Below are 144,179 nucleotides of genomic sequence, written 5' to 3'. Positions count from 1 at the left end.
AAAGATAAACTTTATCATTTATTTCATATTCCTTTTTGGATGTTTTGAGATCATAATAGGTTTTAGTGGCAGTTGCGGCTCTTTCTAAATTCCTTTGAGCAAATGCAAAGGCATATTGCAGGTGTTTTCTGAAGTTCTCCACATATTGATGTGTATTAGCAGCGTTTATCAAGTTTTGGTCTGATGTACGGTATAGCAGATGCTGAGGTAGAACCATTCTTCTACCAGTCATCAGTTCAAAAGGTGACATCTTGGTAGCACTACTTGGAGTTGCTCTTAATCGCCATTAAGACAAGAGGTAGTTTTACATCCCAGTCTTAACCTGTTTCACTCACAAACTTTTTGAGGATTTTAACAATGGACTGGTTGTAACACTCTACACCACCACTTGAGGCAGCTCTATAAGCAATATGGAGCTTTCTTTTAACCCCTAGTATTTTCCACATTTTTGTCATCACTTCGCTAGTGAAGTGGGTCCCCCGATCTGACTCGATTCTTTGGGGCAGACCAAATCTGGAAAATACATGGTTGATGAGCAATGCTGCACATGTTTCCACACTATTGTTAGGTGCACTAATGCACTCTACCCATTTAGTGAACAGGCATGTCACTGTTAACATGTACTTGTTACCTCTTGATGATCTTGTTACTGGATCGATAAAATCAATTTGTATATCTGACCATGGCATTACCATCCCCCTCTTCTGCAATGGCGCTCTATGCGTTGGTGCAGTGGGTTGGAACTGTGGACAGATTAAAACACCCTTGACAGTAGGTTTGAACATCTTTCAACATGTGTGGGCCAAAAAGCATAATCACGTAATATTTCATACGTGAGTTTGGCACCACGATGACCAGATGTGGGAGCAATCATGGGCATGTTGAAGCATTAGACCCTCTGAACTTGGTGGGTACTACCCACTGCTGGATGCCAGTTTTGGGAGGTTCTAATTAACAAACCATCCTGTAACTTGAATTGTGATCGGGATTTCATTAAGATTTCTAAGATCTTCTTTGCCAATGCAATCATCTTTTGAGATGGGGTTTGCTTTCAGGATCTTCTATGTGTTTATAGAAGATGCCTACAATGGGGTCTTCTTTTTGACTAGTGATCAGGTCCTCATTAGGAGAATCCTGACTCCATTGTACCAAGTTAGGCTCACTCTGTTGTTTTGCCTGGTTTCTGGTAATGGCTTCTACCTGAATTGCACCCATTAAGTGGTCAATATTAAGGAGTTCTCCAGTTATGGCTCCTTGTTTGGCTAATGAATCCGCAAGGTCATTGCCTTCCTTATCAGGACCTAGAACTCTGGAATGACCCTTGGTCTTTTTCCAGTGTATGGTTAAATCATTGGATACTACCAGATTATCAATCTCGCAGAACAATTTGCCATGCTTGACTGGTTTGTGATTGCTTTTCTGCATGCCATTTCTTTTCCAAGTTGGCAGGTATTCAACAAAGCTGTCACGCACATAATTTGAGTCAGTTATGATCACAAATTCATTAATACTATGTTCAATAGCCATTTCAATGGTTTTGAAAACAGCAGTTAGTTCTGCAACCTGACTTGATCTTGGTCCAATGTTGAAACCCTATAGATATATTTGGGAATCCATTTGCCCCCAGTTATACCAATGCCAGCGACTAATCTGCGCTCATTATCAATAGTGGCATGGTAAGAACAACCATCAACATACACCCAAGGTAGTGTTTGACAATGGTCCTCATTGTACTATTTTATATGGGGAAAGCAATTGTTCCTCCAGAAAATCATCTTCTGATAATTCTTCCCCAGGATCTCTATCAGTACAGTCGTGGAGCTCAGCAAGGTCCTTGTGCGACTGGATTCTTTTTATTCTGCTTGTAGCGAATTTCTAATGGCCAGCCTTGCAAGGAAAGAGTCCACGCTGTTATGCGGCTATTAGACAAATTCCCATCTCTTATTCTCTCACTTTGCAAATATAGCAAAGGCTGGTGGGGCCGTTTCTACAATAATTTTCTCGCCCTGTATATAGCTGCGGAAATTTGTAGAGCCCATACAGTAGATAAGAGGGCTTTTTCGCAATCGTTAAACTTTATTTCTACTGGGGATAGATTTTTGCTCGCATATGCAATGGCTTTGTTCAAATTATCATGCTTTTGGTATAACACAGCACTCATGCTTACATCTGTGTACCCCCGTTTCTAAGTAGAAAGGTTTACCACCTTCAGGGTACGCTAAGCAAGGTGCTTGAGTGAGTTTTCTCTTCAGCTCTCTGATGGCTGTCTCTTGAGACTCACTCCAGTGCCATTTCACATCCTTCTTTAGAAGAAGTAGTAGTGGTTTAGCTAATTCCGCATAATTATCAATGAATTTGCGAGAATAATTCGGTCATACCCAGGAATGATCTCAATTCCTTTAAGTTAGTTGGGTTTTTAGAATTCACTATAGCTTCCACCTTTTTCTTCTGGGGATTATAATCCGTCAGAGGTAACTTCATGTCCCAAGAAGTTTACACGAGTGCGGCACCATTGAGCTTTTTGCAGGGATAATTGACACCTGCCCTTTTAAGTTGGCTGAGGACGTGTTTAAGTTCTGTGATGTGTTTTTCAAAGTCTGTGCTTTTGATTAAAACATCATCAACATAAGATAAGGTCCCCCTTTCCAGTGCGTCAGGCATAGCCTTATGCATGAATACAGCAAATTCATGTCCAGAATTTATGTCTCCAAATGGAAGTCTCTGGAATGCATATTGGACCTTTGGAAAGAGAATGCCAGCTTATACTGGTCCTCCTCATGTACCTTTATGGTCCAATATCCCTGTGCACAATCAATGGCAGTGAATATTTTGGATCCCTGCATTTGTGCTAGGCACTGGTCAATGTATGGTACAGGCCAGCCAGACATGTATACTCGTTTGTTTAGCGTCTTAAGTCAGCACACAAACGCCAATTGTCCATTGCGCTTAAGGACACCTAGAATAGGATTATTATAAGAGCTGTGCACCTGTCTGATAATACCTCTTTCTTCCAAATTCCTTATGATCTCTGCAAGAGAATCATATGAGGCTAAGGGAAGTCTGTATTGTTTGACAAATACAGGTGGCAGCATTAGGATCTGTTTGTATTCTTGCAATGTGCAAGTCTGTGGTACCACAGTCATAAGAATCCTTAGCGAAAATATCCTTGTACTCCATCAGGAGTTCTCGCAGCTTGTTGGCGTTCATCATCGCTAGAACAGCCATTGGCTAAGGATATTTGCTCTTCGACTATTTGCTGAAATCCTGGAAAGATTTCAGGCTGTCCTATTTCATAGGCTTCTTCCAACCTAGAGGTGAGATCCCTTGATTATAATTTATATTGCTCCCATGACCTCTGGGGATTGGGGTAATCTTGCTGTTTGATTGGCTGATCAAACACTAGAGAGGCTTCTTCAATTTTTACAGATGCCTTCCTCTGAGCTGAAGGGATAAATGACTGAATATTAAATAGACCCTCTGGCATAGATGCAAAGGATTGTTCTATTAATTGTTCTTCAGTTAAGTATCCTTCAGGTATTAGCCCAATTACATTATTCTGGAATCCAAAAGTGTAATAACTTGATTCCAGTGCATATCCTATGGTAGTTCCCTTGGATAAATGTTATATCCTGTGGGGTCATGTTATGCACAACAATATGTATTGGAACAGTTCAAATATTCACCATAGGAGTGTAGGTTACTGTGACACCCAGATTTTGTATTCTATGGGAGAGGCAAATCAGTGTTTCAGAAGTTTTTAATTTCTGACCTCTCTTTACCTGTAAGGGTAAAATAAATTTATCAGCCCCAGCAGGAATTATAACATCGCTAGATACCTGCATATTCACAGCATATGGCAATTGCTGGTTTGATTTTAGGGCTGCATTTTCATCCTGAAATACTTCAGGGTCCCCCTTTAACCTGCTCCAAAGGCAAGAATTAATCAGATCTATTTGTATGGCATATCTATGTAAGATATCATTGGCCAATGTATATTTGATTATGGGAGTATTTAAAACTAAAAACAGTGCTTCACTGACTTATTACCAATAGAGATAGATAATAAGCACTTAGCTGTGATGTTATAGCTTTCAGACCTGTCATCCAGGCCGTTGACACTGTGGTCTTGGGGAGAAAGATATTTAATCACTTTAGGTTCAGCTATTTGCGTTAATAAACCTTCGCCTTATATAGCTAGCTTCCTGTTTTAAGTTTATTTTAGCCATACTCGGTTTTACCAAGGTCATGCACTTGTATAGGGGATAATAGATCCTCTTTAACTCTCTCAATCCCTGTGAGGTATTGAGTGTGGCCCTCCCCCCTTAGGGATTTTATGATCCCCCTTGTGGAGTGATATGGTTAATACATCGCTATCTAGGGAAATATTCGCTATCTTTCCAGGCGATATTTTAAAAGTATTACCATCAGAGCCACTAAAAGGAGTCTGATCATCTATTTGTAGAATAGTGATTTCAGGTGTAGAGTTATTCCTGAAATGAATCTCCACAGCATCTGGTTTCTCTTCCACCACGTGACAGCTGTGTCGGGTGCGAGATATACCAGATTTTTTCATAATTGATAGGCCGTTTAACTTGCGACCAAATTACATTATTTATGCAATCAATTATGGTGCTTAATCGTTTCAGGAGATCACTACCAATAATTAAACGATCAGGTTGGCAGATCCACTATAATGACAGGGTGGTCCCTTATGACCCCCTGTTTCCCCAATTTAAATTTTAACCAGGCAGTACCCGTAGACTTTTTGGGAGTCACCCCCAACACCTATTAGAGAACCTGTCAAATTTCTCTTATTTGGGTTTGTGGGGTGTTAGCTCATTTAGCCTGTGTGTAAGGTACCTGTGGGATAAGATAGTTGCCTGTGACCCTAGTGTCAATTAATCCCTTGATAGGGTTGGAGACTGAATCTTGCAGCTCAACTAGTACATAATATCTTCCTGCAGTTTCTATCATTTCACACAATAAATTTGCATTCTTGTACATCTGGGGCCTTCGCCACGTTTTACCTGGGATCCCGCTGTGTCATTCGATGCAGAGGAAATTTCGATACCTACCTGTTTCACCTATGACAAGGTCAGCTGGGTTCTTGTGTACTGCATCTGTGGAAATAATGTTAAGAGAACACTGCAGAGGAAAAGTTTGGTTAATTTTTCCCGGCTGATGTCGCTCATTGTCACAGCTAATTTGTCCGTTTCCGGTCTGTGGGGAGATAACATGATTAGTATCATTGATATTTATTACTACATTTTGTATATCTCTCCCCTCCCCTTCAGGTGATACTGCAGTATTTATGACTGTGCCTGTGGTCCACTGCTGACCACTAGCTGTACCCCTAAAAAAGTATTGTTCGGCTTGCTGAGCCGTAGATTTTTGACTCATATTAGCGATTTGTTCGCTCAACCGATTTAATTGGGTAAACAGCATATCTACCTGATTGTACAAGTTACCTTTACCCCTGGGCCTATCTCTTGGTGCCCCATTGTACTGATTCCTGGACCATTGGGTTCCCTCAGAATCAGGGCCACTATTTCTATTCTGGCGTGGTTGCCCCCTGGGGTTCAGCTTGTTCAGCATTAGTACTTTGGGGAGCATTATATACCTGGGGTGTCTGGTTACCCTGAGAATATCTTCGCTGTCTATTGTATCTACCCTTGCGCGGATACCAATTATTTGGTGAGTATTCTCTTTGTGAGTAATTATTCACCTGATTATGTCCCCCACTTTGGTTATAGTCTCCCTGCGCCTCAACCTGTGTAGGGGGAGGGGCAGAATTAAACCTCTGTGGAGGTGGCCTGTTTTGACTGGCCCACCTCTGCATAAGTCCTCTTGTTAGACTCCAAATTGAGGGGGCTAGGTGACACCCTAGTTTCTGCCACAATTTTGGGTTTTGACTCCTTTTTAACCCCTGCTCACTGGACTGCTGAATAGAGTATAAACTTCGTACTCTCTTTGATCAGCCATTCCAATGAGCAGTCCTCATCAAAATCTCTAGCTAAGTTGATTTTGATGGGTGTAGGCAATGCTTCAAAAAATAAATTTACAAATTCTGAGCCATCAAATCTGGGATTATCTTCAGCCATACTGTACGCATTTTTCAATACAGAAAGGAATTCGATTGGACTCTGATTCGCACAACACTTTAAACCATATACCGCTATCTTCGCGGCAGTTTTAGTGCGATATTGCCCGAATTCTTTTCTGCATTGTTCTTTTACCCCATTCCAGGAATGAATATTCATATCCTTTAGTGAGGCACAGAATTTGTGATGCTTACTGTCAAATACCCAAGGTAGAAATTCAATTTTCAATTTCTCACTTGTAACATTCATTATAGCTTTTATATATATAACGCATTTTCAAAAGCCTGTAAATGATCAATTACAGATGTTGTTCCCTTATTGGAGAATATAGGTACTGCGCGTTGTACGAAGGTGATTATTTTATGGGAATCATAGACTTTATCAGACTTATTTTGGGATTCTCTGTTAGAGTTTCCCTCCCCCGCATCAGCTGCGCTACAGCTGTCCTCTGGATTTACATCCTGAGGGGATTGTCTATTTGGGAAATCTACTTCTGACCCGTTAGGGGTCATTTGTCTATGTTGTTCTATATATTTTCGTACCTCGTCCCTGACGCGTTCGCTAAAGGAGTTAGCATTATCTGTATTATTCTCATTGCTAATATAGGGGTTTTCATTATGGCGATATGACCTTTTTAAATCGCTTAATTCTCTCTGGCTTTGCGCAAGCTGTTTATTTAAATCTTGTATCTGTGCGATTAAGTCTGTATTATGCTTATCTAAGGCTGTTAGGTTTTGGGCAAATTCATCCATTTTATTTTTGGCTATTTTTAAACCCTCTTCGCGTCTGCGCGAGGAACGAATACTATTTTCTAGCTCCTGTATTTGCAATCGTTTGTCTGTGACACAAAACGACATTTCGTCAATTATGCATATTAAAAGGGGCCAGGATTTTAGTATTAGTTCGTCTCGCTTTTTGGGAGCTTCGCATTGATTAATCATTAATAATTCCTGGAAGAATTCATTCTCTTCATTCCACATATTATTATTAACGGTAATATTTTTAGCCCTAGTTTCAAGCATATCCATAAAATCATTTAATTCACCCGCAATATTAAACTTCCCTTTAAGGTAACTTAAGATATCTTTCTTAAGGACCTGACCTTTAGTAATAGGTATGGTTATGGGACCAATTTCATTGCTATGTATAGAATTAAATGAGTCACTTCTGGCTACAGACATTATTGTATTGGTTTAGTATTTATTTAACTAAAATGCTAATACAATTTTTGCCAATAAAGAGAGAGAAAAATTTTATATTTCAAAAAAAAATATTATTAATTTTGAAATATGAAAAATTAATATTCCGAAATATGAAAAATTAATATTTTTTATTAACTTTGAAAATATGAAAAATTAATATTTTTGATTAATTTTGAAATATGAAAAATTAATATTTTTATTAATTTTTCAAAATTAATCTTTAATAATATTTCAAGATATTAATGTCAATCTCGAAATATGAAAATTAATATTTCAACTTTTCAAAAAAAAAATTATATCTTCAAAATATTAATATCGAAATATGAATTTTTTATTTTTTTTTCTCTTTTATAATAATTTCTATTTACTTACAAATATATTATATCAATTATGATGGATATTATTAAATCTCAGAAAAGTGCCTCCAATTATTATGTCAGTATATTTATGAAAATCTTAGTAGTGCTATCCAAATAATATATATAAGTTTATGGCAGGGTTATAAACACAATCTTAAAATAATTTTCCTTAAAAATTGAAACCCTAATCAACCATGCATCTACTAGACCATACAATTAATATAAATATCTGAATTCTTTTATTTAGTTAATATCCATAAACATATTGAAGTATATTCGCAATAAAAGGAAATGAAACAAAATTTATATGCGTTAAAACTAACTCTTAAGATATGCTATCCTTCTCACAAAACCCAGAAAGATATACCTTCACAATTCAGCCTTTTATTTATTTAACACAATGGGACTAAAAAACCTTTAACATCCAAGCAATACAATTCTAAACAGTGTTTATAAAACAATAGGATAATATATATTCTGCTATTTAAATTGCAATTTATCCTAATACAAAATTAACTGACAATATCAGAACTTGTATAGATGAGTTACTTAGCCAATCAGACACAGATTTAAACAACAATACAATATATAGGCTGTGACTAGCAATTTGAAATACAATATACACTTCTGAATTATTATTATATATTTGCATAGATAAACAATTTAGGATTGGGATTAGTATAACAATACATAGGCTATGAAATGCTAACTTGAAATATTTCCTTAACTCTGCTAAATACAGCAATAATAAATGTTTAATTTAAATCCTTGCATACAAACAGGCAGGCTAAGAGCTATTTAAGGTTATATAATACAATCTAAAAGCCCAATTTGTTCTTTCCAATTCAAAAATTGTAATTTTACTGTAGTGGCTATGCTTATAACTATCTTACAAAAACCTTGTATACATCACCCCAAATAAACAGCAATCCAGTTCCAATGTTTTGCAACAGATCCAATTCACCTCAGAAATTCAAAATTGGGGTAAAGCATATGGAGTCCAATGGTAGGTGTGTGCTTTTGATTAATAACTGCAGCAGTTACTCCTTTCTGGATCAGTCAACACACCCTTTTTAGTCTCTATGCTGGGGTTTTAAATCATCTGATCTCACCCCTCCCCTTTTTGATTATTTATCAGTCATTGGTGAATATTGGAAACGCCCACGGCCTTGTCTTGGATTAGTTATTTGCAACTGAACATGGATTGGTTTATTTGGTAAATGTGTTGTCAAGGAAATGCATTCTTTGCAACAACCAATCATCTCATGGTTGTAATTCCGCATCATAACACTAGGTGGCAGCAGACGTACAAACAAACAAATACAACAAGACCATCTCTAACATTTTTAAGCAAGTTAAAAAAAAAATTTTCTTTCATAAAATGGTTATTTAATCAGATCACACTCTCTGCATTAATCATATATAACCCCAATTACAGATGGTTAATATTAGGTTATTTTTTTCTGATTATTCTGATACCAAATATGTTATATTATTAACATTTTATTATATTAAGGTAATTTAACACTGCCAATTACTAGCCCAAAATGCATCACAACTTTGTCAGCATTCTGGCACTTCTTTGCAAATAACAGCCTATTTTTATTTCAGTATTGTACTGTATTCCAAGTAAATCCTGTCTATGTAGATCTGAAATAAAAAAAAAAAAAAATGTCAATAATCACCTCTCCTCAGGTCCACAAACATCCACTCATGTTTTCAAACACACAGAGGCCAAGATATTCATGCCTTCAAAATATACACATATATGTACACACACACATATATATATACATATATATATATATATATATATATATATATATATATATATATATATATATATACATACATATATATACACACATATACACATCTCATATCCATTAAAATATATACAGTTGTTTTAAAATCATAATGTAAGTCATGTGCCTTCACTGTATTATCCTAACGTAACGTTCTAACTGCCCTTTCAGTAACTTCAGACTCCCTGTCTCCCATTCACTACATGGGGTCCCCTGCACCAAAGGGCAGATGCTGAAAATCTCACATGACTTGTCACCTGAGCTAGATTCCTAGGTATATTGGGAGGGGTAAATAGATTTTATCTCACATTCCCAAGCAATCATACATATGGTCTTCTGAAACTGTGGCTACATTTTAATTAAACCAAATGTTGTATTGTCAAGCTTTTGGAGACATCCTGGAGATGTGTATTCAGAATTTTACCTGTGTTAATTGTTAAAGTGGGGGAAGAGCTGAACATGATTGAAGTCAGTTGGTCTGAGAGGAATGAATCAATTTTTTTTTTTTTTTGATCAGTGAAATATCTGATCAAAAATACAGATTTATTAATCTTGAGATATATGATTAAAATATATATATTTATTAACCTCACATATACCATGACAACTTACACTACTATTAAACAAAATATGAGTGGTGCCACTGGGCAAGTGGGCACAGTATACGCTGTGAGCCTGACACAAAAAAGCAGACTGATGTTTCACAGTCCAAAAAGTTTTTATTTTTTTAAATGTACACTTACACTACTATTAAACAAGATATGAGTGGTGGCACTGGGCAAGTGGGCACAGTATACGCTGTGAGCCTGACACAAAAAAGCAGACTGATGTTTCACAGTCCAAAAAGTTTTTATTTTTTTAAATGTACACTTACACTACTATTAAACAAGATATGAGTGGTGGCACTGGGCAAGTGGGCACAGTATATGCTGTGAGCCTGACACAAAAAAAGCAGACTGATGTTTCACAGTCCAAAAACTTTTTTTTTTTTTTTAAATGTACACTTACACTACTATTAAACAAGATATGAGTGGTGGCATTGGGCAAGTGGGCACAGTATATGCTGTGAGCCTGACACAAAAAAGCAGACTGATGTTTCACAGTCCAAAAAGTTTTTGTATTTTTAAATGTACACTTACACTACTATTAAACAAGATATGAGTGGTGGCACTGGGCAGGTGGGCACAGTATACGCTGTGAGCCTGGCACACACGCTGGCAAGCAGGCAACTGCAATTAGATTACACTAGCAGACTGATGTTTCACAGTCAAAAAAGTTTTTTTTTTTAAATTTACACTACTGTTACACCAGATATGAGTGGTGGCACTGGGCAAGTGGGCACAGTATACGCTGTGAGCCTGGCACACACGCTGGCTGGCAGGCAACTGCAATTAGATTACACTAGCAGACTGATGTTTCACAGTCAAAAAAGTTTTTGTTTTTTTTAAATTTTAAATTGACACTACTGTTACACCAGATATGAGTGGTGGCACTGGGCAAGTGGGCCTGGCACAGAAGCTGGCAGGCAGGCAACTGCAATTAGATTAAACTAGCAGACTGATGTTTCACATTCAAAAAATTTTTTTTTAAAATTTACACTACTATTACACCAGATATGAGTGGTGGCACTGGGCAAGTGGGCCTGGCACACACGCTGGCAGGCAGGCAACTGCAATTAGATTACACTAGCAGACTGATGTTTCACAATCAAAAAAGTTTTTTTTTTAAATTTACACTACTGTTACACCAGATATTAGTGGTGGCACTGGGCAAGTGGGCCTGGCAAACATGCTGGCAGGCAGGCAACTGCAATTAGATTACACTAGCAGACTGATGTTTCACAGTCAAAAAAGTTTTTTTTTTAAATTTACACTACTGTTACACCAGATATGAGTGGTGGCACTGGGCCTGGGGCACATGCTGGCAGACAGGCAACTGCAATTAGATTACACTAGCAGACTGATGTTTCACAGTCAAAAAAGTTTTTTTTTTTTAAATTTACACTACTGTTACACCAGATATGAGTGGTGGCACTGGGCAAGTGGCTTGGCAGGCAGGCAACTGGAATTAGATTGCACAGGAAAAAAAAAAAGACTGATGTTCTAGCCCTAAAATGGGCTTTTTGGGGTGCTGTCCTTACAGCAGAGATCAGATGAGTCCTTCAGGACTGTAGTGGACACTGAATACACTAGCCTAGCTATCAATTTCCCTATCAAATCAGCAGCAGCTACACTGTCCCTCCTCCCACTAAGAATGCAGCTTCCAAATGAATCTAAAATGGATGCTGTCCAGGAGGTGGGAGGGTCTGGGAGGGAGTGTCTGCCGCTGATTGGCTGTAATGTGTCTGCAGACTGTGAGGTAGAGGGTCAAAGTATTACTCAATGATGACGAATAGGGGGCGGATTGAACATCGCATGTGTTTGCCCTCCGTGACGAACACAAACATGCTATGTTCACCGGGATCTATTCGCCGGCAAACTATTCGCGACATCACTACTCGTAGAATGACCGCTCATCTCCAAGAAAAAATAAATTTCTGTAATCTGGCCCTGAGTCATTACCAGATGTTATAACTAGCACCTTAGGCTCTCTGAGCAAGTGCTGTGTTTAAAATTGTAGTGCACGGAGCATACTTACATGCAAATTTGAAACAGCTATAGCTTTAACTAGAAGCATTTTTGCTAATAGATGTATATTGCGAAAAATGCTTCGATTCCAAACTGAAGTGCACCTATTTCCATTCCAATTTTGGCTTGAATGTCCCTTTAAGTAAATGATTCGTCACTTAAAGTTTCCTCTGCCCTATCTGCCTATCAGCATAATACATATTAAAAATTGTATTCATTGGGCTGGCATACAACGTCTTACTTTTGTCAACTACAAGGAAGCAGCAGTACAGTATATGATTCTTTTACATCCTTATAGCCTTCTCTTCTTTCCTACGTCCATCCAAGTGAAATTAAGATACAAAATTAACTTTCGTGAATCAAATACAACGTACAATTTAAAAACAGAAAACCTTTTTCAGTTGACTTTTTAACTCCATTTTGTCAGAGCATACTGAAATAGGCCGTGTAGCATATACTGTACATGTCTTCAGTAGTCTGGCCCCTATGTATAATGCCTGCAGACAAAGGTTAAGAAGTGCGAATCTTATGACGACCATTTTTAACGTGTCCACAACTTTAGAGGTTGTGGATGTTAAAAATCTTGGAACTCATTTATCTGGGATGTGTGAAAAGCTCTGTTCTCCTGTAATTGATTGTTCAAGAGCAGGGGTGGGGTTGGATGAGCATTTTCTCATGAAATCTTAAAGGGATAGTAAATCCAAATATTTTCTTCCATGATTCAGATAGAGCATGGAATTTTAAGCAACTTTCTAATTTACTCCTATTATCAATTTTTCTTCTTTCTCTTGGTATCTTTATTTGAAAGAGCAGGAATGAAAGCTTTGAAGCCGGCCCATTTTTGGTTCAGTACACTGGATAGGGCTTGCTGATTGGTGGATACATTTAGCCATACAATCAGCAAGTGCAGCCCAGGTCTTCAACCTAAAATGGGCTCCAAAGCTTTTATTCCTGCTTTTTCAAATAAAAATACAAAGAGAATGAATAAAAATTGATAATAGAAGTAAATTAGAGAGTTGCTTAAAATTGCATGCTCTATCCGAATCATGAAAGAAAAAATTTGCGTTTAGTATCCCTTTAACTCCCAGCAGCCAATGCTGCACTGGAGGCCCTGACAGGTTTCTTTTCCGAGACCCTAGCTTGCACACACTATGATAAGAGAGAAACTATATGTATAACAGTCTTGTGATCAGTGAGCGCCTATATATAACATTACTATTAACATTATTGTTAAGGCTTCTGCCATATGGTGCTTTGATACTGAAAATAACTGTTTAATAAAAGTTTAATTTTAACTACAATTTCTCTTTAATCAATGCATATTCACAGGAAAAATGTAGCACTGCTCATGTGTACTGTCAATCAAAATAATATGTAATAATTAATTTCATATTTTAAAAGAAGTGTGCAGGGGAAGGAGAAAGGTCCACTCATTCAACCAGCAACAGAATTGAGAAAAAGAAATCAGATGACCTGATAACACAACGTGCTGTAGCAATCCCTAGCCTTTTGTAATGCCTGCAAAGTCAAGTAAGTGTAGCTATTAAATAGCATATAAAAATATATAAAAGTAATGAAATTATATCTAATGCATTATTTATCTCATTTCCTCTCTCTCATACTCATTATCCTCTTTGTCTAGTAGATTTGTTCAATCGTGTGTCTATTTATTTCCCACTATAGACCTGCAGAGCGTGATATAGGCATTTCACTGGTTCAATTATATTCAAAAAGCAATGATTAATGGGTCAGCTCACTAAAGGCTGTAATTTCCCAGCACATGTAATTCTGTGTTATCACCTTTTGCTAAAAATTGTTATTACCATGCACAAATTATCAATGTAATTATCGTCTAAAAATTAGCTTTTTTTTCACATGTACAAATAGAGTTGTTTAAATGTTATTTATGAATCCAAAGTATCCAATATTAAACTGATAAAACTTGACAATGATAATATACAAAATATAGAAAAGGTGTGTGTGAGTGCATGTGCATCTGTATAAACTCCAATGAATAAAGACTTTCTGACAGAGAAAAATAAAAATCATTAATTAATATTTATTTTGGGTTTAAATTAGAATACATTGATTACAAAAAACATTTATAGGAAGGTAACTTTAATGCAGAATTTGTCTTGTATGTGCTTACAGGTTTATACTAGTGGTTATGGAAATGAACACAATATGGCTGAAAGTCATATAGACAAATCTCTGTATGTATGTCTGTCTGTCTGTCTGTCTTGAACATAGAAAGGAGGTGTCCTGAACCGTTGTATATGTTACAAAGTTGCATTATTACTAGAAAAAAAAATCCAGTTGGTTTTGAGCTTGAAATTTTCAGTTTCAATACCAATTTTTGATACAGAACACTGCAGAGAGAAAGCTGTGTATTTCTGTCCTAAATGATAAAGGACAGTAACTCTTAAGGATAAGCACTGCTTAGGCACAATTCATACATCCAAGAGATACTCCAACAACTGGAAATGTTGAATTATTTTACTTTTTGCCTTATCACCATTTCAATGACAGTCTTGAAAATTAGCTTGAGATCTTTAGTTAAAAGGTTTCCCTGGAGAGCACTTTGTATTTTTACCATGCCTGCAACAAGCTGATAGAACTGAGTTGATTTATGATTAATTTCCTACCTGGCCATGTTCCCTGCTAGGTTGCTCTTCCCTATATACCCTATGAGACCTATTTATGAAAGGTCTTGCGGACCTGATCCGACAGTGCAGATCAGGCCCGCAATACATCGCTGAATGTGGAAAACCAATACGCTCTCCGTATTCAGCATTGCACCAGCAGCTCACAAGAGCTGCTGGTGCAACGCCGCCCCCTGCAGACTCGCGGCCAATGGGCCGCCAGCAGGGGAATGTCAATCAACCCAATCATACTCAATCGAGTTGAATTGTGGTGATTCCTGTCCGCCTCATCAGAGAAGAGCAATTGTTTAATGTGGAATTTAGGTTGTTTTTTAGCCAATTTAATGATCCCACTGCTCTAATCAAGTAGGACCAAGTAGGACCATTGCCACCTGTGTCTGGTTCCTTCTGAACTAATTGACCATGGAAACAGTGGATAGTATAGATGGTTCCTCATTTCAAAATATCTGGGGCTAGCCCCTAAAACAAGCTTCCAAGCATAATCCACCCTTCATGACTCCTTCCTAGGCAATTCCACAGACACAACCCACTTAGTGACTTCTCTATAAAACTATAGCTATAAATTCTATAAGATCACTTACATATCCCAAACAGAGGTGGCATATTATGTCATGCAATTCCATTCTCAGAGAACATATATATATATATATATATATATATATATATATATATATATATATAGAACCAAGGTGTATAGTATATGCACTCCCACCAACAAACTCTAACTTGCCAGGGTGCTATGACAAGGAATGCAGATTTTCAAAAATAATAAAGCACTCGCTGGACTGTAGACATCAGTGATAAATCCAAACTTTATTGTGTGACGTTTCGGGACCAACAGCGTCCCTTCCTCTTTTTATAGGCCTACAAAACACTCCCCTAGTAGGCTACCAATCAGGGTGAACCGTGTGCAAAAAACACAGGCATGTGTAATTACTACTATGCTGATTTAAAATGTGTAAATAAAGTGAAATGTAAACATTATAATAATATATCAGTGAGTTTGTGTTAAGACTTGATCATGGTGAATATACATATCCCCCTATAGGCACAAACTATGATCACAATCGTAGTGACAATAAAATTACACCGGCAGCATCAAACATATGTACAAAACAACAGAAGCCCTCATTGGTGTAGAAGAATACCGCCTCTATTACGGATTGGTAGATTCAATATGCATATACCCCATGCTGACCCGTATGTGAACGCTAACGGATACAGCCACTGTGTTATCACCAACTAACATTAGGAAAGGGAATGATCTCAAGATGAGAGGTTAACTGGCCCCACATATACATAACTGGCCCCACATATACATAACCGATGTCATCTGTGGTTAACAACACAATCGCAGATCCAAACAACACTCACGCCCCCTCTGTTGACAGAGTAAATAGACTATAGTACTCATTGGGCCAGGCTCGATACATCCATCGATTTGATTGGCCAGGAGCATTACACACCAAGAGACAGCAGCCTCACATCACGGAATGAACAGAACAAGTGCTGACAGCCTACAACATAAATACCCATCAGAGTAAAAGTAATATTGTACTTGCGTTACACAACGTGTTGAATCTAAACACATCCATCACATCCACTATATAACTGACCCTAAATCCTAATTCTCATAATCCCGAGAACATTCATAACGACGTCCTAATGTACCATCACAGATGTCCAAATTTATTTCTACATATACCCGTGTGTGTTCACGATCGTGCTGATAAAAAATTACTCAGACAACCTCAAACATATGTGAAGGACAACAAAAGCCCTCATTGGTATATACAGATACCGCCTATAATACGGATTGGAAGTATCAATCTGTGTACATCCCCATGGCAACTCGTATGTCAATGATACCAAAGCCGCTGCGTAAACCCAAACTTGCGTTAAGTAAAGGAATTATCTCAAGCTAAGAGGCCAACTGGCACTACGCCTATATGACCGATATCATCTGTGGTTAAAAGACCGATCACAGAGTTAAACCACACTCACATCTCCTCCACTACCAGAGTAAAGAAACTTGAGTGTTCATTGGGATAGGCTTGTCGCACCACTCCATTTGATTGGTCAAGTGCGTAATAGTACAGAAAACAGCCACCTTGTACCATGAGCCTGAGTAATCAGCCAAATAAAGCTGTACTACAAGCCGCATAAACCCCGCATCCTCAATCAGCTCAACAAACAAAAAAACAAACAGAATATGTGCTGGCAAACTACAGTATTCCTAACTACCAGAATAAACATATATATATATATATATATACAACAGCAATTTAAGTCTTCTGACTTGTCTAGATTTGTAAATGGTTTACACAATGGCCTCTAGTTATCAAGCCGTCAACTTTCTAGCATTTGACGGCACCAATACGCTCGCCTAAGATCGCCTAACATCGCTGCCGCGGACCTGAATACGTTCGCCAAAATTATCAAGAAAGCTGTCATAAAGCCGCGCACCAAGTACGGTGCGATGAGCAGCGGACTGTTGTTAACTAACAGTCATCAATCTTGCTGCTCGTCGGCTTATTCGCAGCTTTCTTGGTACCCTGTCACTAAACACCCACACTATACTATACTGTTTATCCCCTATACCACTGCTCTCGGCCCCCCCGCAACTAAATAAAGTTATTAACTCCTAGTATTTAACCCCTAAACCGCCGCTCCCGGAGCCCACCGCCACCTACATTATACTTATTAACCCCTAATCTGCCCCCCTATACCGCCGCAACTCTAATAAATGTATTAACCCCTAAACCGCCGCTCCCGGAGCCCACCACAACTCTAATAAAGTGTTTAACCCCTAATCTGCCGCCCCTACACCGCCGCCACCTACATTATACTTATTAACCCCTAAACCGCCGCTCCCGGACCCCGCCGCCACCTACATTAAATTTATTAACCCCTAAACCTAAATCTAACCCTAACCCTAACACCCTTAACTTAAAGATAATTTAAATTAATCTAAATAAATATTCCTATCATGAAATAAATTATTCCTATTTAAAACTAAATACTTACCTATAAAATAAACCCTAAGCTAGCTACAATATAACTAATAGTTACATTGTAGCTAGTTTAGGGTTTATTTTTATTTTACAGGCAAGTTTGTATTTATTTTAACTAGGTACAATAGTTATTAAATAGTTATTAACTATTTAATAACTACCTAGCTAAAATAAATACAAAATTACCTGTAAAATAAATCCTAACCTAAGTTACAATTACACCTAACACTACACTATCATTAAATTAATTCCCTACATTAAAATAAATTAATTACAATTAAATAAAATTAACTAAAGTACAAAAAAAACCCCACTAAATTACAGAAAATAATAAAATAATTACAAGCATTTTAAACTAATTACACCTAATCTAATCCCCCTAATAAAATAAAAAAGCCCCCCAAAATAAAAAAAAAAGCCCTACCCTACACTAGATCACAAATAGCCCTTAAAAGGGCCATATGCGGGGCATTGCCCCAAAGTAATCAGCTCTACTACCTGTAAAAAAAAAAAGACAATAGCTACAATGTAACTATTAGTTATATTGTAGCTATCTTAGGGTTTATTTTATAGGTAAGTATTTAGTTTTAAATAGGAATCATTTATTTCATGATAGGAATATTTATTTAGATTAATTTAAATTATCTTTAAATTAGGGGGTGTTAGGGTTAGACAGGTTTAGGGGTCAATAAATATAATGTAGGTGGCGGCGGGGTCCGGGAGCGGCGGTTTAGGGGTTAATAAGTATAATGTAGGTGGCGGCGGTGTAGGGGGGGCAGATTAGGGGTTAAACACTTTATTTGAGTTGTCGTGGGCTCCGGGAGCGGCGGTTTAGGGGTTAATACATTTATTAGAGTTGCGGCGGTATAGGGGGGGCAGATTAGGGGTTAATAAGTATAATGTAGGTGACGATGGGCTCCAGGAGTGGTGGTTTAGGGGTTAAACACTTTATTTAGGGCAGATTAGGGGTGTTTAGACTCGGGGTACATGTTAGGGTGTTAGGTGTAAACATTCCCATAGGAATCAATGGGACATCGGGCAGCAGCGAACATGAGCTTTCGCTGCTGTCAGACTCCCATTGATTCCTATGGCATCCGCCGCCTCCAGGGCGGCGGATTGAAACCCAGGTACGCTGGGCCGGAATAGTGGTGAGCGTACCTGGTAGTTTTTTGATAACTTCCAAAAGTAGTCAGATTGTGCCGAACTTGCGTTCGGAACATCTGTAGTGACGTAACCATCAATCTGTGTCGGACTGAGTCTGGCGGATCGTATGTTACGTCACTATATTCTACTTTTGCCGGTCTGTAGGGTTTGATAACTACTGCGAATCAAGCTCGCCACAAATACGCTGCAGAATTCCAGAATATTTGCGGTTGACAGCTTGATAAATAGAGGCCAATTAGTTATTTTCTCTACATTTTGGATTTAGTGGAGGATTTTAAACTCACTTTTCGCCTCCCCATATTTTAAATTGCTGTTGTATTTCCCCCAGAAAAGAAAACTGATGAGTGGCAATAACCACGAAACAGCTGTCCTGGGATTGGTCTAAATCACTGTACTACTCCTAGCTAAGCTTAGAAGCTGTGTAATGCGCCGATGCTATGGCGTAAAGGGAAGTCTGCCTTAAAAAGCAGGCTAGAAGTAAAAAAGTGAGTCATTGTGAACCTCATTTGCATATCTCACCCAGAATCCTTTGCTGCATTGGAAACAGTGTAATCAGAGAGTTTCTGGAGTAAAAGCAAGTCGTCTTACTTGTCTAGATTTTTAAATGGTTTACACAATGAGTTATTTTCTCTACATTATATATATATATATATATATATATATATATATATATATATATATATATATATATATATATATATATATATATATATATATATATATAAAACGTCCACAGAATGCAGGCACTCACTGGTCTTGATAAAATGTAACAATTTTATTTAGATACCATTAAAATGACATAACGTTTCGGCACCAGTATGTGCCTTTGTCAAATGTCAGCATGTAACCATAAGAATATGCAGCACACTTAAAATCAATATGACACACAATTAAAAACATTTAGCCCATTCTATTAATGCCACACTGAAGAGTCATTGTCCTGGACATACCTAAATGATAGCTCACTATTCACTAAAAAGTTTCTATCTGTACCCCAGGGTGGCATGATGTTACAATATATATGCAATTGTTCATATATTTATATGATTAAGTTTCTTAATACATCTATTAATGTCTTGCACCAGGGGTTACAAATTTAATAGTGACAAATTGAATAGTGACAGTTTTCACTTGTCTTCATCTGTATGATGTATTATAATGGTAAGGTTCTATGTTTTTCTTGTGCTGATGCCTTTTACTGTCTATTTTGGCACTTTGTGCCTATTCTCCTAGGATGGCACTTTGATTGGCCTCCTTCTTTTCTGAGCTTGACAGTCCTTCGCATATAGCAATCACACATCAGATCTAATCATCTATCAGATTATGTTCTAATATGCCATTTAATAATATGTTCCTAATATTACCAATGGTTTTGTTTATAACCGCTATGTCCAAACGTTAAACACGCTATACAGATTGTGGATTGTTTGGTTGCTGTTAGCAACAAGTATACACAGATGTCCCTGTCAGTAATCTGTATGCGTGATTAAGTCACTCCCCACTCTGACGCGTGTGGCTATCCGACGTAGCTATGGCAATGCCGTGCCATGCGTCATCACGCTAGGCACGCAGCGTGCGTACGTGACGTCATTGCCATGGATGGGAAGACGCGAGTGGCGGCATGGCGGTAATAGCTTGCTCACATCTTTAAAAGGGGTATGTTTTTAATTGTGTGTCATATTGATTTTAAGTGTGCTGCATATTCTTATGGTTACATGCTGACATTTGACAAAGGCACATACTGGTGCCGAAACGTTATGTCATTTTAATGGTATCTAAATAAAATTGTTACATTTTATCAAGACCAGTGAGTGCCTGCATTCTGTGGACGTTTTGGATTATTTACAGCAGAGCACCGTGGCACTTAACGAGTGGTGAGATTGTGCTTTCCCTCTAAGGAACTGTATATATATATATATATATATATAAATTCATTAAAATTATGAGGAGAGATAAAAAACTGAAATTAAAATCCTCCATGTCTCAAAATTAAATCAATGTAAATATTTGCATAGGAAATTAGCACATCTAGGCAAGTATCCCCGCTTGCTTTTCCCCAGAAATTCTTAATATACAATGTTACCAATGCACAAGAGAATTGTGGGTAAGATATGCAAATTAGATATGCAAATTCTCTGGTTTGCTGTAATAATCCTGTTAAAAGGATCGCTGTGTCAAAACAGTATTTTGAAGCAAAAAAACTGAGAATTTGCATATCTAATTCTCTAGATTACATGCAAGGAGCAACCAATGAATGTTGCATTTTTCTGGTATTACAAGTGGATGGTTAAAAATGTTAACCAGAGAATCTAAAAGGGCAATTGCCCTCCCTGGATTTTTAGTAGAGCTGCACCTCTCCCCCTGTCCTGCAAAAAAGAATCACCACAGAAAAGTCCTTCAATTATACAGAGGCAAGCACTGCTGCTTTTAAGCAAGCGCACACTTCATTCTGAAGTGCACATAGCTTGCTTGGGAGTGGGAGCATTATTGCAGCCAAACAACAATTTACTAATGGAACTAGAATGGATTGTGCAGTTAATTTTTGTGTGTGTTTGAGGATGTTGTAAACACAGTCCTATGTTATAGAATGAAGCACCTCCCTATCATGTGATCGTTGTGCTGCCAGTTGGACTGAGAAAACTTCTAGTTTAGCTGAGCTTTCTGTTATGTGTGCAGGAAAGTTGTGCAGGAAGGGAGTGGAAAGAAGACATATTGTTTTCTGGCTGCAGTAGATGCTGTAGATAATTATAAACACTAGTCATACACACAGGTCATATTATTCCTCAGCTCAGGAAGCTAGGAAAGAAAGTATGTACCCTTCATGTTCTGCATACAGTCCACCTAAGTGACCTTTTTGTTATCTGTCTAGCAGCTTAACTTTACATGTGGATTGTAATTATTGGTAGCATTTGTTTTATGACCTGTGACCTGACTGCACTTTTTATCTTTTCTTCTCCAGATGTGTTGCTAGCTCAGTTTGTTGTTTATTTGTATATTGGAAACTGATTTAGTGCTTTCTAAGCTATGCATTAAAGATTAAATACCCACTTAACATAATAAATGTAATGGGAAAATACAGACCTGGACATTCTTCTCCTTGTGTTTTTCTAATTTTATTTAACTGTAATTGGAAGGAATAAAGAGACCAAAATGTGTTTAACATAGGACCCATCTATCTATGGACTCTAGGATTGCTGATAGCCAGTGATAGAAGACCTTTTATTAAAGAGCCATTATAGAGCATGTAGTTTTTCAATTATAACGGCCCTTTAAAGGGATAGGAAAGTCAAAAATAAACTTGCAGGATTCAGATAGAGCATGTCACTTTAAGACAATTATAAATGTACTTCTATTTTCAAAGGTGTTTTGTTCTTTTAGTATCCCTTATTGAAAAATAATGCACACATATCCTATACTAGTTGGAGCTAGCCTGCACACATTTGTCTCTTGCATTTGGCTAACTAATCCGATGCGTGCAAACTTCAGGCCTTTTTCAACAGTGTTTACTTCTTCTCCCTATAGACTTCAATTGAGCACTAACACTTATTGCTTGCGCACTAACCTGATTCCGTGTAAGACTAACTATGCTAAAGCCGGAGGTAGTTATGAATATTTTACATTCCATGTTCTTCACATAGAAGAAAAGGCTATTTTTATTTTAAAATATACATTGCTATATATATATCTTTTTAAATATATAACTATACTAATATATCCAATTAATACATAGGAATATATATACTGTATATATATATATATATATATATATATATATATATATATATATATATATATATATATATATATATATATATTTCTTTCATGTAATTAGCAAGAGTCCATGAGCTAGTGACGTATGGGATATACATTCCTACCAGGAGGGGCAAAGTTTCCCAAACCTCAAAATGCCTACAAATACACCCCTCACCACACCCACAAATCAGTTTTACAAACTTTGCCTCCTATGGAGGTGGTGAAGTAAGTTTGTGCTAGATTCTACGTTGATATGCGCTCCGCAGCTGGTTGGAGCCCGGTTTTCCTCTCAGCGTGCAGTGAATGTCAGAGGGATGTGAGGAGAGTATTGCCTATTTGAATTCAATGAACTCCTTCTACGGGGTCTATTTCATAGGTTCTCTGTTATCGGTCGTAGAGATTAATCTCTTACCTCCCTTTTCAGATCGACGATATACTCTTATATATACCATTACCTCTGCTGATTTTCGTTTCAGTACTGGTTTGGCTTTCTACAACATGTAGATGAGTGTCCTGGGGTAAGTAAGTCTTATTTTCTGTGACACTCTAAGCTATGGTTGGGCACTTTTTTATAAAGTTCTAAATATATGTATTCAAACATTTATTTGCCTTGACTCAGGATGTTCAACATTCCTTATTTTCAGACAGTCAGTTTCATATTTGGGATAATGCATTTGAATAAAACAAATTTTTTTCTGACCTTAAAATTTGACTTTCCCTGTGGGCTGTTAGGCTCGCGGGGGCTGAAAATGCTTCATTTTATTGCGTCATTCTTGGCGCGGACTTTTTTGGCGCAATTTTTTTTTCTGTTTCCGTTCTTTTGCGCCAAAAATGACGGCGTTCCGGATGTGGCGTCATTTTTGGTGCCAAAAGCATTTAGGCGCCAAATAATGTGGGCGTCTTATTTGGCGCTAAAAAAATATGGGCGTCACTTTTGTCTCCACATTATTTAAGTCTCATTTTTTATTGCTTCTGGTTGCTAGAAGCTTGTTCACTGGCATTTTTTCCCATTCCTGAAACTGTCATTTAAGGAATTTGATCAATTTTGCTTTATATGTTGTTTTTTCTATTACATATTGCAAGATGTCCCATGTTGAAGCTGAGTCAGAAGATACTTCTGGAAAATCACTGCCTGGTGCTGGAGCTACCAAAGCTAAGTGTATCTGCTGTAAACTTTTGGTAGCTGTTCCTCCAGCTGTTGTTTGTATTGAATGTCATGACAAACTTGTTAATGCAGATAATATTTCCTTTAGTAAAGTTACATTACCTGTTGCTGTTCCATCAACATCTAATACTCAGAGTGTTCCTGATAACATAAGAGATTTTGTTTCTAAATCCATTAAGAAGGCTATGTCTGTTATTTCTCCTTCTAGTAAACGTAAAAAGTCTTTTAAAACTTCTCATTTTTCAGATGAATTTTTAAATGAACATCATCATTCTGATTCTGATAATGGCTATTCTGGTTCAGAGGATTCTGTCTCAGAGGTTGATGCTGATAAATCTTCATATTTATTTAAAATGGAATTTATTCGTTCTTTACTTAAAGAAGTCCTAATTGCATTAGAAATGGAGGATTCTGGTCCTCTTGATACTAAATCTAAACGTTTAGATAAGGTTTTTAAATCTCCTGTAGTTATTCCAGAAGTTTTTCCTGTTCCTGGTGCTATTTCTGAAGTAATTTCCAGGGAATGGAATAATTTGGGTAATTCATTTACTCCTTCTAAACGTTTTAAGCAATTATATCCTGTGCCATCTGACAGATTAGAATTTTGGGACAAAATCCCTAAGGTTGATGGGGCTGTCTCTACTCTTGCTAAGCGTACTACCATTCCTACGGCAGATGGTACTTCCTTTAAGGATCCTTTAGATAGGAAAATTGAATCCTTTCTAAGAAAAGCTTACTTGTGTTCAGGTAATCTTCTTAGACCTGCTATATCTTTGGCGGATGTTGCTGCAGCTTCAACTTTTTGGTTGGAAGCTTTAGCGCAACAAGTAACAGATCATAATTCTCATAGCATTATTATTCTTCTTCAACATGCTAATAATTATATTTGTGATGCCATCTTTGATATCATTAGAGTTGATGTCAGGTATATGTCTCTAGCTATTTTAGCTAGAAGAGCTTTATGGCTTAAAACTTGGAATGCTGATATGTCTTCTAAGTCTACTCTGCTTTCCCTTTCTTTCCAGGGTAATAAATTATTTGGTTCTCAGTTGGATTCTATTATCTCAACTGTTACTGGAGGGAAAGGAACTTTTTTACCACAGGATAAAAAATCTAAAGGTAAATTTAGGTATAATAATTGTTTTCGTTCCTTTCGTCACAACAAGGAACAAAAGCCTGATCCTTCATCCTCAGGAGCGGTATCAGTTTGGAAACCATCTCCAGTCTGGAATAAATCCAAGCCTTTTAGAAAATCAAAGCCAGCTCCTAAGTCCACATGAAGGTGCGGCCCTCATTCCAGCTCAGCTGGTAGGGGGCAGATTACGTTTTTTCAAAGGAATTTGGATCAATTCCGTTCACAATCTTTGGATTCAGAATATTGTTTCAGAAGGGTACAGAATTGGCTTCAAGATAAGGCCTCCTGCAAAGAGATTTTTTCTTTCCCGTGTCCCAGTAAATCCAGCGAAGGCTCAAGCATTTCTGAAATGTGTTTCAGATCTAGAGTTGGCTGGAGTAATTATGCCAGTTCCAGTTCTGGAACAGGGGATGGGGTTTTATTCAAATCTCTTCATTGTACCAAAGAAGGAGAATTCCTTCAGACCAGTTCTGGATCTAAAAATATTGAATCGTTATGTAAGGATACCAACATTCAAAATGGTAACTGTAAGGACTATCCTGCCTTTTGTTCAGCAAGGGCATTATATGTCTACAATAGATTTACAGGATGCATATCTGCATATTCCGATTCATCCAGATCACTATCAGTTTCTGAGATTCTCGTTCCTAGACAAGCATTACCAGTTTGTGGCTCTGCCATTTGGCCTAGCAACAGCTCCAAGAATTTTTACAAAGGTTCTCGGTGCCCTTCTGTCTGTAATCAGAGAACAGGGTATTGTGGTATTTCATTATTTGGACGATATCTTGGTACTTGCTCAGTCTTCACATTTAGCAGAATCTCATACGAATCGACTTGTGTTGTTTCTTCAAGATCATGGTTGGAGGATCAATTTACTAAAAAGTTCATTGATTCCTCAGACAAGGGTAACCTTTTTGGGTTTCCAGATAGATTCAGTGTCCATGACTCTATCTTTGACAGACAAGAGACGTCTAAAATTGATATCAGCTTGTCAAAACCTTCAGTCACAATCATTCCCTTCGGTAGCCTTATGCATGGAAATTCTAGGTCTTATGACTGCTGCATCGGACGCGATCCCCTTTGCTCGTTTTCACATGCGACCTCTTCAGCTCTGTATGCTGAACCAGTGGTGCAGGGATTACACAACGATATCTCAATTAATATCTTTAAAACCGATTGTACGACACTCTCTGACGTGGTGGACAGATCACCATCATTTAGTTCAGGGGGCTTCTTTTGTTCTTCCGACCTGGACTGTAATCTCAACAGATGCAAGTCTTACAGGTTGGGGAGCTGTGTGGGGGTCTCTGACGGCACAAGGGGTTTGGAAATCTCAGGAGGTGAGATTACTGATCAATATTTTGGAACTCTGTGCAATTTTCAGAGCTCTTCAGTCTTGGCCTCTTCTAAAGAGAGAATCGTTCATTTGTTTTCAGACAGACAATGTCACATCTGTGGCATACATCAATCATCAAGGAGGGACTCACAGCCCTCTGGCTATGAAAGAAGTATCTCGAATTCTGGTTTGGGCGGAATCCAGCTCCTGTCTAATTTCTGCGGTTAATATCCCAGGTATAGACAATTGGGAAGCGGATTATCTCAGTCGCCAAACGTTGCATCCGGGCGAATGGTCTCTTCACCCAGAGGTATTTCTTCAGATTGTTCAAATGTGGGGACTTCCAGAAATAGATCTGATGGCCTCTCATCTAAACAAGAAACTTCCCAGGTATCTGTCCAGATCCAGGGATCCTCAAGCGGAAGCAGTGGATGCATTGTCACTTCCTTGGAAGTATCATCCTGCTTATATGTTTCCGCCTCTAGTTCTTCTTCCAAGAGTGATCTCCAAGATTCTGAAGGAATGCTCGTTTGTTCTGCTGGTAGCTCCAGCATGGCCTCACAGGTTTTGGTATGCGGATCTTTGTCCGGATGGCCTCTTGCCAACCATGGACTCTTCCGTTAAGACCAGACCTTCTGTCGCAAGGTCCTTTTTTCCATCAGGATCTCAAATCCTTAAATTTAAAGGTATGGAGATTGAGCGCTTGATTCTTAGTCAAAGAGGTTTCTCTGACTCTGTGATTAATACTATGTTACAGGCTCGTAAATCTGTATCTAGGGAGATATATTATAGAGTCTGGAAGACTTATATTTCTTGGTGTCTTTCTCATCATTTTTTCTGGCATTCTTTTAGAATTCCGAGAATTTTACAGTTTCTTCAGGATGGTTTGGATAAAGGTTTGTCTGCAAGTTCCTTGAAAGGACAAATCTCTGCTCTTTCTGTTCTTTTTCACAGAAAGATTGCTAATCTTCCTGATATTCATTGTTTTGTACAAGCTTTGGTTCGTATAAAACCTGTTATTAAGTCAATTTCTCCTCCTTGGAGTTTGAATTTGATTCTGGGGGCTCTTCAAGCTCCTCCGTTTGAACCTATGCATTCATTGGACATTAAATTACTTTCTTGGAAAGTTTTGTTCCTTTTGGCCATCTCTTCTGCCAGAAGAGTTTCTGAATTATCTGCTCTTTCTTGTGAGTCTCCTTTTCTGATTTTTCACCAGGATAAGGCGGTGTTGTGAACTTCTTTTGAATTTTTACCTAAGGTTGTGAATTCCAACAACATTAGTAGAGAAATTGTGGTTCCTTCATTATGTCCTAATCCTAAGAATTCTAAGGAGAAATCATTGCATTCTTTGGATGTAGTTAGAGCTTTGAAATATTATGTTGAAGCCACTAATAATTTCCGAAAGACTTCTAGTCTATTTGTTATCTTTTCCGGTTCTAGGAAAGGTCAGAAGGCCTCTGCCATTTCTTTGGCATCTTGGTTGAAATCTTTAATTCATCATGCTTATGTCGAGTCGGGTAAAACTCCGCCTCAAAGGATTACAGCTCATTCTACTAGGTCAGTTTCTACTTCCTGGGCGTTTAGGAATGAAGCTTCGGTTGATCAGATTTGCAAAGCAGCAACTTGGTCTTCTTTGCATACTTTTACTAAATTCTACCATTTTGATGTGTTTTCATCTTCTGAAGCTGTTTTTGGTAGAAAAGTACTTCAGGCAGCTGTTTCAGTTTGAATCTTCTGCTTATGTTTTCAGTTTTTTTCATTATAAAATTTAAACTTTATTTTGGGTGTGGATTATTTTTTCAGCGGAATTGGCTGTCTTTATTTTATCCCTCCCTCTCTAGTGACTCTTGCGTGGAAAGATCCACATCTTGGGTAGTCATTATCCCATACGTCACTAGCTCATGGACTCTTGCTAATTACATGAAAGAAAACATAATTTATGTAAGAACTTACCTGATAAATTCATTTCTTTCATATTAGCAAGAGTCCATGAGGCCCACCCTTTTTTGTGGTGGTTATGATTTTTTTGTATAAAGCACATTTATTCCAATTCCTTATTTTTTATGCTTTCGCACTTTTTTCTTATCACCCCACTTCTTGGCTATTCGTTAAACTGATTTGTGGGTGTGGTGAGGGGTGTATTTGTAGGCATTTTGAGGTTTGGGAAACTTTGCCCCTCCTGGTAGGAATGTATATCCCATACGTCACTAGCTCATGGACTCTTGCTAATATGAAAGAAATGAATTTATCAGGTAAGTTCTTACATAAATGATGTTATATATATATATATATATATATATATATATATATATATATATATATATATATATATATATATATATATATATATATACATATACAGATACATATATGAATATCTATTTAGAAATACAAAGAATATTTTTTTCTAAGTGAAGAACATTGGCATGTAAAATATTAAAATTGAATAAAAATGCATACCTTAGTTGTAACGAGTGGTTATTTGAGTTACTATTGCCTTTCTATTATCTTGAACCAGTCTGCCCATTCTCTACTGACCTATGACATCAACAAGGAATTTTCATTCACACGACTGCCGCTCACTGGATATTTTTTCTTTTTCAAACCATTCTCTGTAAACCCTAGAGATGGTTGTGCGTGGAAATCCCAGTAGATCAGCAGTTTTTCTAATACTCAGACCAGTCCGTCTGGCACAAACAAACATGCCACGTTCAAAGCCACTTAAATCCCCTTTCTTCCCTATTCTGACGCTCAGGTTGAACTTCTGCAAGTTGTCTTCACCACGTCTAGATGCCTCAATGCATTGAGTTGTTACCATGTGATTGGCTGATTTGCAATTTGTGTTACCAAGCAATTGAATAGGTGTACCTGATAAAGTGGCCAGTGAGTGTATGTATACATATATATTAATATATATACATATATATATATATATATATAGTATCCCACAAAAGTGAGTACACCCCTCACATTTTTGTGTGACAACACTGAAGAAATTACACTTTGCTACAATGTAAAGTAGAAAATGTACAGCCTGTATAACAGTGTAAATTTTCTGTCCCCTCAAAATAACTCATCACACAGCCATTAATGTCTAAACCGTTGGCAACAAAAGTGAGTACACCCCTGAGTGGAAATGTCCAAATTGGGCCCAAATAGCCAATTTACCTCCCTTGTGTCATGTGACTCGTTAGTGTTACAATGTCTCAGGTCTGAATGGGGAGCAGCTGTGTTAAATTTGGTGTTATCACTCTCACACTCTCTCATACTGGTCACTGGAAGTTCAACATGGCACCTTAGGGCAAAGAACGCTTTGAGGATCTGAAAAAAGAATTGTTGCTCTACATAAAGATGGCCTAGGCTATAAGAAGATTGCCAAGACCCTGAAACTGAGCTGCAGCATGGTGGGCAAGACGATACAGCGGTTTCACAGGACAGGTTACACTCAAAACAGGCCTCGCCATAGTTGACCAAAGAAGTTGAGTGCACATGCTCAGCGTCATATCCAGAGGTTATCTTTGGTAAATATACATATTAGTGCTGCCAGCATTGCTGCAGAGGTTGAAGGGGTGGGGGTTAGCCTGTCAGTGCTCAGACCATACGCTGCACACTGCATCAAATTAGTCTGCATGGCTGTCGTCCCAGAAGCAAGCCTCTTCTAAAGAAGATGCACAAGAAAGCCCACAAACAGTTTGCTGATGACAAGCAGACTAAGGATTTGGATTAAACCAAGATAAACTTATTTGGTTCAGATGGTGTCAAGCGTGTGTGGCGGCAACCAGGTGAGGAGTACAAAGACAAGTGTGTTTTGCCTACAGTCAAGCATGGTGGTGGAAGTGTCATGGTCTGGGCCTGCATGAGTGCTGATGGCACTGGGGAGCTACAGTTCATTGAGGGAACCATGAATGCCTGAAGCAGAGCATGATCCCCTCCCTTCAGAGACTGGGCGACAGGGCAGTATTACAACATGATAACGACCCCAAACACACCTCCAAGACGACCACTGCCTTGCTAAAGAAGCTGAGGGTAAAGGTGATGGACTGGCCAAGCATGTCTCCAGACCTAAACCCTATTAAGCATCTGTGGGCCATCCTCAAATGGAAGGTGGGGGAGCGCAAGGTCTCTAACATCCACCAGCTCTGGGATGTCGTCATGGAAGAGTGGAAGAGGACTCCAGTGGCAACCTGTGAAGCTCTGGTGAACTCCATAACCAAGAGGGTTAAGGCAGTGCTGGAAAATAATGGTGGCTACACAAAATTTGGACATTTCCACTTCGGGGTGTACTCACTTTTGTTGCCAACGGTTTAGACATTAATGGCTGTGTGTTGAGTTATTTTGAGGGGACAGCAAATTTACACTGTTATATAGGCTGTACACTCACTACTTTACATTGTAGTAAAATTTAATTTCTTCAGTGTTGACACATGAAAAGATATAATAAAATATTTACAAAAATGTGAAGGGTGTACTCACTTTTGTGGGATACTGTATACAGGTGGCCCTCGTTTTACAACGGTTCAATTTACACCGTTTCAGAATAACAACCTTTTTTTCCAGTCATGTGACTGCTATTGAAAAGCATTGAGAAGCAGTGCATTTATTAAAATAGCCAGTAGGTGGAGCTGTCCGCTTGTGTTACAGCAAAGCCAAGCAAACTGAAATGAATCAGTTTAACCAGACCTGAGCTCTCAAGTAGATTTCAAAAGGAACAAGATCTTCCTGTCTATAAATCAGTCCAGATTGGAATGCATAGAAAGAACTGTTTGCAGAAAAATGCAAGTGAAGTCTGTGTTGTGTGATTATTTTATTAGGTTTATAATGCTGTTTAGCAAATGTTTTTGTTCATTTAACTTCATTTTAATTAATCGTTTAATTATATATTCTGTGTTGTGTGATTATTTTATTAGGTTTATAATGCTGTTTAGCATTTAAAGTCTTCATTTCAAAGCTTTAAAAATAATTTATTAGGTGTTACTTATGACAATTTTGAGAGGGGCCTGGAACCTAACTCCCTCACTTCCTATTGACTTACATTATAAACTGGGTTTCAATTTACAACGGTTTCGATTTACAACCATTCCTTCTGGAACCTAACCCCGGCGTAAACTGAGGGCTACCTGTATATATATATATATATATATATATATATATATATATATATATATATATATATATATATATATATATACATGTATATAAATGCATTTATATGTATGTATATACATATATACACATTTATATACACATACAGTATATACACATAGCAATTTCCATTCAAATTCCTTGCCATACACCTTTTAACCCTTGTAAAAAATGTTATCAATATTTATATGAAATACTGTATTTTAATCAGAAGTGAATATATGAGTTTATTTTAATGTATTTATGTTGTGTTTGGTGCAACTTTTTTAACCCTTACATTTTACGCTAGGTCTTCACAATCACTAGCATGATGAGCACAAATTTTTTTTGCACTCTAGTGCAACTGTTTACTTTCAACATGTAATATTCGCGTAAGGTAGCGCAGTTACAATATTGCTTATCATGACCTGCGCTTACTTTTAAACTAGCCCATAGTCAAATGCATAGACAAAAGCTGGTCAGAGTTATAACAAAGTTCACAGGTAAAAATTAATCAAGTCAAAGTAGAATAACACAATGCAAGATTATCAATGTCTCAATATATAATCAACCACATACTGCACCACCAACGGTATATAAAGGGTATATAAAGGTTACTAGAATTAAGTGCTGCTTAAAGGCACAGTAAGGCCTAGATTTGGAGTTCGGCGGTAGCCGTCAAAACCAGCGTTAGAGGCTCCTAACGCTGGTTTTGGCCGCCCGCTGGTATTTGGAGTCAGTGATTAAAGGGTCTAACGCTCACTTTTCAGCCGCGACTTTTCCATACCGCAGATCCCCCTACGCCATTTGCGTATCCTATCTTTTCAATGGGATCTTTCTAACGCCGGTATTTAGAGTCGTTTCTGAAGTGAGCGTTAGAGCTCTAACGACAAAACTCCAGCCGCCTGAAAATAGCAGGAGTTAAGAGCTTTCTGGCTAACGCCGGTTCATAAAGCTCTTAACTACTGTACCCTAAAGTACACTAACACCCATAAACTACCTATGTACCCCTAAACTGAGCTCCCCCCACATCGCCGACACTCGATTAAAATTTTTAACCCCTAATCTGCCGACCGCCACCTACGTTATACTTATGTACCCCTAATCTGCTGCCCCTAACCCCGCCGACCCCTGTATTACATTTATTAACCCCTAACCTGCCCCCCACAACGTCGCCGCCAGCTACTTAAAATAATTAACCCCTAATCTTCCGACCGCAAAGCGCCGCCACCTACGTTATCCCTATGTACCCCTAATCTGCTACCCCTAACACCGCCGACCCCTATATTATATTTATTAACCCCTAATCTGCCCCCCTCAACGTCGCCGACACCTGCCTACACTTATTAACCCCTAATCTGCCGAGCGGACCTGAGCGCTACTATAATAAAGTTATTAACCCCTAATCCGCCTCACTAACCCTATAATAAATAGTATTAACCCCTAATCTGCCCTCCCTAACATCGCCGACACCTAACTTCAATTATTAACCCCTAATCTGACGACCGGAGCTCACCGCTATTCTAATAAATTGATTAACCCCTAAAGCTAAGTCTAACCCTAACACTAACACCCCCCTAACTTAAATAGAATCCTATCAGCCAATCGGAATTCGAGGGACGCCATCTTGGATGACGTCCCTTAAAGGAACCGTCATTAGTCGGGAGACAACGGAAGAAGAGGATGGATCCGCGTCGCCTGCTTCAAGATGGACCCGCTCCGCACCGGATGGAAGAAGATCGAAGATGCCGCTTGGAGAAGATGTTTGCCGGTCCGGATGTCCTCTTCTTGCCGGATAGGAGGAAGACTTTGGAGCCTCTTCTGGACCTCTTCAGCACCGGATGATGGATCGCCAACCCCCGCTTGGGTTGGATGAAGATGTTGGAGCCAGGACGGATCGGGGAACCTGGTATGGTGAAGACAAGGTAGGAAGATCTTCAGGGGCTTAGTGTTAGGTTTATTTAAGGGGGGTTTGGGTTAGATTAGGGGTATGTGGGTGGTGGGTTGTAATGTTGGGGGGGGGGGTATTGTATTTATTCTTTTACAGGCAAAAGAGCTGAAATTCTTGGGGCATGCCCCGCAAAGGGCCCTGTTCAGGGCTGGTAAGGTAAAAGAGCTTGTAACTTTTTTAATTTAGAATAGGGTAGGGAATTTTTTATTTTGGGGGGCTTTGTTATTTTATTAGGGGGCTTAGAGTAGGTGTAATTAGTTTAAAATTGTTGTAATATTTTTCTTATGTTTGTAAATATTTTTTTATTTTTTGTAACTTAGTTCTTTTTTATTTTTTGTACTTTAGCTAGTTTATGTAATTGTATTTATTTGTAGGAATTGTGTTTAATTAATTTATTGATAGTGTAGTGTTAGGTTAATTGTAGGTAATTGTAGGTAGTTTATTTAATTATTTTATTGATAGGGTAGTGTTAGGTTTAATTATATCTTAGGTTAGGATTTATTTTACAGGTAAATTTGTTATTATTTTAACTAGGTAACTATTAAATAGTTCTTAACTATTTAATAGCTATTGTACCTAGTTAAAATAAATACCAAGTTGCCTGTAAAATAAATATTAATCCTAAAATAGCTATAATATAATTATAATTTATATTGTAGCTATATTAGGATTTATTTTACAGGTAAGTATTTAGCTTTAAATAGGAATCATTTATTTAATAAGAGTTAATTAATTTCGTTAGATGTAAATTATATTTAAATTAGGGGGGTGTTAGTGTTAGGGTTAGACTTAGCTTTAGGGGTTAATCAATTTATTAGAATAGCAGTGAGCTCCGCTCGGAAGATTAGGGGTTAATAATTGAAGGTAGGTGTCGGCGATGTTAGGGAGGGCAGATTAGGGGTTAATACTATTTATGATAGGGTTAGTGAGGCGGATTAGGGGTTAATAACTTTATTATAGTAGCGCTCAGGTCCGCTCGGCAGATTAGGGGTTAATAAGTGTAGGCAGGTGTCGGCGACGTTGAGGGGGGCAGATTAGGGGTTAATAAATATAATATAGGGGTCGGCGATGTTAGGGCAGCAGATTAGGGGTACATAGGGATAACGTAGGTTGCGGCGGTTTACGGAGCGGCAGATTAGGGGTTAAAAAAAATATGCAGGGGTCAGCGATAGCGGGGGCGGCAGATTAGGGGTTAATAAGTGTAAGGTTAGGGGTGTTTAGACTCGGGGTACATGTTAGAGTGTTAGGTGCAGACGTAGGAAGTGTTTCCCCTTAGGAAACAATGGGGCTGCGTTAGGAGCTGAACGCTGCTTTTTTGCAGGTGTTAGGTTTTTTTTCAGCTCAAACAGTCCCATTGTTTCCTATGGGGGAATCGTGCACGAGCACGTTTTTGAGGCTGGCCGCGTCCGTAAGCAACTCTGGTATCGAGAGTTGCATTTGCGGTAAAAATGCTCTACGCTCCTTTTTTGGAGCCTAACGCAGCATTTGTTTGAACTCTCGATACCAGAGTTAATTTTATGGTGCGGCCAGAAAAAAGCCCGCGGAGCGTTAACAGCCCTTTTACCGCCAAACTCCAAATCTAGGCCTTAGTCTTAATCCAGCAGGAACAGCAAAACCCTTTTTATCAAATCCTAGTTATGACAATGAGACCATTTGAATCCTTCAGAAAAGTAGTATTCATTTGTTTTTCCTATCACTGTGAAAACCCATGAGATTCTTTGCAACGTTACCATATATATTCCAATCTGACAGATAACACTTTTTACTTGGTTTTACATTTGATTTAATTCAATATCCTAACCCACTTGAAAAGCCATTTCACAGAATGGTAACAACACATTTTTACAAGTCATGCACGCTTTTACCCCTGTCCTTGCAGCAAAATCATTACTCAGTTCTTCTAGTTATTTGGATACCTTCAAAATTTAATTAGTTCAACAAAACAAGGATCTATGAATGCTGATATTACAACAAAAGAAATGGTCTCATAGCTCCTTCCAGGTAATTGTTATTACTAAGAAAATCAATCAGCAGTTATAAAGACATGAAACTCCTCATTTCAATGAAGGATCCATCTATCTTATGATATATTTCGATGGTGTCATGAACCCTCCTCAAAATAGGACAAATATAATGAGGTATTTGTCATTGTTATGACATTCACTGGCAGTTGGATGAACATAGCAAGCAGTTCTATGGCAGTGATGAGGGGTGCAAAGGGTTCTATACATTATGGGGCCAATTTATCAAGCTCTGTATGGAGCTTGATGCCCCTGTTTCCGCACAAGCCTTCAGGCTCGTCGGAAACACAAGTCATGAAGCAGCGGTCTAAAGACCGCTGCTCCATAACTTGTCCACCTGCTCAGAGGCCGCGGACAGAAATCGACCTCATCGAATACGATTGGGTTGATTGACACCCCCTGCTAGCGGCCGATTGCCCGCGAATCTGCAGGGGGTGGCATTGCACCAGCAGTTCACAAGATTCATATCAGTGGATCACCTGATATCCACCTCCCAGATAGCAAGGATAACTTGCCACAAACTTGTAGCTAACTTTTGCTGTCGGTATAACTTGCTGCAAGTTTTCACTGGCAAGTGTGTTTACTTGCATCATAATTGCAGCAAAAGTTCTAGTTGACACTTTTTCAACTTGCAGCAAGTTTACCTGGCAAGTCTCTAGCAAGAGCATTTCTGGCAAGTCAACTGCAAGTTTGTTGCCAATTTTTGGCAAGTCAACTGCAAGAGCTCTGCAAGTCTATTGTCAATTTCTGGCAAATCAACTGCAAGAAATCTGCAAGTTTGTTGTCAATTTCTGGCAAGTCAACTGCAAGAGCTCTGCAAGATAATTGCAAATTTCTGACAAGTCAATAGCAAGAGCTCTGCAAGATAATTGCAAATTTCTGATAAGTCAATAGCAAGAGCTCTGCAAGTCTGCTGCAAATTTCTGACAAGTCAACAGCAATAGCCCTTCAAATCTGCAGCAAATTTCTCACAATTTAACAGCAAGAGCCCTTCAAGTCTACTGCAAAAGCTCTGCAAGTCTGTTACAAATCTCTAGCAAGTCAACTGCAAATATTTAGCATATCTCTGGCACATATATCACAATTAAGAGCAGTGTCTGCCACAAGAGCACTACAAATTTACTATTATTTACGTCAATCATATTTACAAATTAATAATAAAATGTTTTTTTCCTGCAAAAGTTTATCTATGTAAGTTGTATGAATTTAATTGATCTTAAAGTTGTATCCATGCATTATCTGAGGTAATATATATTCATATATAAAACTAATATTATGACCGGTAATATATTAAAGGGACACTAAACCCACATTTTTTCTTTCATGATTCAGACAAAGCATGTAATTTTAAGCAATTTTCTAGCTTTCTTCTATTATCATTTTTTTTCCGTTTTCTTCCTATTTTTATTCGAAAAAGCAGGAAAGTAAGTTCAAGAGACCATTTTTGGTTCAGCACAAGGGTATCGCTTGCTGATTGGTGGCTAAATGTAGCTACCAATATGTAAGCGCTACCCAGGTGCTAAAACAAAAATGGGCTAGATCCTAATCTTACTTTTCTGCTTTTTCAAATAAAGATAGCAAGAAAACGAAGAAAAAATTATAATAGGAGTACATTAGAAAATAGCATGCTCTATCTGAATCATAAAAGCAAAACAATGGGTTTAGTATCCCTTTAAGTTGAATACTTGATGTATTCTTATATTAGAGTTATATTATAACACTAATATCATTATCTCAGGTACAGTATGGCCCCTTTTTACAGCACACCCCTTTAAGGCATTCCACTTATAAATCAGTCTTCAGTTATGCCCATCGTTATTATGTTTCATGTTCTTATCTCCCTTTCAGTCTTTTTTGGCCGTCATTTTAATTGATTATTTTCTTTATGAATATTTGTTTTACAGATATCTCCATATCTGTGCATATATAAAAAATAATTATTGTATATAATTAACTGCAATTGTTACCAGAAGTTAAACTAGGAAAATCATATTTATTTTTTATATTTTACTGATTTTAATAAAATTAGCATTTGCCTGTCTGGTAAATATGATCTGTTAACCTCAATACTGTATGAAGATAAAAATATTCACCAAAAAATCCTTTAGAAATGACTCCATAAAAACAACAGCATTGACTCTTACAAAAGTAATTTAAACTTTTATTAGGCTTCAAATTTTCCAGGTATTAAAACATTTTAAATATGACATTGTAATAAACCAGAGAATAACTTATAGTATAGGCCTAGGGTACAAGTAAAATGCAGATGCACAATAATGTTGACAGAACAACAAAAATATAATATGATGTCCATCTGTATCTGTTCTATGATCTTGAATTTGGCAACGGCCTGTAAAAATAAAAACAAATATTACATAAACATGGGCATTCTGTGCTAATTGCTTAGTCTACAGCAGAACTTTAATTTGTAGAACTAAAAAAGTAAATCTGACAAAAAAAATAACACGCCTTTATTTCAACTTCAAGGTTGTGATGAATACTAAAAAATAATTGTATTTTTAACTTCCATAAATTCTCATGTCAATGCAATTTCCATCTAGATATTAACATATTTTGCCACGTTCCTTCCTAATCAAACAGATCACTACCTGCCAATGGGATGCTTAGAACCTATACTTTAACCCCTTAAAGACTAGCAACGTACCCTGTACATCACTCGTCTTTGAATAGGGAAGTGCTATTAAATGCGCGGTCTCGCCGCCAGTTTTGAGGCCACGCTATTTACGATGACAAGAAGGGAGGGTATAATAGTGCAGTACCGCCACTTGTGGCGGGACACGTGCTATTTAAAAAAATATAACCCTTAATGAGCGGCAACATACATGGTACATCTCAGTCGTTAAAGGGTTACTATATTGAGACTTTTTTTTCCTTAAGATATTTATATTTTACTTCTCTAGAAATCAATGTGCACTATTTGATACCCTGTGTTGTAATTTAAATTTTTGGTTGTGTTCCTAGACTTTTGGAGATAAAAGAGGGAAAGTCACAGTTTATTTCGTTTTCAATTGTGTTTTTTTTCTTTTACAAAATATAAAGTAATATGCTATCTAGATGTGTCATATTCTAAATCTTCATATCCCCACTTCCCTTCCCAAAGGAAAATGATATAGCAGAGTAGCATTTAGTAAGACAGTATTCTATTTACCTCTGTGATACTCCCATGCTGTGTGTGGTGCTGAAGAAGTCCAGAAGAGGCTCCAAAGTCTTCATCCTATCCGGGAAGAAGAGTAGATCCGGACCGGCAACCATCTTCTTCCAAGCGGCATCTTCTATCTTCATCCGATGAGGACCGGCTCCATCTTGAAGACCTCCACCGCGGACCCATCTTCTTCCGACGACGACTTCCCGACGAATGACGGTTCCTTTAAGGGATGTCATCCAAGATGGCGTCCCTCGAATTCCGATTGGCTGATAGGATTCTATCAGCCAATCGGAATTAAGGTAGGAAAATTCTGATTGGATGGAATCAGCCAATCAGAATCAAGTTCAATCCGATTGGCTGATTCAATCAGCCAATCAGATTGAGCTTGCATTCTATTGGCTGTTCCGATCAGCCAATAGAATGCAAGCTCAATCTGATTGGCTGATCGGATCAGCCAATCGGATTGAACTTGATTCTGATTGGCTGATTCCATCAGCCAATCAGAATTTTCCTACCTTAATTCCGATTGGCTGATAGAATCCTATCAGCCAATCGGAATTCGAGGGACGCCATCTTGGATGACGTCCCTTAAAGGAACCGTCATTCGTCGGGAAGTCGTCGTCGGAAGAAGATGGGTCCGCGGTGGAGGTCTTCAAGATGGAGCCGGTCCTCATCGGATGAAGATAGAAGATGCCGCTTGGAAGAAGATGGTTGCCGGTCCGGATCTACTCTTCTTCCCGGATAGGATGAAGACTTTGGAGCCTCTTCTGGACTTCTTCAGCCGTCGGATGATGGATGTCTAGCCCCCGCTTGGGCTTAGATGAAGATATCGGATACCCGGTGAGGTGAAAACAAGGTAGGAAGATCTTCAGGGGCTTAGTGTTAGGTTTATTTAAGGGGGGGTTGGGTTAGATTAGGGGTATGTGGGTGGTGGGTTGTAATGTTGGGGGGGGGGTATTGTATGTGTTTTTTACAGGCAAAAGAGCTGAATTTCTTGGGGCATGCCCCGCAAAGGGCCCTGTTCAGGGCTGGTAAGGTAAAAGAGCTTTGAACTTTTGTAATTTAGAATAGGGTAGGGCATTTTTTATTTTGGGGGGCTTTGTTATTTTATTAGGGGGCTTAGAGTAGGTGTAATTAGTTTAAAATTGTTGTAATATTTTTCTTATGTTTGTAAATATTTTTTTATTTTTTGCAACTTAGTTCTTTTTTATTTTTTGTACTTTAGTTAGTTTATTTCATTGTAGTTATTTGTAGATATTGTATTTAATTAATTTATTGATAGTGTAGTGTTAGGTTTAATTGTAGGTAATTGTAGGTATTTTATTTAATTAATTTATTGATAGTGTAGTGTTAGGTTTAATTGTAACTTAGGTTAGGATTTATTTTACAGGTAATTTTGTAATTATTTTAACTAGGTAGCTATTAAATAGTTCTTAACTATTTAATAGCTATTGTACCTGGTTAAAATAAATACAAAGTTACCTGTAAAATAAATATAAATCCTAAAATAGCTATAATATAATTATAATTTATATTGTAGCTATATTAGGGTTTATTTTACAGGTAAGTATTTAGCTTTAAATAGGAATAATTTATATAATAAGAGTTAATTTATTTCGTTAGATTTAAATTATATTTAACTTAGGGGGGTGTTAGTGTTAGGGTTAGACTTAGCTTTAGGGATTAATCCATTTATTAGAATAGCGGCGAGATTCGGTCGGCAGATTAGGGGTTAATAATTGAAGTTAGGTGTCGGCGATGTTAGGGAGGGCAGATTAGGGGTTAATACTATTTATTATAGGGTTATTGAGGCGGGAGTGAGGCAGATTAGGGGTTAATAACTTTATTATAGTAGCGGTGAGGTCCGCTCGGCAGATTAGGGGTTAATAAGTGTACGAAATGAGGAAGAAGGAAGGCTGAGTCCAAGTGTCAGGAAAAAAGTTTATTGCAAGAATAGGCTTTCAGAATGCAAGGTAAACTCTAATCTTACGCGTTTCGCGCATGGGCACATGCGCTTCATCAGAGATGGTTAATAAGTGTAGGCAGGTGGAGGCGACGTTGAGGGGGGCAGATTAGGGGTTAATAAATATAATATAGGGGTCGGCGGTGTTAGGGGCAGCAGATTAGGGGTACATAGCTATAATGTAGGTGGCGGCTCTTTGCGGTCGGCAGATTAGGGGTTAATTATTGTATGTAGGTGGCGGCGACGTTGTGGGGGGCAGGTTAGGGGTTAATAAATATAATATAGGGGTCGGCGGTGTTAGGGGCAGCAGATTAGGGGTACATAAGTATAACGTAGGTGGCGGTCGGCAGATTAAGGGTTAAAAAAAATTAATCGAGTGGCGGCGATGTGGGGGGACCTCGGTTTAGGGGTACATAGGTAGTTTATGGGTGTTAGTGTACTTTAGAGCACAGTAGTTAAGAGCTTTATAAACCGGCGTTAGCCCAGAAAGCTCTTAACTACTGACTTTTTTCTGCGGCTGGAGTTTTGTCGTTAGATTTCTAACGCTCACTTCAGCCACGACTCTAAATACCGGAGTTAGAAAGATCCCATTGAAAAGATAGGATACGCAATTGACGTAAGGGGATCTGCGGTATGGAAAAGTCGCGGCTGAAAAGTGAGCGTTAGACCCTTTCCTGACTGACTCCAAATACCGGCGGTAGCCTAAAACCAGCGTTAGGAGCCTCTAACGCTGGTTTTCACGGCTACCGCCAAACTCCAAATCTAGGCCTATGAGCCAGATTACAAGTGAAGTGCTAAATATTGCTTGCATGCAACCAATATTAGTGCTCCATTGAGTAATACCAGCGCCCGCTAATATTAGCTGGTATTACAACTCAAGTGTAAAATTGCGCAAGCTCAGAATCTAAGTGCAGCGAAGGGGGTAAGTAGCTCAGCGATGCAGCAAATATAACACCCAACTCCGACCAACTTTACCCCCAAAATACTACCTAGTGCAATTATTTTATTAAAACATAAAAATAATACAATTTGTATTTTTTTTATAAAATACACTACACTGTATTTTGGGGGCATTTGGGGCATATTTATAAAATTGACCAGAGATCTGATCTCTGGTTAATTTTATAAGCGCTAGTTGCTACCACAAGCATATAGTAGCAATAACCAGACACTTCTAATGGCTGGTTATTTATTGCGTGCCTGCAAAAGGGCACATTTGCCCACTTGCGGGCACGCAATAAATTAGCGCTCCACTTGTAATCTAGCCCTAAATAAATGCTAGATAGAATGAAGCATTGAAAGAAAAGGTTAGTCTGTGAATAACATGTAGATGTATTTTTTAAAGTTTTATTTGGTGTTTAAACATTAACAAACTAAGTGTAAAGTTTTAGTGTCTATAAAACAATGGGCGCTGCCATGTTGTAACTTAGGTTACATTATCTGCTGTGGCCAATTAGGGACAGTTATAAATTTGTCACTAGAGTGTGCAGCCAATGGCTGTGTGGAATATAACAGTGTTCTGCACTTCCATTTCTAACAGGAGCTGAAAAGCTCACAACTTCAGAATAGAATTACAGGAAAAGGGGACAAAATAAATAATGAAAGTATATATATATATATATATATATATATATATATATATATATATACACACACACACACAGTTTATCATTTTATATTACCATCTCAAGGTGTTTATTGTCCCTTTAAAAGGGCCTTAATAGTAAAAAAAAAATGACATCCTTTAATGTAAATTTAAGACTATTGACCCTGCACTACTGTGAGATTAACCCACACAAAGGCTTTAAACACACAATGGAAGTACTGATTGGTACCTGCAGAGCACTGCTGGTCAAGAGCAAAAACTGCCAACTGCTGCTTATCTAATCAGAAATTCTAGTTAAATGACTAGCGCTCATGATTGGATCAGCAGCACTTCCGCTCAGGATCAGCAGTGCTCTGTGGTTCCAAGCGGTACTTCTACTGTGTGTTTAACCCCTTTGTGGGTTAGTGCAGGGCTGATGGTCTTAAAATGAATTAAAACAAATTAGAGCATGTATTTTTTTACTAATATACTCTTTTAAAGATATATATATTGTTTTATCTTAAGTTGCATGTTGCTGAAGCACTGAAAATTGTAAAGGGAGTTTCATTTATTGTTCCTGTGACAGGAGCATTCCTTTGTTTGAAGAATGTTTCTTTTTAGACAAGATTTATAATTCATTAACATTTTAATTGATATTAGTTGATAGTGCAATAAAAATCCTGATACAAAAAAGCACCACTATCAAAATGGAACATTCCTTTCAAAGGGTCAGCTCAATCCAAGCACAGAGAAAACTCCAACATGGCTGCTCTGTTTATGATCATGGGAGGATCAGGGAAGTGAGTAAAACACTCCCCTGCTGTATCACATCCATATAAGCATGTTGTATAAACAGAAACAAACACTCCCCTGCTGTATCACATCCATATAAGCATGTTGTATAAACAGAAACAAACACTCCGTAATGGTAATGTAATGGTCTATGCAAAAGTTTTCCAGTGGCCAAATTTCACCACCATTTTCCTTATTTGGAGGAGCTAATCCTGATGTACTTCATGTGACAGTCACTCTAGTCACATCATACTGTCAGTAGGCTTTTCCACTTTCGAATTTACTTCTTTTACCTAATTTGCTTCATTTTCTTGATATATCACTTGCTGAAAAGCATATCTAGATATGCTCAGTAGCTGCTGATTGGTTGCTGCACATAGAGGCCTTGTGTGATTAGCTCACACATGTGCATTGCTATTTCATCAACAAAGGATATCTAAAGAATTGAGCAAATTAGATAATAGAAGTAAATTGGAAAGTTGTTTAAAATTGCATGCCCTATCTGAATCATGAAAGTTTAATTCCGAATAGATTGTCCCTTTAAAGGGACATGAAACACATCATTTTTCTTTCATAATTAAAATAGAGCAGGATTCTTCAAACCATGGGTCGGGACCCATTACTGGGTCACAACACCATGTGTACTGGCTCCCGACTTGTGTGTGTGTTGTAGGAGTGTGTGTGGTGTATTGTATGAGATTGTGTGTGTGCTGTGCATGTGTTGTGTATGAGAGTGTGTGTGTTGTATTAGTGTGTGTGTTATATGAGAGAGTGTGTGGTATGTGTGTTGTATGAGTGTGTGTGTGTGTGTGGTATGCGTGTGTTATGACAGTGTGTGTGTATGTGTGTGTTGTAAGAGTGTATGGGGTGAGTGTGTATTATATGAAAGTGTGTGTGTTGTATGATAGTGTATGTGGTATGTGTGTTATATGAGAGTGTGTGTTGTATGAGAGTGTGTGTGGTATGTGTGTTACATGAAAATGTGTGTTGTATGAGAGTGTGTGTGTGGTATGCGTGTGTTATGAAAGTGTGTGTGTATGTGTGTGTTGTAAGAGTGTATGGGGTGAGTGTGTGTTATATGAAAGTGTGTGTGTTGTATGAGAGTGTGTGTGGTATGTGTGTTATATGAAAGTGTGTGTGTTGTATGAGAGTGTGTGTGGTATGTGTGTTATATGAAAGTGTGTGTGTTTTATGAGAGTGTGTGGTATGTGTGTTACATGAAAATGTGTGTTGTATGAGAGTGTGTGGTGTGTGTGTTGTATGAGAGTGTGTGTGTTATTAAGTTTTACAACGCTTTCATATTTGACTATAATCAGGAATAAAGCATGCACATATTTTAGTTTCTATGCCAATAATTGCAGCTATCATGTTATTTATTTCTTACAAAATTATTTCAAGACCAAGTATAAAAATTGGGTCCTAAAGGTATGTGGTATCATGGCACTGGGTCTTGGGGGGAAAAGTTTGAAGAACCCTGAAACAGAGCATACAATTTTAAACAACTTTCCACTTTACATCTATTATTTAATTTGCTTAATTCTCTTGATATCCTTTTTTGAAGAAGCAGCAATGCACTACTGGGAGCTATTAAATTCATTGGGTGAGCCAATAACGTGAAGTATACATGTGCAGCCAGCAATCAGCAGCTACTGAACATACTTAGGTATCATTTTCTATAAAGAATACCAAGAGAACAAAACAAATGAGATAATAGAAGTAAATTGGAAAGAAAATTTATGCTTTGCAAGAGTCACCGTGATAAGGCTATCACTGGGCCCCTATAGGAGGCGCTTACATCTGGTGTAAATAAATTGCTAGTGCAAGAAATAGGATGATAAAACAACTAGCATTGAAACAGAAGACAGTGTTTTACACCAGTATGCTAACACAGTTCATAAAAATATAAGAAATGAAAAATAAAAAATATATAATATGAATAATAAATACGAATCAATGGTATATGCAACCCAATCTGGAAAGTCCAGCGAAACTCTTCAAATGTCCATCAGTACTTGAACAGGCTGCTCTCTGTCTTCACCCAACTGGATGATGTATTCTAAGATGTAAAACAAAAACAAAAACAGAGGCGCCACATGTGTAGATCAATATAACCAGAAATCCAGTATAGGAGTAGAATAAGGGTACTCACAAGCGGGGCGGCACTCTCTTGTGCCAGTAGGAGCGGGCTGGTTTTTAACAGCAAACCAGCTGGCTGTATGTCTCCCAGATGGATGGAGGGTGCTTGTCTCCTGGATATCAAACACTGGTCCAAAACTGCAGTGGAAGGAGGAGGAAGAGCTACAATGCCCTTAGGTTACTGCTATGAGGGTAGTAACACCAACACCAGACTTATGTAAAAGTATAAAATCAGTATTTTATTATACACAATAAAAATACCAAATGGTATAACAAATTACAGCTGGGTGATGACAACCTATCTCCCCATAGACCATACAATATTGCGACGCGTTTCTCGGGGAACACCCCGTTTCCTCAGGCTTGTATGTTTGTAGTATGCATGAATGCCCTTTATATAGGGTTTAGTAACCTAATGTTCAAATGAACCCTCCCCTTCCTTTACACAGATTGACCTATCATGTCCTTCCTTTCCAAGTACTCCCCATTGTTGTGGATATGTACTGTTAAATTAATTCTAATTATGTACCCCGATTAAGTTTGAATTTTTATAACTTCATTTGTCTCTGTGTCTCTAGTGTTCATATACAAATAAGTGATTAGATCGATGGTTAACTGTCTCGATCGTTCACTATGTATCATGTTGTTGTAGTGAAAAAAAAAACTAGCATATGTTCCGTGCCTAGCCAATAGGATTACGGCCATATCGGGGGCCTGTTCTGACATGGCAGTCCCATTGGTTACGTTCTAGGCTGCATGCAATGTTATCATGATGCAATGTCATGTGATCAGGGGTGTGGCAAATAGCCGTTGCATGTTATATTGTCATGACGTAATGTCATGTGATCGTAGGTGTGCCAAAATGCTATTGCCGTAATTTACGTCTAAAAGAACTAACGTGTGATCACGTGATCACTGTGGCCCAAGCCTCTATAGCTTTACCCCATTGAGGTTGCTAGGAGTGACACAATTACGCCCACATATAACTGTAGAGCCAATGAGGAAGCGCAATTGTGACTAATGTAGTGTCACTGGTTGTACATATATCACTAGTGTCCAACTGATAATGATAAATGGGAAATGCAGGTTAGTAAGTGTATTACGCTAATAGTCCGATTTACACATTATGGACCCATTACAATCTAACATTGATGTGAAATACACTGATTAGGGCCGTGTTTGTGAAAAAAAATACAATATAAATAAGTGATTAGTGTTCTGCGGTCTATGTGTTATCGTAATAAATAATAGTGTGTATAATATACTGGGAATATTGGTGTGAGTGGTGACCAACTAATAAATAAATGATCATATATATAATAAAATAAGGGAAAAAGGGTGTAGGTAATGACTAACTAGTGAATAGTGCTCCGGATTTGAATGATAACGAATGTAGTAGAGAGAAAATGACTAGAACAAAGTGACGATGTCACCCAATGGAATAATGTGATGTGCCAGTGTACTAGGGGTATTGGTGTGAGTGATATTAATAGGCTATATTAAAAGTGTGTTATATTTAAATAATTACCATAAGGTGATAATATTGTCACCCGATGTTCTCTGAGAATGTGTAAATGTGCTACTAAAAGTAAAAATAAGTGAAAAGTAGATATAATAAACTTGAACTGTGAAGATTAAACTACCATGTATAAAATATACTGGATTTCTGGTTATATTGATCTACACATGTGGCGCCTCTGTTTTTGTTTTTGTTTTACATCTTAGAAAATTTATGCTTACCTGATAAATGTATTTCTTTTTTGACACAATGAGTCCACGGATCATCTTAATTACTAATGGGATATTCACCTCCTGGTCAGCAGGAGGCGGCAAAGAGCACCACAGCAGAGCTGTTAAATAGCTTCTCCTTTCCCTCCCACTCCAGTCACTCAACCGAAGTTAAGGATAGAAAGGAAAAACCAACCATGAGTAGCCCTTGGAGTCACACCAATAGAGATATTTACGCCAAATCTTATGGTAAATCTTTCTAGTTACAGGCTTACGAGTCTGAATCATGGTCTCTATGACCGAGTCAGAAAACCCCCGCTTGGATAAAATTTAGCGTTCAATCTCCAAGCAGTCAGCTTCAGAGAAACTAGATTTGGGTGAAGAAAGGGCCCCTGAATTAGAAGGTCCTTCCTCAACAGAAGTCTCCAAGGTGGCAGAGATGCCTACTCCACCAGATCTGCATACCAAATCCTGCGAGGCCAAGCTGGAGCTATGAGGATCACCGATGCCCTCTCCTGTTTGATTAGAGCAATGACCTGAGGAAGAAGAGCAAACAGAGGAAATAGGCATGCTAGACTGAAGGTCCAAGGGACCACCAGAGCATCTATCAGCTCCGCCTGGGGGTCCCTGGACCTCGACCCGTATCTCGGGAGCTTGGTATTTAAGAGCCTTTATTCTATCCTGGATCTCATCCGAAGAAGTTTCTGTCCTGAGAGCCTCAGACAGTGCATCAAACCAATACACCGCCGCACTAGTGACGGTAGCAATACACACAGCTGGTTGTAATTGCAGGCCCTGGTGTACAGTGTGAGTAAACCCTCTAACTTTTTGTCCATAGGATCTTTGAAGGTACAACTATCCTCTATGGGAATAGTAGTTCTCTTAGCTAAGGTAGAAATGGCCCCTTCCACCTTAGGCACTGTTTGCCAAGCCTCGTTGTTAGAGTCGGCTATTGGAAACATCTTCTTAAAAATAGGAGAGGGAGAAAAAGGTATGCCCGGTCTCTCCCATTCCTTAGCAATTATTTCATAAGCTCGGTCAGGGACTGGAAACACGTTTGTCGAGGAAGCAACCTCGAAATATTTGTTCAGCTAACTAGACTTCTTAGGAACAACCACTACCGTGGAGTCACTGTCGTCCAAAGTAACTAAAACCTCCCTAAGTAACAGACGGAGGTGTTCTAGGTTAAACCTAAAAGATACAACCTCAGAATCAGCCAGAGGAATTACACTTTCTGAATCTGAAATTTCTCCTTCAGATGCTACAGGGGTATCCTCCTCTTCGGTATTCTGGGAGGGCACCTCCGAAATTGCAACAATTGCATCAGAAACCTCGCTTACTAAATGTCTGATTTTCCTTTTTACGCTTTCCCTGCAACATTGGAAAAGCAGATAACGCATCATGAGAGAAGCTATGTCTTTTAAGGTAACTCCAGCGGGAGCTAGAGCAGAAGGGCAGGGCACTGCTTGTAAGGGAGGTAAAATTTGGGACGCTTGGGGAGAAAGCTGCGGCATATTTTGAACCTTGTCATAAGACTATTGGACAGTATCGGCTTTAGAAATATTTTGCTCAGAAAAAATATTTTCTGTATAATTTAAAAAGTCCTCTCAATACATGAGGGACAGAAAGGGATAGGTGGTTCCACATTTGCATCAAAACACAAGGAGCAAGTGACATCTTGCAAGTCTCCTTGGTCCATACTGTTCACAATGAGTAAATTAATAAATAAAAAATGAATTTAAATTTTTGTAATGAAAAAACATTACTGTGTCTTTAAATTTAAACAGGTAACTTTTTTACCCAACTATGTCAATTATGAAAATATCACAATTTGAACACTACAGACATCTTTACACCTCAGTAACCCTGCTGAGGTGCCTACCTGACTGCTAAACAGGAGTCAATTTCCCTTTTCTTGTGGTGCAGGAACGATCCAGACCTCAGCAATAAGAATAGTGCCAACGGATAATGCTAGAAAAACCTGTTTTACTGGAAACCATGCATTTCTAGTGACACGCTACTGAACTGAAGCCCATCGTGGGCGTTACTATATGCACCTCATCTCCCGATCGGCCTGTTTGTTAAGTAAAGCCGTCGGGAGACACAAACCACCAGAGCAAATGAAAAAGCTTTACTCCCAGCCCCAGTGCCTGCAGATATGGCTGTCTAAAATCCTCTCCAGTCTAGGAGAGTCTGTAGTCCCCAAACATAAAGCGCCCCTTCCTGTATGAGCCTTATATGTTAATTTTTCCAATAAATGTTCACACCTTTATCTCTGAGATGCTTTGTTTCCTTGGCCCCAGAATAAAAAAGCAGCACTTACCTCGTATCTGCCTGACAGCAAGGCAGCTCACAGGCTTGAGAGGTTCTATCCCTCACATCGACCTTTGGAGAAATAAAAGTCTGAGTAAATTACATGGGAGGCGCAGTGAGAATTATGTCCCACAAGTTCCCATTGCTCTAAAGCCACCACTGCTCTACTGAAGAGACTGATATGGACTACGGCTACACTCTAGGACAAAGCAGCACAATCTTGCACTAATTTAAAAATAATAAACTCTTGATTTAAGAATTTTATCGAACAACTCACTTTACCACTTCCTAGCACTAACGTAGGCAAAGAGAATGACTGGAGTGGGAGGGAAGGGAGGAGCTATTTAACAGCTTTGCTGTGGTGCTCTTTGCCGCCTCCTGCTGACCAGGAGGTGAATATCCATTAGTAAGTAAGATGATCTGTGGACTCATCGTGTCATGAACAAGAGAAATTGTTTAGCCCCTTGAGTGCTAACAACGGCTCTGAGCTGTCACAGGGTTTCCCACTCTGGTGCTAACGACGGCTCAGAGCCGTCGCTAGCACTCTCCCACCTTGAGGGAGATCTGGGGGCTCCCACCCGCTCCTACCCTGGCGATTGGGCCTGAATAGTGACAGGCATCACCGGGGCTTCACGTTATGCACGGTGATGTCACACGCAATGACTTGATGACGTCACCGCGCAACTTTATTTAACATTAACAATGTTAAATATCGAAGCAGGGGGCATGCTGCTTAGAAGCCTGTATCTCAGGCATCTAAGTAGCTACAGATCCCCAAGACCCACTGTTGGAAAGGTAATCGTCTAACCTTTCCAACAGTGTAAGTCTTGGGGATCAGAAAAAAAACCTAAAAAAATAAATATATATTTAAAAAAATATAAAACAAAAAAAAAACAACTAAAAAAGCTTAGCACCAAGGTGGGAAAGTGCTTAGCACTCAAAGGCTTAAAATTTAATGCTCTATACTGAATCATGAAAGACAGAAAAACCTTGGGTTTCATGCCCCTTTAAATTACAGTAAATGGTGCAAAATAAAAAGTATATTGCAAAGTTGCATAACTAAACATTTTATATTGTGATCTCAATGTGTGTTATGCCCCTTTAAAGCATATATGTCTATATGTGTGTACATATATATTAAAGTGATGGTAAATCCTAGCGTTTGTGAAACGCTAGGATTTACCATTGGAACAAATAAAGGGGACTTTCATTCATGACGTATAAAATACTTCATGCTGAAAGCTCCTTTTTTTGTTTGCAGCGTTTGCCGCACTGAGCTGCTAAGGCAACCTACGGCAGAACGGTATTTGACTGAGGTGACGTTTCCACCTCTTAGCCAATAGCCTTGCAGGAAATTCGAGGCCTGTCACTTTAATGTTTTTATATGTGTATATATGACTGTAAATACATATATACACATATAAATACATTAATATATATGTATATATATATATATATATATATATATATACATACATACATACAAAAACATCTTTAGCAATGTATGTGTCTCAATGTCAAAGCCATTTGCCTGCCTTTTTTTCTAGCACCCAAGATCTCATATCTTTTAAACCCTTAAAAGGTTTTTTGTGCAATATTTTTTTTTAAATAATTTTTTATTAGACTTTCGGCTAGATTACGAGTTTTGCGTTATGAGTATAACGCTGCTTTTTCACTAGTGCTGCTATTACGAGTCTTGTAAGTACAGCTGTACCGCACACTTTTTTGGCCTTCACACAACGTAACTACAACACCTTTCAAAAAGTCATTTTTCAATGGGACTTCCATAGAAGTTGTTTGTATTTTATTTTTTTATTACAGGCAAAAGAGCTGATTTATTTGGGGCAATGTCCCGCAAAAGGCCCTTTTAAGGGCTATTGGCAGTTTAGTTTAGGCTAGGGTTTTTTTTTATTTGGGAGGGGGGCTTTTTTGTTTTGATAGGGCTATTAGATTAGGTGTAATTAGTTTAAATATTTGATCATTTATTTTTTTATTTTGTGTAATTTAGTGTTTATTTTTTTTGTAATTTAGTTAATTGTATTTAATTAATGTAATTTATTTAATTTTAGTGTAATGTTAAGTGTTAGTGTGAGGCAGGTTAAGCTTTATTTTACAGGTAAATTATTTTTTTATTTATTTTAACTAGATAGTTAGTAAATAGTTAATAACTATTTACTAACTAGTCTACCTAGTTAAAATAAATACAAACTTAGCTGTTAAATAAAAATAAAACCTAAGCTAGCTACAATGTAACTATTAGTTATATTGTAGCAAGCTTAGGGTTTATTTTATAGGTAAGTATTTAGTTTTAAATAGGTATTATTTAGTTAATGATAGTAATTTTTATTTAGATTTATTTTAATTATATTAAAGTTAGGAGTGTTAGGGTTAGACTTAGGTTTAGGGGTTAATATATTTATTTAGTATTCGTGATGTGGGAGGCCAGAGGTTTAGGGGTTAATAACTTTAGTATAGTGACGGTGACATTGGGGGTGGCAGATTAGGGGTTAATACATTTATGTAGGGGGCGGCGACGTTGGGGGCGGCAGATTAGGGGTTAATAAGTGTAGGTAGGTGGCAGCAACATTGGGGGCGGCAGATTAGGGGTTACAAATTGTAATGTAGGTGTGGGCGATGTCGGGGGCAAAAGATTAGGGGTGTTTAGACTCGGGGTTTATGTTAGGGTGTTAGGTGTAAACATAAATTCTCTTTCCCCATAGGAATCAATGGGGCTGCGTTACGGAGCTTTACGCTCCTTTATTGCAGGTGTTAGGCTTTTTTTAAGCCGGCTCTCCCCATTGATGTCTCTGGGGAAATAGTGCACGAGCACGTAAAACCAGCTCAAAGCAGCTCTGGTATTTGTGTGCGGTATGAAGCTCAACGCTGCCATATTGCCTGCTAACGGCCGGGTTTTTGCAAACAGCAGCGCTATTAAAGGTGAGCGGTGGAAATAACTTGCAAGTTAGTAGCGAGCCGCTCATAACGCAAAACTCGTAATCTGGCTGATGGTTATTTACCTGCTCTCATCCAAGGTAAGGGGAGGCCTGGGGACAGGTTTGAAAACCACTGCCCTAGATCAAAATAATTGGCAACTGATATTAAAGGGACTGTTAACAAGGATTATTTTTTAGGGAATAGGGATTTAATCTCTGTTTCTTGCTGCAAGTCTTTTAATTTACATTATAGATTTTGATCACAGTAGAATCATTTCAAAAAGTAAATTAAAACATTTGCAGCAAGAAAATTAGATTAAAATCACTAATTACCTTAAAATATTTACTGTATTTTTTAATGCATGTTAAATAAAACACCCTAACAGCTCACTTGCATATGAATAATACTTTTTCAATGTAGGGCCAAATTAAACAAGCAAGGGTTACATTATTAACCCTTCAGCATCTACATAGCAGGACATAGTTATTTTAAACTGCACAAATACTGTAACCCACACCAAAAACAACACAAAATATTAACCCCTGCCAGGCTTCTGAACAGCATCAAAGCAATTCATAAAATACAGCTTCTAGCTTATATCAGAAAGTCACAAGCAGATGCAGTTTGTTTGCTAATGTCTGTATATTTCATACACTTACAGTAACATCTCTTGTATAAAACAGTGATAGATTTTACTAAAAAAGTTTTCTAATTACAAAAATGCTCGTTTCAAACAGAAAAATAAAGATACACATTTCAATTGTATTTGGATTATCCCTTTAACATTTAAATCTAGTTGTGTTTGTATGTTCTGTGTAATGCAGTATAGCTGGTGACTTACTAATGCTGCTAAGCAAATCATTAGTGTATAATTATATGTTACACATGTGTGCAGAGCTAGTGAGATAGTTGTGTTTGTAAGTATGTTCTGTGTAATGCAGTAGCAGGTGGCTTACTAATGCTGCTAAACAAATCATACACAACATGTGTGTGTGCAGCTAGTGATATACTTTTTTTTTTATATATATATACTTAATCTAATGGTTGATCTTACCTGAGTGCACTGCAGTGGCTTCACTTGTCTGCAGCACAGAGCACACAGAAAGTTCATGGTAGTGACACAGTGAGTGCACTCAAATGCCGCAGCGCCCTCTGTGGTGGTAAGACCACACTGCACACAATATTATATACTAAACACAGTCTAATGTAAACTGTAGTTAAAAGCTAGTAGTATGGGTGACACATGAACTTTAATTTATTCCAGAACACAACAAATATACAATGCCTTGCTATAAAACTATGTATTATTTAGCTTTAGAGTCAGAATTTAAAATACAAGTTAGCCATCTTAAAGGGACATTCCAGCAAAATGTGCATCAAATTTCTATTTTGAATAGAATCATTTTTCCAATACACATGCATTAGCAAAAATGCTCTAGAAAAAATAAATCACTGTTTAAATTTACCTTTCCTAATAGGAGCATAAAAACTAATTTTAAAAAGTGTATCTGAGTATCACATGCTGAGTCATTTCCCATGCAATACCAGCTCTGAGCACATGCAGTGTACTTAAGTATGCTTCACATTTACACTGTTTTTTGTGTACTTAAAGGGACAAACTACTCCAGAATTTGTATTGTTTTAAAAGATAGATAATCCCTTTATTACCCATTCCCCAGTTTTGCACAACCAACACAGTTATATTAATATACTTTTTACCTCTGTGATTACCTTGTATCTAAGCCTCTGCAGACTGCCCCTTATCTCAGTTATATTAATATACTTTTTACCTCTGTGATTATCTTGTATCTAAGCCTCTGTAGACTGCCCCCTTATTTCAGTTCTTTTGACAGACTTGTATTTTAGCCAATCAGCACTGACTCATAAATAACTACACAGGAGTTAGCACAATGCTATCTATATGACACACATGAACTAGCAGTGTCTAACTGTAAAAAAGATAAGAGGCGGTTCAATGGTTTAGAAATTAGCATATGAGTCTACCTAGGTTTAGCTTTCAACAGAGAATACCAATTGAACAAAGCAAATTTGATGATAAAAGTAAATGGGAAAGTTGTCTTAAAGTGCATTTTTTATTATCTAGTTTTGACTAGACTGTACCTTTAAGTAAGCTTTGCATGCATGCTCACAGTAAAAGTTCTCACAAAAGGCACAGTGAAAGATAATTTTTAGTAATAGGTTTACCTACCTTTGTTTAGTAGATGTCATTGTTTGTTTATTAATCTCATTTTCTTGCTGCATGTGTTTTCATTTCTTTTTTTCACTTCTTGAAAGCCTCTCCTGTGATGCCGAATAAAATCTTTAACCCTCCCATTTCAGCTGTCTCGTGCACATAGAAACTTTTGGCTGAAAATAGAAGCCTTAGTATGTTGCTCCAGGGCACTAAGATAACAGCAGCTGTCCCTTTAATAACCAAGTTTTAAATATTTAAAGGGGCAGATAGCAAAATAAAATGTTGGTGGAAAGGATTATTTCATTAATATTAAAAAGATATGTTTCCGTCATGAATCCTCACCTTTTTAATATATTTCACGAGAATTTGAATTGAAAGCTGACTCCTGTACTATCCCTCTGTGAGGACCTTTATGCAAAGCCTGTCACTGAAAGCTATTTACATACCCCTTAAGTGTGTGCCCTGCTCTTTTGCTACCTGTTTATGAGTATTATGCGCTCATCACTTTACGCAGAACAGCAAATAATGGTAGCCATTATGCAGATCCGGATTTCTTTTTCAACAACAAGTAACTCACATGCGTTGCCCATTACAAGAGACTGAGCATTTTGAATGGGAGATTTCTGAACCACGAGAGTGAGTCCACAGCCTATACATATTGATTCAGCTTGTTAAATGTACTGCAGCTATTTGTCAGAGCCATCGAAGTCCAAATTATATGGGGTGGTGGTGAGGAGAAGCATTGAACATTAGGTAGAAGCGACTTGCAGATACTAAAGTTGATTACCAGTGTAGTATTTGATTTGGACTTTGCAGTATTTATTTTTCCCCACAAAAAAAGTGTTTTTTATTTAATTTTTTAAATATACTAATTGGCTTTTACCCACTTTAACTCAGTATTTATTATAATGTATTACTGTGTAAACGCAGACAAGGTCTCCTGCCTTTAACCTCACCGCACGTCACTCCTGATTTTTTATAACAAATTTCAAAGTTATGTCTATTTCCACTCCCCTTGTACCATGTGATAGCAATCAGCCAATCACAAATGCATATACGTATAGTTTGTGAATTCTTGCACATGCTCAGTAGGATCTGGTGACTCAAAAATTGTAAATATAAAAGATTGCACATTTTTTTTAATGGAAGTAAATTGGAAAGTTGTTTAAAATTACATGCTGTATCTGAATCATGAAAATTTAATTTAACCTGAGTGTCCCTTTAATGTCAGGGTAAGGAGATGAAAGCAAAGCCGCCTTAAAGCTGATTAGGTAACTATCTGCAGTTGGCCAGCAGGGCGAGCCAGCCAGTGCTGTCAGGATATCTGAGTATTATTAAATAATATATATATTTATCTACACATAGATTTATGATAAGACCAAGAACTCATTTTATTTGTGAAACTGTCTGTTAAACAACCCCCTCTTGTTCTGGAACACAGATTTCAAGAACAAGGGAATTGCTTTCAAAGGTTTCCTGCCTAAGGTGTGAAATTAAAGTTCCTATAAGACACCACCCGCTTCTTGCTCTGAAACATTTGGTCTAATAAGTTCAGGCAGTCAATTCAAAGATCAGGCAGTTATTTTAAAGAGATAAAAAAAAGCATGGTAGTATCCAGCACAGAAACCCAGGAGGCAGGAGACCAGATGCAAGTAACTGCCAACTTGCAAACAGCAATATAAAACACAGACAAGGTGGTCTCCTTGCAAAAATCCTCACTTTATTATTACAAAAGGAACAGGAACAAACAAAGTCACAATGTTTCGGGGCTGTGCCCCTTAATCATGTGATAGAGACAATCATTACACACCTGCATTTTATAGGCAAATACCTGGGAGTTTAACCCTTACATTCTCAAAACCACAAATTGTATGAACATAGCGCCCTCTTGTGTACCAATTGGTGTGAAAGGAAAGAATTAAAAACAACTAACTAGAGGCCTCAAGTACCTGAAATATACTCAAATTTATATACTTAATATTGAATTAATCATGTATATTGCAGTGTTGTAGACAAAATCAACATTGGTGAATTTACATAAATTGATATTATAAATAATGGCTCATTACTACAGCTGATAACATAAATAACCAACAATGTAGGCAAAAAGCAGACAAAAAAATAGACATAAAAATAATAATACTTATATGGCTTCAAATACAGCAACTTCAGATTCCCCATCCAAAAGTCAGATGAAAAATTGATCATAAGAATCTAAAATACAAAAAAGCAGCAATTAAGTTACATAAAATGATGTACAGTGACAACTTAAAAAGTAACAACTTGAAAAGTAACTTAATAAAATAGTCTACCGTTGGGTCTATGATCCACAGGGGAAGGAGCGTCAGACCAGTTCCGGTTTCAGGCGACGCAGACGTCAACAGCGGCACACAGAATCATCGAACACCAGTTCAGACTCGGCGGATTTTTCTCACAGCGAAGGGGAAGGCGGTCCAGGCGGCGGGGTGGCTGTAAACATCACCGGCCCAGGCAAGATGCCCCAGTCCACGGCTCAACAGAAGCAAGCAGGGACACATCTAAAGCGAGCAACTCGTTCAAAGAAGAAGATATAGTCATTAACATCTCGGACTATCCCCTAAGTTCAGGTGAAAGGGCTGTTCTACAAAGGGGGTTATCATTTTGTCCATTAACGGACTGTAATTTTTTTAATCTAAGGACAGATCTTCAACGATTCTTTAGAAATGTTAGACTTAAAGTTTGGCATAACAGTAATATTACTAAGATCGAACCTGCTGTTACACTTCGGTCCAAGGACAATGTTAATAAGTCTGTTAATGCAAATTTATTGAACATTAAGCATCTTGGGCTACGTAATAAGAGTAGTTTCACACCATACAGCACTAATCATAGTGTTGAAACTTTTGAAAAATTAGTTTTGGCTGATTTTGACAAAATGCAATCAATCAATACAAAGAAATCCACCAAATTTAAAGGTATGAGTAATTTTAGCACTGCTGATAGGAGTGCACTTAAAAGTCTTAAAGATAACAACAATCTTATCCTGAAACAAGCTGATAAGGGCGGGGCCACTGTTTTGCTTAATAAATGTGATTACAGAAAGGAGATCTGTTCCCAATTGAGTGATACACAGGTATATAGCAAAATGTCAGGTAATCCCCTAGCCCTTATCAGCAAAGAAATTCAATCTATTGTCAAAATTGCCCTGTTAAATGGGCTTATTGATTCTAAAACTAGCAACTTTCTGCAGGTGAAAGATCCTATTACCCCTGTTCTATATGTTTTGTCAAAGGTGCATAAGTCCATGACTGCCCCGCCAGGGAGACCAATTGTTGCTGGCACCAATTCGGTGTTTTCAAATATAGCTATATATTTTGATAAAGTACTCAGACCCCTGATGGAGCAGTCATGTTCTTTCATAAAAGACACCAATGATTTTTTGGTCAAATTAGACAATTTACAATTGCAGACGGACAAATTTATTCTGTTCAGCTTAGATGTAGGTAGTCTTTACACCTCCATACCTCACGCAAGTGGCATAGGAGCAGTCAGGAATGCTTTACAGTGTAGAGGTGTCTATTCATCTGACAGGATTGACTTTCTTTTACAGCTATTGGAGGTTATTTTATATAACAACTATTTTTTATTTGAAGACTCTTTTTTTTCTCCAATTACAGGGTACTGCTATGGGCTCCAACGTCGCCCCTAATTATGCCAATATTTATATGAATTCCTATGAGGAAAAATTTGTATTTGAACACCCACTTTTTCATCAATGTGGCGCCACCTGGTGGCGCTACATTGATGATATTTTTGGTATCTGGCTGGGCGACGTTGGGGCCCTGGAGTCTTTTGTTGCTGATCTTAATTCCTCTACTACTAATATTACGCTCACTTTAGTCAGTAGTGAAACCAAAATTGACTTCTTGGACGTGTCAGTGTTAAAAAATGGAAATAGCTTTCTTACTGACATTTACACGAAAAAGACTGACCGTAATAGCCTCTTGAGATTTAATAGTGCACATCACCCATCTCTTGTTAAATCTTTACCATGGAGCCAAATGCTACGAGTTAAGAGAATCATGGGTAATGATGATGTCTCTAAATTGAGATTAACAGAAATGGGTGATAAGTTTTTGAAACGTGGTTACCCCTCAGATTTGATTACTAAAACCATTAAAGATGTTCTACCTTTGCAGAGACAGGACCTTTTAAAACCAAAACCTCCTAAAACTGATCAATGCAGAATGACATTTGTTTCTGAATATTGCAGACAAAGTAATTTAATTACAAAAATTATCCGCCACCATTGGGGCATTTTACAGAGATGCAATACAGAAATAAAAGAATTTCAGCAATTCCCCATACCCGCCTATAAGAGGTCTAAGAATTTACGTGATACATTAGTTCAAGCTGATTGGGGCCCTAGTAAAACATTAAGGCAGAGCTACATCACTAAGAAAAACCTAGGTTGCTTTCCGTGCCTAGGCTGTAGTAATTGTGGGTCCATCATTAAAAGTCCCCATTTTCTTCACCCGCATACTGGTTACAAATTCATGTATAGAGATTTTTTCACCTGCAACACAAAATTTGTTGTTTATCTCATCAAATGCCCCTGTGGGCGTGTCTATGTGGGGGAGTCCACTAGACGCATAGGGGATCGTATCACGGAACACAAAAGCAACATTAGGTGTAAGGTCCAATCTGCCCCTGTGGCCCATCATTTTCTATCTGCGGGGCATCAGGTTAATCAACTTAGGTTCCAGGTTATCGAGCAAATCCGCACCCCCAGGCGTGGTGGTAATAGAGAGCTATTGCTCAAAGAGCGTGAAACGTTTTGGATTTTTAAGCTTGATACCCTGGAACATAAGGGAATGAATAGGGAGATTGATTGGACTCCATTTTATTAAGTTACTTTTCAAGTTGTTACTTTTTAAGTTGTTACTGTACATCATTTTATGTAACTTAATTGCTGCTTTTTTGTATTTTAGATTCTTATGATCAATTTTTCATCTGACTTTTGGATGGGGAATCTGAAGTTGCTGTATTTGAAGCCATATAAGTATTATTATTTTTTTGTCTATTTTTTTGTCTGCTTTTTGCCTACATTGTTGGTTATTCATGTTATCAGCTGTAGTAATGAGCCATTATTTATAACATCAATTTATGTAAATTCACCAATGTTGATTTTGTCTACAACACTGCAATATACATGATTAATTCAATATTAAAGGGACACTGTACCCAAATGTTTTCTTTTGTAATTCAGAAAGAGCATGCAATTTTAAGCAACTTTCTAATTTACTCCTATTATCAAATTTTATTCGTTCTCTTGCTATCATTATTTGAAAAAGAAGGCTTTTTTTTTTGTTTCAGTACGCTGGACAGCACTTTTTTATTGGTGGATGAATTTATCCACCAATCAGCAAGGACAACCCAGGTTGTTCACCAAAAATGGGCCGGCATCTAAACTTACATTCTTGCATTTCAAATAAAGATACCAAGAGAATGAAGACAATTTGATAATAGGAGTAAATTAGAAAGTTGCTTAAAATCTCATGCTCAATCTGAATATCGAAAGACATTTTTTGGGTACAGTGTCCCTTTAAGTATATAAATTTAGTATATTTCAGGTACTTGAGGCCTCTAGTTAGTTGTTTTTCATTCTTTTCCTTTCATACCAATTGGTACACAAGAGGGCGCTATGTTCATACAATTTGTGGTTTTGAGAATGTAAGGGTTAAACTCCCAGGTATTTGCCTATAAAATGCAGGTGTGTAATGATTGTCTCTATCACATGATTAAGGGGCACAGCCCCGAAACGTTGTGACTTTGTTTGTTCCTGTTCCTTTTGTAATAATAAAGTGAGGATTTTTGCAAGGAGACCACCTTGTCTGTGTTTTATATTTTAAAGAGATGTCACCATGTGGCTGCTCTGTTTGAAGTTGATTTCCTGCCCATGATGGGTAATAAATTTATCAGACCCCTGTAAATAAACAGACATGGCCTAAGTGTATGCAAGAGTTGATTGCCCCTGCCGTGTTGAATCCACAAATTCTAGACGTTACGTCTAGATAAAGATTAGCTAAGCAGAAACATATATTGCACTGTAACTGTTAAATTCATTTCTAAAATACAACTTGTATTTAAATTTCAAGTATAATTGATTCTCAGACTGTATAAATATATATATATATATATCAGAGACAAGCACCGTGGGGCATTTCCAAATAATCACTAATGATTAGAATAAAAAGGGGTGGGATTATATCGCATGATATAACCCCAGGAAAGAGAGAAAAAAAAGGGCTGCTGCATCTGAATTTTTGACTGACAAACTGCTGTTTTGGGATCCAGTATATTATAAAGCAACCTGGGCCTAATTTTTATCCATCTTGCAAAAATTACCTCTTTTAATTTATGAGGTGAAATTGGATTTATCAGAGGAACCCTGGAAAAATTGATTTGCTTATTTGGTGATGTATGACTGTTCTATATTTTTAATATTTATATAAAAAAAATTATATCAAAATTTGGTATCTATAACTAAATTGCAGTTAGTAATTTTAAAAGGACACTTTGGCCTAGATTTAGAGTTTGGCGGTAGCCGTCAAAACCAGCGTTGGAGGCTCCTAACGCTGGTTTTAGGCTACCGCCGGTATTTGGAGTCAGTCAGGAAAGGGTCTAACGCTCACTTTCCAGCCGCGACTTTTCCATACCGCAGATCCCCTTACGTCAATTGCGTATCCTATCTTTTCAATGGGATCTTTCTAACTCCGGTATTTAGAGTCGTGGCTGAAGTGAGCGTTAGAAATCTAACGACAAAATTCCAGCCGCAGAAAAAAGTCAGTAGTTAAGAGCTTTATGGGCTAACGCCGGTTTATAAAGCTCTTAACTACTGTGCTCTAAAGTACACTAACATCCATAAACTACCTATGTACCCCTAAACTGAGGTCCCCCCACATCGCCGCTACTCGATTACATTTTTTTAAACCCTAATCTGCCGACCGCCACCTACATTATACTTATGTACCCCTAATCTGCTGCCCCTAACACCGCCGACCCCTATATTATATTTATTAACCCCTAATGTGCCCCCCACAACGTCGCCGCCAGCTACCTACAATAATTAACCCCTAATCTGCCGACCGCAAAGCGCCGCCACCTACATTATAGCTATGTACCCCTAATCTGCTGCCCCTAACACCGCCGACCCCTATATTATATTTATTAACCCCTAATCTGCCCCCCTCAACGTCGCCTCCACCTGCCTACACTTATTAACCCCTAATCTGCCGAGCGGATCTCACCGCTACTATAATAAAGTTATTAACCCCTAATCCGCCTCACTCCCGCCTCAATAACCCTATAATAAATAGTATTAACCCCTAATCTGCCCTCCCTAACATCGCCGACACCTAACTTCAATTATTAACCCCTAATCTGCCGACCGAATCTCGCCGCTACTGTAATAAATGGATTAACCCCTAAAGCTAAGTCTAACCCTAACACTAACACCCCCCTAAATTAAATATAATTTAAATCTAACAAAATAAATTAACTCTTATTAAATAAATTATTCCTATTTAAAGCTAAATACTTACCTGTAAAATAAACCCTAATATAGCTACAATATAAATTATAATTATATTATAGCTATTTTAGGATTTATATTTATTTTACAGGCAACTTTGTATTTATTTTAACCAGGTACAATAGCTATTAAATAGTTAAGAACTATTTAATAGCTAAAATAGTTAAAATAATTACAAAATTACCTGTAAAATAAATCCTAACCTAAGTTACAATTAAACCTAACACTACACTATCAATAAATAAATTAAATAAAATACCTACAATTACCTACAATTAAACCTAACACTACACTATCAATAAATAAATTAAATACAATTCCTACAAATAAATACAATGAAATAAACTAACTAAAGTACAAAAAATAAAAAAGAACTAAGTTACAAAAAATAAAAAAATATTTACAAACATTAGAAAAAAATTACAACAATTTTAAACTAATTACACCTACTCTAAGCCCCCTAATAAAATAACAAAGACCCCCAAAATAAAAAAAATGCCCTTCCCTATTCTAAATTACAAAAGTTCAAAGCTCTTTTACCTTACCAGACCTGAACAGGGCCCTTTGCGGGGCATGCCCCAAAGAATTCAGCTCTTTTGCCTGTAAAAAAAAAACATACAATACTCCCCCCCCAACATTACAACCCACCACCCACATACCCCTAATCTAACCCAAACTCCCCTTAAATAAACCTAACACTAAGCCCCTGAAGGTCTTCCTACCTTGTCTTCACCATGCCAGGTTCACCGATCGATCCAGAAGAGCCTCCGATGCCTTGATCCAAGCCCAAGCGGGGGGCTGAAGAGTAACGTCCATCCTCCGGCTGAAGTCTTGATCCAAGCGGGCAGAAGAGGACATCCGGACCGGCAAACATCTTCATCCAAGCCGCATCTTCTATGTTCTTCAATCCGATGATCACCGGCTGATCTTCAAGACCTCCATTGCGGATCCATCCTTCTTCTCCGACGAGTTCCCGACGAATGACAGTTCCTTTAAGAGACGTCATCCAAGATGGCGTCCCTCGAATTCCGATTGGCTGATAGGATTCTATCAGCCAATCGGAATTAAGGTAGGAAAATTCTGATTGGCTGATGGAATCAGCCAATCAGAATCAAGTTCAATCCGATTGGCTGATCCGATCAGCCAATCAGATTGAGCTTGCATTCTATTGGCTGATCGGAACAGCCAATAGAATGCGAGCTCAATCTGATTGGCTGATTGAATCAGCCAATCGGATTGAACTTGATTCTGATTGGCTGATTCCATCAGCCAATCAGAATTTTCCTACCTTAATTCCGATTGGCTGATAGAATCCTATCAGCCAATCGGAATTCGAGGGACACCATCTTGGATGACGTCCCTTAAAGGAACCGTCATTCGTCGGGAAGTCGTCGGAGAAGAAGGATGGATCCGCGATGGAGGTCTTGAAGATCAGCCGGTAGTCATCGGATTGAAAAACATAGAAGATGCGGCTTGGATGAAGATGGTTGCCGGTCTGGATGTCCTCTTCTGCCCGCTTGGATCAAGACTTCAGCCGGAGGATGGACGTCACTCTTCAGCCCCCCGCTTGGGCTTGGATCAAGACATTGGAGGCTCTTCTGGATCGATCGGTGAACCTGGCATGGTGAAGACAAGGTAGGAAGATCTTCAGGGGCTTAGTGTTAGGTTTATTTATGGGGGGTTTGGGTTAGATTAGGGGTATGTGGGTGGTGGGTTGCAATGTTGGGGGGGTATTGTATGTTTTTTTTTACATGCAAAAGAGCTGAATTCTTTGGGGCATGCCCAGCAAAGGGCCCTGTTCAGGGCTGGTAAGGTAAAAGAGCTTTGAACTTTTGTAATTTAGAATAGGGTAGGGCATTTTTTTATTTTGGGGGTCTTTGTTATTTTATTAGGGGGCTTAGAGTAGGTGTAATTAGTTTAAAATTGCTGTAATTTTTTTCTAATGTTTGTAAATATTTTTTTATTTTTTGTAACTTAGTTCTTTTTTATTTTTTGTACTTTAGTTAGTTTATTTAATTGTATTTATTTGTAGGAATTGTATTTAATTTATTTATTGATAGTGTAGTGTTAGGTTTAATTGTAGATAATTGTAGGTATTTTATTTAATTTATTTATTGATAGTGTAGTGTTAGGTTTAATTGTAACTTAGGTTAGGATTTATTTTACAGGTAATTTTGTAATTATTTTAACTATTTTAGCTATTAAATAGTTCTTAACTATTTAATAACTATTGTACCTGGTTAAAATAAATACCAAAATAAATATAAATCCTAAAATAGCTATAATATAATTATAATTTATATTGTAGCTATATTAGGGTTTATTTTACAGGTAAGTATTTAGCTTTAAATAGGAATAATTTATTTAATAAGAGTTAATTTATTTCGTTAGATTTAAATTATATTTAATTTAGGGGGGTGTTAGGGTTAAAGTTAGACTTAGCTTTAGGGGTTAATAAATTTATTAGAGTAGCGGTGAGCTCCTGTCGGCAGATTAGGGGTTAATACTTGAAGTTAGGTGTTGGCAATGTTAGGGAGGGCAGATTAGGGGTTAATACTATTTATTATAGGGTTATTGAGGCGGGAGTGAGGCGGATTAGGGGTTAATACATTTATTATAGTAGCGCTCAGGTCCTGTCGGTAGATTAGGGGTTAATAAGTGTAGTTAGGTGGAGGCGACGTTGGGGGCGGCAGATTAGAGGTTAATAAATGTAATATTGGGGTCGGCGATGTTAGGGCAGCAGATTAGGGGTACATAGGGATAATGTAGGTGGCGGGGGTGTAGGGAGAGGCAGATTAGGGGTTAATAATAATATGCAGGGGTCAGCGATAGCGGGGGCGGCAGAATAGGGGTTAATAAGTGTAAGGTTAGGGGTGTTTAGACTCGGGGTACATGTTAGAGTGTTAGGTGCAGACGTAGGAAGTGTTTCCCCATAGAAAACAATGGGGCTGCATTAGGAGCTGAACACGGCTTTTTTGCAGGTGTTAGGTTTTTTTTCAGCTCAAACAGCCCCATTGTTTTCTATGGGGGAATCGTGCACGAGCACGTTTTTGAAGCTGGCCGCGTCCGTAAGCACCACTGGTATCGAGAGTTGAAGTTGCGTTAAATATGCTCTACGCTCCTTTTTTGGAGCCTAACGCAGCCATTCTGTGAACTCTCAATACCAGCGGTATTTAAAAGGTGCGGCCAGAAAAAAGCCAGCGTAGCTAACGCACCCCTTTGGCCGCAGAACTCTAAATCTAGGCGTTTGTATTTTAGCTTGCATTCATAATCCTGTGTAGTTTTAAAACTAATCTTTTGTTTGCCAAGTAATTTATAATTGTAGCCATATAAATATATTTTAGAATTTGTCTTAATTGTAGATAATTAAGAATTTAATTCAGCTTAGGTAAATTGGCATATAAACTGCCTGTTTACATTAAGAATATATATAACTTCCGGTGTTTTAATTAGAGTTGTATAGAATCATTTGTGGGCTAAATATCTTAAGTATATTTGTCTGGAAGTTAACAAAGCATACCATGGCATCTGATTGTAATATTTAAATGCAACTCTGATTTGGGAGATTATTGTGAATAAGGTAATTTTTATGATCTTTATATAGCATATTATAACAGCATAAACGTGTATATTTTGATTCATAACCTGGTTCCTATAAATATAATTCAATGTGTCTATACATTTTAACTAATATAAAGAATTTAGGAATTTACATTAATTTTAATTGTTTCGTATATGCATTTTATTGGGGGTTTATTTTAAAGAATAATTATTAAATATATTGTATTATAACCCGGCCATATACTGACAGTGCAGACAACAGGTCGCCAAAATAGAAAGGAAAGCAAGAGCCCTCCTGTGGCTCAAAGTGGTAAGCCACAACACAGTGGAAGAACGCAGGTGTGATAATTGTTCATTACTCACTCTCTCTATTGACTGTGTTACTGTCTGTTTCACTCATCGCATTTGCTCTTTGATTCACACTGAGGTAAGGGAGCAGTCTGCAGAGGCTTAGATACAAGGTAATCACAGAGGTAAAAAGTATATTAATAGAAAATTATTGGTTATGCAAAACTGGAGAATGGGTAACAAACATCTATTTTCTTCTTAAATGGAAAGAGTCCACAGCTGCATTCATTACTTTTGGGAATTAAGAACCTGGCCACCAGGAGGAGGCAAAGACACCCCAGCCAAAGGCTTACATACTCCTCCCACTCCCATCATCCCCCAGTCATTCTTTGCCTTTCGTCCCAGGAGGTTGGCAGAGAAGAATTTTTAATTTTTGTTTTTTGTCTCTTATGGAGGGTAGTACTCTTCGGCATGGGACAGGAGTTATAAGTAATCCTGTAAGTCTCTCAGTGAGGGCTTGGATGAAAGTTAGAGTCCGGAGATGCAGGGAGAGTCTCTCTGCAACACCATCCCGATTCATATTAACAGCTCCTCAAGCAATCGGTGTTGTCAAACTTCACTCCGCTGCCTGCTTTCTTCTCTCAAGTCCATGGCGGAGGAGATGCCACTATTCGTCACACTTGAAAGGCCATGTTCCTGTTCCATGGCGTAGATTCCTGTAAGATTATTTTATTTTACTTTATCATCAATGTACTGTAATGGGAATGTTTTTACCGAGAGGCTACAACACCTTGTGGGTCTAACTATATGCCATATGGGTCTCAGTGAGTCTCCGTTAGTATCTTGGAATCGAGGGTTAATATCTCCTGAGGGGATTATTGAACAGGGGGGTTTATAATCATGTTTTTTATGTGATTCAACCTTCTTATTTGTGATCTTCTTGGACTCGTGGCTGGAACTTTGAGGACTTTGGAAGTGACGCAGCCTTTTGGTTGGGCACGCTTTCTTGGACTGTACGGTTCACCTTGTGTTTGGGCGTGGTTACGTTTTTTCCCCATTTCTGCATTCCTGACTGTGTGGTGAAGGGAATATTCTAGTCCGCAGGGGTCTGGTCATAAGAGGTGGTGAGTGCCCCAGCCATTGTGGGTGTCAGGTGCCCTTTTTTTTTAATACTTTAGTCCATATTGATATTTCCTCTATCCAGTTATGGAGAATTCTGATGCTGAGACAGTACTCATTTCAGATTCAGTTACAGAGGATTCTGATACTGAGACTATTTTGATTTCAGACTCAGATTTTGTGTTCGGTGACGACTCCGTATTGGCCTCGTTGACAGATGTCGACCAGTTTTGTTTTGTATGCCATATTAGAGTGCCTGGTTCCTCGGGCTCGGCGAATCAGGGGCTGCTGAGCCATCTGCCTCTGGGGACCCTGTCCTCCAGGAGGCAAGTTTCCTACCAATTCATACTTCTACACATGCGGGTAACCCAGTTTATGGTTCCTCCATGCGGGGTAGCATGTTCCCCCCGGAGGTTGCAGCACGTTTTCGCTTCCAGATAATGTTAGCGTTGGTCCATCTGCAGAGTCCAGACGTTTATTTGAGATTGTGCTTGTGCCCTATTGTCCCGGGTCTTACGCCTTGGGGTGGGCCTCTACAGTTCCCCCCTGGTGTAACTGTTCCGTAGTGTTGTGCCTTTCGTTACAGGATTGCATGCCTTAGCGTGTTGCTTAGACCTCTTTTTCAGTTATTGAATGACCCTATCGTTAACAGATATGGGGAATTTCAGTCTGATCATTCAAATGGTGCACCTCATTAGACATAAGGGGTTATCTCCTGTTTGTCATTTGTTTGAGATCTTTCCCAGTTTTTTCTTTTCTTTTAAAAGATAGGGCTCCATTTGGCTGGTCCTGTGGGTAGGTCTGTGTCTTTTGGGCATTAACCTTCGGGTTGCGCTGTTTCTGCTGGACTGGTTTCTGCTGGATTGGTTCGGTAGTAGCACTGAGTGCTCAAGTTATCATTGTTTTATTATGTTCAACTAAGCATTCAAGAAGACCTGTGGGTTTGTGAGGTGGGAAAGGATTGTTTCGGTAGTTATAGCCTTCAGTCATGCATGACTGGGCAGGGGAGGGCTCCGCTGCATCACTCTATCTGACATCTGATTTCATCAAGACCTAGAGTCTCCTCCTCTTTGTGGGGGAGGGCTGACAGGCGTAGCACCCCATTACCACTGGTTGAGTGGTTTGGCCTTCAGTTTTAGGCTTCTGGATGGTCCTATTGGGGCTTGATCCAAAAGCTTGTAGGATAGCTGTACAGCATGCGGAAGGTTTTCTATTTGAAACCTGTTGCAGATTTGGCACCTTAAGGGGGTGCATGTAATCCATTTCTAGTGTATCTAGATACGACTCTTACTCTGGGCCGCATAGGGTCTGTCTGAGTTCTGAGGCATTTGGGTCTTCTTCCATTGTCTCCGGGTGGTTAGATCTCCTTTTGGGATCTGTGTTCCGGACGTTGGTTGTTCCCTGTAGGGACTTGCTTAGCTCGGGGTTTCCTGAAGCTGGGAAACTTTAGCACCTTTCTCTCCCCTGTGTCCTCTGCCTGTGTGGAGGTAATAGGGAGACTAGCCCTTCTAGTAGGGTTTTTGGAACTTGAGGTATCCCTTCTGTTGTCCTGAAGCCTTGCGAAGTCCCTTCATTTGACTTCTAGCCTTCCTTCTTGGAGAGTTGGACTTTATCTAGGGGTAGTTCCTTCCTCAAGTTCTCTTCGCTGTCCGGATTCTCTGGATATGCTCCATTCCCTTTGTCTGTTTTATTGGCCAGTCGGGGTGTTTATTTCCAGGGTATAGTTGCCTGAACTATTAGGTAGCGGACCTGTTTTTCTCCTGATTCTTCATCTTCTGGGGCTTCACTCCTGTCCCAGTTTTTGGTTGCTTTGGATCTCAGGGCTGGTCGGGATGTTCCACGATAGTGGGAACTGGAGCTATGTCCTTGCTCCATCTAACGGACCGGGTCAGGGTTAGCCCAGTTTATCTGAGTATTTATTACTCCTTGCCACAGAGTAACCCATTTCAAAGGGAGAGAAAGTGTGATGGCACTACTAAAGTGAAGAGGGATGGGCTAGTAATAATCAAAGAAATAGCCTTATATTTATTATTTGATTCCCATGGGTGCTGTGTACTTGAACACAATGCAGAGTCAGTGACCAAGTAGTCACAAGAAAAGAGTACACTTGAGAGCACTCACCCCCTCATGAGTTCATAGAGGTATGGCGTGATGTGTGTGAAAAAATTGACACATTAAAAACATAAACACTTTAATAGAACTTCATTAAAAACTGGGTGTATTTAAAAACACTAGAGAACTAATAGATGGTATTGTATAATTGGTCTGAGATAGTCTGACCTTGTTGATAATGTAGTTGATCAGTCAGTTGTTACAATATGATTGGCGTCTCAGATTTGTGAAATGAACCAGATAATAAAGGAGTTATGCTTATGGTTGAGCACTATATTTACTATATTTAACCAATGAATAATTGTGTATGGTTAATAAAGTGCTATTACTTTCTGAATGATATCTCCGATTCTAGTTCTATTAGCATGTAACCACTGCTCTTTGGTCAAGTCTAAGTCAAATTATAAAGAATACAGTAGGTGTGTAACATCCTATAAGGGCATACTAGTCACTTGCTACCCCTTTAAGCGGATATTTGTATATCGTCTATTGACTTAGTTTAGTTATTATTCAAGGTTGTAACGTTCCCCAATAATAGCAAATTGCAAAGTTATATCAATATATTGAGTGTATGGAGGAAACAGATTTTCTCGCGTGCGTTACCTCTGTGATGTAGAAAGTGCTGCTGAGCAGCTTAATGCTCATAGGACTGATAGTTGTAATAGTAATCACGGTTGGTAGTTACTATTAATATCCCTAGGCTGACTTGATCACAGCCCAGTGGTAATAACCTTATTGTAGCAAGGGTTAGCTTAAATCCCACAGGACTCTATATGAGTAACAGATATTAAGCTAGCAGAAATGATGGTGTTTATGTTTTTAATGTGTCAATTTCTTCACACACATCACGCCATACCTCTATGAACTCATGAGGGGGAGAGTGCTCTCAAGTGTACTCTTTTCTTGTGACTACTTGGTCACTGACTCTGCACAGAGTAACCCATGTCATCTGGGCTTAGCTCGGTGGCTTGCGCCTCAAGAATGTGGGTTTCTACCCAGCTGCTGGATTCCAGTTTCTGGTGCGCCTTAGGGTTGCATTCCCCTGTTAGTTTGCCAGTGTACCCGTGGATTCTCTGCTCTGCAGGCGAATGGGTTGACTGTGCCTCTGTTGGGCGAGCTACTTGTGAGGTCCTCTACAGGACATTTGCAAGGGATTATTTCTTTCCATTTAGCCAGTGGCTTTGGTCCTTGAAGACGGTTATTGCCCTTCCGGCCTCTTCCCTTTTCTTTAGGGGATATTCTCTTCATAGGGAGACGGAGTCCTTACTTGGGGCTTCTCCTGGTCGGGAAGTGGAAGGTGAACTTGGTTCCACCTGGAACATTGTTAGTTCCATGTCAGACTGTGGGCCCTGTTTGATAGATCCTTAGGTCTATGGCATCGTCTAGTTTCAGAGTAGGGTTGTACTTGTACTCTCAGGGGATGGCTCTGCCATCTTTCTGCTTGTCCTGTACCAGTTTCAGGATTTTTTTCCCCTTATATTGGTTGCCCTGCTGGGTCTGCAGGTCAGGATGCCCGAGCGGTGTATGGGTCACAGTATGCTTTGGGATGTGTGAGCTTGCTGAGTCTATTCTGATAGCTCAGTCTGCTAGGAGATTGCTTTTCCTTTCTCCTTGCTCCTTTGACAGGAGACAGTTTCCTCTTCCTTTGGGTTCTGAGGGTATTCTCTCCTTCTCGGGGGCCTCGATGGAGGCTTTGTGTTCCACTTTTTAGGAACCTGTTAGTAGGTCCGGCGGTTTCGCTTGCCTGGAGCGTGCCCTCTGTCGGGGCTGTTTTGTGCGGTCTGTTTTTTGATGACAGCTTTTTCTTCTTCCTTGCAAGCTTCCTCTGTGTCATCCTGTTAGGGACTCTGTGTTCTCGAACTTGGGGTTTTGCCTGGGTCTGTTACACGTTCTTTCACTGTCAAATACTTGGGTATTCTAGGGCAGGCATGGGGGGATTTTGACTCTTAAGTTGCGTTCCTTGCTTGCAGGATGTTGGTGAGACGTCTTTTGGTCTCCGTGCCCGGTTTTATCCCGGGTTATGCCTGGTATACGCTTGGCCTCCTTCCCTGTTTGGGTTCATTTGGGTCTATGTATACTAGGCCCACTCTTGGAGGTGCTGTTTTTGTATTAAGGGGCCTTTCGGTTTCCTTGTCCTCCTTTGACTTGTTCCCCTTGGGACTTTTGGCTGCTTTACCCTTCATTTGTGAGGGGTGAGTGGCGGGGGACCATCTTTTGGGCAATAGTGTCTCTTGGAGGACTGTTGGCTCAGTCAAATCCTTTTTGCAGTCCCTAGTTTGGTTCTTCACTGGCTGTCAGTGTCTCTGGGACTTTTCCTTTAAAAAATTTTCTCGAGTTCGGACGAAGCTGAATTTTTTATTTGGGTAGAGGTTCAGGCCTGGTGCTCTCAGTATGGGCCGCCTATTGTACCCTCCCGTCTTGGCATTCAGTGTCCTCCTTAGCTTGGGTATTGTTTCTCAAAAGTAATTAATGCAGCTGTGGACTCTTTTAACCCTTTAAGGACACAGCTTTCAGGTTGCTCAATTGTTTTATGACGGTTAATTTAAGAAGAAAAACATAAATTATGCTTACCTGATAATTTCCTTTTCTTCTGATGGAAAGAGTCCACAGCTCCCCACCCGTAATTTTATGTGGGACGTCCTTATATTCTTCTGGCACCTTTTCACCCTATTTCTTCTACTGTTCATTGTTCCTGGACAGAATGACTGGGGATGAGGCGAGTGGGAGGAGTATTTAAGCCTTTGGCTGGGGTGTCTTTGCCTCCTCCTGGTGGCCAGGTTCTTAATTCCCAAAAGTATTGAATGCAGCTGTGGACTCTTTCCATCAGAAAAAAAGGAAATTATCAGGTAAGCATAATTTATGTGTTTTTTTAAACAGTAACAATTTTCAAGTAGATTGTCCCTTTTTTTAGTAGGATTTAGATATTACATTTAAACTGTGCATCACCATTAAAAGTTTACTGGTCCATTAATGGCCTTCTTGCACAATGCCTTTGTTGTGCTTTACAAAATAAGGTAAATTTTACATTGGTGGTATCAGCTAAGAGACATAACAATCAAATAATTTAACTGATGTACAATAGGATCAGTTTACATTTTTTACTGGGCTTAAATGCTTTCTGCTTCTGATGTAGAAATACATAGAAATTTCATTGGACTCCTATGTTTAGTTTATATATTTTTCTTCATAGTTTTAAACTATATATTAATTAATTATTTATTACTTAAATATATTTAAGAATGTAATATATTTGGGGATAGATTACAAGCGGAGCGATATTTTGCGTTTTTGCTATAGCTAGAATTAAGATGTTTCCGCTAGTCATTTTGCACCTGTATTACAGTGGGGGAAAAAAGTATTTAGTCAGCCACCAATTGTGCAAGTTCTGCCACTTAAGAAGATGAGAGAGGCCTGTAATTTTAATCATAGGTATACCTCAACTATGAGAGACAAAATGTGGAAACAAATCCAGACAATCACATTGTCTGATTTGGAAATAATTTATTTTCAAATTATGGTGGGAAATAAGTATTTGGTCACCTACAAACAAGCAAGATTTCTGGCTCTCACAGACCTGTATCTTCTTATTTAAGAGACTCCTCTGTCCTCCACTCATTACCTGTATTAATGGCACCTGTTTGAACTTGTTATCAGTATAAAAGACACCTGTCCACAACCTCAAACTGTTACCCTCCAAACTCCACTATGGTGAAGACCAAAGAGCTGTCGAAGGACACCAGAAACAAAATTGTAGACCTGCACCAGGCTGGGAAGACTGAATCTGCAATAGGCAAGCAGCTTGGTGTGAAGAAATCAACTGTGGGAGCAATAATTAGAAAATGGAAGACATACAAGACCACTGATAATCTCCCTCGATCTGGGGCTCCACACAAGATCTCACCCTGTGGGGTCAAAATGATCACAAGAACGGTGAGCAAACATCCCAGAACCACACAGGAGGACCTAGGGAATGACCTGCAGAGAGCTGGGACCAACGTAACAAAGGCTACCATCAGTAACACACTATGCCGCCAGGGACTCAGATCCTGCAGTGCCAGACGTGTCCCCCTGCTTAAGCCAGTACATGTCCGGGCCCATCTGAAGTATGCTAGAGAGCATATGGATGATCCAGAAGCGGATTGGGAGAATGTCATATGGTCAGATGAAACCAAAGTAGAACTGTTTGGTAGAAACACAACTTGTCGTGTTTGGAGGAGAGAGAACACTATACCTACTGTGAAGCATGGGGGTGGCAACATCATGCTTTGGGGCTGTTTCTCTGCAAAGGGAACAGGACGACTGATCCGTGTACATGAAAGAATGAATGGGGCCATGTATTGTGAGATATTGAGTGCAAACCTCCTTCCATCAGCAAGGGCATTGAAGATGAAAAGTGGCTGGGTCTTTCAGCATGACAATGATCCCAAACACACCACCCGGGCAATGAAGGAGTGGCTACGTAAGAAGCATTTCAAGGTCCTGGAGTGGCCTAGCCAGTCTCCAGATTTCAACCCCATAGAAAACCTTTGGAGGGAGCTGAAAGTCCGTGTTGGCCAGCGACAGCCCCAAAACAGCACTGCTCTAGAGGAGATCTGCATGCAGAAATGGGCCAACATACCAGCAACAGTGTGTGACAACCTTGTGAAGACTTACAGAAAACGTTTGACCTCTGTCATTGCCAACAAAGGATATATAACAAAGTATTGAGATGAACTTTTGATATTGACCAAATACTTATTTTCCACCATAATTTGCAAATAAATTCTTTCCAAATCAGACAATGTGATTGTCTGGATTTGTTTCCACATTTTGTCTCTCATAGTTGAGTTATACCTATGATGAAAATTACAGGCCTCTCTCATCTTCTTAAGTGGGAGAACTTGCACAATTGGTGGCTGACTAAATACTTTTTTTCCCCACTGTACAAGTTTGAAAAAAAACAACGTATTTTGCTCTAGCGGTAAAAAATTGAAACATACAATAATGCGTGTGCATTCATGTATTCCCCAATAGAAGTCAATGGATAAAAAAATGGGGGGGGGAAATGACTATTGCGCAAACACGATCGCATATTATAATATGCGATCATGTATGCGCATATAACAATATGCTATCATGTATGCGCATATTTTAATATGCGATCATGTATTGTGTTTGTAATGCAAATTGGTAATTAAAAAAATAGATTAATTTTGTTTTAACTAAACAAATATTCAAATCAATGCAACATGGAATTTAAAGAAAGCAAAAAAAATACTTTGTTTCAATTTTAGCTTTAAGTGACAAGATTGACATGCCCCCTGATTAACCTGATTAGTCCATAAGTATGACTGATTCAGTAATTAACCCTTGATGCACTGATTGCATGTAATACTTCTCTAAGATGTATCATTGTAGCAGTAATGTGCATGCTGATAGCACCCACTACTCCTGGATATTCATTAAATATAACACGATTAAGACATTTTTTATGTGACCTAATCTATAATCGGTCTCTTGTGGGAACAGCAGATGCCCTTTGCAGACTGCAAACTAGATACAGTATTGGGCTAATGGGATCACTACTGTTTGAAAGGATGGGGTGGATAATGAAGGAAACTATAGCGGACAATGGTATCTGTTTTTTTATGCCAACTGTACTGGACAGTCTGGTAACATAATGGAACACACTAAGGGGAAACAATTACAGTACAAAGTTCCTTTAATGGGATATAAATATTATTTTTATCTAAGTTATATCAGAAGACTGTTGCATTATAATGATTTACTTCAACTTCATCCCTATAGAATCTTGAAACATTTCCCCCTCATGGCTTTGACTATTCCTAGCCTACATTTTATTTAAACAGATTTGAAAATACAATACAAAAGATAAACCATGTGTGCAGACCCGTGAAAAGTATTCTGCAAGTCAATGATTGTTATCTGAAATTGGAGATATAAATTGAACTCATTCCTCCAGACATCCCTAGATATGTTTATTGTCCCAGCAGAACATTCGGGAATATACTGCATAAAGAGCACTGTGGGGAACGTGATGCAAATATTAAGCACAAGCAGCTAAATTTAGGAAACTGTCATGCTGTATGCATTGGTCTTTTTATGTATAAACGTTTAGAATGTGACACATTTAGACCTATAGAATATCAATGATAGCCATTTTACTTCTGGTCACAGACAAATCGATTACAAGCACAGTTTAGGAAATGGCCTCTATATTATTGACAAAGTAGAGTTTTACAATGGTTCGTTTTACTCACAATGAATAGCTGAACCTGCAAAAAGACATTGTTAGAATAAATCACAATTATCCAGACTTTTGATGACTCAAGTAAAAACAAAACTTGACAAATAGGCAATTCAACAAAGGGAAACACAAATGAGTAAGGAGTGAGAGAAATGACTGTGCAGTACATCAGTGAATCACTCTAGTTCTATTATATGGATATGGGGTAAGCTGTTTCACATCTTGTACTAAGGGCTGCTGGCAGCTTTGCAATTTGTTGCTGGACCGCTCAGTAAAATACAGTCTGTGCTGTACTCACACTGTACAATAGTGTAACAGAGGACATCACATAACAAAAGGTATTGACAAGCTGTCTAGAGACCAAAGAAAACCTCAGCTACTTACTGTAAAAACATTTGTATTGAATAAAAACAGGGCAAAATCTGACAATAAACTGTTGCTTGCTTGTATTAATAATTTTACAACTGGAAAGTTTTTCCGTTTGGGAGGTTACATTAGCTCAGGATGATTTATTTTGACCCCCATACTAGGCACTACGTTCCGCTTAAATAAATACATTACGCCAAACATGGGGTTATAAAGGCTGCAGCTTACTTTATTGAACACAATAAATAATATAACCCTTACATAACCAAATAAACAGTTAAAGGGACAGTCAACCATAGAATTGTTATTGTTTTAAAAGATAGATAATCCCTTTATTACTCATTCCCCAGTTTTGCATAACCAACACAGTTATATTAATGTACTTTTTACCTTTGTGATTACCTAGGAACCTTCTTCCAGCCCCCTGATCACATGACTGTGACTGTTTATCATCTATTGTCTTAAATTTAGCATTGTATTGTGATAGATCTTAAATAACTTTCTGTGCCTGAACACAGTGTTATCTATATGGCCCACGTGTACTTTCTGTCTCTTTGTGTTGAAAAGAGATTTAAAAAGCATGTGATAAGAGGCAGCCCTCAAAGGCTTAGAAATTAGCATATGAGCCTACCTATGTTTAGTTTAAACTAAGAATTCCAAGAGAAAAAAGCAAATTTGATGATAAAAGTAAATTGGAAAGTCGATTAAAATTAAAAGTCCTATCTGAATAATGAAAGTTTAATTTATACTTGACTGTCCCTTTAAAGATTTTACCTAAAACCCCAAGGTGCTTGCTCAGCCACAACACGTGCCCCTCCTTCTCACTGAGAAGGGTACGCTCCATTGAACAACATTCTCCCCATCCAATCAAACAGGAGGTAACAAAAATCCCAACTCTGATCAAACCAGCATAAATAGGCAAGCACCCCCTTCACACCCAAGCTGCGACATATAAACCAAGCCAAATAAATATAAAAAGGGGAGGGAGCTTCTCCTCGCACATTCTGGTCCAGACTGATTTCTTCCAGTTCTTCAACTCTCCCTCTCCTCCTGAAGCCAAACCTTTTCAGTGCCATTTTTTTTCATACACCCTAAACCTGCCAATCTTTAACCCCTTTAATACTGCCTACTAGTGCAGTATTTTTTTAGGAAACATGCCTGTTTTCGTGCATGCAATAAAATAGCGCTCCACTTGAAATCTTACCCAACATGTTTGAAAAGTTGTAGAAACCTTATGTTATTAGTATGATGTTTATTAAAGGGACATGGAAGTGAAGATCAAACATTTATGACTCATGCATGCAATATGAAGAGAACTTTAAATGTATTAACCATGTTTCAGGGGTCAAATACATAGGGGCTGATAACAAGCCTTTAGAAAAACGCATCTAAAAAAAATCCTCATAGATTTTAATGATGAATTTTGTAGAAAAAACATTAGATAAACTTTCCTAAAAGGATTATGATTGACCCCATAGGGATTTGCAAGCAATACAGCAATAATAATTAAAACACATTAGAGCATTGTGTTTTTACATTATCTCCCTTTAACCCTTTGGCTGCTAAGCCATTTCCCACCTGGGTGCTAATATTTTCTTTTCTTTTTTTATTTTTAAAAAAAAAAAAAAAAATTTTTGGTTTTTTTTACAGGCTCCCAATACTTAAACTGTTGGAAAGGTTAGGCAATTAGCTTTCCAACAGTGCGTCTTGGGGGTCTGTAGCTGCTTAGATGCTTGAGATACAGGCTTCTAAGCAGCATGCCCCCTCCTCCTATACTTAACATTGTTAAGTATAAATAAAGTTGCGCTGTGACGTCATCATGTAATTGCGCGTGACGTCACCGCACATCACGTGAAGCCCCACCAATGCCTATCACTCTACAGGCACGATCGCCGGGGTAGGAGCAGTAAGGAGCCCCCAGATCTCCCTCAAGGTGGGAGAGTGCTCATGACGGCTCTGAGTCGTCATTAGCACCAGAGTGAGAAACTCTGTGACGGCTCAGAGCCGTCATTAGCACTCAAAGGGTTAATTCACAACTATAAATTAAGGTTTGGTGTACTAACATCATGAACAGTCATCCCATGCACTGATGAGCAACAGGTATGGCATTGAGTTGATATGGCATTTAAAGGGACTATTTGAATACACCCCAACTAAAAAGGCTTTCTTTAAATATGAACATTAATGATGGTGTATAACTTATTATTAGAAGATTCAAATATACTGATTTAAAGTAAATAAGGAGAAACCAAAGGGAATTCTTACATATATCTACAAGAGTTGACTAGGCAGTGTAATTCATGAAGGTTTAAAAGTTTTTAGAGCATATCGTGGTTGTGGGATTTTCTCCACTGTCGCTCAGCAGTGTCATCACAACTGTGTAGGTAGCATGTCAGAGGAGTATGCCAAGGCTGAGGATGAGTGTGTGATGTCTGAGCTATGGTAGGAGGGGTCAAGTTGTCAAGGACTGATATAAGAGTGGAGTTGTAGTGACAGATAGATTGGTCAGAGCAGTGAAAGAGGAGATGAAAGAGAACATAGGTTTGATAGAGTTTGAAAGTTACTAACAAAGTAATTGTAATAGGGTATACAATTGAGTATAGGTAGCTCTAATCTGTGAAAGGAGTAGTAACTCTGCTGGTTCAGAATGGTCAAGGTAACACTATAAATAATACATTAAATACATTCACACTGAAGTCTTTATTGGAAAATGTTAAAAAAGAGAAAAAATTCACGCACACAACTAACTTAAGCTCAAGTTAAAAACACTTAAACCAAGGTAAATTATAAACCTCCCATAATGGTTATTTAAATATCTGTAGATAAAGTTAAGGTATACGAGCCAGCAGAAGAAAAAAATCAATATCGACTAAGCCCTTACAATCTGAGGGCTATTATTAAGTTATCTTTATAATTTTAAGCTAACTGCTAGCTGAAATATATGAGTAAATTAATAGGGAATAATTTTTACAACATTGGTAAGCTTGATTAAAAAAAGGAGAGACAGAGCATCTCCAGAGGACCCCTGACGCGTGTTTCACAAAAATGCTTCCTCAGGGGGGGTGCGGGCCGCCGCTGTTGTAAAATATTTATGAGTCCATTTGACCCTCCTCACAACGTAATTGGAACAACGTGCATTAACGTTGCTATATTATTGGCTGCTCTATATCATTCAGAGTGAACAGCCAATTATAAGTGTCTGCAATTCATAAAGTTTAACGTCAGCATCAGTGTCATGGAGAGGCGTGTTGGTTTCGAGTGACGTGTTTACATTCTGGTACTAACTCCTTAAACGATAATGAATAAACACTTGGTTGCATTAATAAATTCATATGTGAATTATCAATCAAACGTATAGAATGTAACAACTCAATGTTATCAACATGTTTGATGTAAACGGCTAATTCTAAATATCTACAAATCATGATGCTTAACATTCGCATCAGTGTCATAAAGAGGCGTATCAATTTCAAGTAACGTGTCACAGGTTCACACCATTGGATGATCATGTATACATTCTGTTACTAACTCTGGAGACATATAATGAATGAATACTATGTTGCATTAATGAGTTAAAAAATGAGTTATCAATATAACATATTAAGTATAAAGGACGGTACATTTAAAGACTCTGTATTATCCACATGTTAAATAAAATAAGAGCATACACGTATCCTTATAAATGCAAATGGAAGTTAATTCATGTGATGATTTCACTTTATTAATGCATTTGAAAAAAGGCTGCAAGGATATACTAGAAAGATAGAGACATGTATCCTGCACCATAGTAATGAATGTAGTTGTAAATATAATGGAAAAAAGAAGCATATCAATTCTGATTAGCGTTTTAGAATATATGGGTGATCAGCTTCATTCGTATGTTCCTAACTTAAATAGCAGTGGTATACTATATACTAATACAAAATGTTTACATTGTTTATAAATTTACGCATTAAATTTACAATAATATGAGGGATACCTTATTTAAGAGACGGAATATAAACCTGAATGTAGAGTATTAGACCCTCATAATCAGATGTCTGGAAAGAATAACAGACACCACTATAATCAATGATCAATATGTTTTTTATCCATAACAAATAAACAATATATCATGGGACTCCATCAGATTAAATCTTAAATCTTCTTACAAATACTAAAGATCAATATTGCCTTAAGTATTTTAGCAGCTAAGAAATTGTAGTATATATATGTCGTACCTAATTGTATATTCAATAACAATGATGTACCAGTTAGAGTAAACTGAAAGGACATGTGTATACTGTGTGTTATCATCAATGACACTATCGATGTAGATTAAGACGAGATCATATGCAAAAGATAAAGATTCCACTTGCAGTTTAAAAATACACAATGTACTTACTGATGAACATGCAAGGTTTAATCAACATTACAACAGCGGTTATATAATCTTGATTGCATATTGTGGTTAAGAAGTATAGTAATAGTTATTAGGGCTGAGTGTAAACTCAATGGATTATCTTCACTAACTGGATATTTTGATTATGAAAACACATTATCCTTTTATTCATTGTATAGTTCACACCAAATTATACTGCACTATACTATTTTATCACTTTATATTTATGATATTTATTTTTTATTTTTGTTGCTTTTACATAAATATAACCGACACATTTTTTACTTACTTTTTATTTATCACTTTGTCCCTTACACATATTCATCACATTACCATTCAGATATCATGGCTATCATCCTCAGATAATCCATTGAGTTTACTCTCAGCCCTACCAACTATTACTATACTTCGTTACCACAATATGCAATCACGATTATATAACCGCTGTTGTAATGTCGGTTTAACCTTGCATGTTCATCAGTAAGTAGATTGTGTATTTTTAAACTGCAAGTGGAATCTTTATCATTTGCATATGATCTCATGTCTTAATCTACATCGATAGTGTAATTGATGATAACACACAATATACACATACACATGTCCTTTCAGTTTACTCTAACTGGTACATCATTATTATTGAATATACAATTAGGTACAACATATATATACTACAATTTCTTAGCTGCTAAAATACTTAAGGTAATATTGATTTATTTATTTTTTAAATATCATTTTTATTAGGGAGAACAGAGCACGCACATACAGCGTGATTTAAACATACAGGTAACAAATGTCAGATAGCATTATATCGATGATTTTGATACAGAATGATAGATAAACCTATTATACATGTCAAACAAATGGTCTGGAATTGAGCATTCCTGTTCCAAACAGTGGTGTATGGGAATAGTGAAGCTGTTTCTATGCGAGTCTCCCCCTCCAAACATTTTCTTTATCTTCAACCAAGAGTGCCCAAAACTTTAATAACTCTAACTAACTATTGTTTATTAACCTACACTACTACCTACCAAGATAACCCTGGTGATCACTGTGCCCACGTTGGCAATGGGGCCTGGCAGAGGAGCGAGAAAAAAAAAAAGGGAGGAGGAAGGGGGGGGGGGGGGAGGGGGGAAAGAAGAAGATCAGAGCGGTGGCGGGAGATGGAGCGATCAAGTGTGGGGGGAAGGTTATAGAGCGTGGTGCTCGGTGTAATATTCTTTCAGTCAAGCAGATGTTCCCAATCCCCTCTTAGCGTATCCTCCATAAAAATTACAGAGTCCCTAAATGGTCTGAGAATTAACCTCTGTATTTCCAACTCAAAGGTAAGGATAAGTCTGCGCCACTTGCGCAGGAATAGGCCCAGTCTGTTCTGCACATCTAGCCTGACATCCATTTGTTCAATGAATATTTGGGATTGTAACAGATTTTTAAAACCCTTGAAGGAGGGGCCTATGGCCGCTATCCAGCGTTTTAATATGTGTTTTCTGGCCACTAATATAATTAGACTCAGCAATGAATCATGTTGTTTGTGTCGTTCTTCCCATTTCAAGAATATTATAGTTTCAGGTTGTATGTTAAGCTGTATCTGTAATTTTTGTTTCAGCCAGAATTGTATTTTGCCCCAGTATTGCCTAATTGGAGGGCATCTCCATATGTAGTGTAAAAGATTAGGGTTGTCTAATGCGCACTTGGCACATTTATTCGGGCAAGTAGGTACCCATTTTGCCAATACTCTCTGTGTGAAATATGCCCTATGCAAAAAGCGTATTTGGGATTCCCTATATATGGCTGACAGTGTCGCTTTCCTTGTTTGTTCCATACTTCCCCTTATCTCCTCCCAAGTGACCTCCCCCAGCCCCTCTCTGACTCAGCCCACCCGTATGAACGGTTGGAGGCTTGTAAGGTGATGTTGTAGAAGCGTTTGGTAAATTCCCGAGAGTGAGAACCTGCCCAGTGAGTATAGTGACTGTGTAAGACGGAAGGGAGAACCCTCCCAAAAGTCTGCATTGTCTCTGACCAGTGCCCCAACGTAATGACGGACCTGAAGAAAGGCGTAAAAGTGAGTTCTAGGTAAATCATATTCCCTTTGCAAGGCACCAAATGTCTTGACCGCCCTAGTCAGCGGGTCTATGAGGTGCTTAAGTGACTTCATCCCTTTTTCCTCCCAAATTTTAAAGGGTAGAGTCTCCGATCCCACCAGAAAGTCTGGGTTTTCCCAATAGGTAAGTAGTACGAAGCATGACAAGTTTGTCCCAGATACTTGTGGGCTAGCTGCCACGCTTTCAACGGGTCCGTGAACAGTACACTAAGGCCCAGGGCCTTCAGGGACCTCGAGTCTGCGACATGCGGGAGATAAGCCAAAGACACATACCCCAACACTGCCTGCTCCAAGTTAGGCCAACAAAAATGGTACGTGCCAACCTGCCAATCCACTACCAGACGAATCAAAGCAGCCCAATTATATAGGCTAAAGTCCAGGAGCGCCAGACCCCCGTTAAGGAAGTTCATGTTTAGCCTATTTCTCGAAATCCGTGATTTTTTCCCCTGCCATATGAAACCCAGTGCTGCAGAGTTTAAGAGATTAATATCAGATTTGGTCATAAGCAGAGGGAGCATAAGTAGTGGATACAAAACACGGGGAAGTACCACCATTTTAAGTAAGGCAACCCTTCCCGACAATGACAATGGCAGAGACCTCCAACCATTTATTTGAGCTTGTAATTTAGCACTTATGGGGGTTAGGTTGTTGGTTTATAACCTATTGGGGTTAGCCGAAATTTTTATACCAAGATATGTAATATCATGTCTGGCCACCGTAAAGGGGTAACTCTCATTAGAGCCAGGTAATTTATTAAGCCAAAGAATTTCCGATTTTTGTACATTCACTTTATAGCCTGAGAATAGGCCAAAGTCAGTAAGGTTATTCATGATGCTAGGCAGGTGCGTCCGAGGATCTTGCACAAAGAGAAGCATGTCATCTGCGTAGAGTGCAAGATCTTGTGGGGCTCCTGCTATGTCGATGTCTGAGAAGTCTTGCCGAAGCTTAATAGCCAAAGGCTCCAATACTATGTTAAAAAGCAGGGGTGACAACGGGCAACCCTGTCTCATGCCCCTGTGTAGTTGGAAGTCGGATGAGAATACATTGTTCACTAGTACATTCGCCGTGGGCGAATGGTAGAGATTTTTAATAAGGCTTAGGAAGGGGCCAGAAAAATTAGCCTGAGTCATGGTGTTGAACAGATGACCCCACTCTATGCGGTCAAAGGCCTTCTCAGCATCAAGTGACAGCAGGAAGGCCTCCGGTCTATCCGACACCTCACGTTCCCGGGACCCGGCCCAGAAGTGCTGGACTATCTGCAAAACCTTACGTACATTAACGACCGACGTGTGTGCATGCATGAAGCCCATCTGATCCTCGTGAATGATGGTAGGCAAAATAAATTTTAGTCTCTCAGCAAACAATTTGGTAAGGATCTTGTAGTCCGAATTTAATAAAGAGATCGGCCTATAAGATTCGGGCAACAAGGAGTCTTTCCCTGCTTTCGGGATCAATGTGATGAGGCTGATAAGAATTCTGGGGTGGGCGTCTTTTCCTCTCTAAAATAGCCGGCAAACAGATCCATGAGAGAAGGGGCCACCTGTGGTTTGAGCAAGCGGTAAAATTCGATCAGCAACCTGTCAGGTCCGGGTGCCTTACCCAGTGACATGGTCATAATGGTTCCCTCAACTTCCTCCCTCTCTATGGGAGCATTTCATTTGTCCAGTTGTCCTTCAGAAATTTTTGGAAGTGTGATAGACTCCCAGAATCGATCCTTCACCTCATCTCCAGTGGAGAGTCCACTGGTATATAAGGGAGGAGTAGTAGGAAGCAAAAGCTTCCGCTATTAATTTAGACTCTCGAAGAACTTCACCCCCCACCCTTACTGCTGCAATGTGTTTGGAAGAGGTATTCAATTTTATCAGTGTAGATAGGAGCTTCCCAGATTTGTCCCCGTATCGATAGTATTTACCTCGGGTCCTCAGGAGTGCCTGAGAGGCCTGATGTGCAAGGAGCGCATCATATTCCGCTTTGCTATTAACATATTTACGATAAGTACTGTTAGAGGGGATAGTGCGGTAATCGCGATAAGTATCCGCTAATCTATTTCGCAGTCGTTCAACTTGTTCCATGCATTGTTTTTTTCTGTGGGCTAAATACGCGATAATGTTACCCGAGAGAACCGCTTTGGCCGTCGTCCAGAATAATTCTGGCGTGCTTAAATGTTGGATGTTGTTTGTCCTATAATCATCCCAACAGTGCACTAAGTAGGTTTGGAATTCTTGGGACGTCACTAAATATTTTGGGAATCGTAAAGTACGCCTATTACATACTCTAGGAACTACGTCAAGAAAAAGTGCTATGGGGGCGTGGCCAGAGACAATAACCTCTCCGATTTTTGTATCAATTACTTGAGTGACTAAGGAGTTTGAGATCAGGAAGAGGTCAATACGTGACATGGAGGGTGCCGCGCGAGACATGCAGGAATAATCTCTGCCATCAGGATTAAATTGTCGCCAAATGTCCAGTACATCCAGGGCACTGTCCAGTCTCGTAAAGACTTCCCTCTCAAATTTATCGGATACCTTGGGTAAGTTCTTTTCGGTACATCTATTGGGGTCTCTAAGTCTATCCCAATAAGGGTTTGGGGCCAAGTTAAAGTCCCCTCCCAGTATGATGTGAGTACCTAAATAAGGTGTAAGTGTTGTCAATATGGAGTCCCAGAACTTCCTGTCTTTTTGGTTCGGGGCATAAATGTTACATAATGTGTAAATTTTCTCTAAGATGCGAATCTGTACGACAATGAATCTGCTTTCTGGGTCTTTAAATACCTCCAAAACCTCATATTCTAACTGTTTACCAAAAAGTATAGCCACCTCTCTGCTAGCTGTTTTGTATGAGGCGTATTCTACCCTCCCCACCCAACCAGTCCGTAGTTTATCATGTTCTGAATCTGAAAGGTGCGTTTCCTGTAGAAACACAATCTCTGCACGTTTTTTTCTAAGGTGAGTTAAGATTGACTTCCTCTTAACAGGGAAATGTATTCCCCCTATGTTCCACAAGTATAAATTAAATCTTAGCTAGTATATACTGATCTAAGTGTGGATGCATCACTTGGGGTAGGGAGAGCTGCATAATCTGTGTAGCCAAACAGTGGGGGAAAAGCCGAAAGAAACAGAGGGGGGTTGTACATAGTAGGGGGAGAGAAGAAAGAGAAAAAAAAAACAAAAAAAACCACACCTCTTTAACATGTCTCCATGACGTGTGTTCAGCCCTTCATCACACCACCTCCTCACAAGGCCCCGCCAACTGGGCATATTTAACTCCTGTATTGCAAAGAAACACACGTTTGTCATTGAAATCCATTCTAATACATCTTTGACATTACAGGGAGTGCAGAATTATTAGGCAAGTTGTATTTTTGAGGATTAATTATATTATTGAACAACAACCATGTTCTCAATGAACCCAAAAAACTCATTAATATCAAAGCTGAATAGTTTTGGAAGTAGTTTTTAGTTTGTTTTTAGTTATAGCTATTTTAGGGGGATATCTGTGTGTGCAGGTGACTATTACTGTGCATAATTATTAGGCAACTTAACAAAAAACAAATATATACCCATTTAAATTATTTATTTTTACCAGTGAAACCAATATAACATCTCAACATTCACAAATATACATTTCTGACATTCAAAATCAAATCAGTGACCAATATAGCCACCTTTCTTTGCAAGGACACTCAAAAGCCTGCCATCCATGGATTCTGTCAGTGTTTTGATCTGTTCACCATCAACATTGTGTGCAGCAGCAACCACAGCCTCCCAGACACTGTTCAGAGAGGTGTACTGTTTTGCCTCCTTGTAAATCTCACATTTGATGATGGACCACAGGTTCTCAATGGGGTTCAGATCAGGTGAACAAGGAGGCCATGTCATTAGATTTTCTTCTTTTATACCCTTTCTTGCCAGCCACGCTGTGGAGTACTTGGACGCGTGTGATGGAGCATTGTCCTGCATGAAAATCATGTTTTTCTTGAAGGATGCAGACTTCTTCCTGTACCACTGCTTGAAGAAGGTGTCTTCCAGAAACTGGCAGTAGGACTGGGAGTTGAGCTTGACTCCATCCTCAACCCGAAAAGGCCCCACAAGCTCATCTTTGATGATACCAGCCCAAACCAGTACTCCACCTCCACCTTGCTGGCGTCTGAGTCAGACTGGAGCTCTCTGCCCTTTATCAATCCAGCCACGGGCCCATCCATCTGGCCCATCAAGACTCACTCTCATTTCATCAGTCCATAAAACCTTAGAAAAATCAGTCTTGAGATATTTCTTGGCCCAGTCTTGATGTTTCAGCTTGTGTGTCTTGTTCAGTGGTGGTCGTCTTTCAGCCTTTCTTACCTTGGCCATGTCTCTGAGTATTGCACACCTTGTGCTTTTGGGAACTCCAGTGATGTTGCAGCTCTGAAATATGGCCAAACTGGTGGCAAGTGGCATCTTGGCAGCTGCACGCTTGACTTTTCTCAGTTCATGGGCAGTTATTTTGTGCCTTGGTTTTTCCACACGCTTCTTGCGACCCTGTTGACTATTTTGAATGAAACGCTTGATTGTTCGATGATCATGCTTCAGAAGCTTTGCAATTTTAAGAGTGCTGCCTCCCTCTGCAAGATATCTCACTATTTTTTACTTTTCTGAGCCTGTCAAGTCCTTCTTTTGACCCATTTTGCCAAAGGAAAGGAAGTTGCCTAATAATTATGCACACCTGATATAGGGCGTTGATGTCATTAGACCACACCCCTTCTCATTACAGAGACGCACATCACCTAATATGCTTAATTGGTAGTAGGCTTTCGAGCCTATACAGCTTGGAGTAAGACAACATGCATAAAGAGGATGATGTGGTCAAAATACTCATTTGCCTAATAATTCTGCACTCCCTGTATAACCAATAAAAATTAATGCGTTATGACAAATATATGTTCTTCCATTTTTACAATTATATACAAACAATTCCCAAGAAACCAACCCAATGATAAACTCGCAACAAGTTATGGAAAATTTTGCGAAATAACAACCTATTCGGTTTTCAGTAATTCTCATCTGGGACCAAAACTGCGTCCCACCCTCCCCACTCCCACTCGTAAACCTAGGATATAAAATCCCACCATGAGCAGAAATGATGACTAGGAAGAACCCCAGTAGCCATATCATTAAAAGTAACTGGGTCAAATTCAATACCAACTCAGCCATTATGCTAAAGTGGACATTATGCATTTTTAACAGACTAAGTTATTGTTATCCCTGTCCTGGATACTCTGCTCAACCCTCCTCTCCCCTCATTTGTCTCTGCGGGCTGCGTGCAGGGCTGCGGACAGGGGGCTCATTTTTATCTAGAAATTTCTGTGCAGCAGCTGGCGACTCAAAGAATCTGGGGCCCCTAGGGGTAATTACTTTAAGCCTGGCTTGGTACAGAAGATAGGCTTGTTTCCCTTCCTTATGGAGCTGGGAGCAGAGTGGGGAGAATTCTCTGTAGCGTCTCATGAGATCCGCAGAGAAGTCTTGGAACAGTAGTAACCTTGCATTCTCAAACACTAATTCGCCCAATTTCCTGTATGCTCTCATGATGGCAGTTTTGGTCTGAAAGAATTTTATCAAGAATTTTATCATGATGGACGGGGTTGTGTTATGTTCGGTCCAGCCCTGTCCGGTCCTACTCTATGTGCCCTCTCTACCCCTCCAATAAGATCTCTAGTGGGTATATTCAACAAGGGTGGCAAGGTGTTTTCTACAAAATGGATTAGGTCAGATTGCTTAATGGCTTTCAGAGAGGCCAAGGAGACGCATATTATTGCGCCTCGATCTATTTTCTAGATCATCTATTTTAAACTGGAGGGTCATTGCTTGCCTTTCTAGCTGTTCTATCTTACTATTATTAGTCACATTAGAATCTTCGAGATCAGATATCCTGCCTTCTGCCACCCCCATCCTAGATGAAAATTGTTTAACCTCACCAGCAAGGGTGTACACACCCCTTTGAAGGTTATCAATTTTAGGCATGAATAACATAGTTATTTGCTTGACAATGGGATGAGTATCTATCTGTTCTCCCTCTGAGGGAAATTCAGGGTTTGGGCCCTGGGTGGCCTGGTCATTTGCAGCCCTGTGGCGGCAGTCATTTGCTTTATTACGGCTCGCCATTGGGGTGTTAGTTAAATACTTCTCCATAAGCCCATAAGATGTCGAGGGCAAGCTTGCGGTAATGAAAAAAAATAAACAATGGTGGGATAATGTGTCAGTGTAAGGTGGTATTACCCCCTCGTAAGATCACAAAACCAGATTCACCCTGTCACTTTACGCAGGTAAAAATTACATATACCATAAAAGGGCGGGTCAGTATATGGTTATAAACCCACAAGGTGACAAGGGCAAGGTTGCTGTAAGAAAAGAACACAAAAAAAGAAGAAAACAGTTTCCCAAACCTCAAAATAGGGGACCTGTGTACAATGAGAAGGACCACTATGTATGGCACTGTCCTAGACCTGTAAGACCCAGAGAGGCTAGGGCAAAAATTCTTGTTATATAGAAAGGCCCTGTGCAGCAGACCAGCTATCAATGTTGATATATTGTTATATTGTTAAACCTGCAATAACCTATGTAACCGGTCAGACCAGTACAAAGACTGAGATATTATATAGATATACGGGATGATATCAAAGCTGTCAGGCAAGGAGAAAAATGTGGTTAAATATATATGCTGGCAAAATTAAACTCTATACAATAACCCTACACTAAGAACCAGTGTGAGTTTTGTCCCCAGCACAGTGTCCACCAATTCTCTGATCCAAAGGAAAAAAGGTTCATGAGCTTTTGTATAAATATCCAAACAACCACTGGTATAAAAAATTACAGTTCCATGTTGTGTGTCTGTGAGATTAGAAGAACAATGGTTAATGTCTTTCGCAGTGGTGGATAGTGGCAAAGTGCCCCTGAAATATAAAGGGCTGTCCCGTGTGTGATCCCTGCTGCAGGTGGTGATTGTGAGAGAAAACGCTGTCCGGTTGCGACAGGAGATTCCTCTCACCCCAGTCAGGGCCACACCATTTTCCTAAACATGAACTAGGCCCAATAGTATACCCTTAGAGCACAAGGAAATGGGTGTAGAGTCCCTTAGGGCCGTCAAAATAGAGACCAGTGCCGTGGTTACGATTAGGGGCAGACTGTATGCAAGGTGCCTAATCAGCTGAGGTATTAACCTCTCTCCTATGCGGATACCGCCAAAATTATGTGTGCTCCGTATTGCGGTACCGTATTAGCTTAATTATCATCTCCGGCCCCGTGTGTGAAAGTGAGGCACATATGATATTCAAAACCTTGGGGGAGGCAAACGGCCTCCAAGGAGGGTGTGTTGAATAAGTCTTACCACCTCCAGTACCAGGGTTCTCCTCCCAATGCGCAACGGGTAAGCCTCCCTTCTAGGGTAGCGCCATCTGTTTTTCGCGCCAAATGTTTGTCTTTTCTCCTAGGTTCGCAGCACCACCAGGGTAGCCCACAAACTCTACAGTGTGGAGTGTGTCGATCCAATGCCGAGCTGGTTCCCACCTGTACTCGGATGGTCCGCGGCTCTCCCGTCTCTGCAGCAACAAGAAGATCCGGAGCCCACGTGGGGTGAAGATGGCATCAGCCGGTTGAGTAGAAAAGATCCCCAGCAAGGTCTGTAGAGCCACAAGTAAGTATCCCCAACTCTCCGGTGTTGGCCTGACCTCAATATAATCACCAGGGGTTTGCAGGGGGAGTCTCGCCTCTTTGGTATTCAGTATGGGGGACTTCAGTGGTAGAGCGGTAGATGGCTCATTCGAAAACAGTAGAGAGGGTCCCTTAATGTGCCTCCCCTGCACTCCGGGCAGCGATATTCGCCAAGGAGTTTTCAAAGGGCTCAGGGTTTATAGTAGGGCAGGTAAAAAGTTATATTAGAGCAAAGTGTGGTGTTTGGGGGTATTTTAGATCCGTTTTTTAAGCAGAATTTGCACGGAGCTCTTCTTGCCTGCTGCCAACCCTGAAGCCCGCCCACCGGAAGTCCGGTAATATTGATTTTTATTATATGTAAGAAGACTTAAGATTTAATCTGATGGAGTCCCATGATATATTGTTTATTTGGTATGGATGAAAAACATATTGATCATTGATTATAGTGGTGTCTGTATTCTTTCCAGACATCTGATTATGAGGGTCTAATACTCTACGTTCAGGTTTATATTCCGTCTCTTAAATAAGGTATCCCTCATATTATTGTAAATTTAATGCGTAAATTTATAAAAAATGTAAACATTTTGTATCAATTTATAGTATACCACCGTTATTTAAGTTAGGATCATACAAATGAAGCTGATCACCCTTATATTCTGAAACGCTAATCAGTATTGATATGCTTCTTTTTCCATTATATTTACAACTACATTCATTACTATGGTGCAGGATACATGTCTCTATCTTTCTAGTATATCCTTGCAGCCTTTATTCAAATGAATTAGTAAAGTGAAATCATCACATGAATTAACTTCCATTTGCATTTATAAGGATACGTGTATGCTCTTATTTTATTTAACATGTGGATAATACAGAGTCTTTAAATGTACCGTCCTTTATACTTAATATGTTATATTGATAACTCATTTTTTAACTCATTAATGCAACATAGTATTCATTCATTATATGTCTCCAGAGTTAGTAACAGAATGTATACATGATCATCCAATGGTGTGAACCTGTGACACGTTACTTGAAATTGATACGCCTCTTTATGACACTGATGCGAATGTTAAGCATCATGATTTGTAGATATTTAGAATTAGCCGTTTACATCAAACATGTTGATAACATTGAGTTGTTACATCCTATACGTTTGATTGATAATTCACATCTGAATTTATTAATGCAACCAAGTATTTATTCATTATCGTTTAAGGAGTTAGTACCAGAATGTAAACACGATCATCCAATGGGGTGAATATGTGACACGTCACTCGAAACCAACACGCCTCTCCATGACACTGATGCTGACGTTAAACTTTATGAATTGCAGGCACTTATAATTAGCCGTTCACTCTGAATGACATAGATGAGCATCCAATAATATAGCAACTTTAGCGCACGTTGTTCCAATTACGTTGTGAGGAGGGTCAAATGGACTCATAAATATTTTACAACAGCGGCGGCCCACTCCCCCTCTGAGGAAGCGTTTTTGTGAAACGCGCATCAGGGGTCCTCTGGAGATGCTCTGTCTCTCCTTTTTTTAATCAAGCTTACCAATGTTGTAAAAATTATTCCCTATTAATTTACTCATATATTTCAGCTAGCAGTTAGCTCAAAATTATAAAGATAACTTAATAATAGCCCTCGTTGTAAGGGCTTAGTCGATATTGATTTTTTCTTCTGCTGGCTCGTGTACCTTAACTTTATCTACAGATATTTAAATAACCATTATGGGAGGTTTATAATTTTCCTTGGTTTAAGTGTTTTTAACTTGAGCTTAAGATAGTTGTATGCATGAATTTTTTCTCTTTCTTTGACATTTTCCAATAAAGACTTCAGTGCAAATGTATTTAATGTATTATTTATATTGTTACCTTGACCATTCTGAATCAGCAGAGTTACTACTCCTTACACAGATTAGAGTTACCTATACTCAATTGTATACTCTATTACAATTACAGGTAGCCCTCAGTTTACGCCGGGGTTAGGTTCCAGAAGGAATGGTTGTAATTCAAAACCGTTGTAAATTGAAACCCAGTTTATAATGTAAGTCAATGGAAAGTGAGGGAGATAGGTTCCAGGCCCCTCTCAAAATTGTCATAAGTAACACCTAATACATTATTTTAAAAGCTTTGAAATGAATACTTTACATGCCAGGTAGCATTATAAACATAATAAAATAATCACACAACACAGAATATATAATTAAACTAAGTTAAATGAACAAAACATTTGCTAAACAGCATAATAAACCTAATAAAATAATCACACAACACAGACTTCACTTGCATTTTTCTGAAAACAGTTCTTTCTATGCATTCCGATCTGGACTGAGTTATAGACAGGAAGATCTTGTTCCTTTGAAATCCGCCCGATAGCTCAGGTCTGGTTAAACTGGTTCATTTTGGCTTGCTTGGCTTTGCTGCAACACAAGCGGACAGCTCCACCTACTGGCTATTTTAATAAATGCACTGCTTCTCAATGCTTTTCAATAGCAATCACATGACTGGAAAAAAAAGGTTGTTATTCTGAAACGGTGTAAATTGAACCGTTGTAAAACGAGGGCCACCAGTACTTTGTTAGTTGTTTCCTGTTCCTTCCTCTGAATCTGTGGCAGTAAATCTAAAATTATATAGGTTTCCTGTTTATTGATACTCTGCTTCCCCCCACCCCTTATTGTATTCCAATTGCTAGAGTTTGAAAGTTGTTGCTGATCTAGTGACAATGCTTCTGTGGAGCTTGGTTAGATGAAGGGAGAGTTGTAGGAAGTGTTGTGATGTTGCAAGTAAGGGGTTGATGGTCAGATAGCTGAAAATCATATCAAGGAAATGTCAGTCTATGTGAGTTGGAGAGTCACTCCATTATTACAGACTGTAAGAGGAAGTGAGCTAAAGAAGTTTTTATGCAGCAGGGTCAGTGGAATTGACAACATAGAATGAGGGCAGTGGTGTCTGAGAAGAGGAAATAATATACATTTTAGAAATTGTAGCAAGTAATGACAAGGCTTAAACATCACAAAGCAATGACAAGACATTAAAATAGCATCACTGTAAATACAGGACTTATTTTACAGCCTATAATCACATACCAAAAGAGAGGACAAAGAAGTGGAATAGCACCAGAAAACGGTGAGGTTTGTAGGATATACGTTACAGCAGGAACTCCATTGACATACCTGAAAGCAAAACAGAGAGTAGGGTAATGTTCACTCCTTCAGCAGATGTCAATAGGGCAGGTCATTTGGCTTGATAAGCAGGAGTGTGGTGAGTAGTGAGTATAATTCTTGTGTAATTATTTTGCATAATTCTTAATGTCTCAGTTATAAAATGCTCACTTAAGAAATGAGAGCATATGATATTAAGAAAATTCTTATTGTCTTGCTATGCCTTCCCATATAATCATCCAAAACCCACAAAGCCACACATTCAGCTCTTTTGCCCCTGTTACTGAGGAAGAAATTTCTGCCCTTTTATTGTCCCCTCACCTTACTACCTGTACCCTTGATTCCATCAACTCACAGCTACCCCCTCCCTTTCTCCTACCATTACTCCTCTCCTCATACATATTTTCAACCTTTCCCTAAGCACTGTTATATTTCCCTAATCTCTTAAACATGCACTAGTCACACCTATCCTCAAAAAACCTTCTCTTGATCCATCCTCCCCAACCAACTACCTCCTTATTTCCCTACTCCCCCTTGCCTCAAAATGTCTGGAAATGCTAGTATATACATGTTTATCACATTACTTTACATTAAATGCCCCCCTTTATCTATTGCAATCTGGATTATGACCCCACTAAGGAGACTAATGACCTACTTAAAAAAAAAAATGGCCAATTCTCTCGTTAATCCTTCTTGATCTGTCTCCAGCCTTTGATACTGTTGACCACCAGCCTCTCTTGCTCCAAACCCTCTAATCCTTCGCCATATGTGACGCATCCCTCTCATGGTTCTCTTCTTACTTGCCTTACTGTACCTTTAGCATAGCCTTTTCTGGTGCATTCTCTGCCCCTTTACCATTATCTGTTCGGGTACCAAAGGGCTCTGTCCTTGGTCCCCTTCTCTTCTTAAACTATACATTATCATTAGGTTCCTTACTAAAATCCCACAGGTTTCAATATAATTTGTATGTTGATGACACCCAAACATACCTCTCTGCCCCAGACCTATCCCCTTCCTTGCTAACTCATGTTACTAACTGTCTTTCTAATATTTCATCTTTGATGCCCTCCACTACCTTAAGCTAAAATCTCTCCAAATAGTGCTCCTTATTTTCCAGATACTTTCCCTCCTGTCCCCTTTGCTCTACTCGTGACCTCCTTTTCTCCTACTCTCTTGTCACCTCCTCACACTCCCATCTACAGGACTTTTTCAGAAATTTGTGGAACTATCTGCCTTTCTCCACAAGACTCTCCCCTAGTTTTTAAAGTTTCAAGTGCTCTTTAAAGACTCTACTGTTAATGGATGCATATAATATACCTGAGTTCCTCTCCTTCTTTTGTCATCCCCTTGAACCCCTTACCATGAAGGCCTATGAGCCCATCTGTTTTGTAGATCACCTTCATGAGAGCTGATTAACAACAATGCAAATATTGGCAGGGCTTTCAACCCAAATGTTTCCTATAAATGCTACTTTGCCTATCATACCTATAGTGCTGCAGAATCTGTTGGCGCTCTACAAATAACTGATAATAATAATCATAATAATAATATAGGGCTGTGTTCCCATATGTGGCTGGCTACTTGTATAGGGCTTTGTCCCTTTATAGGCGCTGTGTTTCACTTTAGTGCCCTGTTCCTATATATAGGGCTGGGCTTTTGAATAGTGCTTTTTACCTTTATAGGTTTGAGAAGCTAAAGGAAATGTGGATTCTGAATTTCTATAAGCAATTTTACTTTGTATAAATCACTTGCAATCAGTATTGTATTAACCTTATGAATAAGTATAATTTATTTTGCACCCCTTTTGTGTATGTATTTAGCTCTACAGTATATGTTGTTGCTTTACAAATAAATTGTTGTTATTATTATTGTTTTCTCTTAGTTGCTAGATAGACTAATATACAATTTAGTGAAAAAGTGCACATACAGTATATCTGGTATATCTCAATAAAAAAAGTAAATTCTAAAAATAAAACAAGAAACTTTTATTAAAATATAGGCCTAACATCTCTAACTGAAAATCTCTGACATAAATCTTACAGTTTATATACTTCACATTAAATGCTTTCTCCTAACCCTCGTGGCTCAACAGAAAATCCTCTAAATCGATTTTAAATCCCTTAAGGGTGTATTTTCTTTCTGTGGCAAAATAACCTTGAAAAATAAACCTCTGGGCCCACATTAATGGTAATATGCATTGTCCATTGACAAATGAATGTATTATACCAGAAAATAGCAAAGGAATGGCCTACAATTATTAGACCCAATGAAAAAAAAAAAGCAAATAGAACTTTAAAAGGTTCTATGTACCGTTATAGGCAATGTTACATTTTTATATTTTTTAATGCATATAACTAGCTGATTACGTCAACCAGCATGTAACCATATCCAGCCCTGCCTGTATCACATTTACTTTGTGGTCTAAAAAAGCAGTCTTTTTCTGTCTCTCAGCATATCCTTCATTTTATCCTGGCCTTTCACCTTTGCTCTGTCTCTGACCTTCTCTTTTCTTTCTCTTTGTTTGGCTCCAATTTTATCCTCTTTCTTGTGCCCTGTGTTTTATGTATTTCTCAATTTTACTCCCTGACAATGTCCTATCAATCTTATCATTAATGCTGCACCATGATTCATTTTTCCAGCAAAAAGAAAATTGTTTGTTTTTTTTAAGCCAGGTTTATTTTTTAACTATTATAATATAGTGAGGTTCTTACTTTATAGATCACTAGTTATGTCTATTGCATATAGTTCTGCAGAGTATTTCTCCAGAAGGATATGAATAAAAAAAGAAACTGTTTAGAGGAAGGTTTCTAAAATAGAACTTGTTCTCAAATCTAAAAATCTAAAAAAAGAAAGATTGTGTGACCATAATATATATATAGATTAGAGCAGGGGTGTCAAACTCAAATTAATCGGGGGCCGCATCAGCAGTTTGGTCACCCTCAAAGGGCCGGTTGTATCTAGGACTATGTGTCCACTCTTTATTATCATAAATTATTGTCACTGCATTCAATTGTATTCCTTCATCACTGCCACTGCCTCATAGCAAATAAGACATACCGGCTTGTCTCCATTAATCACAAACATGTATTCACTTTCCCATCTCTGCTGAAATTGCCTTCCCTCTGCTTCAACTTTTCTTTTCTTAGACATTTTTGGGTTATTTGATTGTAGTTTATGGTCCCTATACCACTGTAAAGTGACACGGAAGTGGTCAGTATATCCAAAGTTTACCGCTTTAGACCCCCCCTAATAAGCAGACCCAGTTTACTGCTCAGACTTTTAAACAGAATAATAAGCAGACCCCCCTAATAAGCAGATCCCCCCTCCCACATACATTCCTTAAGAAACTTATGTACTTACAGTACAGGAGAGAAGGGTTCAGGGGGTTCAGGCAGCCGTTGGATCTGTCACATCACAGGATGGCATGCGCTCAATATAAAAACAAGTGGAGGTTTCCTGTGTAGAACGGCCGGCGCTGCTAGAGGGCAGACGTTCTCTGGCTTGTAGGCTGCCGCGCATGCGCTGAAGAGGCGGCTTTCTTGTGTCAAAAAAAAAAAGCAAAAAAAAAAAGCGAGAATAAAAGGTGAAGGCTGGCGGCCGGCGGCGGCTACACGGGCCACATGACGAGGTCTGGTGGGCCGGATTCGGCCCGCGGGCCTTGTGTTTGACACCCATGGATTAGAGGATAGAAAGGTGACATGATAAAATGTTCAATTATATTAAAGGCAAGGGTGGACAAACTTTGGAATCCCCTGGGGGAAAAAAAAGGTTAAGGCCCCCCTTCAACCCAATCCCACTTTGGCCAGGCATGTCTTCTTTAAGTGCCGGTAGGGCTATTGAAAGATGGCCAGTGCTATCAAAGAAACATGGAACCCAAATGTTTAATTTCATGATTTAGAAAGAGCATACTTCTATTATCTAATTTGCGTAATTATTTTGACATTCTTTGTTAAAAAGCATATCTATATAGGCTCAGAGCTGCTGATTGGTGGCTGCACAGATATGCCTTGTTTGATTGGCTCACCCATATGCATTGCTATTTCTTTAATAAGGGGCCCCTAGAGGCGAGCAAAGCTATAGCCGGCAGGGGCCTTTGACCGGAGGAGGAATAGGCCATTATGGGGGGTTGGTTGAAAAAAGGGGGTGGAGTGAAGGAAGCCATTATTTAAGGGGATGAGCGGGAAAATGTTGCAGATTGGTGATAAAAATTTCCGAAGCAGCATCTTCTTTTTCTCTGCATGTTTCCCGTTTAGCATTTGTAATGGCTTCCTTGGAGGAGTTGTTGCGGCGGATCGGGGAGGCAGCTTAAAGCAGGGGACCTGCTTGGCTGGAGGAGAGGATGAAGTCCTTACTTGGAGAGAGGGTCCCGGTCCCTGTGGCGCCTTCCGGTATAGGTGCTGGTGCGGTTAGGCACAAATCGTCACGGAGGTCTAAGCCTCCTGTTAGACTGAGCCCTGAGCCTTCAGGGCGTTCGAGGAAGGAAGGCAGAAGGAGCAAAATGGTGTCAGGCCAACGCAGTTTTTATCCGGTTCATGTATCAGCCTCAGAGGACCTAGTGGCGGCTGTGGGGATAGATCTTGTCCGAACAAGTGGCGGCATGGATCCGGTCGGGAGAGCCAGTCCCGAGAGGTTTGGGGAACGTAAGTTGCAGGCGGAGTCATCAGTAGAGTTGGGTCGGCAGGCTCCGGAGGTGGTTGATGGTCCAGCTGGGCCTGAGTTAGTGGGTGGGAGGGGCCTTGGCAGCGTGAGTGTAGTTGTGGATAGTGGTAGTGAGGATGGCTTAATTCCAGTTGAGGCCCCTTCTGGTGAGGCTAGCCATGTGTATGTGGAAGGTAGTGATGTAGAGGGGGGTCACTTTGAAGGGTCTGGGGGGGAGGATGAGATTTACTCAGAGGGGGAGTTAGAGGAGATGTTTAGGGATGTGCAGGAGATGGGGGTTCCACAAAGGGACATTGCATTGTGCTTGTCTTCTTCTGGGGATGAATATGTCCCTCCTTCCCCAGAAGCATGGGGGTTTCAAAGATAGGGTTTCTTTTCTTGGTTCTGAGGGTAAGGGTTTTTCTGGGAGCAGGGGTGGGGTTGTTCCTAGGGCTCCTATGGGGCGGGCCACATCTTCCAAGGGGGGGAGGGGTACGGAGCATTTGTCACGTGCTTGTGTGTCTTTTTCAGCAATGGAGGCACAGCATGTATGGCCTGGGGAGCACAAGGGCTTTTCAGGTACGGAGCAGGATATCGGTGACGGCCTGGAGGAGAACTCCTTCGACCTCCGCAGTTCTTGGACAGAATCCATTCATCTGGAACCTGATGATGGAGTCCCTTGGTCTGGAGGTCCTGCACACTCTGGTCAGCTTCGGCAGGTGAGTTTGACCAAAAGAGGGACAAGGGGACAGGTGCATCACGTGGCCTGGTAGCTACGGTCGCTGCTAGGGGTGCCTGTTCCGGTGTCAGACAGCCTCATAGGCCTGGGGAGAACTTGGAGGATAGAGGGGGTTCTCATAGATGGCCTGGTACTGATGGCCTGGTACCGATGTTACGAGTTCTGTGGGTTTTGGGGTGACGGCCGCTAAGAGAGGACAAGGGTGTTCTGCAGTTGGGGGTGCCAACCACTCTAGGGGGCGGCGGGGACGGGGGAGTTATTTGCCTTTGAATGTGGTTTCACGTGTTCCTGTTTTACTAAGTCTAAGACAGCAGCAACCCCAGGCGGAGGTGGCAGTATGGGGTGATGTTGCCGGGACCTCCAGCAGAGAAGGTTTGGTAACAGAGTGGCGCAAGAGCGGGCTCCAGTCCAGAGAGATGGTGGAGAGCATCGTTGGAGGGGTTTGACCTGCTGAGACTGTTCGATCAGGGGAGAAACCTATTGGGACTGATGGGGGTTGGTCGGCTATGTTGGAGTGTGTGGGTGTGTCTGGTGGAGAGTCTGTGTCAGGGGCTTTGGTTGCTGGTTTATGGGAGTTGCTGGCGAAGCTGGAGGGTTCGGGTGTGTCAGCTTCTTCCCCAGCAGCGATGGTATGGGTCCCCCCAGCGGGTCCTTTGTTAGTTTTGGAAGTTACGGTCGGGGCCCCCGGTGAGCGTAGTTGCTTTGGGTGTGTCTAGAGGTGGCCAAGGTCTTGATTCGAGGGCCATGGCCGGTGGGTCCTGTCCAAAAGCGGTTGGAGGGGCGGAACTTAAGGTAGCAGACACTGCATTGGCACGGTCCTTCCTTTGTACAATTGACCCTTTGGGGATGCACTTGACGACTGTGCTGAGGGATAAGATATTTAAGATGGAGTTTATTGAGATTTTCTCCCTTCTGCCCCTTGACCAATCCTTTGAAATCCCTGAGGATTCTAAGAAGGATACGGTTAAAAAGAGGAGGAGTGGGGGCGGAGCCAAGCCACCGAGAGAGATGGCTGCCTTTTGCTAAAGCTCTGTGGTCCCTGTACAAACTTGTGATTATTCAGGATGATCTTATAGCTTATTTATGTTCTTAATAGTGCATGAGAGTGTCTACTAACTACATACCTCATTAACTGCTGAGGTGATCTTCCTCCCTGATAGCGGAACGAAGGCAGTGGCTGTGGAAAAGGGACACCTGCACTGCGCAGCGCGAGCACCCGGCAACCCGGTACCCCCCTGAGCGGGCAATAGAATCCCAGCTACCTGAACCCTCCAGAAACAGACTGCCGGGAGGAGGATATCGCGGTCTGTACTGGCCCGCTGTGAGTTCCGCCTGAAACGCCGCAACTGCTACTGGCGCTGACGGGCCTCACCCACGTGGTCAGCCGGTAGCGTAGGCCTCAAGACCGGAGATAAAGCTGCAGCGCTGCACCGGAGGTGTTAAATAATCCCACACTGAGACACTGGACCACGCTGCATATCGCTGGTGGCAGAATCCTGACTGGCTGCTGACCGGTAAGATTATAACGGTCAGTGTGCAAGAGAATGAATGCTGGGGGGCCTGCAATAAAAAATCTGGTGGTATAAAGGCACATAAAGATACCTGGCAGACTGCGTGAAGGGGGAAATAAGTAGCCCTACAATCAGTAGAACCTAGCAGAGCCCTGAGACTGGCCACTGTCCGTTGTGTCTATCAATAATTAAGTGTACAAAAATAAGTTTGGGGGTTTGCTACTAATCATCCCTGTGGAGTGGCTACACAAATAAAAATAAATAGATCACAGTGCATTAAAGACTTTTCCTCTGCTATCTGTTGAATTTTGCAGGGCCCTTAGACAACACAGTCTGTTCTGAGAGCAGAAAGAAACAAATAAGGTTGGGGAATATAAGCTCACACAAAAATGTCAAGTAAAAGGAATCTCAAACCACATAAAGGTACACACTCCTCTGTTATGGAGAATTATCTAATATCTGCTGACCCTGTGCTGCACTCCAGCAAGTCTACACAGGAAAGTGCGGGGCAGTCACAAACAACTGAACCAGAGCGAAGCATGATATCACATCAGTATCTCACAAAGAATGATATCTCACATCTCTCCTCCAAGGAGGATATATAGAATGCAATGACCGATTTCAAAAACATGTTTGGAGAGCTGAAGAGGGATATTGGGGTTGTGAGCAGGAGGGTCACCCAAATTGAGGAAAAACAGGAGACTCTCAGTTCAGACATGCAGCACCAAGCTAGCTATCTTCAGGCCCAGGAAGGCACAGTGCAAGGCCTCATGGACAGGATAGAGGACCTTGAGAACAGGAGCAGACGTAGCAATCTCCGCCTGCGTGGAGTACCAGAGAATGTGGATCCCCCAGCCCTGCAGCTATATATACAAGAATTTATCAGACACCTGAAAAACAACATAGATGCGCAGGAAGTGCAAATAGAAAGAGCACACAGGGCGCTGCGCCCTAAACCACCGAATAGAGCACCACCGAGAGACGTTATTATGAAATTTCTGTCTTTCAAGGATAAGGAAGAGGTCCTCAGGTTGGCGAGAGCGAAACACCCTCTCACATTCAGGGGTTCGGAAATACAAGTTTTTTCAGATTTGTGCCCCGCAACACTACAAAAAAGAAGGGACTTAAGGCACGTCACATCAGCTTTAAGAGAAAAAAGGATCCCTTACAGATGGGGATTTCCCACAAGCTTGATTGCCACTAAAAATAACACTATATATACCCTTAAATCCACAGAAGATATTCCTAATTTCACACAAGCCCTAGGCCTGGATATTAGGCCAATCCGAGAAGCTGATGAAGCTCCCCAGGACCCCCCTAACAGAAACCGGGGGGAAGACCAGTAACCAAGAATGTAGAACACTCCTTCTCCACAGGTTCTCTTGACTATGATCCAGTTCTCCTTTTCCAGCGGGTAGCTGGTATCTCTGCTAACCTCCCCTGTGAGAGCAGTATCTCATCTATGGGACAAGTTTCCTGGACTGATTTGCAGGACTAATAAGGTTGTATGAATATAAATTTAGGCTGCTTTGTTGTGTTTGCATAACTTGTGATCCCTTGACCCCAGCCGCATAACATACTGTTTCACAGCTGGATAGGTATAACCTCAACTATAGCAGATAAGCATAATCATCTATTTGTTTATATATGTCTCATATCATTACCTGGATTGAACAGTATCTGTATAATGTTAGACCTTTCCCAGCAAATAGCAGGTATCTCTGCTGACCTCCCCTATGAGAGCAATATCTCATCTATGGGGCAAGCTTCCTGGACTGATTTATAGGACTAACAAGGTTGTATGAATATAAATTTAGGCTGCTTTGTTGTGCTCGTTTAACCTGTGATCCCTTGACCCCAGCCGCATAAAATACTGATTCATAGCTAGATAGGTATAACCTTAACTATAGCAGATAAGCATAATCACTTATTTGTTTAAATGTGCCTCTTATTATTGACTGGATTGAACAGTATCTGTATAATGTTAGAATCAGTGTGGATGTTGCATGACCCTCTCCCTTTTTCAACGCTTGCACTGTGTCTTGAGACTGACATAATACATTGCACCCATTTGATTTAACAGAACCCTGCACTATTTAGACTTTAAAATGGGTCTACTCAATAGGGGGTCGGAGGACCATGCACATGGCTGAACGCAGACAAAATACGGGTGGGGCTGGGATGCAGACACGTGCTGGGCACCTACAATACTACTGACTGGACCGGCGGACAGAACCAGGAACTACGTATCACCTACCCAGTCACAGATAGATCTGATGTCAGATTAACACCTCTTTGATGGGGTCTTGCTCATGGGAGACAGAGGCTAGCATAATTTCCATTGGTATAGAAGATCACAGACTGGTGTAGTGAGGCACTAGGACAATACACTGGACACATAAGATCGACATGTTCACGAGACCTGAATCATGTGGAGCATGTACTTTTTTCTCACAGATCATCCCGAATTACAAAGTTATAGTTAAATGTTGATGTTACATACAAGTAATACAGGGACAACTACCCCTGATTGGTTAAGTAGTTAATACGGTTATTGTTTGTTTTTTGTTTGTTTGTTTTTCTGCAATATAGAACAAGTTTATTGTTTACTTTTACATTTGCCATAGGTTGTTCTATAGTATTTATATACCAGATTAATGCTTATTTGGTCCTCCGTCTAGAGGACATCTTTACCCTTTCCTTTTTACTAGAACTTTGCCCTTCTGGGAGCCTTCTCCAGCTGTGGTATTCCTTTACCTCTCCACGACTAACTTACTATTTACCTCGATTTGACATAGAGGCTTCTTTCTTCCCTTCCCCTCTCCCCCCCCCCCTTTTTTTTTTTTTTTTTTTTTTTTTCTTTTTTTTTTTTTCTTTCTCTCCCTCTCCCATTATTACCTCCCCCTCTTCCCTCACCTGTCGTCTATGCGCTGCCCCTCTTTGCTTCTCCTTTTTCTGATCTTATTTCTGTATCTACATTGCCGACCCCCCGTCTCTGTGATGCCGCAGCACCTCTTGGCCTCTAGGCCCCATCCATTAGAGCTTATCACCATTAATACGAAAGGCCTGAATAGCCCGAACAAGCGCTCTATAGTGCTCAGAGACTTACGGAGAATGGGAGGTGATATAGTTTATCTACAAGAAACCCACTTCTCCATTAAGCACGAACCAAAATGGTTAGACCGCACTTATCCGAACGCATATTTTGCTTCGGGTCCTGAAAAAAAGAGTGGGGTAGGGATACTTTTTCGTGTAGGCACCCACTTCTCACTATCACAAATTTATCGAGACCCTGAGGGTAGATTCCTGCTCCTCACTGGTACACTACACAATAGACCTATAACATTAGCAAACATTTACTGCCCTAATGTGTCCCAGCACCTTTTTCTTCAGAAAGTCTCTCATAAGATTCTTGAAATGCAGATCGGTGTTCTATTTCTTGGTGGAGACTTTAATGCCCCCTCTGATCCCTCCCTCGACACCTCCGATGGCATATCCAGCGCCCCACAGAAAGTTCGTAGGCGTATGATCGCTACACTTGCGGAACTAGCGTTGCACGATATCTGGCGCACACACCATCCACAGGCCAGGAACTACACCTTCTATTCGCACCCACATCGGAAATACTCTTGCATTGATTATCTATACACCAGCTCCACGGGTCTTATCGTCACGAAAAGTAGTAATATCCATGCGATCACTTGGTCGGATCATGCACCAGTGAGCTGTTCAATCCAATGGCCCACCACACCATTCACACCCTTCGTGTGGAAATTGGATGACACACTATTGGCAGACCCGATATTCCATCTTGATGTTAGGGGGGCTATAGCTGAGTATTTCCTAATAAATGACAGCGACCGTTTGAGGGCCACTACGATTTGGGAAGCGCATAAGTGCGCTATTAGAGGCTTGCTTATTAAGCAAAAAGCTAAACTCAAGAGATTGGGAAGAGAACGTTATGCCAGACTTCTGTCTCAGGTAGAACAAGCTGAATCTGCTCACAAAAATCATCCACAAGATGAAGCTCGACTAGACCATTTGACCGCAACTAGGAAAAAATTGCTTCAGTTCCTTCAGGAAGGTTACCAAAAGCAGGCATTAATTTTAAAACAATTGTATTATGAGCAGGGCGATAAGCCTGGAAAGCACTTAGCTAGAGCAATTGCTAGGAAACGAGTCAAGGCATATGTACATCATATGACAGACGCTCAGGGCATAGTTAAAGCCGATGGTAACTCTATCGCGGAAGTCTTTAGGACTTATTATGAATCCTTGTATAACCTGCACACTCCTGATCAGGCGGGAGGAGCACCGGACGTCCATGAGAACGATATTGAAAATATTCAGACATATCTGGGAGGCACAGAACTTCCCAGACTGTCAGAAGCAGATTCAGAATCCTTGGACTCCCCATTCACAGACGAAGAGGTACACAAGGCTATAAAAGATCTCCCATCAGGAAAAACCCCGGGACCAGATGGCTTCGGTCTCAAATATTATAAGCTCTATGCGGACATTATAGTTCCAAAACTAGTGAGAATGTTCAATGATCTGTCCGACAGCCCTTCTCTACCAGGTTCTATGCTTGAAGCTCATATAGCAGTAATTCATAAACCTGGAAAGCCTCCTGATAGGCCTGAAAGCTATAGACCAATATCTCTCCTCAATTCGGACGTGAAGATATTGGCAAAGGTCCTGGCCACTCGGCTAAACAGATTTTTACCAGAACTGATTTCTACGGAGCAAGTAGGATTCATTCCTTCCCGAGAGGCAAGGGATAATACCCTGAAAGTATTGCAGTTGATAACCCATGCCCAGGAATCTAAGACGCCCCTGGCCCTGGTCACAACAGACGCAGAGAAAGCGTTTGACCGGGTCAGTTGGGATTTTATTCATCTAAATTCGGGTTTGGACAGAGCTTTATTGCCAAGGCAATGTCACTGTATTCTGCCCCCAACGCAAAGGTGCGGGTTAATGGCACTCTCTCGAAGACCTTTCAGATCAGAAATGGTACGAGACAGGGTTGTCCTTTGTCGCCCCTTCTCTTTGCCCTAACCATTGAAGTATTAGCAGGAAGAATCAGAGATAACCGTGGGGTGCGGGGGATTGTCGTGGGCAAGGTAGAACATAAACTATCGATGTATGCGGACGATGTCCTCCTTACTCTCACAGACTCAGGAGACTCTTTGAAAGCTGCACTGGGAGAATTTGAAATATTTGGAAGGGTCACGAACTTCCTTCTCAACCCCACTAAATCGGAGATATTGAATATCTCAGAACCCACTGAGGCATTTATTGGCAACAAATCAGGGTGTCCGATAAAAGTTGCGGAACATAAAATCAAATACCTAGGTATCACCCTCACACCCAATCTCTCGGAGATAATCGAATTGAACTACGGAGGCATTCGGGACGATATCATTAAAGATCTACTCAATTGGAAAAAGAAAACCATCTCATGGATGGGCCGCATTGGAGTGGTAAAAATGAATATTCTCCCAAGAATACTCTATATCATGCAGACCGTCCCGGCCTCGGCAGCTTCTCCTTATCTGCGGCAAATACAAACTGCAATAGAAACGTATATCTGGAATGGGATCAGACCAAGAATTAAACAGAGTACCATCTATCTTCCTAGAGAGAGGGGGGGCTTGGGAGTGCCACTGCTGAAGGAGTATCAGAGAGCTATCTTTTTACAGCGGATAGTTGAGTGGTGTGGAAACTCCTCTAGCAAACGGTGGATTCAGATAGACAATGATATCCTTAAAAGCAGAAACGTGGGAGCGCTGGCATGGGTATCGCAGGGAAACCGGCCGAGGGCTGTTTCCCTGTACCCTATGATCACTGATACATTCGCTACATGGGATAGAATCGTATCTGGAGGCTCCCTAGTATCTACAAGAACTTCCCCCAATATACCGGTCTGGGACAACCCAGACCTGGGTATGGAAATTAGGCCCTATTCTCAGGGTACTACGCATACTCTAGCTGAGACGACAATCTCAAATATCTTACACGATGGACAGCTCAAAACACAAAATGACCTACTTGAGTGGGATCGAGAGATGTTTGGGTCCTGGTACCGATGTGCCCAGATGGCGCATTATGTGAATTCTCATGGAGAGCGTGATGCCCTGTCTAGACAAAGAACGCAATTTGAAAAGTTATGCGTAATGTCTCAGACCCCTACCCATCTAATCTCGCAATTATATAAAATCCTACTGACTGGAGACAGTCAGACACTTCCGTCATACGCAGTGGCCTGGCAGACGGAACTAAAGACAGAGATCTCGATTGATGACTGGTCTAGGATCTTCGCGAGAGCTAAGCACGCCTCTATATCAGCGAGAGTTCAGGAGATGCATTACAAGCTTCTGAGTCGCTGGTATCTAACTCCTTCTAGGCTTCATAAGATCTACCCTCAGATGGGGGGGGATTGCTGGAGGGGATGTGGGGAGGAGGGAACAATTCTCCACATTTGGTGGGAGTGCCCGCGCATACGACTATACTGGGAGGAGGTGCTGGGCACAATGAGCAATCTTCTGAAAATTATAATTCCCCCAAATCCCACGTACTTGATATCTCACGGGCTACCCAAGATAGCTGGAGAGGACAAATACTTCCTTCTTCTACTAATGTTAAATTGCGCGAAGGCGCTTATTCCTGTTCATTGGAAAAGCCCGCGGACCCCAACCGTGCAGGAATGGAGGATCAGAGTGGGGGACTCACTTGAACTAGAGAGATATCACTTTCTAAAGACTGGGAGGATAGCCACGCATGACATGATGATCCTGACCTGGGAAGGTAGGGGATTGTGATTCAGACGGTTGGGACCCATCAGAACTAGCGCATGCTATCTAGACTGCCCCTGCCCTCTACGCTACTTCTATTACTCTTCTCCCTTTGCCTCTCGCCTCCTCCATCTGGTCCCTTTCAGTCCTCTCCCTCACTATCCCTATTACCCCGCGCTCCTCTGCCCTCCCCCCATAACCCCTTCCTCCCCTCCATTTAAATTATAATTTTTTTTTTTTTTTTTTTTTTTTTCTCTCTCCTTATTACTTCTCTACCCCTCTTCTCTTCTATTTTTCCTTTCAATTCCTAAACACTTTTGTGTGAATACGTAAGGCTCCATAATACGCTCAGCTATGTGTAGATGTAAAGCTGAGCCTCTAAGATGACAAAACACCCGCCTTATGTATAAATTCTAAATTATAAATAATATGGTTATTATAAGCTCTTTTATAATTGTCATACATGGTTAGAGCATCTCTGCTCGTTACAACAAGCACATTGTTTTTGATCTGTTTTTGCTTTGATTATAATGTTGGTCGAGACCACACAGCGCACCTCATACTGACTCCTTGTCTAGACTCGGGACTTAATATAGATCCTGATGCATTGGCCCATGATATGGCTTCTGATACAATGTCCATAGTAATGTTTATCCGTGTGTGTAAAGTAATGTCACCAAATTTATTGTATAAACTGTCTTACCACAAATAAAGCTTGTTTTTCAAAAAAAAAAAAAAAAAAAAAAGAGGAGGAGTGAAAGAAACGTTATAGAAAGTTGCCGAAAACGTTCACCAATTGGTTCCAGGCTTTTTTGATTTACGCCAGCGTCATGTCAGGGAAGTTTCCTGAGCAAGGCACGGTGCTGTTCTGCTATCTGGATGAGATAACGGCGCCCAGAGGACGTATGGGGGTATGGCCTGGAGGGATTATGATAAGCAGTTTAGGCAGCGTTTGTCGGTAAAGCCTTCTATGTGGTGGGGCGATCGGGATATGGGTTTATGGCTAAAGATCATAACTCCTTTGAGGGCGGATCAGTCCTTTCAGGCGGGAGCTGGCAGTCAATCTTCAGGGGGGCAGTCGGCTGTCGGTAGAAAGGGGTATTGTTTCGCTTTCAATGAGAAATTTTGCAAGTGGGGAACTTCTTGCAAGTTTTGTCACAAATGTTCAGGATATGGTGGCTCCCACTCCTATACCAAGTGTTTCCGAAAAGGCAAGCCTGGCACGCGTTTCGATGCGGTTGAAAAGGGGGTAACCCCGGTGAGGGTAAGCGTGATGGAGCCATCGCTCGTCAAGTACGCTAGGATGAGGGGATGTAAGGAGAAGGTAGCTTTGATGCTTCATGGTTTTCAGTTTGGCTTTGTTATCCCTTCTCAGGGTGGTCAGCAGTTTTTTTAGGGGAAATTTGATTTCGGCCAGGCAATGACCGGGAGTTGTGTGTCAAATTTTTTTGAAGGAGGTTGAATTGGGTGGCATGGCGGGACTCTTTCCAGTGCCGCCTCTTGTCAATTTGAGGATCTTCCCATTGGGGGTGGTTCCTAAGCGGGAGATGGGGCAGTTCCGTTTGATACATCACTTGTCTTTCCCTAAAGGGGGATCTGTCAATGATGGCATTCCAGATGAACTGGCGTCGGTTAAGTATGTTTTTTTTTAACAGGCTGTTCATTTGGTTTGTGAGGCTGGGCATTCAGCATTAATGGCCAAGATTAATATTGAGGCGGCTTTCCGGTTGTTGCCCGTCCACCCCTCATCGCATCACTTGCTTGGTTGTTGCTTGGAGGGAATTTTGTGGACCTTTGCTTGCCCAGGTCTTGTTGGTTCACGCAGGGGGCAATGATTTAGGTTTTATGCCTCAACGAGACTTGGTTCAGATAAATAAGAGGGATTTGGGGAGATTGGTTGACCTTTACTTGTTCTTGTCTATTGTTTGGTCTGATATAGTTCCACGCATGATATGGCGGGTGGCTTGGTACCCCGTTAAACTTGACAAGAGTCGGAGGAAGGTCAATAAATTGGTGGGTTTTGTGAGGAGAATTGGGGGGTTTGTAATTCATTGTTCCGATCTGGAGGAGGTAGGGCGAGGGGAGTTTTATCTCCGCTATGGGGTGCACCTCAATGAGTTCGGCCTTCAGCTCTTCATCCTTGATTTTAAGGAGGCTTTGCGTAAGCATGGGGGATTGGCGGGACTGGGCTGATTGGTATCAGGCCAGTCATTTGCGGGGGTGCTAGTTCGCTGCAAGACAGCGGGTTATGGCCAATTGGAAGGTGCTAAGGTAATTTGTATTCCCATGGGGTGGAATGCTTGTGGAACGTCTCAAGGGACAAGGGGATCTCTTAGAGGCAGGTTTTTTAAAGAGGGTTAACGGACTAAATCCTTAATAAGGTTGTGTCCAGAGAATTGACAGAGATACTTGTGAAGATTTTGGAACTAGCACCGTTTGCTCATATGTTTAAAAAAGTTGTTGTTGCAGTTTGTTATTGGCACTTATTTATAAGGTATTTAAATATTTGAAGAGTTTTTTTTATTTATATCTTTAATAAAAGAGCTGCGGCCAGTTTTATACCAAACAATGAGTCTGGTGTTTTTTATTTAATGGTTAAGGAAGTGTTAACTTTGGGGGATTGTTGTGGGTGGTCTTCATGGGTAGAAGGCCGGAAATTGACGACCTTAAAGGTCAAAGGATATCTGAAGAATTAAGGAAATTTAATAATAGAAGTACATTGGAATAATGTTTAACATTGTATTCTCTATCTGAATCAAAAAGAAAAAATATGAAAATATGAAAGAAAAATATTGGGTTTCATGTCCCTTTAATGATTGTTAATGTGTAGGTGTGCCATAGCTGGGACATTTGACAGCAACCATGTTTGAATGGTCTCTGTCGGATCAATGTAAAATAGAAAATTTTTATTTTACAGCAAGGGATCAGACAGTCAGAGAGTAGATCACCCCTGATTAAAGGATTTTGTAAAAGCTGAAAATGAAAGCATTTTTTTCTTTACACCACCACAGCAAGGGATCTTGAGCTCACATTAGTGAGGAACAGGTTTAAGCCTCTACTTTTAAAATTAAATCCATTTCTACCTTACATAAACATAATTGATACATTTTGCAGCATATAAATTTCTTGCTTTAAACAAAGGAGAAAAGACAATAAGGAATTTTAAATTACTTTACTGTATAGTTAGTTTTTTTTAAAAGGGAACATTTAAGCATTATTCAAGAAACCAATGACAAAGTAACACATCATCACAAATTATTAATTTTTTAGTGCAAATTACTAACTTCACTCAGTTATTTTCCACTTTGTGTGTATTAAATAAATGTAAAAAGGTCAGCACTCCGAGGAATAACCAAAACAAAAGATGTATTGATCACGTTAAAACACATCTAACACATTTCAGCTATCTCCTTACTAATAGATAACCATCAAACAATAAAACAGCGCACACATTTAAACCCCAAGCCTTATCACTATAGGATCTTATCAAAACATGTGACCTGCTACAAATATTTTAAGGTGGACTCACAAATTTTCACAACGTTTTGCTTTGAAATATGACAATTATGGAACAACACAATGGACATAAAGCTTATAGCCTAATTATAGAAACAATCAGCAAAATTACAAGTTATGCGGTACGGCTATAATGCTGAAAAATTGTTAATTGCACGTGGAATATGCAGATCTCCAGTATTACAAGTCACGGCGGTATGGTTATATCGCTTGCATTTTAGCCTTTACACAACTCTCCATTCCACACTCAAAAAATGACTTTTGAGTGTGGAATTTTGAGGTCTCCCGTATTACAGGTTGTGCAGTCCGGCTATAACGCTAGCGTTATAGCTTATACTGCCATGATCCATTCCGCGATCAGAGACCAGTAGTTATGGATTTTGCGAAACAAAACTGTTTTACAAAACTCATAACAAAAATGTTACAAAGTACACTAACACCCATAAACTACCTATTAACCCCCATACCGCCTTCCCCCCGCATTGCAAATACTAAATTAAACTTATTAACCCCTAATCGCCTCCCACCAACATTGACAACACTAAATTAAAATATTAACCCCTAAACCGCCATCCCCGCATCACAAATACTAAAATAAACCTATTAACCCCTAAACCACCGCCCCCCACATCGCAACACACCAAATTAAACTATTAACCCCTAAACCTATCACCCCCTAACTTTAAATTAAACTTACAATATAACTACCTTAAAATAAATAAAAACTTATCTGTGAAATAAAAAAAAACTAAGATTAAACTATAAATTAACCTTACATTACTATTTTAAAAAATAAAATAAAATAAAAATAAAAAAATGAAAAATGACAATATTAACAAAACACTACAATTACGAAAAATTAAAAAAACCTAACATTACCAAAAAAAACCCTAAAATTACGAAAAATAAAAAAACTAACGGCTAGATTACGAGTTGTGCGTTAGGGTAAAAAAGCAGCGTTAAGAGGTCCTAATGCTGCTTTTTTACGCCCGCTGGTATTACGAGTCTTGCAGGCTTAGGTGTACAGCACACTTGTTTGGCCTTACCGCAAAATGACTTACGTAAACTTCGTAAAGTCTTTTTTCTATGGGACTTCTATAGCGCTGATATTACGAGTCTGTCCTGGGAGGCCAAAAAGTGAGCGGTACACCCTACCCTGTCAAGAGTCCTAACGCATTTAAAAGTCAGTAGTTATGAGTTTTACACTACAATGCTGTAGCATAAAACTCATAACTAAAGTGCTAAAAAGTACACTAACACCCATAAACTACCTATTAACCCCTAAACCGAGGCCCTCCCGCATCGCAAACACTATAATAAAAATTTTAACCCCTAATCTGCCACTCTGGACACCGCCGCCACCTACATTATATTTATGAACCCCTAATCTGCTGCCCCCAACATCGCCGACACCTACATTATATCTATTAACCCCTAATCTGCCTTCCCCAATGTCGCCGACACCTGCATTATATTATTAACCCCTAATCTGCCGCTCCGGACACTGCTGCCACCTACATTATATGTATTAACCCCTAACCTGCCTTCCTCAATGTCGCCGACACCTACATTATATTTATTAACCCCTAATTTTCCTTCCCCAACGTCGCCACCACTATATAAAAGTTATTAACCCCTAAACCTAAGTCTAACCCTAAACCTAACACCCACTAACTTAAATATAATTTAAATAAATCTAAATAAATATTCCTATCATTAACTAAATTATTCCTATTTAAAAATAAATACTTACCTATAAAATAAACCCTAAGCTAGCTACAATATAACTAATAGTTACATTGTAGCTAGCTTAGGGTTTTTTTTATTTTACACGCAAGTTTGTATTTATTTTAACTAGGTAGAATAGTTATTAAATAGTTATTAACTATTTAATAACTACCTAGCTAAAATAAATACAAAAGTATCTGTAAAATAAAATCTAACCTAAGTTACAATAACACCTAACACTACATTATAATTAAATAAATTTACTAAATTAAATACAATTAAATAAATTACATACAATTAAATTAGCTAAAGTAAAAAAACAAACAAACACTAAATTACAGAAAATAATAAACAAATTACAGATATTTAAACTAATTACACCTAATATAATAGCCCTATTAAAATAAAAAAGCCCCCCCAAAATAAAAAAAAACCCTAGACTAAACTAAACTACCAATAACCCTTAAAAGGGCCTTTTGTGGGGCATTGCCCCAAAGTAATCAGCCCTTTTACCTGTAAAAAAAATATAAAACAACCCCCCAACAGTAAAACCCACCACCCACACAACCAACCCCCCAAATAAAATACTAACTTAAAAAAACCTAAGCTCCCCATTGCCCTGAAAAGGGCATGGGCATTGCCCTTAAAAGGGCAGTTAGCTCTTTTGCCACCCAAAGTCCCTAACCAAAAAATAAAACCCACCCAATACACCCTTAAAAACACTAACGTCCTGAAGATCGACTTACTGGGAGACGTCTTCATCCAAGCCGGGCCGAAGTCCTCAACGAAGCCGGGAGAAGTCTTCATCCAAGCCAGGCGAAGTGGTCCTCCAGACGGGCAGAAGTCTTCATCCAGACTCATCTTCTATCTTCATCCATCCGGTGCGGAGCGGGTCCATCTTCAAGACATCCGGCGTTGAGCATCCTCTTCTGCCGATGGACTAACGATGAATGAAGGTACCTTTAAGTGACGTCATCCAAGATGGCGTCCCTTAGATTCCGATTGGCAATGCCCATTCAAATGCCCTTTTCAGGGCAATGGGGAGCTTAGGTTTTTTTAGATAGTATTTTATTTGGGGGGTTGGTTATGTGGGTGGTGGGTTTTACTGTTGGGGGGGTTGTTTGTATTTTTTTTTACAGATAAAAGAACTGATTACTTTGTGGCAATTCCCCGCAAAAGGCCCTTTTAAGGGCTATTGGTAGTTTAGTTTAGGCTAAGGTTTTTTTTATATTTTGGGGGGGCTTTTTTATTTTAATAAGGCTATTAGATTAGGTGTAATTAGTTTAAATATCTGTAATTTGTTTATTATTTTCTGTAATTTAGTGTTTGTTTGTTTTTGTACAAGTGACTGATGACAAAAAATAATAAACAAAATTATCCAAAATAATAAAAAATAAACCTAATCAAATACCCCTATAAAAGCAATAAATCCACCCCAAAATAAAAACACCCCCTAAGCTAACAATAAACTACCAATAGCCCTTAAAAGGGCCTTTTGTTAGGCATTGCCCAACAGTAAACCCCCCCACCCAACCAACCCCCCCCCCCCCAAAAAAAAACTAAGTCTAAAAAAACCTTATATACCCATTGGCCCTTAAGGGGCATTTGTATGGGCATTGCCCTTAAAAGGGCAATCAGCTCTTTTTTGAGCCTTTAAGAAAAAAAAAACCTAATCTAAAAAAACAAACACCCAATAAAACAAAAAAAAACCCTAACACCAACCCCAGAAAATGTACTCACCGTTCCTGAAGTCCGGAAGTTTAAGCGGAGCATAGTCTTCATCCAGGTGGTGAAGATCTTCTTCCAGGGCGGCACCATCTTCTATCTTCTTCCCGGAGGTGCGGAGTGGTCTTCGGCGATGCATGGATCAGGAGCGCTGGTCGTCATCTGGAGCGCTATTTTTCATAATTTTAGTGTTTTGTTTTTTTATAATGTTAGCTTTTTTTATTTTGTTGTAGTGTTAGAATTTATTTTAATATTGTAATCTAGGTTTTTTATTTTTAGTTTATTTTTATTACATATGCTTTAAAAATATTTCTTTAGATATTTTATATATTGGTATATAAAGAGTTAAATTTGAGCTAATTTTTGCATTTTTCTCAACACTCTTTTATACCTTGACAATGGAGCTTTCTTTAACATGCCAAATAATTAAAAAAATATACTGTTTAATCAGATCCTATCCTTTTCAGATATATCTTTACTGATGTGAATTTCCTTTGTTTTAAGATGTTTAATTGTCTTCAGTAGTATGTATGGTTCTTTATATTTGATATGCTCTCTGAGGATTCAATGTTTATGTTGGATGGTTCTGTATAAAAATATAGAAAATGTGAGGTTTACTATTCGTGTTTTGCATAAATGTGTCGTAAAGATTATGTCTATATGTTAAGGCACATTGACTGCCATGATTCTTTTATTTTTGTAATGCAAATGTGTTTGTAATGCAAATGTGTTTACTGTATCACATGTTTAACCTCAATAAAAAATTACTTAAACAAAAAAAAAAGTAATGTTAGTTTAATTTATAGTTTAATCTTAGTTTTTTTTATTTCACAGGTAAGTTTTTATTTATTTTAAGGTAGTTATAGTGTAAGTTTAATTTAAAGTTAGGGGGTGTTAGGTTTAGGGGTAAATAACTTAATTTAGTGAGTTGCGATGTGGGGGGCCGCGGTTTAGGGGTTAATAGGTTAATTTTAGTAGTAACGATGTGGGGGGCTGGCGGTTTAGGGGTTAATAGGTTTATTATAGTAGTAGTGACGGCGGTTTATGGTTTATTCATTTTATTTAGTGTTGGCAATGTCGGTGGCGGTGGATTAGGGGTTAATAGTTTTATTTAGTGTCATCAACGTCGGGGGCAGCGGATTAAGGGTTAATATTTTTATTTAGTGTCAGCAATGCTTAACGCACCATAACGCACAGCACAAGAAGGTTCTTCTGTAATTTGTATTGGCAGGGCTATGGAGCGTGCGATACCGCTAATTTATTTGCATTATTTACACACCGGCTTTAGCGCACAACTTTTAATCTTGGTGAATATTGTTAATTGAGATAAAATGAACAAAGTACTTACAAACTGAAATCCCATATTTATCCTGTGCACAGCAAACTATGTTGTTTAACCAACTGAAATGTGGTACATTTTAAATAAAGCATTTATTAGAAAAATGTATTGGGCTAGATTACAAGTGGAGTGCAATCTTAACGTGCTCCTGTAAAGGGGCAAATTTGTCTATTTGCGGGTGCACATTAAATAACCAGACATTACAAGTGGCTGGTTAATGCTACTGTGAGCACGCGTTAGCACTTTGCGCTCAAATTCATTAACCAGGGATTAGATCTCTGGGTAATGACAAAAATGTCCGCTAATTTCTACCAAAAATAAAGTGGACAGTTCAATTCTTAAATAAAACAATAGTAGCTTTTTTTTTTATAAAATAAAACTACACAAAGCAGTTATAAGGGGTTAAAGTGAGGGGATGTGGGGTGTATGGGGATTGTGATTTCACTGTAAATATACAGTATAAGTATATATTTACACATATAAACACATAAATATGTATGTATATATTTAGATACATATATATTTAAATATGCTACCCATCGCTGCGCAACTTACCCCCTTTGCTGCGCTAGGTTTTGTGCAGTGTCTCACTGCATGAGAACGAGTCTCCCATTGGAGCCTTTGGAAGCACGCTCTCGTGAGCAGAAAGCTTCCATGCAATGCAAACATGAAGTCGCGTTTGCATTGCGCTTTACATGTAATACCAGCGCACATTTGCATGCGCTGGTATTACTGAGTGAAGCACAGATATAAGACCACTGCTCCTTAACTCGTCCGCCACCTCTGAAGTGGGGAACAGCAATCATCCCAATCAGATACGATCGGGATGATTGACGCCCCCTGCTAGCGGCCGCGAATGTGCAGGGAACGATATTGCACAAGCGTTCCCCACAAAATGCGTGTGCAATGATAAATGCCAACAGTTTATGCTGTCAGCATTTATCGATGTCGGGTGGACATGATCTGCTACAGCGGATCATGTCTGCCCGACACATGATAAATCGGCCCCTCTGAATAGTCAAAAGGTCATTAGGAGCTTTCCTATCATTTGGAAAATTGGTTTTGTATAAATACATAATGGGCTAGATTACGAGTGCAAAATTGATATTTGCGCCCCACTTTTAATACCATGGCACGCAAATGTGCGCTGGTATTAGAAGTTAAGCACAATGTGAACATGACTTTCATATTGCATGAAAGCGTTGCACTCACAACAGCGCACTTCATTAGGCTCCAATAGGAGCTTTGTTCTAATGCCAATAGACAAGGCACAAAACCTAGCACAGTGAAGGGGGTAAGTCGTGCAGCGTTGGGCATTTAAATATATATTTATATAAATATATACATATATATGTATGTGTTTATATGTGTATATACACATATTAACACATAAATATATATTATATAAGTATATACATATATATTAAAGGGACATTGTACACTACATTTTTCTTTGCATAAATGTTTTGTTGACGACCCATTTATATAGCTCATCTGGTAGTGTTTTTATAAAAATCTATAGTTTTGCTTTTTCTTAAGAACATTGTGCTGATTTTCAGACTCGTAACCAAGCCCCACAGTGCCAGATGTATACACGCGTTTACAGACTCCTGCTGGCTCCTGTTTATGTTATCTGTCTTTTCATATGCAGGAGAGGGGGTGTCTGCTCTTTTTGTTTACCCAGGCCCAGCCCCTTTCAGTGGGTATCCCAGACTACGAAGGCTGGAATGAATAGAAGCGCCAACCATGCTAAAGTTTGTATGCAGGCAATTAAAAAAATATCTAAACAGGCATTGTAAAAAAGGTAATCAATATGCTGCTAATTTAAATATAATCAATGATAGTGATGTCAGTTCCGGTGGGTATATTTCCGGTGCGATGTGACTTCTGGTGTTTCATTTGAAAAAAATATTAAAAAACATTAAAAAATAACAAGTATTTAATTTTAATTTTAAAAAATATATACGTTTGATCCACTATTTAATAAAAATTGTATGCTCAAGTTTTCTCTGATTATTTTAGGAGATCGATACCTGTATTGTCAAACAGTCTCCAAATAACATTTGAAACATTGTCTCACGGTGGTGTGTAGGCTATATCTCCGCAAAACACTACTATGTAGCAAAGATGTGTAGATTAAATAGTCTGTTAATCTAAAGGACAATGTGATGCACAATAATATCCATAAGGGATATATGGAAAAGATTAGTTAAGAATTTAAGGAATAAATTTAAAATAGGAGCATGTAGGAAATGAATGTAAATATGACAAAATTATGGTTAGATAAATATATATTGGGGGGAAATAAAGTTGGTATGTAATATACTTACCAGATTCTTAATATTATCTACATATGTCAGAAATAAAAACTTTTGCCATATATTGTATGTTTACATATAATAAATTACCAAATTTATAACTAAATTGTTATTTGTAGTACAATAGTAGAAATAATCCTAATAGTTAGTACATTGAATACATACATTCAGAATAGTCCTAACTTTGGACTAGAATAGATTATAACAATTAGTATAATAATAAATAGGTGTTTTAAATATCTTATGTCTTTATTAAATATATGGATATGTTGTACAATCAAGTAAGAATATTCACTTCAACTCTTCACGGAGAAGTCTTTTTTCGGAATCCCCTTCAGTCTTTAGGGACTTTGCAAATGCTCATATATTTGAGGCTTTGATCACTGCTATTGTGCTGTTTTTTAAAGTGTTTGTAAATGGGAACATCATCTTTCTTTCACTTAATTTGGAGGAGATGTTCCCTTATTCTATCTTTGAGCTTACGTGAAGTCTGTCCTACATATTGGAACCCACATCCGCACTCAATGAAGTAGACGATGTTCTTATCTACACATCTAATAACATCTCTCATTTAAAAATTTTCATTACTTGTCTTTGACAAAAAAGTATCTGTGTTTTTGTCATGTTTGCACGCTTTGCACAAATGGCAGGGAAAAAAACCTTTTAAGAGTGTTCCCTCTAATGTCTCAAATGTTATAATTCAGTCTCTGGATGGGTATACTTGGAGCTAGTTTTGTTTTTAGGTTTCATGCTTTCCTGTGAATAAATTGGGGTTTATCCCTCAGACTTTCTCCAGTGATGTAATCTCTCTTAAGCAGATGCCAATGTCTTTTGATTATTCTTTCTATGATGTTTTTGTTTTCATTATATTGTATAATGAAAGGGACATTACGTTCTGTGTTTTCAATGTTTGCATCTTTCATCTTTCTAAGACCCCACATCCTCTCACTTTAATCCCTTATATCTGCTTTGTGCAGTTCTATTATTGTTTTTGTTTTTAAAAAATGCTCATATATTTTATTTTTGAAAAGGAACTATACTCTTTGTTTTGGGGGTAATTTGGAGACATGTTTTAAATTAACCAGAGGTCTGACCTCTGCTTTATTTCACTGAGTGCAAAGTGCTACCACGAGCTTGAAATAGAATTAACCAGGCACTCGTAATGGCTGTCTATTTAATGTGCACCCCTAAAAACGGGCATATTTCTAATTCTTAAAAGGGCTCCACTTATAATCTAGCCCAATGTAAATCTACAACTAAAAGAAAATTATTTTAGTTTAAGAAATTCCATAACTTTCTCACAAAGGAAATGATTAAGCAATTTTCTAAAAGCAAGATTTTATATTTTAACAACAAAACAAAAAAAGTTTATAGGAAACAGTAAGGGACTCATTAGAGGTTAATTATAAGAGTGTATAGACAAGAAAACATGGTTAATTATGAATTAAAGGTGTACCTCATTTTATTGTGCCTCGCTTTATTGCACTTCGCAGATATTGCATTTTTAGAAATTGAACGCTTGCTAAAACCCTGATTTGAGCAAGTCTATTGATAACATTTTTCCAACATAGATACACATGTATACACATATACAACATTCCAACATAGATACACATGTATACACATATACAACATTCCAACATAGATACACATGTATACACATATACAACATTCCAACATAAATACACATGTATACACATATACAACATTCCAACATAGATGCACATGTATACACATATACAGTATATACTGTACACACCACCAGCTAAAGGCTTAGATGATGGTTAGGATTTTTTAGCAATAAAGTATTTTTTAATTAAGGTACCTATGTACATTGTTTTTTTGACATAAGGCTATTGCTCACTTAATAGACTACAGTATTGTGTGTGACTCACTTTATTGCTATATTCACTTTATTGTGGTGGATTGGAACTAAACATCTCCAAAAATCTACTTTAAGGACATTAGTCAAGACAAGAAAATAAATATGGGTCAGAATTTAGCTCTCTAATAAATCAACACTTCATTATAATTCATTATTTATCATTATTTTTGAAAATGGTATGAAAATTGTATTTATTCTATTCCCTCCAGACAGGTCGGAGTACCTACATCACACGTACTGGGAAATTATACTCATATGAGAGAGCAGCAAATGTGAGAATTATATATAGTTTACTAGTCAGAGGGAAAAGGTTACTAATCCACTCAATTTGAAAGATAGGAAAAAGCCAATTTGTTTACTCGTCTGCTGCAATTTCTTACTTGTCTGGGACCAGTGGAAATTTCAAGTTATGTATATATATTTATATAGTTTGTTTTCTTAAAAATGGTTAAAGGCTCAATATATGAAGGCAAGTAGATGCTAAGAGAACAATTTATTATGTGTCAGGCGAACATGATCTGCTGTAGCGGATCATATCCACCCGACATTGATAAATGCCGACAGCATACGCCCCCTGCACATTTGAGCCGGGGGCAGGGGGTGTCAGTCATCCAGATTGTATCCTCAGAGGTAGCTGACGAGTTAAGGAACAGCTTCTTAAGACCGCTTCTTCTTAACTTATGTTTTTAGGTGAACCTGAAACTACAGGGGTAGATTGCAGCATCCACTGCTTGATAAATCTACCCCTGAGTTTCTTGTATTCCAATAAGCTGCAGGTATAACCTTTTAAAAAGGCTGGGCTATCTCTCCATCTCTCCCACCCCCAATTGGGTGATGATTTGTTTGTTTTCATAGTTTTATTTACAGAGAATACTGAAGCAGAACGGTTTAAAGTACAATGTCCCATTAAAGGGACAATGTACTCAGGCAAACAGCTGATATGAGTTCATTGTATTCAAACAGAAGCAGTTATACCCTTTCAAATTAAATGCGTGGGAGGTTAATGTTTGTTGTCACCTCTTGTTTACATAGCTTTTCTATAGCAAACTAAAGGTAAAATATTACAATTATTATTATTAATAATACTGGTTACTTATAAAGCGCCAACAGATTCCGCAGTTCTATATAAAGTGCATTCATGGGGTACAATACAATACGTACAGTAGGGTAGGTTACATTTGTGAGGGTAGATCACCTAAGTAGTTAAATTGACAAACTTTAACGAGGAGAGGAATACTCTGCCCTTGAGCACAATGATAGTTGCACTTATTCTAAGTGGCCTACAGGTAGAAAGGCTCTCAAGCTTATAATCTAATGGAGAGGGAGTGACACAGAAGGTGAGAGGGAAGAACAATTCAGAAACATGGTTGTTAAAGTAAATTATGAGTTAGAAAGAATCAATCTGTAAATGGAACAATGAGTGTACTAATAGCAGGGGAGGAAGATGCAAAGTGCAGAACGATATTACATTGAAATGCAGGGAGCAATAAAGCTATGTAGCAGAATGTGCAACTGCAATTAACCCTTCATTGCAATCAGATCAACTGTGATAGTTCCACCTGAGAGCAATTAAAAGTGGTTATAAAATAAAGGCTGTGACACACTGCAAGCGGAGCGACGCACAGCGTGTACATGCGGCTGTGTGCGCTCAGTGTGTCCTGCCTTTTCATCTCTGAGCACTCTGCTGCGTCAGGACGCATAACTGAACACTCAGAGATGAAATATTTGAACTTCAGAAGCGATGCGACGCGGAGCAAAGCAGCTGCTCCACCTTGCGCCGTATCGCTTGCAGTGTGTCACAGCCTTAAGAGTAAACATCAGGGTGGGGGGGAAATTATTTGCGCAAACTGATGACAGTGGTCGGATGTTTTAGTTATGTCTCAGTGAAGTGAGAGTAGTTATTTGTAAAATAAAAATGAATACACTCCGAAAGGTACAAGGGATCACTGAGAACATATGAAGAACATTTTTAAGTACTATATAACTTTAAATATAGGGACATTTACCTGAGACTGTAACATTCTACACAGTGATTGGTTAGTTCATAGCACTAGCTCATTTTCATAAGTCCCTTATTGGCCACAGCAAAGGAAAATTCAAATATTAATTTTGCCAGACTTTTTTCAGATATAATGCCCCACAGTTGTGATCTGCATAACTCAGTAAAATGTGCTACTTGATTTAAAAAATCTTTTGTGTACATTTCTATTGCAATACAGTGCTTACCGATATGATGTTACGCATATAGAAAATATTGATTTTACTGTACTTTAAATAAGAACTTCTATTCTGGTTTTCCATCTATGAGGTGGATAATAGAAATCCAAAATTGCCGGGCATCACAAGGAGGTAGGTAAAAAAGGAGGAGACGGGGAAATCCGTAAAAATATTACCTTTATTCGTGAGACAGTTTAAAAACAAAGCAGACCTTGCAGCTCATAATGTTAGAAAAGGGTTTTCTTTGGACAAAAAAAGAGCAGACATGTTTCGTGTGGGGCTTAGACACTTGCTCACTGCTTACTGACATCACCACTGAACTCTCTATTTAAAGAGACAAGCAACATTTGATTAAAACATTAATTAATGACACACAATTGATAAAAACATTTGCTCAAAATGTTAACCCTTAACTAACCAAAATCTTACATACTCTGTTTAATGTGTACCCTGGTGTCTGGACTAACTTAACCCTACCATAACTAATGTGGATAAATACATTATTATAACAAACAATTTGACTTAATAAAATGAATAAATATATGAAGAAAAATACATTTGTGTTTCCATAACCATACAATATTTCATCTATATATACACAGTACGCTAATCCTACAGAGATATCCCTATTGCATATTTTAAAGGGTACCTGTTAGTCTATGAATTTTTAGCATGAAGGAACTTGTTCAATTTTATATACTATAATAAGGGGTCCTATAAAATAGTAAATGGATATATACCGGGGATAAAACTCTGTTTAGGGACAGATTACAAGACTAAATAAACAAGTTAACATCACTTTCCATATTTATCCCCTGGGGATGTCTGGTATTCAAATAAAAGATCCATTTTGCTTTTTTTATGAGGTGGATAATCCTGTGACGGCTTTTAATGGTTAGTAATATTGCAGCATGGATTTGATTTACTTTCATAATGAAAGAATTAAGGGGAATACGTTAATATGTTAAATCATATTCATTGAAAATATTTAAAATAATATTAAGTTTCAGTCTGTGTTAGCTGTATTACTAGCAAAACTTTTTAAAGTGAAGGTCAATTTCTGCCATTCGCAATACACTGTTTTAAACCTTATCTTCAAATTATTAAAGTCGCTGAGTTTATATTTGTAAATAACTAATCCATTTCAAATAAAACATATATATAAAATACCCCGTTATCGTGATTAGCTCCGCCCCTACCACACTTCCTTACTTCTATGCTGTGACGGCGCATTGCTTCCGACAAACGGACTACGCTCGTGCACAAGTGTCTCTTTGAAATGCGCATGCGTCTCTTCAACTCAATAGCGCATGCGTTTCATTAACCGACGTTACTTTGTATTCAACAATTCTGAGAGCGGAAAAACGCATGCACGTTTCATGAACGAGCATGACCAGGATGACGCGCTGTTTGTTTTAACGCATGCGCATAACATTGAAATGACGAAACAGAAAAGGGGCTGGACGCCACGGGGGTAAACAATAGATTGGATCCAAAAAATGTCAATCAAGAACGGCAGTATGGCGGGCGGATTATACAAGTGAAACGGAGCCGACAGAAAAGGTTAAAAATAAAACTTTTACTATTATTTGTAAATAATTTGATGAATGAACATCATACTTAATTTAGTGAAGCTATTGAAAAATGATAACCACAACCCCAGACTTGACCTTCACTTTAATCAATGACTGTTGACAAGATGATTAAAGAATTGCTAATGCATGTGAAGTACATGATTCTGATAATTAAAGATACAGGGCTAGATAATAAGTGAAGCGATAATTTATTGCGCGTCCCCAAATGGGCTATACAAGTGGCTTGTTCTTGCTACCGTGAGCTTGTGGTATAAATTAGGGCCTCATAATGCTGCTTTTTTACTACCGCTGGTATTGCAGATTTAGGGGCACCGCACACTTTTTGGCCTTACCGCAAATCAACTTACGCAAATTGCGTATAGTCTTTTTTCTATGGGACTTCCATAGCGCCGGTATTACGAGTTTGTCCTGGGAGGCCTCATAATGCTGCTTTTTTACTACCGCTGGTATTGCAGATTTAGGGGCACCGCACACTTTTTGGCCTTACCGCAAATCAACTTACGCAAATTGCGTATAGTCTTTTTTCTATGGGACTTCCATAGCGCCGGTATTACGAGTTTGTCCTGGGAGGCCAAAAGGTGAGCGGTACACCCTATCCCGTCAAGATTCGTACCGCATTCTAAAGTCAGTAGTTATGAGTTTTACACTACAAAGCCGTAGCATAAAACTCATAACTAAAGTGCTAAAAAGTACACTAACACCCATAAACTACCTATTAACCCCTAAACTGAGGCCCTCCCACATCACAAACACTAAAATAAAATTATTAATCCCTAATCTGCCGCTCCGGACATCGCCACCACTAGAATAAACATATTAACCCCTAAACTGCCGCACTCGATGAGGACTTCTCTCGGCTTCATTGAGGATGGATGTCGGATCTTCAAAACTGTAAGTGGATCTTCAGGGGGTTAGTGTTAGGATTTTTTAAGGGTTTATTGGGTTGGTTTTATTTTTAGGTTAGGTCTTTGGGCAGCAATAGAGCTAACTGCCCTTTTATGGGCAATGCCCATCCAAATGCCCTTTTCAGGGCAATGGGGAGCTTAGGTTGTTTAGTTAGGGTTTTATTTGGGGGGTTGGTTGTGTGGGTGGTGGGTTTTATTGTTGGGGGGTTGTTTGTATTTTTGTTCAGGTAAAAGAGCTGATTTCTTTGGGGCAATGCCCTGCAAAAGGTCCTTTTAAGGGCTATTGATAGTTTAGTTTAGGCTAGGGGTTTTTTATTTGGGGGGGGCTTTTTTATTTTGATAGGGCTATTAGATTAGGTGTAATTAGTTTAAATATCTTGTAAATTGTTTTTTATTTTCTGTAATTTAGTGTTTTTGTTGTTGTAATTTAGCTAATTGTATTTAATTTATTTAATTGTATTTAATTTAGGTAATTTATTTAAATGTAGTGTAGTGTTAGGTGTTAGTGTAATTTAGTTTAGGTTTTATATTACAGGTAAATTTGTATTTATTTTAGATAGGTAGTTAGTAAATAGTTAATAACTATTTAATAACTATTCTACCTAGTTAAATACATACAAACTTGCCTGTAAAATAAAAATAAATCCTAAGCTTGCTACAATGTAACTATTAGTTATATTGTAGCTAGCTTAGGGTTTATTTTATAGGAAAGTATTTAGTTTTAAATAGGAATAATTTAGTTAATGATAGGAATTTTATTTAGATTTATTTAAATTATATTTAAAGGGACACTGTACTCAAATTTTTTCTTTTGTGATTCAGATTGAGCATGAAATTTTAAGCAACTTTCTAATTTACTCCTATTATCACATTTTCTTCATTCTCTTGGTATCTTTATTTGAAATGCAAGAATGTAAGTTTAGATGCCGGCCCATTTTTTATGTGAACAACCTGGGTTGTCCTTGCTGATTGGTGGATAAATTCATCCACCAATAAAAAACTGCTGTCCAGAGTAATGAACCCAAAAAAAGCTTAGATGCCTTCTTTTTCAAATAAAGATAGCAAGAGAACGAAGAAAAATTGATAATAGGAGTAAATTAGAAAGTTGCTTAAAATGTCATGCTCAATCTGAATCACAAAAGAAAAAATTTGAGTACAGTGTCCCTTTAAGTTAGGGGGTGTTAGGGTTAGGGTTAGACTTAGGTTTAGGGGTTAATAAATTTAGAATAGTGGCAGCGACGTTGGGGACGGCAGATTAGGGTTTAATAAATGTAGGTAGGTGGCGGCGATGTTAGGGGCGGCAGATTAGGGGTTAATAATATTTAACTAGTGTTTGCGAGGCGGGAGTGCGGCAGTTTAGGGGCTATTAGTTTTATTATAATGGCAGCGATGTCAGGAGCGGCAGATTAGGGGTTAATAAATATAATGTAGGTGTCGGCGATGTTGGGGGCGGCAGATTAGGGTTTAATAAGTGTAAGATTAGGTGTGTTTAGACTCAGGGTTCATGTTAGGGTGTTAGGTGTAAACATAAATTTTGTTTCCCCATAGGAATCAATGGGTCTGCGTTACTGAGTTAAACGCTGCTTTTTTGCAGGTGTTAGACTTTTTCTCAGCCGGCTCTCCCCATTGGTTCCTATGGGGAAATCGTGCACGAGCACGTACGACCAGCTCACTGCTGACTTAAAATTTTGCTCAACGCTCACTTCTTGTCTTTTAACGACGGGTTTGTAAAAACCTGTAATACCAGCGCTGTAGGAAAGTGAGTGGTGAGTAAAAACTGCTTGTTAGCACCGCATAGCTTCTAAAGCAAAACTCGTAATCTAGCCATATGTGTTCCCATAGACCGCAATGTAAATATATATGTACATGCTTATATACAGTACATATATAATTATATGTTAATATGTGTATGCACACAAATAAACACATAAATATATATGCATATAGTCATATACATATATATTTACAATTTGCTGCCATTATAGCGCAACTTACCCCCTTAATGCCGTGTCTCACGAGAACGAGGCTCCCATTGGAACCTATGGAAGCGCACACTCATGAGTGAAATGCCTTCCAGCAATGCAAACATGAGAATACGTTCACATTGCAACAACTTGTAATACCAGTGCACAATACTACAGTAGAGTAGTTTTGCGAAAGCGATATTTAGCACTTCACTTGTAATCAGGCCCACAGTAAATCAAAATTACATTTTCAAGATACACAGCATGCAATTAGACAACTTTCCAATTTATTTCTGTTATCTAATTTGCTTTGTGGTCTTGATATGCTTTGCTGAAAAGCATATCTAGGTAGGCTCAGGAGCAGCAATGCACTTCAGGGAGCAAGCTGCTGGTGAATAGATATACATGTCTCTTGTCATTTGTTTACTTATTTAGCTAGCTCTCCATAACACATTTTGGCTCTTTCATCAAAGGATACATGAAATCACTGTACACTATTATTCTATCTATATTTCCTTCTAATATACTGTATATACTGTGTGTGTATGTATATATATATATATATATATATATATATATATATATATATAATAATTAACCAAGAGATGAACTCGCCGTAATTCAAAAGTGATGTTTATTGATATAAAGGTGAACGTTTTCGGGGTGTAACCCCCGTCCTCAGACCCCTTATTTACTCACACAGGGGTCTGAGGACGGGGGTTACACCCCGAAAACATTCACCTTTATATCAATAAACATCACTTTTGAATTACGGCAAGTGCATCTCTTGTTTAACTATTGTATGGAAGATAGGATGGCACCCCGCAGTTGTAGATTGAAACAGAGAGTGCTATAACCTTGGAACTTATATATATAAATATATATATATATATATATATATATATATATATATATATATACACTCACCGGCCACTTTATTAGGTACACCTGTTCAATTGCTTGGTAACACAAATTGCTAATCAGCCAATCACATGGCAGCAACTCAATGAATTTAGGCATCTACATGTGGTGAAGACGACTTGCTGATGTTTAAACTGAGCATCAGAATGGGAAAGAAAGGGGATTTAAGTGACTTTGAACATGGCATGGTTGTTGTTGGTGCCAGACAGGCTGGTCTGAGTATTTCAAAAACTGCTGATCTACTGGGATTTTAACGCACAACCATATCTAGGGTTTCGAGAGAATGGTTTGAAAAAGAGAAAATATCCAGTGAGTGGCAGTTGTGTGGACAATATGCCTTGTTTATGTCTGAGGTCAGAGCAGAATGAGCAGACTGGTTCAAGATGATAGAAAGGCAACAGTAACCCAAATAACCACTCGTTACAAGCAGAAGACCACACAGGGTGCGACTGTGGTCAGTTTTGAACAGGAAACTGAGGCTACAATTTTCACAGGCTCACCAGACTTGGACAATAGAAGATTGGAAAAATGTTGCCTGGTCTGATGAGTCTCAATTTCAGCTGCGACATTCAGATGGTAGGGTCAAAATGAGGAGTAAACAACATGAAAGCATGGACCCATCCTGCCTTTCATCAATGGTTCAGGCTGGTGGTGGTGATGTAATAGTGTGGGGGATATTTTCTTGGCACACTTTGGGCCCCTTAGTACCATTTGAGCATTGTTTAAACGGCACAGCACGGCCTACCGCTACCCTTTATGACTACAGTGTACCCATCTTCTGATGGCTACTGCCAGCAGCACCATGTCACAAAGCTCAAATCATCTCAAACTGGTTTCTTCAACATGACAATGAGTTTACTGTACTCCAATGGCCTCCACAGTCACCAGATCTCAATCCAATAGAGCACCTTTGTGATGTAGTAGAATGTTTCCAACACCTTGTTGAATCTATGCCACGAAGAATTAAGGCAGTTCTGAAGGCAAAAGGGGTTCGGACCTGATACTAGCAAGGTGTACCTAATATGCAGAGTTTGGCAACTTGTAATCAGGCAGTTTGAGGGTTAAGCAGAAGAGTAGTCATATATGCAGAGTTTGGAAACTTGTAATCAGGCAGTTTGAGGGTTAAGCAGAAGATTAGTCGTTCAGGCAAAGGTTCAGGAACAAATTCAAAGAATGAGTACTCACGACAGCCACAGGAATACAACAAACAATCAGGCACCGGAGGATAGAGAGACCGGAATAAGAAGCCGGTCCTGACATCAGTAGAGGGGGACGGCTCAGAGAGAGGAAGATGTTGCCAGGCAACCAGACACGCCGGAAGAGCCGCCGGAACCTCCGGCGGCGAGCGTGACAGAGTCCAATAGGGTTTAGCACTCACGATGTTCCCAATCTTGACTGTGGTGCATAGCAAACAAATCAACAGCTTCCAAATAAAGCAAGCACTCTCCTGATTTAACTGCAAACATTTCTTTAATCCATAAGTGACGTTTTGGGGTTTCACCCCATCCTCAGAACTTTTAAACACAATTCTTAAAAGTACAATACTTATATACATAACTCACCACCTAAGTGATACAATTAGCTCCATTCACCGTGTGTGTTCAATCACCATTGGCTGTTGCTCGGCACGGTGCGTGCGTCACTGCTGGGAACCTCCCCTTGCCTAGCAACATGCCATAACAAAATATTCTTAAAATACTGATAAAACAATAGCGAATTGCAGATATGTGACAGCCTGTATATACCCTAACCCTACTTTACTATACAGTAACTAGGAATATTTGAGCAAACAACATTTATCTAACGTAAAGACTAATCATATTTATCTGCCGTAGAGACTAATCATATTTACATATACGACTACTCAGCCTTTTCATGTATGAATTATCGCTTTTTGACAATATTATTATGCAGTCTAGTCAAAATTGCACACATTATATTCAAACATAATACAGCAACTTGAAGAGAAGATTTACATGTAAACTCTTACAGAGTAGCATATATTATGAAGAGGGAGCTCTTACACTAAACTTTTAATTACATTTAATGGAACAAATAGTAATAAGATGTCAAAATTACATTCTATACTATAGCCTGAGAACTATTTAGAGAGATATATATTTTTGGAATATTTTTGTATAACTACCTAAGAAACATTTTTGTATAGTGACCTGAGAAAAGCATTTTTCTATAACAACCTGATGGAAAATTTACAGAACTACCCTATACATTAGGGACTAAACTGGATAATAATTCAACGCAGAAGCAATATTACAAAAAAATATGCAACTCAATTTTAGCATTCAGCCCTTTAGGACTTAATGATTCGTATGTCCATCTGGCCTCTCTTTGCATAAGGACCTTGTTGCGATCTCCTCCTCTTTGCAAGGTGGGGGGGGGCATGATTGATTATTGTGTATCTTAAGTCTGCAACTTTATGGCCACATTGTAGGAAGTGGCGAGCTACTGGCTGGTCTGTTTCTTTATTCTTTAGAGCCGTGCGTATCGCACTTCTATGATTGGCCATAAGAGTTATCAGGTTATCACTAGTTTTCCCAACATAGAACAAACTACACGAACAGTGCAGCAGGTAAACTACATAGTTGTGCCTGTCACTCTATGCTTCAAAAAAATGTTTCTTTTTATGCCTTGGATGGTGAAAATATCGGCCCACCAGCATTCCGTTACAGGTTGTACATCCACTGCACTTGTAGCAACCTGGTTTCACATTTCCCAGCCATGTTTTTGACTCATAACAGTGTACTGGGTCAGTCTTTTGAAAGGATGTCTTTTAATGACCTGTCTCTTCTAAATCACACTCTGGGACTCCCCATCCCTTTGAATGGTAGTGACTCATCTGTACTCAGTATACTCCAATTATCTTTGAGTATTGTAGAAAATTCATTTTTATCCACAGCATAAGTTGTTGTGAGAGTTATTTTGGCTTCATTCTGCTCATCATTTTTCTTATTATTATCAATCTCACTGCTGATTGAAGCAATATGCCTTTGGAGTATTTTATTGTGATATCCTCTTTGAATGAAGCGATTTCTCATCTCATCTATCTGTGTCTGAGCCGTTGCTTTATTTGTATTATGCCTTTTAACCCTGATAGATTGAGACTTAGGAAGTGCTCTTTTCAGGGCTGGCGGATGACAGCTTGAGGCATATAAGAGGGAATAATAATTCTTAGGTCCAAGAACTCTATTTCCAGTAGATTCTAGTTCATTTTGAACTTTAAAGATGCATGTTGGGTATTCAATTCATTGAACCATTGATGTAGACTTTCTTCAGTACCAGACCATATGATCAGCAGATCATCTATTTAACTTTGAAATATTTAATTTCCGGTCTTTGGAAACATATAGTCCCATTACTCTTGAATTCAGCCATTAAAAGGTTTTCGTAAGATGGGGCCACACTGGACCCCATCGCTGTACCCATTAGCTGTAGGTAAAACTGTCGCTCAAAACGGAAATAATTTATCCTTAAGCATGTTTCTAGCAGATCTAGTATAAACTCAAGGGGTGGATCCACATATGGATACTTTAATAGTTGAGTCCTGACTGCTGCCAAACCTTCATGATGAGGTATAACTGTATACAAGCTAGTGGCATCCAGTGTCACTAGCAAATCATTGTCCTCTACTGTTTTTAGCTCTCTAAGCGACAAAATCACATAATTTGAGTCCTTTACATAAGTTTCCATATGCTGAACAAGTGGTTCTAACAGTCTGTCCACATAGACAGCCAAAGGTTGGACTACTGAGTCAACAGCGGAGACAATGGGGCGACCAATGTGGTTTCTGTTGGTCCTTATGGATCTTTGGAAACGTATAAAAGATTGGTATCCTTGGGTGTTCCATCTTCAGATATGCAAATGTCTGCTGGTCAATCCAATTATCTGCCAATGCCCCATTGAGATAATCATCTATATACTTCTTGAAATGAGGAGTTGGATCCCTAGGGAGTTTAGAGTATACCTTTACATCACTCAGTTGCGTTAATATCTCCTCTCGATAGTATGCATAGTCCAAGATAAAAATGGCACCTCCTTTATTTGCTCTTCTTAACACTATTGTGTTATCTTCTGCTAAACTTTTCATAGCTTCTCTTTCCGTGTAAGATTGAATCTTACTTTATCTTGCTGAGTTTTAGTTGAGTGGTTCAGGTCATTTTCTAGTTTCTTGCAGAAGGTTTGTATCGTAGCATTAGAAATAGCAGGATCAAATGTGCCTTTTCTTTTAATGCCTATTGTCTGTTGTGATGTAGTCCCAAAGAATTCTTTGAGCTTTAGGGTAATTCTGAAATTGTTGAATGTCTATGTGCAGATCAAAATCATCAGTATAGTTTGTAGGAACAAATGAAAGTCCCCTTTATAATAGTAATTGATCATCCTCTGTCAGTACCTTTTGGCTTATATTCACTATGATATTCTCTTTTACCTTCTCTGTCTTGGGGGTCTGGCTCTTAAAATTACCCCTCCTCGGATGGGGGCGCCTCCTCGACCGGTTTTTTACCTTATTGTCACTCCACTCTCATTCTGTGTTCCCATTCGTGTATTCTGTTCCTGTGTAGCATCTGAGTCTGTTCCTGAGCCTGAGCTATCCACAGTGGTTAAATTCCACGGTTTCCTTGGTCTGAATCGCCTCGGGCGATACTCTCTTAGTCTTTGCCGCACTTCAGGTTTCAATAGCCATTTATAATCCTTCTTTTCACGATACTCTTGAAGTACTGCCTCAAATTTTCTGTTCTTAAATGCAGTTAGCTCTTTTTGATATTGGTCTATTTGTGTCTGGAGCTTGCTCTCCCAATCTTCATCCCCTTTAAGGGTTAATATCTCATTATGCTCAGAAGTATACTGATCCATTTCAGTCCGACCCGGTACTAGCAAGGTGTACCTAATAAAGTGGCCGCCTGTGAGGATATATATATAGTATATTGTGCTCATAAGTTTACATACAAAGAGAGAAGCGCTCTACCAGGAACGAACAACAGCTCAGTGGCTTGTTCTATGGCGATTTACCACCCGGAAGCAGCCTCTTTTAGACCAGTGTGCTTTTCACAGAAGAAAACTTTCCTGAAGTATATCAGTCTGATCCCGCCAAGTAAGGTCAGTCCAACCGCGAAATACCAGGCAATTCTCCTCTGAACAAGGAACATGACAACCCCAGACGATCGTTTCGGCCTCCTATGGGCCTCGTCAGTGAGGTGCAGCCACATTCCTCTAAGCACACTGAGCAAGGAGTCTACGTCTGGTTTCCCCCATCACCCATAGGGAGACTTCCCCAGGGTCATAATAATTTGCATACAAAGAGAGAAGCGCTCTACCAGGAACGAACAACAGCTCAGTGGCTTGTTCTATGGCGATTTACCACCCGGAAGCAGCCTCTTTTAGACCAGTGTGCTTTTCACAGAAGAAAACTTTCCTGAAGTATATCAGTCTGATCCCGCCAAGTAAGGTCAGTCCAACCCCGAAATACCAGGCAATTCTCCTCTGAACAAGGAACATGACAACCCCAGACGATCGTTTCGGCCTCCTATGGGCCTCGTCAGTGAGGTGCAGCCACATTCCTCTAAGCACACTGAGCAAGGAGTCCACGTCTGGTTTCCCCCATCACCCATAGGGAGACTTCCCCAGGGTCATAATAATTTGCATACAAAGAGAGAAGCGCTCTACCAGGAACGAACAACAGCTCAGTGGCTTGTTCTATGGCGATTTACCACCCGGAAGCAGCCTCTTTTAGACCAGTGTGCTTTTCACAGAAGAAAACTTTCCTGAAGTATATCAGTCTGATCCCGCCAAGTAAGGTCAGTCCAACCCCGAAATACCAGGCAATTCTCCTCTGAACAAGGAACATGACAACCCCAGACGATCGTTTCGGCCTCCTATGGGCCTCGTCAGTGAGGTGCAGCCACATTCCTCTAAGCACACTGAGCAAGGAGTCCACGTCTGGTTTCCCCCATCACCCATAGGGAGACTTCCCCAGGGTCATAATAATTTGCATACAAAGAGAGAAGCGCTCTACCAGGAACGAACAACAGCTCAGTGGCTTGTTCTATGGCGATTTACCACCCGGAAGCAGCCTCTTTTAGACCAGTGTGCTTTTCACAGAAGAAAACTTTCCTGAAGTATATCAGTCTGATCCCGCCAAGTAAGGTCAGTCCAACCCCGAAATACCAGGCAATTCTCCTCTGAACAAGGAACATGACAACCCCAGACGATCGTTTCGGCCTCCTATGGGCCTCGTCAGTGAGGTGCAGCCACATTCCTCTAAGCACACTGAGCAAGGAGTCCACGTCTGGTTTCCCCCATCACCCATAGGGAGACTTCCCCAGGGTCATAATAATTTGCATACAAAGAGAGAAGCGCTCTACCAGGAACGAACAACAGCTCAGTGGCTTGTTCTATGGCGATTTACCACCCGGAAGCAGCCTCTTTTAGACCAGTGTGCTTTTCACAGAAGAAAACTTTCCTGAAGTATATCAGTCTGATCCCGCCAAGTAAGGTCAGTCCAACCCCGAAATACCAGGCAATTCTCCTCTGAACAAGGAACATGACAACCCCAGACGATCGTTTCGGCCTCCTATGGGCCTCATCAGTGAGGTGCAGCCACATTCCTCTAAGCACACTGAGCAAGGAGTCCACGTCTGGTTTCCCCCATCACCCATAGGGAGACTTCCCCAGGGTCATAATAATTTGCATACAAAGAGAGAAGCGCTCTACCAGGAACGAACAACAGCTCAGTGGCTTGTTCTATGGCGATTTACCACCCGGAAGCAGCCTCTTTTAGACCAGTGTGCTTTTCACAGAAGAAAACTTTCCTGAAGTATATCAGTCTGATCCCGCCAAGTAAGGTCAGTCCAACCCCGAAATACCAGGCAATTCTCCTCTGAACAAGGAACATGACAACTCCAGACGATCGTTTCGGCCTCCTATGGGCCTCGTCAGTGAGGTGCAGCCACATTCCTCTAAGCACACTGAGCAAGGAGTCCACGTCTGGTTTCCCCCATCACCCATAGGGAGACTTCCCCAGGGTCATAATAATTTGCATACAAAGAGAGAAGCGCTCTACCAGGAACGAACAACAGCTCAGTGGCTTGTTCTATGGCGATTTACCACCCGGAAGCAGCCTCTTTTAGACCAGTGTGCTTTTCACAGAAGAAAACTTTCCTGAAGTATATCAGTCTGATCCCGCCAAGTAAGGTCAGTCCAACCCCGAAATACCAGGCAATTCTCCTCTGAACAAGGAACATGACAACCCCAGACGATCGTTTCGGCCTCCTATGGGCCTCGTCAGTGAGGTGCAGCCACATTCCTCTAAGCACACTGAGCAAGGAGTCCACGTCTGGTTTCCCCCATCACCCATAGGGAGACTTCCCCAGGGTCATAATAATTTGCATACAAAGAGAGAAGCGCTCTACCAGGAACGAACAACAGCTCAGTGGCTTGTTCTATGGCGATTTACCACCCGGAAGCAGCCTCTTTTAGACCAGTGTGCTTTTCACAGAAGAAAACTTTCCTGAAGTATATCAGTCTGATCCCGCCAAGTAAGGTCAGTCCAACCCCGAAATACCAGGCAATTCTCCTCTGAACAAGGAACATGACAACCCCAGACGATCGTTTCGGCCTCCTATGGGCCTCGTCAGTGAGGTGCAGCCACATTCCTCTAAGCACACTGAGCAAGGAGTCCACGTCTGGTTTCCCCCATCACCCATAGGGAGACTTCCCCAGGGTCATAATAATTTGCATACAAAGAGAGAAGCGCTCTACCAGGAACGAACAACAGCTCAGTGGCTTGTTCTATGGCGATTTACCACCCGGAAGCAGCCTCTTTTAGACCAGTGTGCTTTTCACAGAAGAAAACTTTCCTGAAGTATATCAGTCTGATCCCGCCAAGTAAGGTCAGTCCAACCCCGAAATACCAGGCAATTCTCCTCTGAACAAGGAACATGACAACCCCAGACGATCGTTTCGGCCTCCTATGGGCCTCGTCAGTGAGGTGCAGCCACATTCCTCTAAGCACACTGAGCAAGGAGTCCACGTCTGGTTTCCCCCATCACCCATAGGGAGACTTCCCCAGGGTCATAATAATTTGCATACAAAGAGAGAAGCGCTCTACCAGGAACGAACAACAGCTCAGTGGCTTGTTCTATGGCGATTTACCACCCGGAAGCAGCCTCTTTTAGACCAGTGTGCTTTTCACAGAAGAAAACTTTCCTGAAGTATATCAGTCTGATCCCGCCAAGTAAGGTCAGTCCAACCCCGAAATACCAGGCAATTCTCCTCTGAACAAGGAACATGACAACCCCAGACGATCGTTTCGGCCTCCTATGGGCCTCGTCAGTGAGGTGCAGCCACATTCCTCTAAGCACACTGAGCAAGGAGTCCACGTCTGGTTTCCCCCATCACCCATAGGGAGACTTCCCCAGGGTCATAATAATTTGCATACAAAGAGAGAAGCGCTCTACCAGGAACGAACAACAGCTCAGTGGCTTGTTCTATGGCGATTTACCACCCGGAAGCAGCCTCTTTTAGACCAGTGTGCTTTTCACAGAAGAAAACTTTCCTGAAGTATATCAGTCTGATCCCGCCAAGTAAGGTCAGTCCAACCCCGAAATACCAGGCAATTCTCCTCTGAACAAGGAACATGACAACCTCAGACGATCGTTTCGGCCTCCTATGGGCCTCGTCAGTGAGGTGCAGCCACATTCCTCTAAGCACACTGAGCAAGGAGTCCACGTCTGGTTTCCCCCATCACCCATAGGGAGACTTCCCCAGGGTCATAATAATTTGCATACAAAGAGAGAAGCGCTCTACCAGGAACGAACAACAGCTCAGTGGCTTGTTCTATGGCGATTTACCACCCGGAAGCAGCCTCTTTTAGACCAGTGTGCTTTTCACAGAAGAAAACTTTCCTGAAGTATATCAGTCTGATCCCGCCAAGTAAGGTCAGTCCAACCCCGAAATACCAGGCAATTCTCCTCTGAACAAGGAACATGACAACCCCAGACGATCGTTTCGGCCTCCTATGGGCCTCGTCAGTGAGGTGCAGCCACATTCCTCTAAGCACACTGAGCAAGGAGTCCACGTCTGGTTTCCCCCATCACCCATAGGGAGACTTCCCCAGGGTCATAATAATTTGCATACAAAGAGAGAAGCGCTCTACCAGGAACGAACAACAGCTCAGTGGCTTGTTCTATGGCGATTTACCACCCGGAAGCAGCCTCTTTTAGACCAGTGTGCTTTTCACAGAGTTTACATACCCAAGCAGAATTTATGATTTCTTGGCCAGTTTTCAGAGAATGTGAATGATAACACAAAAACTTTTCTTTCACTCATGGTTAGTGTTTGGCTGAAGCCATTTATTATCAATCAATTGTGTTTACTCTTTTTAAATCATAATGACAACAGAAACTACCCAAATCACCCTGATCAAAAGTTTACCTACCATGGTGATTTTGGGCTGATAACATGCACACAAGTTGACACAAGGGGTTTAAATGGCTATTAAAGGTAACTATCCTCACCTGTGATCTGTTTTCTTGTAATTAGTGCGTGTGTATAAAAGGTAAATGAGTTTCTGGACTCCTGACAGACAATTGCATCTTTCATCCAGTGCTGCACTGATGATTATGGATTCTGAGTCATGGGGAAAGCAAAAGAATTGTCAAAGGATCTGCGGGAAAAGTTAGTTGACCTGTATAAAACAGGAAAGGGATATAAAACAATATCCAAGGAATTGAGAATGCAAATCAGCAGTGTTCAAACTATAATAAAGAAGCCAGCTAGCTCCCACTTGTGTTGGATATGTGACAATGGATACCAAGAGAACAAAGCACATTTTAAAATAGACGTTATTTTAAAAGTGTCTTAAAATTGCATGCTCTATCTGATTCTTAAAAGTTACATTTTGATTTTACTATGGCCTAGATTATGAGTGGAGTGCTAGATTGCGCTTTTGCATGCAAGATATTTGCGCTTCACTCATAATACCAGCGCACGCAAATGTGCTCTAGTATTAGAGGTTAAGCACAATTGCATGGAGCTTTGCACTCAAGAGAGCGCGCTTCCATAGGCTCCAATGCGAGTCTCGTTCTCATCCTGATAGTCAAGGCAGAGAACCTAGCGCAGCAAAGGGGGTCGCGCAGTGATGGACATCAAAGTTTAAATATATATGTTTATGAAGATATACATAAATATTTATGTGTTTATATGTGTATATATACACTTATTAACACATACATATATGTAAATTAGCATATACATATATATTTCAAGTTTCAACACAATCCCCATAGACCACAATGTAAAGGTGCTTTTCAGTGTAGGAATTTTTGATCATTAACAAGCTTTAGTCAGGGGAAAGACTCTAACAGACCAGAAAGAAAGTCGTATGAGATTTTAGAAGCTGCTAGCCTAAGGGTTGTAATGAAAATCTGTATTTTTATTTTTTTTTTCAAAGGAAATTTTAATGTTTCAACTTCTTACAGAAGAACTCTGCTATATTTTGGTATGCTGTTTGCAATAGGTGAAATCCTGCTTGCATAACAAATTGTACTAGGCCTACATAAAAAACGCAATTTCTTTAGCTGGGAAGATTTAAAGGTACCTTGACAGATATTTAAAGGGTCAGGCAAGTCCAAAAAAAACTTTCATGATTTAAATAGGGCATGTCATTTTAAACATCTTCCCAATTTACTTTTATCACCAATTAATTTTGTTCTCTTGGTATTCTTAGTTGAAAGCTAAACCTAGGAGGTTCATATGCTAATTTCTTAGACCTTGAAGACTGCCTCTAATCTGAATGCATTTTGACCACTAGAGGGCATTAGTTCATGTGTTTCATATAGATAACATTGAGCTCATGCATGTGAAGTGACTGAGGAGTGAGCACTGATTGGCTAAAATGGAAGTCTGTCAAAAGAACTGAAATAAGGGGGCAGTCAGCAGAAACTCAGATACAAGATAATCACAGTGGCAAATTAGAATATTAATATAACTGTGTTGGTTATGCAAAACTTGGGAATGAGTAATAAAGGAATTATCTTTCTTTTTAACCCCTTAATGACCGAGGACGTGCAGGGTACGTCCTCAAAAAAAAGGCAGTTAACGCCTGAGGACGTACCCTGCACGTCCTCGGTGTGGAAAGCAGCTGGAAGCGATCCTGCTCGCTTCCAGCTGCTTTCCGGTTATTGCAGTGATGCCTCGATATGGAGGCATCCTGCAATAACTTTACATGGCCATCCGATGCAGAGAGAGCCACTCTGTGGCCCTCCCTGCACCGGACATCGATGGCCGGTATCGTTGGTGGGTGGGAGCCGACTTGGGAGGCGGGTGGGCGGCCATCGGTGTATCTTCTGACATCAAGGGGGGCGGGATCGGAGGCGGGGCCGTTAGGGGGCGCGTGCGGGGCGCGCAGGAGCGCGCACGTGCACGGAGGTTGGCGGGTGGGCGCGTGCACGGGGCGGGAGCGGGTGGGAACCGCTACACTACGGAAAATATTGCTAGGAAAAAGGGCCAAATCTTGTTTGTGCAAAAGCACAAAAATAGATTGTGGAGGGGTGGGGGGTTGGTTTTGTGTGGGGGGAAGCTACACTACAGAAAATTTTAATAAAAATAAAAAAAAAACATATTTTCTTCTAAACTGGGTACTGGCAGACAGCTGCCAGTACCCAAGATGGCGCATATTAAGTTAGAGTGGGAGGGTTATAGAGCTGTTTGGGGGGGATCAGTGAGGTTGGGGGCTAAGGGGAGGATAGTACACAGCAGCATATGTAAATATGCTTTTTAAAAACACAAAAAAAAAACAAATATAGCTTTTATTTTAGTACTGGCAGACTTTCTGCCAGTACTTAAGATGGCGGGGACAATTGTGGGGTGGGGGAGGGAAGAGAGCTGTTTGGGAGGGATCAGGGGGTCTGATGTTTCAGGTGGGAGGCTGAGCTCTACACTAAATGTGATATTAACCCTGCAAGCTCCCTACAAGCTACCTAATTAACCCCTTCACTGCTCGCCATAATACACGTGTGATGCGCAGCGGCATTTAGCGGCCTTCTAAATACCAAAAAGCAACGCCAAAGCCATATATGTCTGCTATTTCTGAACAAAGGGGATCCCAGAGAAGCATTTACAACCATTTGTGCCATAATTGCACAAGCTGTTTGTAAATGATTTCAGTGAGAAACCTAAAATTGTGAAAAATTTAACGTTTTTTTTAATTTGATCGCATTTGGCGGTGAAATGGTGGCATGAAATATACCAAAATGGGCCTAGATCAATACTTGGGGTTGTCTACTACACTACACTAAAGCTAAAATTACCCCAAAAAGCTCCCTACATGCTCCCTAATTAACCCCTTCACTGCTGGGCATAATACACGTGTGGTGCGCAGTGGCATTTAGTGGCATTCTAATTACCAAAAAGCAACACTAAAGCCATATAAGTCTGCTATTTCTGAACAAAGGGGATCCCAGAGAAGAATTTACAACCATTTGTGCCATAATTGCATAAGGTGTTTGTAAATAATTTCAGTGAGAATCCTAAAGTTTGTGAAAAAATTTGTGAAAAAGTGAACAATTTTTTTTATTTGATCACATTTGGCGGTGAAATGGTGGCATGAAATATACCAAAATTGGCCTAGATCAATACTTTGGGATGTCTACTAAAAAATAATATATACATGTCAATGGATATTCAGAGATTCCTGAAAGATATTAGTGTTCTAATGTAACTAGCGCTAATTTTGAAAAAAAAATGGTTTGGAAATAGCAAAGTGCTATTTGTATTTATGGCCCTATAACTTGCAAAAAAAGCAAAGAACATGTAAACATTGGGTATTTCTAAACTCAGGACAAAATTTAGAAACTATTTAGCATGGGTGTTTTTTGGTGGTTGTAGATGTGTAACAGATTTTGGGGGTCAAAGTTAGAAAAAGTGTATTTTTTTTCAATTTTTCCTCATATTTTATAATTTTTTTATAGTAAATTATAAGATATCATGAAAATAATGGTATCTTTAGAAAGTCCATTTAATGGCGAGAAAAACGGTATATAATATGTGTGGGAACAGTAAATGAGTAAGAGGAAAATTACAGCTAAACACAAACACCGCAAAAATGTAAAAATAGCCTTGGTCCCAAACGGACAGAAAATGGAAAAGTGCTGCGGTCATTAAGGGGTTAAACAACAAAAATTCTGGTGTTGACTGTCCCTTTAAATTACACAAACATATACTGACCGTTTTTTATAGCCACATCTAATATACTAACCTTTTTAAAAAAAAAAAAATCCATGTTAAATGGACATGAAACCGATTTTTTTTCTTTTTTCATTCAGACAGAGAATACAATTTTTAAAAAGTTACTGCTATTATAAATGATATAAATGATATTACAAAACATGCTCATTTCAGGAACAGTTCATGTTCTTGCAATTTGTATAATGTTGTTATAAAACTGCTCACAAAATAAGGGTAGGGGATAGAGAAAGAATCAAGAGGGGTTTAATGAGCACTCTTATTCCTATTGTAGGTATGTGGCTGCAATAAAACAGCATATAATCATCGCTAGGAGATGAGAGAAATTTTAGATTAAAGCTTTAAATTTATTCATTATTTAAAATAAGTAGAAAGGAAGGCAATAAAATAATCACCTATAAAGTGACCCACAACAAAAAGCAAGCAAAACTCCTGCGAACATAGAACTGCTAAGCTATGTTAAATGCCACGCCCCTGTGTTCCTGGCCGATAGCAGGATTCATCGGCGTCAGGTGCCAGGGGTGACATAAGATAGCCACCAAAAGCAGTTTAAATATTAGGTAAAAGTTAAAGCAATAAGTTAAAAGCTACACACAAACGCGTTTCGGCTGTTATACGGCCTTCTCAATGTGAAATATGTTAGAAAAATGACAAAAACTTTTTTTTTTTTCTAACATATTTCACATTGAGAAGGCCGAATAACAGCCGAAACGCGTTTGTGTGTAGCTTTTAACTTATTGCTTTAACTTTTACCTAATATTTAAACTGCTTTTGGTGGCTATCTTATGTCACCCCTGGCACCTGACGCCGATGAATCCTGCTATCTGCCAGGAACACAGGGGGGTGGCATTTAACATAGCTTAGCAGTTCTATGTTCGCAGGAGTTTTGCTTGCTTTTTGTTGTGGGTCACTTTATAGGTGATTATTTTATTGCCTTCCTTTCTACTTATTTTAAATAATGAATACATTTGAAGTTTTAATCTAAAATTTCTCTCATCTCCTAGCAGTGATTATATGCTGTTTTATTACAGCCACATACCTACAATAGGAATAAGAGTGCTCATTAAACCCCTCTTGATTCTTTCTCTATCCCCTACCCTTATTTTGTCATTATATTTAAAGGGGTAGCACCGAGGTGATTTACCTCTAATTTCCTATACACACACTCAGACACTGTGCCAATATTTATTTATTTTACTAGTTATAAAACTGCTGCCATATATTGTTCCAATCACATGCACACCCCTACGCCTTCCTACCTGCTTTTCAACAAAAGGATACCAAGTGAACAATGTAAATTTGATAACAGAAGTAAATTGGAATTATTCTTTTTTCAAAATTTAAAAATATCTAACTTTTTCTGGTTTTATGTTTCTTTAAACTTTCTCATACACCAAAATTAAAACATATACCTCACAATCCATCAATGTGTCTCAAAGAAAATACATATTTTTGTTTAAAGGGATAGAAATGTACATTTAAACTTGCATGGGTGCAATTTAAATTTTGAATAGCAAAAATGCTTGTAGTAAAAGTCATTACTGTTTTTCAGCAGCATATGTACATATGCAGTGAGTACTCTGTGCACCAGCATTCTCAGAGAGTGTCTGCTATGACACAAATTGTTTGCTAATGTAATACACACCACCGCCAGTTTTCTGTGCAGGCTCAGTGGTTGCGCCCTGGTGCTCCAGTCACATGCAGAATATGCACTTATGCACCTGAAACAAAAATAACGCTAATGTTAGTATTGTTCAAAAATGCTTCTATTTAAAGTTGAAATTCCCCCATGCACATTTCTCTTCCTTTAAAGGGACATAAAACACAAAACTTTTCTTTCATGATTCAAATAGAGCATACACTTTTAAGCAACTTTCCATTTTACTTCTATAATCAATTTTTTCTTTGTTTTCTTGTTATCTTTGGTTGGAAAACAGGATGGTACGTGTCTGCCCTACTATATGGCACTATATGGTAGCAGTTTTGAAACAATGTGATACATTAGCAAGAGCACTAGATGGCAGCACTATTTCCTGTCATGTAGTGCCCCAGACATGTGCAAGCTACCTATTGAGATATCTCTTCAACATAGAATAATAAGAGAATGAAGAAATTTTGATAATAGAAGGAAATTGGAAACTTTTTTTAAATGGTATGCTCTGACTGAATCATAAAAGAAACATTTTCAGTTTCATGTCCCTTTAAGTCTTAAAATCGCTTATAAATCGACCAAAATTGCGGCAGAAATTTACAAACATAACAATCCTGCTACATATATTTCTTAATTAAAGGAAAAAATGCAGCCTTATATTAATGTAAATAATGTACATAGCAGGTGTGAACAAATGGTAGATGCCAGTCTCGCAATCCATGCAGTGAGCAATATGTTATAAAAAGGTGGGCTGACCATCGCTTTACAGAACAGGGCAATGTGCCTTCCATAGGAAACAGTAGGAATCGCTGCCTGTTCAACAACCTGGTCACATCGCCAGTGAACTCATTATTCACAGTGGGGAGGAGGTGTTGTGTATTGAATCAATGCAACACGTTTCTCAGCACAAACGCTGTTTCATCAGGCATCTATGCGTTGCATTGATACAAGGAGGACAAGCATTTGCCCTACCTGATGGTTCTTGTTTTTAAGAATGTTTTAATAAATCTTTTATACTTCATTTCTGGAACCGCCACTGATTTTCTATACACCACCTTTGTTCTATCTCAATTGGGACTGAGCCCATTTTGCTGTTAAGCCTTTGTCCAGTTCCTGTGCTTGCTTCTGGGACTTCATATCCAGTGTTTGGTGTTGCTTTTGTGGATCAACCTTCCCTGCAGCTTCCTAGGAATCCGCCTGGATTGTTCCTGTTGCCATATAGGATTGCAGCAAGCTGGGTTGCTGTGAATGCCCAGTTTGTGCCTGATAGCACTGTATGAGTGCTCTGAATAAATGTGAGTACCCTGGTGTGGTTTTTTTCCACTATTTGGTTCATTCTACTGGTACACACATGCGCCTCTTTTTTTGTCTCCCTGTGTTTTTCCCAGATGTCTTTCTACATTTGATGTAAGGAGAGAGCAGCTGACGTGTCCTTTTGTGCAGAACTTGCAGAACTTCCATTACACAACCATTCTGAATCCTGAATTCAGGACTTTATATCCATCCATTTTTTGGGTTTGAGAGAGATACATTTTTTGTATATATATATTGTTTGTTTTTATATCATATCCATATTGTCATTCTAATATATTACATTTGTTAGAGCGCCCCCTATTAGGATCTCCTTTGTGGGTTCTTTTTTTGTAGGATAGTCTTTACAAGAGTAGAAACTTCCAGTGATGTTTCCCAAAATACAGGTTAATCTTTTGAAATGCCCCTGGAACTGCTTTGGAAAGCCTATATATTTGCTATGTATGTGATCACAACAAAAACAAAAATAACAAAAAAATCTATAGGCGCTGGAGGATTGTGGATATAGTGTACATGTGTATGTAGCGTGTTATATGTGTGTATTATATTGCAAAGTACTATATCATGGCTTAGAATACAATGGGAGCTCAAAAATTTAAGCACTTAGAGGAAAATATTAAATATATAGCTATAGCTATTTATCTATATGGATATATATATACACAACACACAGAAAGTCTGGTTCTATTTATTTATCTTTTTGTTTATTTGGTTTGTATTTTTCCCTTTGGGCTTTGCACCCAGGCTTGTCTAGGGTTAGTTGCACCCAGGTAGTAAATCACCATAGAACAGGCTAACAATTGTATTGAGCTAGTTGTTCATTCCTGTGAGTGCACTTTTCTCTGTATGTATTTAGTCCCCCTATGGGAAAAGGGGGAAACCAGATGTGGACTCCTTGCTCAGTCTGCTTAGAGTATTATGGCTACACCTCACTGACGAGACCCAATGAAGGCCGAAACGATCGTCTGGGGTTGCTGTGTTTCTTGTTCAGAGAGGAATTGCCTGGTATTTTGGCTCTGGACTGACCCTAATAGGCGGGATCAGACTGATATACTAAAGGAGAGTTCTACTCTGTGAAAAGCATTACTGGGCTAAAAGAAGTTGCACCCAGGTGATAAATCACCATAGAACAGGCTAACAATGGTATTGAGCCAGTTGTTCATTCCTGTGAATGCACTTCTCTCTGTATGTATTTAGTCTCCCTATGGGAAAAAGGGGAAACCAGACGTGAACTCCTTGCATAGTGTGCTTAGAGGAATATGGCTACATCTCACTGGCGAGGCCCAATGAAGGTCAAAACGATCATCTGGGGTTGCTGTGTTCCTTGTTCAGAGAGGAATT

Source organism: Bombina bombina, chromosome 4 (genome assembly GCF_027579735.1).
Source record: "Bombina bombina isolate aBomBom1 chromosome 4, aBomBom1.pri, whole genome shotgun sequence".
In the NCBI taxonomy this organism is placed as follows: domain Eukaryota; kingdom Metazoa; phylum Chordata; class Amphibia; order Anura; family Bombinatoridae; genus Bombina; species Bombina bombina.
This window is presented reverse-complemented; position numbering follows the sequence as displayed.